Source organism: Sapajus apella, unplaced genomic scaffold (genome assembly GCF_009761245.1).
Source record: "Sapajus apella isolate SASKATOON/1434 unplaced genomic scaffold, GSC_monkey_1.0 scaffold22, whole genome shotgun sequence".
Taxonomy (NCBI): domain Eukaryota; kingdom Metazoa; phylum Chordata; class Mammalia; order Primates; family Cebidae; genus Sapajus; species Sapajus apella.
The window spans coordinates 21,527,370-21,671,548 of record NW_022436962.1 but is presented as its reverse complement, the minus strand read 5'-3'; the positions used below and the strand labels follow the sequence as shown (position 1 = coordinate 21,671,548).

Genomic DNA, 144,179 nt, shown 5'->3' with positions numbered 1-144,179 from the left:
AAAGTGGTGAGGGATTTGGCAGTGTAGGGTCCTGGCACTGCATACAACCAAGCACACCAGTGGCTGTGATGGGGTGGGCAGCTCCAGGTGCCAGTACAATAAAAGTGCCATTATGGTTGTGGGTTGTTTTTTTTTAAATGCTTTTCTTCTTTCCATTTGTTCTCTGTATTCTATAGTTTCTTTTATTAGTAATTTAAGTGAAAAAGTCTAGAGTCTTGCATATGGCACTAAACTATATTTATTTTATATCATCTCAATTGCTCTGTGCTTGAGCTTCTTGTCATATGTTTTTCCCATTCCTAGAGGTCTTATCACAGTGCTAAATATGTGGTAGGAGTTTAGTAATTGATGTTAATTTATCTTATAATTAATTGTCTGTATGAAAGACTTACATATTTTGCAACTTGATATCAAAGCTTTCCTTCTGCGATGTTAAGGATTCAACTAACAAATGTTGAGTGCTCACTTTGGGAAAGTACAGTTGTGACAGTGGAGGTATGATTGGGAGCAAAACATCGTTCCAAATGTTAGGAAACTTACATTCAATGGGGAGATAGACAAAGGACAGACAAGCAAATAACAGGTAACATAATTTCAAGGAGCAATAACATCTATAGAAAAGAAAATTAAAGCAGAGTTAAAATGGGGAAGAATTCTAGGTGAGTGATGGGGTCTATTTTATTTTAGGCAGAAGTGGTGTCTTAGCAGAGACTGAAGAGTGATAAAGAAGTATATCTTGGTAATTTTGGGAGAAGAATGTCCCAGGGAGATGGAGCAGCTGGTGTAAAGTTCTCCAGGCAGGAAGAAGCTCAAAATGTTCATAGGAGAATGAGTTTGACCATAAGTTACAAAAAGAATGGGAGGAGATAATATCAGAGGGACAGTGACTTATGAGCCATACTAAGGAGTTTAGACTTTATACAAGTACTAAGCAGTGTTAGAGTTTCTTTACACATAAAACCTCATTTGATTGTTACAACAAACCTGAAAGTTTCAGGTTGCAGTTTCAAATAAAAAGAAGGTGGTAGGAGAATTTAAGTAACATACTCCATTGTGAGAAACAATCTGCATTATATACCAAACCTGATTGGCACGAAAGCCTGTTTTTCAAATAACCACTGAAAAATACTGCCTCCAGATTTTGGCTAAGCCTTTCAATGTATGTACAGTACCTCGAATATTCAAGATTGTGACCAATCCTCTTCTAAATCTTTCTGGTACTCTACAGCATTTATTCTTCCTTGAGGAAAGTCAAAAGTTTCTCCTTCACACAAGAAAGTTGAAGGAATTTGCTGTGAATCAATGACAACCAATTTCTTTCCCTTTTTCACTAGGGCATACGGGGGTTTAGGGGGTGTATTAGGTGTATTAGTCTATTCTCACACTGCTATACAGAAATACCCAAGGCTGGGTAATTTACAAAGAAAAGAGGTTTAATTGGCTCGTGGTTCTGTGGGCTGTACAGGAAACATGGTGGCGTCTGCTTCTGGGGAGGCCTCAGGGAGCATTTACTCATGGTGAAAGGCAAAGCGGGAGCAGGCGTTTTAGGCAAAGCAGGAGCAGGCGTCTTATGGCAGGAGCAGGAGGAAGAAAGAGAGCGGGGAGGTGCCACATACTTTTAAGCAGGCAGATCTTCGTGAGAACTCTATCACAAGACAGCACCACACGAATGGTGTTTTTTTTTTTTTTCTTTTTTTTTCTCTATCGCCTCCCCACCCCTCCACGAATGGTGTTAAATATTCATGCAGGATCCACACCCAAGATCCAATTACCTCCCACCAGGCCCCACTGCCAACATTGGAAATTACAATTCAGTATGAGATTTGGGTGGGGACACAGATCCAAACAACACCAGGAAGTTTGTTATAAAATTTTAAAATTTTACATTCTGTTTTTGTGCTATTTTAAAAAAAACCAGTTAACTATATCCTGGGTTATATGACCTCCTTAGACACAAGAACAACCTGGTGAATTCAGTGCCTATGTTAGCATTTATATTTAGGATGGTGCTGACACCCAAGCCAAGTCGTACTACTTTTTTGTTGGGTTAATGGAGGTGGAGGAGTGAGTGGCAGCCAGCACTGAAGTAATAACCACCAGCAAAATGAAGGGTAAGCAATGTTTAGGTGGCCAGTAGGAATGAATGTTTTTCCATACTTCAAGCTGAAAAAGGCATGAGAGAACAAAGCCATCACAGGATACACACGTCCTCCATGTCTGCCTAATAGAAGGTGAACTCAGCTCTCACTCCACAAGCAGCAATTTAGTTTTAGCAAAACAACACTAGTTGTCATATTAAACAACTATTTGTTTGAATTGTATTGGTCCTGAAGTTTTACCTATTTTGTAAATTCATTTTGGTTTTATAGTTGTAGAGGGCTGTAGCATTGATAATTTATACCTGCTTTATGTTACTAAATATTAAGAAGGCACTCAATAAAAATAATTTAAATACAAATTGGGATCTGCAGAAATGTTTCCTTTAAAAGAGATTCACACTTTTTTTAAATTTAAGAAATACTGATTTAAAATATACAACAAATGTAGAGGAGAGAATTCTAAATATATTTTGCTAACTTTGTTAGCATCTAACATATATACAAAACATGTAGCTCAAGCTAGATGACATGTAAATTTAACTACAAGGTTGTTCATTGGAGTGTACTTTATGACAGTAATGATTAAAAACATTTAAATAGAAAACTAAAATTTTTATTATTAGAGAATTAAATAAATGCTAAATATTACACAGTTGAATACATTTTACACTTCAGAATGATACTATAGATACATGTTTATTGACTTAGAAAAATATTCACTGTGTATTGTTAAGTGAAAAGACAAAATGTATATGTAATTTAATCCTATTTAGTGAAAATGTGTGTTTGTGTGTGTGATGTGTAGTGAAAATTTATGCATAAGAAAAGGCAAAAATATACCATGGGATTTAGTCATCCTCTCTGGGCTGTGGGATTATGAGACATTTTCTTTTTTGATTCACCTGTGTTTTCTAACTTTTCCACATTGATCAGAAATCAATTTTGTCATTAAAAAGAATTAAATTTAAAATGTAATTTAAACATTCCAAAAGACATTCAAAATAACCACATCAGTTTGGAAATAAGCATCAAGGAGAACTTCCAACAGATTACATATGAAAGATTAAAGAGTGTGTGAGGCAAAAGATGGCGCATAGATTTTGAAAATCCTTTGAGAAATATGAAATAACATCAGAAATATTCATTGGAAATAACAGGATGGGGCATCAGAAAACCACTCCTGGGAATAGCTCACTTACACACTGAAATGTGGATAGTTTCTCACAGTTCTGGGATGTAATTGTACTCTTTTATCTTTCCCAAATGAAAATAACAGATACCACTGGAGTCAGGTTGTACTTTTCTACCAAGAAACTAAAAGCATTTTTTAAAGAGTAAAATTTTAACCATGATTTCCTAATGATTCATGATCATAAAAAGAAAAATTTTAATCATTTATGTACCTCATCATTTTGAGAAATAAATGACATACATAACTTCAAAAAAGTAAAACTTGAAAGGATTATACATTTCCTCCCCAATTATTTCTGTAGAAAATTTAGAAAGTATAGAAAATTTCAAAATATGAGCCAAAATATTTGCATTTCCCCCACCCACAGAAATGACTATTAACATTTTAATGCATGCATTTGGTCTTTCTCATCTGTATCTATGTCTATATATCTTAAAACTATTTGGATGTAGTAAACATACCAATTTATAAACTATTTATTTATGTAAAATATGCTCAGAGCACTTTTCTTCATTAAAAAAATCTTAGCAAACAAAAATATTGACTATTTTGGCCAGGTGCAATGACTCACACCTGTAATCCTAGCACTTTGGGAGGTCAAGGAGGGTGGATTGCCTGAGCTCAGGAATTCAGACTAGCCTGGGCAACACAATGAAACCCTGTCTCTGCTAAAACTTAAAAAAAAAAAAATTGGCTGGGCATGGCAGCATATGCCTGTAGTCCCAGCTACTTGGGAGGCTGAGCCAGGAGAATTGCTTAAACCTGGGAGGTGGAGGTCGCAGTGAGCTGAGATCACGCCGCTACACTCCAACCTGGGTGACAGAGCAAGATTCCTTCTCTAAATAAATAATAAAAAATAACTATTTCTAGTAGTCTTTTATTAAATAATTTTCAAGTTGTTGTAGAGTATTAGAATATTCTAATTGTAATTTTTCTATTACAAACAATACTGAGAGGAACATAAAACTTTGAACTTCTCTTTAATTTTTATTTTTTAGAATATATTCCAGAATTAGAGTAAATGGCTTAAGATGTAGACAGTTAAAAGTACTTAAATGTACTCTAAATGGCAGGAAGGCCATTTTTAAAGAGCAGAATTCGCTTGAGATCATGGAATTAAAAACATCCGACACATCAGATTAATCTTCATATTACATTATAAATATTTACAGTTTTCTTAAGAAGAAGTGGAAATAGCTTTATGCTTGTTTGTTTCTTTGCTTATTTTCAATGCTGAGAAAGAGAAAAAGTGCTCCTCCATTCCCTGATCCTGGCTCTGACCCCACCTGTGAGATGATTTTAATGAGAAGCCCTACTATGGAAACACATGTTGTATGCCACATGCATTCCAAAAGATTGGATTCTGGCCTTTCTACCCCATATCTACATCACAGGGTTCAGATGAAGAGTTGGGTAATGTATGTGGGCTCTACCTGATAGCTCCACCCCAAATCCACCGTGACTATTTTATTTCTATGTGTTTGTGATGCTTTCCCCACAGACCTTGAGTTTCATGGGAGCTGGGTCTGTTTTTCTCATTCACTGTTGTATCCTCTACATAGAAATACTGATAAAACAGCAGAGTAGAAGAGTGTCTGCTTCCTCATAATCTTCCACCACAGGGAATTCGTTTCGGTTTTTAGCCTTTGCCAATTTGATAGCCAAATATGGAACTTATTGTGCGATACTGGTACGGTTGAATTTAAACTCCTATGTTTATTTTCCTTTTGTAATTTGCTTCTTTGTGTTCTTTGCCTATTTTTCAATTAAAGAATTCCCCTTTTTCCTGTTGATGTAAAATCTTTTTTAAATGTATCAGATAGCAACCCTTTGTCTACCAAGTACGTTGCAAATATTGCCTCCCTGGTTTCTTACTTGTAGTGTTTTTAAGATACACATAATTTTACTTTTTTTCTTAAATATATGAATGTTTTCCTCAATGGTTTTTGCTTTGTACTTAGAAAGCCTTTCTCTAATGCTTGTCAAATTTTTTTGTGGCTTTATTTTTTAAAATTTTAAGCTTGCTAATCTGCAAATGTCATGATGATGAGCATTTAGTACTGGGATATCTTCTTATTGGTCCCAAATGCTAAAGAATAACTACTTATTATTGCATGACTTCCTCCTTGCATGGAGTTACTTCAACAAAAGCCTTAAAAAATAATGTTGATTTTTTTCCCTATAGTTTAAAAGACAGGTGTTTTACTCTGAGCAATATGGAAAAACTTCCTATAAATACTCCAAATATTTTTCTCTTTTCCCCAGATTCCATATTCATAGTGATAGCTATAAGTAGCTACCACAGTTCTTATTTAAATAGTTCTCTATATTTGCTCTATCCCTGATCCTTTGAGACTAGGTCTCAGAGAGTCAACTTTCCACTCTGCCACTCACCAACTACCTGGAGAATCTTTTTGTTAGCCACAACTCAGTGATGACATAGCAATCTACAATCCTTCTTTGGGGAGAAGTTGGGAAGAAGGAAATCTGCAGATATTGATCCAATAATAATTTTCAGTGCCACCACAAAGTAAAAGCTACCATTCTTTGATGAAGGTGATGGTCATTTAATGCCATCTATGATAAAGATGGTAAAACTCATAAGCTTTGCTTGTTAAATCATTAAATTTCTTTAACTCTAATTCTTTTACAATGTCACTTATGAACATTTTCCCAAAGGAAATGGTTCACAATAAGTTCCTTGATCTGTTTTATAAGCTTCCCTGATTTCATTGCATTCAATGGTGAGTTTACTCAGAGGTGGGCCAGGCCCCCGTCAGCTCATGCAGCTCCTGTGGTCTAACAAAACAAAACCTACTCTTCTTCCAGGTGGGTGGCAAGTGAATTCCTGAGTGTGGGTCAGATTTCAGCCTCAAGGTGTTCTTCAGCCTGGCCCTCTTATGCAGGGCACAACCTACACAATTGCACAGAGTGGCAGGGTCTTTGATGCCTCTTATTAATATACATGGCATACAATTGAAAAGTGGCAACATGGAGGACAGCCTTCATATTCCTCCATGAAGTTTCCATGCCAAGATCTTGAGCTGGATGAACCGTGGTTCTAATGAACAATTTGGGACATTCTTCCATAGAAGACAGATACTTTGAATAAATTATCATTAAAAACTGGTGGTGCCATGTAGGCCCCTCTTTTCCTCGACATGTAATTAAAAGCAAAACAAAACAAAGCAGAAGTTTCTGGTGAACATAGTACAACTTTGGCTTTATTTTGCCCATGATCACTTTTATATTGAGAGACTGAAAGAGTTGTCATTTATTTTTAGTGAATATTACCTGAATTGGAGCTCTACTCATACTAAAATGTACAAAAAGAAAAGCAATTAAAATGTTTATATTTTTGGTCTCTAATTAATGCAAGTATCTGTGGAGGCAATGCTCCTAAGAGTAGCAGAAACAGCTAGCTAAGCTGGAACCAGGGTCTGTTACTGAAGCCTTTAAATTTAGGATGAATCTCCCTGATGCCTGACTCCTATCACATGCCTTTTGCTTGAGATTTGGATAGACTTTGTTTTTTAGGGCCATATAGTACAAAAACACTCGATAAATGTTCATGGAAACAATATAGTCTGCATCACTACAATTGTGTCTTTAATGTTTTGGGGCAGGTTGATGGGGCAGAGAGAAATTAGAGACAGGTGGGCGAGGCACCAAGCACAACTGTGAGGCATAGGCTGCCTAGGAGCAGTGGGAGGAGCTAGCAATGGGACATACTGCACATTTGATGAACTCAGTCACAAGGAACAAGTTCAAAGACTTTCTTGCATGACTGATGGAAGGCCTCTGTAGGTTTGTGTGCCAGGAAGAGAGCCACATCTGTGTCTCTAACCAAATAACCTTCATCTTGGGCTTCACTTTTAGTGTAAACTTTATCCTACTCACTGATGTCTTAATGGAAGTGTGTGAGTCCTCTTAGGCAACTCACAGCTTTTTGAACCCTGACTGATGGCTATGGCAGAACTTCTTGTTAGCAATGCCCAATTAGCTCTGTTTGGGACTCATCAGTAAATATAAAATTATTCCCATACAAAGTTTGAATGGCCCATTTAAAACATTTAATTATACTAGATTATATTGCCTGAAAGAAGTTTTGTGTTTTCAAGGTATTTATTAATATAATCCTTGAGACTGACAAGTATTATCTGTACTCCTCTTACTGTCATCATGAGTTGTGATGTCATGGCCTATTCATGGGTCCCAATTCTCAATTTTAAAAACAATGCAATGCATCTGCATCTCCAAACAGATTTTCTTTGTTTGAGATTGGGTTTGAGTGGGAAGGGTGTATTAGTCCATTTTCACATTGCTATAAAGATACTCTCTGAGACTGGGTAATTTATAGAGGAAAGAAGTTTAATTGACTCACAGTCCTGCATGGCTGGGGAGGCCTCAGGAAACTTTCAGTCATGGTGGAAAGGGAAACAGGCACCTTCTTCACAAGGCAGCAGGAGAAAGAAGAATGAGTGAAGGAGAAACTTGCCAAACACTTATAAAACCATCAGATCTTCTGAGAACTCACTCACTATCATAAGAACAGCATGGGGAAAACTGACCCCATGATTGAATCACCTCCCACCAGGGTCCTCCTTCAACACCTGGGGATTATGGGAATTACAATTCAAGATGTGATTTTGGTGGGAACACAAAGCCTAACCCTATCATTCTGCCCCTGGCATCTCCCAAATCTCACGTCCCTTTCACATTTCAAAACCAAGTATGCCTTCCCAGCAGTCTCTCTAAGTCTTAATTCATCCCAGCATTAATCTGAAAGTCCAAGTCTAAAGTCTTATCTGAGACAAGGCAAGTCCCTTCTTCCTATGAGCCTTAAAATCAAAAGCAAGTTAATTGCTTTCAAGATAAAATGGGGGTACTGACATTGGGTAAATGCTCTTATTCCAAATGGGAAAAATTGGCCAGAACAAAAAGGCTATAGGCCTCATATAATTCCAAAACTCAGTGTGGCAGTCATTAAATCTTAAAGCTCCAAAATGATCTCCTTTGAGTCTGTGTCTCACAGCTGGGGCACACTGATGCAACAGCTAGGCTCCCACGGCTTTGGGCAGCTTCTTCACAGGCTGGCATTGACTGTCTGTGGCTTTTCAGGTGAACAGTGCAACCTGACAATGGACCTATCATTCTGCGATCTAGAAGACAGTGGCCCTCTTCTCACAGGTCCGGTCCCCACTGGGGCACTGCCTAATGGACCTGTGAGAAGAGGGCCACTGTGGGGTTCCAACCCCACATATCCCCTTCACACTGCCCTAGAAGAGGTTCTCCATGGAGGCTCTGCCCCTGCAGCACACCTCTGCCCAGACATCCAGGCATTTCCATACAGCTTCTGAAATCTAGGTGGAGGTTCCCAAACCTCAGTTCTTGCCTTCTGTTCACCCACAGGCCCAATACCATGTGGAGTCCCCCAAAGTTTGGGGCTTGCACCCTCTGAAGCAATGGCCCGAGCTGTAACTTAACCCCTTTTCTCCATGGCTGGGACACATAGCACCAAGTCCAGAGGCTGTACATAGCAGCCAGTTCTCTGGGCCTGGCCCACAAAACCATTTTTCCTCTTAGGCCTCTGGGCCTGTGATGGGAGGGGCTGCCACCTAGCTCTCTGAAATGCTGTGGAGCCATTTTCCTCATTGTCTTGGTGATTAACATTCAGCTCTTTATTACTTATGCAAATTTCTGCAGCTGGCTTGAATTTCTTCCTAGAAAATTGTTTTTTCTTTACTATCACATCCTCAGGATACAAGTTTTCCAAACTTTTGTGCTCTGTTTCCCTAACTTTTATGCACTGTTTCCCTTGTAAACATAAGTTCCATTTTCAGATCATCTCAAGTTTAAACTTCTATAGATCTCTAGGGCAGGGGCAAAATGCCGCTATTCTCTTTGCTAAAGTATAGCAAGAATGACCTTTGCTCCAGTTGCTAATAAGTTTTTTATTTACATGTGATACCACCTCAGCCTGGACTTTATTGTCCACATCACTATCAACATTTTGATCAAAACCATTAAAACAAGTCTCTAGGACGTACCAAACTTTCCCACATCTTCCTGTCTTCTTCTGAGCCCTCCAAACGTTGCAACATCTGCTTGTTACCCAGTTCCAGAGTCCCTTCCACATATTCAAGTATCTTTATAGCAGTGTCCCACTACCTCAGTACAAATTTTCTATGTAAGTCTGATTTCACACTGCTCTTAAGATACTATACAAGGCTGGGTAATTTATAAAGGAAAGAGGTTTAATTGATTCATTGTTTCTCATGGCTGGGGAGGCCTTGGGAAACTTACAATCATGGAGAAAGGGAAAGCAGGCACCATCTTCACAAGGCAGCAGGAGAGAGAAGAATGAGTAAAGGAAGAAGTGTCGAACACGTATAAAACCATCGGATCTCATGAGACTTACTGTCACAAAAACAGCATGGAGGAAATCACCCCCATGATACAATCACCTCCCACTAGGTTCCTTCCTCAACACTTGGGGATTATGGGAATTACCATTCAAGATGAGATTTGGGTGAAGAAACAAAGCTTAACCATATCAAAGGCAAGCTTGATTTATGGTGAATTCTCTTTTCTAATGATAGCTACTCATTTTTGATACTGTGTTAGAATATTTATCACAGTTTAGATAGTCACATAGGAACATAGATCAATATTGAGCTGGATGTCAAAGGATGTTAGATCTGATTCTGGCAAAGTCTCTAATAAAACTTGAGAAAATCATCTGGCTTTTCTGTTTCAGTTGCTTTATGTGTTGAAGAAGGAAAAGAATGCTTGTCTTACGCACTTCAGAGGCTTATCCTGAGAATCTTAAATGTAAAAGTACTTTGCAAACTACATAGCACTCCCTAAGTGCACAGTTTTTATTAGGAGGCCCTGCTACCTCCCTACCTGAGGGAGTCTTTCCAGAACCTCCCTGCTCCCACCCATCACTGGCACTCCTGCTGCTCTGTTTAGAGAAACACATTTTATGGCAGCACAGATACAGACCTGGATCATGGGGTCACTGCTGTGTTTCCATTACAAATACACAGGCTTCAAGCTTCAGCCCTTTCCACATGCTGAACTTCATTGGAGTCCCATGTGTTGAGAGCCGTCTGGAAGAGACCCAACAATTACAGAGGAGTGCACCATGCAGACTTGGCCTGCTTGTAATTTCAACCTGAACTTCTGGGGGATTGTTATGGGGTCCCATCCTGCAATCTTTCAACATGGAAAACTCTCCTGGGACTGGAAGGGCTGGAAATTCTTGAAGAGTGGGAGGTAGAACCTCTAGGATTGAACATCACGGAGGACCCTGTAACCAGAATGGAACTTAAATCTCATTTCACGAGCCTTCTAATTTTCTGTGTCTGTGTGGCCTTTTACTTGAAATAAATAAGCAAAGGATATAGTTTTAAGTATAGTGGTTTCCACGCTCCTGGGGCTGATTTCTCCTTTGCCCCCCATGTTGATACTAGATCACAGTTGTAGAAATGGATCCAAATGGATTTTGCAGAGATAGTCGAAAGCCATGCCAATTTGGCCTCCTTTGTGCAGTAAGTACAGTGTGAGTAGCTGCCAGATAGAGAAGAGAGAACCCCAAGTCAATTATTAATTACTTTAGTTCCCCTTAGGGTCAGCAAACCACAGCTGCACAATGTGCTACAGCACCTATTCTGTGACCGTGGAGAATTGTGGGCACATGTATATAATATTCTGCAAAAGCAGGGTTGTTAACCATGGTGTAGAATGAATAATGGAACTAGTCTCCAATCCATGTTTCCATGAATCTGTCTGTTTTTGTCACATGGGTGTCCAGTCTCTGTAAGTGGTAGCATTATTCATGAGACTAAAGTAGGCACACAGACTCAGGGAAAGGCTGGAGATGAAAACAAAAGCTGTAGTATTCCTTCATCAGCGTGTAGTGACACCACTGCTGCCATTATACTGAAAGTCAGCATGGAGGGGCTGAGACCAGAGCCCCTCATTCATTGGCTCCATTATAGTATCATTTACTGATTTTAAAGTTCCCAATGTGGCTAGTAGCGTGTCTCTGTACCTCATAAGCACCCATTCTTTTTTATTTTTAATAGAATCAGTTTCTTTTTCTTCTTTTTTTAAAAAAGCAGTCCACCAACATCATCTGGGGGAAAATGAAGCAATTACATTAAAACATATTCCCCAAAGAAGTTCATAACACCTGAACTAAGGAGTTCTTTAGGAAACCCTGTCCTGAGGCAGGAGTAAACAGGTAACTCAATCCTGTAGGTAAAAGTTTGGCAAATTTTTCTGTGAAGGGCCAAGATCAGATAGTAACTTTTTTGGCTTTGTGGGCAATAAAATGGTCTCTGTTGAAAATACTTAACTCCATTGTAGTACTAAAACTGCATCAACAATGCTTAAATAAATGGGTATGGCTCTGTCATAATAGAACTTCATTTATAAAAATAGACAGTAGTCCAAATTTGGCCCATAGGCTGTAGTTTACTGACTTATACAATAGGCTGCTATATACAATATTACATGTGTTGACAATAAAAAATTCAGCAGACTATTGTCTATAGACTATTAATGTCTCTTATGTGCTACTGTAGATACCAAAATGAGTTAAGACTCAGTTTAATTTATATACATTGTCTATCAGCTATGCAATGGAGGCAGAGAATGGTGTTTTTATTCTTAGACAGTAGATTTATTAATATATATAGCTTCAATTCACACTGTGTGAGGCACAATTACATGCCTTCTCTTATTTAATCTTCAAAAAAATATAGTGAAGTAACCTCCATTATTCCTGGTTTACAAATGAGACAAATATAGGCCCAGAAAGGTTAAGTCGTGTCCCCATTAGTTTTACACTAGTTGGTAGTGGAGGAAGAGTCCAACCCAGACCACAAGAACATTATCACAGATGTCCTAGATAACAGATTTTCTTCTAACATAAATAGTTTATTTTGAAAAAGAGGAGAAAAGATAGGAAACATCTTGAGTCCAAATAAGGGAGCTGAGAGGAGGGCTGGGTGTCCAAGACCACTTTTAGGGTGGGTTTTCTTTTGTTTTGTTTTGCTTCGCCTTAACATTAACATTGTGGCTATGTGCTGGAAAGGACATACATTCTTCATTCTTTTTTCATTACTTGAGAATGGTTGCAACCATTATGCAAAACCAATAAAAGGAAAATTTTTAAAAAAATGTCCTTTGGCAGGCGATGCCCAGCTGAGGAGCAGCACAGGTCTCACGGGAGAACAATATGCATTTTGCAGAATTTCTTAAGAGATGATTTATGGTTTTGAGAAAACAAAACAGGAAATTGAATTAAAAGGATAAGCATATTTAAATAATGCTCAAGTGATGACATAACCAACTGAAGTCCAAAGTCACAACCTAGAATCAAGCATTGTGAGCTGCAAGAATTTTCTGGCATTGGCTGGATAGTGTCCATAAATGAAGAGGTCTTTCATTATTTAATTGGTGTTGCATCATAATTTTTGAATAAATAAAAACTAACTTCTTAAATTGGAAATATGGCCCTAAATACAAGGCTCTTGGCATATCTGTGCTGAAAACACTGAAATATTACCTTCATTCTTTTGTCATAAATTTTGGTGCCTATCTCTGGACTGACAGAGCTGCACTTTAGGGCACATTGAGTGGGTATTCTTTCTTCCATGCTCAGTACTTCTTGGGCAGTTAGGAATTTTTTAAATGTCCACTGCAAGAAAACAGAGTTACAATCAGAAGGAAAGAAAATCAAGAGTTATTTGCTATCGTCAGTAGTAAATACAAATATAAAAGATACACACTTTTCCCCTCATATTGTGTTCAGTGAAACACGTTTCAGGAAGAGAAAACAGATTTCTCATTTGAGTCAGTATACTCTATCTGCAGCATTTTTGTTTGTTTTTTCAAGGTTCTTGAACATCAGGAGGTAAAAGAAAGAAACTCTGGGTACTTGAGTACATTCAAATTCTGAATCTTCACTCAAACATTTCTGAAAGAAGGTTTATATTTTTCATTAGTTATAGAACAATGCTCTTATAGCTGAAGAGGATGATTTTACATACTTCTCATTTTTTTCTTTGTTCTACAATATAAGTAAGTGAGTTAGATTATACAATAACATAGCCTGTATTTTACAGTGAGGATACTGAGACGCTATGCTATTTTTTAAGACAGCCGCACTCTTAACTACTACACTAATCTGCCTCTAAAAGAGGACCTAAAAACTATGCGGTCATTCAAGTGCGATGACATTGTCATTAACTCAATTTCAGCAAGAAATTTTTCCTGACTTACTTGATTCTATTAGTTTGTTGCAATGGGGTTGTGTTTACAAATAACACATATAAACTTTCTTGCTCAGTCCATTTTGTAATGAATGATACACTTTTCTGTAATGCCTCCCCAGATTCAGCAGTTGGCTGAACACAACTAACCACTAACCATCCAGGAAGTCAATTTATTTTTTCATCTTTTCTATCAGATATCAAGTCCCCTAGAGTAAAAGTTGTATCTTTTTTCTTTTGTATTTCTAGCACCTGTCATGCGGTATATAATTTAAAAGAAAAAGTCATCTAAAAAAATCAGGATGTTGAGTAGAAATTATATATGACTTGATTTATTTTTATAAAGTTTTTATGTGGTATATGGTAGATTATTTGCAGGATAGCTACTGTAATTCTCCTCTAAGTATGTGTGCCTCAGGGCTTATCCAGCTGACTTTCATTGACCAAATAGAATGCAGCAGAAGTGATGGGGTGTGATCCTAAGCCTCAAGAGGTCACGCTGCTTTTGCTCCTGCACTCTTGGAACCTGGCTACCCATCCAGACTATTTCGCTGGAGACATGTGGCCCAGCTGATAGTGACCACAACTCTAGCGACATCTTTGAAGACAAGTTAGCCCATAAAGCCCCAATTTAGCCACTGAATAACTGCTAACTGCAGCTTTAGAAGTGACCCTACATGACATAAGCAGAACTTCCCAGCTGAGCCCAGACCAAATATGAGCAAATAAAATGGTTACGACTTTAAGTCATAAGTTTCACGATTTTTTTAATAGCAATAGAGTACTGATACCTATGAGCTTATGAAAGCTGAATATTTTCATCTATCACATCCTTGAAGTGAATAAAATCATACATACAATTTAATCATAAAATAACAACCAGAAACATACAGTTGAAAAGCCTTTTATAACTGAACACATATCCATCCCATGAGGTTCATCAAAAGCAATCAGCTAGGACACTGTTTCTCTATTTTTATATTTCTTAGGGGAGTTCAGTGATATGAAATTAACTTTACAGATCAACCTGCAGGCATTTCTTCAGAGACTGAGGACACTAGTTTCGTTAATCCCTTTTATATTGTTTGATAACATATTTAGTGAAATCTGCTGACATTGTTTTTCTTTGGAATTTGACCTATTACAATAATAGTTTCATGATTATAAACTTAGATTTGAAGAGTGGTCTCTAGGATAGGAGTAACAGTATAATAAAACATGGGACGAAAGTCCTTCTGCTCATTAAGATATAGAGAGCTCAGGTCACAGGAAGGTGTCTAGGTGTAAGAGAAGAGAAGGTTGGGCTAATCTGAAAGAATAATAACAACATTGGCTGTGAGTAGAAAAAGATTATGAGCAGAAACCATGTGCTGGAAAGCTAAGGGTATTGTCCTGGGGGGAAGAAAAATAGGGTGTCCACATTTTGAAAGTTTATAGATTTTCTTCACCTGATTACTAAAGGCAGCAGAAAAATCACTCTCTTATTATAAAAACATTGCCAATATAACAATAAATATAATGCAATTACCTTATCATTGGCAGTGAGTAAAACACTTTGGACACATTATCTCCATTTTACATTTTATGCCAGAAATATTATCACAGTTTTATAGATGAGTAAACTGAGGCTCAAGAAAGTCAAGTGACTTGCTAAGTTCATACAAGTTACCAAGGCATTACTTAAGGACTCAAACCCAGGCTATCTAATGTCAGAGCATCTTTATTTAATTACAATACTAGATTTATTATAGTCCTTAGAAACTGAAATACAATGGAAGACCTGGGGAAGAAAAATGCCCAATGAGCTGTGACATCAAGCCATTATAGAACTGCAAGAAATTGTAACTAAAGGTTATTTTGCTCATATCTTTACCATCATCCCACCTAAATCATTTCAGATGAAAATGTAACTTGTTATGAGGAAGAAATTAATTCTCTCTAGTACTATTTTTCCCTTCACAATACCAAGTGGATAGCTTTACTTAAAAAATCATTTTTCCTAAACTAAAACAATATTATTTCCACTTAGGATTTGTCATTGTATAGAAATATGTTTTGTTCATTGTGTAGACTGTAATCAAGATTGAAACAAATTCAAAAATCTGTCCCAGGGATATTGTTCAAAAATGCCAACAGATATGAATTCTCTAATAACAGAACTACTGTTAGATATGTTTTCTACTCACAGTGAAATTGGGAAGATTTTATACCTGAGAAAGCAAATTAAGAAAATAAACCCCTTCCTGAACTATCTCCACTAAGAGAAATCTCCATAGAATACCAAATATGTTTAATTCTTTTTGTAATTCAGCTGCAGGGTATAGTGTTCTGTTATAAACCTCTTGAATAGAGAGTCACATAAATATAAATACAGAGCTGTTACAGATGTCAGACGAATAAGCTGGGTGGAAAACCTTTCTGAACCCCTGTTTACACAACACCAAATAAAGCTGCGAAATCAAACCACTTTCGAGCTCATGAATGATAGTGGAGTTTGGGTAGCTCTGAGAGGTTTTCCCCTACAAATTTCCTTTTAAATTGATATTGCCCACAAAGTTAGGAAAGGTTTCCAGTGTAAAAATAGCTACTAATTGAGGTGCTCATGCCCCAACCTGAAAGCAAATCTCCCCTGTAATAGATCCTAAGATATAAAAGGGATAGGATGTATGGTATTAATTAATTAATAGATTCAGGATTCCCCGCTAGCATACCTTTGACATCTACCATCATCTTTTTTTCTCTCTCTGTGTTGGTTTTTTAATTGCTCCCCTAGGCAAGTACAGACAAATATAGACAGGAACAAAGGAGGGAATACAACTAAGGCCATTTGAAGGGCTTCCGTCATGTCATGAAGTGACATCTGTATGATTGAAATAAACCAGACTGCTACTTGTACAGTGACCACTTCAGGTTATCTTAATGAAATGAGATCGCAAAGGGGTCTTTCATTACCAGGTATACCTGACAACCTTGACTGTGGAGTTCTGGCTGACCCAGCTCCACTTCTCAGTTACTGTCTCAGCTGGCTTTTAAATTTTTCTTACCAAATTTTGTTTCAGTTTGAGTAATCTTTGATCATTTAGAATATATTGTTTAAAATGTTCCTATCAAACAGGAAAACATGTTTTGGGAACATCTTTCTCACATCATGTTCTCTTTGGCAATTGTTTGGTGAGGAAAGAAAGCAAGCAGATTGGACCTGGACTCTGTTTCACATTGAAGAGGTGGGAAACTCAGAAGAAAGGAGATGAAAGCCTAAGATGCTGTGTTTTCTCACCAGCGTGGATAGTGAAATGCACAGAACACCGTTGTTTACAGTATCTCTGGGCTGTGAAGCAGCCGTGATTGTAGCTGGCTGGGGCAAACTGAAAGGGTAGCATCACCAAAACCCAACTCATTTTTGAAAATCACAAATCCTTTTCACTGCCTGTGGACAAAATTACTGGCTGACATGCTAAACCTATTAAATATGTATTTTGCAAATTTTGAAATCAGGAAAAATGCTACATAAAAATTTTTACAGATGCTGAATGATTGTAAATGTGGTTAGAGATGTGGGACTCGCTCCAACTTTGTTCTTTCGTGGATTGCTATTAGCTTACATTTGAAATCTCTGTTGGCCACGTATTTCACATTGTTCTTCCAAATGTAATCATTTCTCTCTTTTATCTGATCTCCTACAGTCCCTCTGTTTTCAGCAATATCTGACAGCAATTCCCAAAGATCCAATATAGTCCATTCTAATATCCTTATGTGTACTCTCTTCTCTCTTTGAAATCTAATACCTTAGCAGTGAAATAATTTATTGTGCTTTATTTAGACTTTTATTTTTTGCATGTGTTTTGATACTATCCTTTTGAAAGAGGTTGTTTGGAAATTTAAACCAACTGTTCACCGAAAGTTATGAAAGCATGATTAAGAATTTTTCTCTCTTTTTAAATCCCCTTGAAGCCTTCATTTTTTGGTGTGTGCTATGTCAAATGCTACAAAGTCCATGGGTATGGCAATGATGGGAAAATGAAGATTAATGCTTCTTAGAGCCCTAGCTAATGGATAAAGCCATAGAGAAGATCCAATGGGCCAAAAAATCAGTGACATTTTCTTTTTCTCAGTAGCCCTTAGATTATGTGGGTGTCAGAAGCTGGAGATGTTTAATGCACTGAATATGACCTTCTGGTCAAACGACTATGCCACCATTGTACTTTCTAATAAATAAATGAAAGCTACTTGGTTCCAAATTGCATATACTGTATTTCTATTCATCATGAGTCTTGAAGACATGCATTTTATAAGCATTATCTTAGAATAAGTTTGTATGGGTACAGTATAGTAATATATGGACTGTTAAAGCAGTATTTAAGATCACTTCATTCTCATATCGCCATTCTCTTCTTTGCTCTTCCCTTTTACTCAAGAAAATTCTCCCTTGGTTGTGCCAAAAATTTGAGGCAAGTATGAAAAATATTTTGCTTTATTGCTAACCTGTGAAAATGTGTTTTTTTTTTTTTTTTTTTTTTTTTGCCAGTGTTGTGGTGGTTGGGATTTTTTTTCTTTCTTTCTTACATAGCACTATTCCTGGCAGGATAGATCTTGACGTACAAATAAAATTCCATCATAAATAAGTAAACTATGGTTAGAATAAATAAGTAAAATTGGTTTGGAGTCTGGAAAAATCTATTTCTTATTCTTCTGCTCATGCAAGATATACTTTTCATTGCTTATTACTGAAGGTCATTCCTCACCACTGGAGTGAGCAAGCAAAGGGAATGCCCAGAAAAGAAAACAGGCTTTCATTATTTTTTTACTTTGAGACAGATCCTCGCTGTGTCACCCAGGCTAGAGTGCGCGAGCATGATCATGGCTCTCTGTAACCTCGACCTTCTAGTTCAAGTAATCCTCCCAAGTCAGCCTGCCAAGTAGCTGAGACTATAGGTTTGCACCACCATATCCAGCTATTTTTTAAAATTGGGGAAGTGAGGGGCTTTCTTTCCTTTTTTGGAAAGAGGAGTTCTCACTATGTTGCTCAGGCTGTTCTTGAACTCCTGGCTTCAAGTGATCCTCCTACCTTGGCTTCCCAAATTTTTGGGATTACAAGTGTGACCCACAACACCCGGCCTCTATTCATCTCTAACCAAGATATGAACCTATGAATCAAGCAGTCTCTGTAAGTACTGCCTGCAGTCCTGAGCATCTTAAAGATAGCTACAGGATGCTCACTCTGTCAATAGAATTTTATCTGTAAAGACCATGTCTTTTCCATATAGACATGAGTGACCATACTCATTCATTCAATAAAAGCATATTAAATGTTTTAAGTGCTCTGGATACAAAGAGTGTACAAATCAAAGATAGCTGTCTTCACTCAGCTATTCACATTTGCATAATGTTTAGTGATTTAAATTGCTGGACCAACCAATTAATTATATGATCTTGATTAAACCTGAATTATGTGCCAAAGTTATGTTAAAGTTATGTTACTCTATTAGGTATTAGGACACAACAACTTGATCCCACTTCTCAAGGAGCTCTCAGTCTAATAGTGAAGAAAGACATCTAAGCCAATACATGTGATAAATTATTATAATTACTCAGATGAGCCACAATACAGTGAATACTCAATACTCAATACTCAATAGAGTGGGCCACTTAATTTTGGTAGTCAATGTTTTTTTATCTCCAATGGCCAGTATTTTCTTTAGATCTGCCTTATCAGAAATTGGCACCTACTAGATGTGACCTCCCTTTTCTTATGTGCTTACCTATGCTTTACAAAATCTGCACTATGAAACATTAGTTGTCTATGTCAAATTTAATTCATCTCATAAATTCAGACTTTGACAGTTCAAAAATTGTTATGAACCAGACACTTGCTATCATAATTACTCTGGAGATTAAAGCAGATCAGTCTTGGGTCTCATACACTAAAGTTTAGTTATTAAAGGACAAAACTGGTCTTAACAGATATGTTTTCAGCAGCACAGAATTCTCATAATCTGGAGCCCAGAGATGGCTTTGTTATGTGAGCACCAGTATAAATTAGACATAGGATAGATTGATGCAATTAGAATGAACATTTTAAACAAACAAAAATCAGTAAGTGTGATGGCAATGCTTAAATAAAAGCTATTCTGAAGATATAGGTTCTTCTGGAAAAAAATAAAACAGGATTAAGATTGCTTTTATGGCATTTGATATGCAGCTGTACAAAGCTCTCCCTGATCATGTTTGGATGAGATATTCCTTCTAAGAGCTATTGTGGCATGACATGTATGCCTTAGACTAATACCACATGACACTGAAATTCCACGCTTCTATGTCTGTGTCTCCAGCTAGAGTGCAACCAGTGATATCTGGTTCTGGCTGTGCACATAGTAGGCACTCAATATTTTTTTAGTTTGAATTGACTCACAGGCACAAGTTCCAGCCAGATGTTTAATTATTATCCCATCAACCTATGTGACAATTTCCTTCATCGTGATAAAGAAAGGAATAAATTGGACTCCAAGATTACTTTGACAAGTGGTGGTACTACACTAAAAAGTCCTGCTAGGGCATAACACGAAAAAGAGTTTTAGTACAATGAAGTCTATGTGTTTCTTTTTTAAAACAGATATTGCTTAATCTTCATGCTTGTAAACTTGTCACTCAAAGGGCCTTATGAGTTCATGCTAATATTGAGACATCAAAAAATAAATCTGAAATGTTTGCCACATTTGAGGCAAAGTGAATGTACCAAGCATTGGCAGGGAGGAAATGCCATCTCTGGTCACCTTGTAGACTGCTGACCTTTCAAGAACTGTCCAAGGATAAAAATCAAAACAGTTTCCAACAGGGCTCTGTTTAGTGGTCAAATTATTGAATATTTCATCTTGTCAAAATTTTTATCCACATTCTATTTAGAAAGTGATCTCAAAAGTTTTCTTTGTTTTTTTTTTGTTTTTTTTTTTTTTTTCTGCAAAATGGCAGAATTATTTTTGCTCAGCTTGGAGCAGCACAATTTAGTATTTTTCCTTAAATTTTTTGATAGATTTTTTTTAAAGTCTCCTTTGTAATGTCCTTACCTTCCTTCAAGTAAAATCAGTGGCTAAAGGAAGAATAAATGACAATCTGTATATTTATTTATGAAGAAAGAGCTGACTGAATACATTCTAGTTACGAGAGAGCAAAAATAATTGCTTTTACAAAAAAGAATTAAAATGAATAAAACAGGAATCTTTTTTAAAGAAGCTCACAATCTAATCAAGATTATATACAGGCAAACATTATATTGCAATATTATTTGTAACAACAAATAATTATGGTTATTCTGAGTAGCTATATTGTAATTCATTTATTCAATAAGTATTTATTCAGCATCTACTCTGCTAGACATGAAAGTAGGCACCAGGAATGTAATAGCGAATAAGACTCAGCTTACTACCCTCATGGAGCTTGCGTTCAAGTGGGAAAACAGACAATAAGTTAATGAACACATTAAATAATAAAATATCTACAATAATGCAGAAGGTGATTTGTTCTGAAAAGGAAAGAAGATGGAGCTCTGATAGAAAATGGTAGAGTTTACCATCACAGAGAATTTACCATCACAGAGATGTGATCATGGAGACCCCTCTAACTGCATAACACTCAAGCTAATACCTGAAGAAGACATGTCAGTCATGCAAAAGAGTTAGGGAAAGGATGCCACTGGAAAAAAGGACTGCTAATGCTAAGGGTTACAGGTGTGATTCCATTCAAATGTCACATTCTAGGGACATAGTTGGAGCTGGAGGCCATTATCCTTAGCAAACTAACACAGAAACAGAAAAGCAAATTCTCACTTCTGCGTGTTCTCACTTCTAAGGGGGAGCTAAATGATGAGAACACATGGACACATAGAAGGGAACAACACACACTGCGGCCTATCAGAGGGTGGAGGGCAGGAGGAGGGAGAGGATCAGGGAAAAAAAAAAAAAACTAATGGACACTCTGCTCAATACCTGGATGATAAGACAATCTGTACAACACACCCCCAGGACACAAGTTTCCCTATGTCACAAACCTGAACTTGTACCCCTGAACTTTAAATATAAGTTAAAAAAAAAAAAAAGCTTGCCTGAAACCCTCCAGGCAAAGCAGCAGAGTGAATGCTCCTTTCCTGGTACTTGATTACATCATAAATCATGCTGCTTTGAACCATTCTACATTATGTTGAATTATTTGTGTAGAAGCCTGATTTATCACTAGGCTGGGTTTTCATTCACCATTGATTTACTGTACCTATGAAAATACTGTACCTATGGCAATATGTGTCACAATGTTTTCTGGGATTTTCTTTCTTCTTCTATCAGATTTGGACACAGACCAGGGGGAGGGATATGAGAAGGGTGCAGACTCTCTTGCATAATGTCAGTGGAATAATTAATCCATGTAGTGTGAACATTTTCTTATTTATCTGACACACTGAAGGTAGAATAGAATTACTTTTCCCTTCTACTCTTCTTCACCAAAAAAGAACCTGTCATAACCTGGGCCATTGCAGTTGGGAGCCATGGAGGCAGAACTGATAACCACACAGAGAAGAAGATGGAAACTCAGGAGTGAGAAATAAAAAGGACCTAGAGTAGGTGAAAGAATAGAGGAAGAGATAGGAGATAAGTGGGAACAAAACTTCTCTGTACCTTAAATCATGAGAAGGCCTTTGAGAATGAAGGATTGAGGCTCTGAATACATAAAAGAATCTGATCAGTTACCCAAATCCCCAAATTGTCTTGAGAACTTTGTTATATATTTGTTATAATTTTGCTATAAGAATTTTGTTATATGCTGCCCAATTGGAGAACCTACAGAAAATTCTTACATCAAAACTTTTTTGTTATAGAATTCTTCTTTTGTTATAAGAATTTTGTATAACCTCTCCTATTGGGAAGTATATAAACCCAATCTGCATAGTTGGACAATTTTATATAAACTCTATGTGTTTTTTCTCTATTTTTTTTTGGCTTATAGTTTTTTTAATTGTACTTTAGGTTCTGATATACATGTGCAGATCATGCAGGGTTGTTGCATAGGTACATACATGGCAAGGTGGTTTGCTGCCTCCATCCCGCTCCCCCGACCGCCCCCGTCATCAGCTATATCTGGCATTCCTCCCCATGTTATCTCTCCCCAACCTCCTCACCCTCCCACTGTTAGTTTGGAATATTTGAGCCTTAGGTAGACCTACCCTTATCTATCAAAGATAGAAGCAAATGATGGGTTTGTAAAAAGTAGGGGTTCAATGATTTCTCAGTGAATGTTAAACAAATGAAATTCAAACGAAAGCGATTTCATTATTATTCTAATTCTATTGCATGGTATGAAATAAAATTAGCTTTTTCAATCCAGACTCCTGTAACTGGAGGGAGTAAATACACATTGATTATAAAAACATGGGGGAGAAAAGGTAGACAACATTGTATAATAAAATAAAACTTGTATACAGAGAATTAACTAGTTTGGATACAATGTTTAAGTCTCAAAAGCAAAGTATGGGGAAATATAAAATGTCTAGAATAATTTAAATTGTGAGGAAAAATTTTCTTTAGAATGTCTCAAGGGGATCTACATAGGCAGGAGGGTATGGTACTAATATTAGGAAAACCAGTGATGAATTATATATTTTTGCACACTTTGCAGGGGTTACTTTTCTAAAAAGTACCATAACAGAAAATTATTTTTCAAGATCAGTGCTCTACAGAAAACTTACAAAAGTCAACAAAAATGGCATTGTATTTTTATATACCATCATAAAAGCTCAAGAAGCTCTGCTTCTGAAACAAACTGAATATCTTAAAATTAAAACAAATGCTTTACTTGGTACCCAATGTTAATCAAGATAGGCTAAATCATGCTGTAGTAACAATCACTTCCAAATACCAGTGGCTAACCACACAAAGCTTACTCCTCAATCATGGTGGGTTTGGTTCCAGTAGTAACTCCTATTGGAGTAATCCTCCAGGAGGTAATATTTGCAAACACAAAATATAAAGAATAAATACCTTGAGGGATGTGAAAGTGACAAAACCAGGCAAGTACCCAAGACAGGTCAACACTAGGAAAAAGACAACAGCACTGGGTACGTTTCTGAATTTTAAAAGAACTGTAGCCTGATTGCAGGTCCAATTTTATCTCTCAGGGCTGAAAACAGATACACAAATCATTTGTCTGCATAGCTTCAAGAACCAGCCTCCAAGAAACATAGCAAAGGCTAAAAGAACAGAAATGAGAGTCTGTTATTGTTAAGTACAGGGGAGACAGAGTTTGTATTTTGAGTTCAGCCAACTTAACTGTCTTCCATAAACAAATGAATACTCTTTGAAGGAAATAACAATTGAGTGTCTCCACAATGAAACATTCACAATATCCAGAACAGATACAAAATTATTTTACATTCAAATAAAACCCAGAAAACAACCCAAATTTAAATTTAGCAGGCAAACATTTTAAAATAGCTACTACAACTATGCTTAAGAATGTAAAGAAAAATAGGCCCATAATCAATTAAAATGTGCAAAATTTGAACAGAGAAGTAGAAACTGTAACAGAAAAAGACAAATGGAACTTCTAGAACTAAAAAACATAATATCTGGAATAAAAATTTCCCTGACTGGGCTTAATAGCAGATTGGAAATGACAGAGCAAAAAGATAGTAAATATGAAAATAGATGAATAGAAATTATCCAAACTTAACAACAGGGAAAACAACATGTTTTAAAAGAATGAAAAAGTCTTTAGGGGCCTTTTGAACAAATTTCAAGAGGTAATTATAACCCCATAAGAAAAGATAGATAATAACAGAGAATAAATTTTTGAGGAAATAACTACTGAAATAAATTAATGAAAATTAAATTTATTTCAGATTAAAAAATTTTTATGTTTAAGACAGAAACATATGCAAATAAAATTGACTAGGCATATTAAGGTCAAACTGCTCAAAACCAAATATAAAGAAAAAAATCTTGAAAACAGGCAGAGGAAAAAAGGTACATTACATATAAGAGAGCAAATATTTGATTAAAACTATTTGTAACTTTTCATCAGTCACAATGGAGGCCAGAAAACAGCAGAACAACATCTTTAATGGCAAAATAGAAAAAAGAGAGAGAGTATCTCTCAACCCAGAAATGTTTATAGAAATTTTTAAAGAAAATTTTAATTAAAAAATTCATATAAAAATTTTTATAAGAAAATAAGATAATTTTTCACCAGCAAACCTTTACCCTAAAAAGTAATAAAGGGCATACTTCAGGCTAAAGAAAAATGATGCCAGATAAAAACTTCAGACCTTTACAAAAGAATAAAGAGCCCGAGAAATCATAAATATAAAACTCTACATTTTACTCTTAACTTTTTTTAAATACAAATTTTAAGCAAAAACAAGAATAATTTATTGTGACATTTTATAATATATGTACATACAATACATGTGACAAATTTAGCATATATAATAAGAGAAGAGGTAAATAGCCATGTATGGTTACAAGTTTGTTATATTTTGTAGGAAGTGATGCAATATTAATACTACATAGACTGTAAAACTGAAAGATACATATTATAATCTCTTTACCATTAAAAAATGATGCAAAGAAGTGTAGTTAAAATGTCAATAGATAAATTTGAATAGAATTTTTAAAACATTCCATCAATCTAAAGTAAGTCAGGACAGGAGAAACTGAGGAACAAAAATTGAAGGGACAATGAGAAAGCAAATAATGTTAGACCTAAAACCAACGATCTCAAAAATGATATTAAGTATAAATGCTCTAACACTCCAAGCAAAAGGCAGAGATTGTTCAATAAAATTTTTAAAAGGAATATTCAACTACATTCTGTCAATAACACATGTATTTTAAATGTAAAGCTACAAATACATTGAAAGCACACAAGAAGGCCAAGATGGCTATATCAAGACCAGACAAAGAATACTCGAAGACAAAGAGATATCCAGAGAGAGGGGATATTTCATAGTAATGCAAGGATCATTTCCTCTGCATAATTCACCAGCATAACAATCATAGATATATATATTAATATCTACCTAATCATAGAACTTCAAAATATTTGAAATGAAAATTGGTAGAATTAAATGGAGAAATAGAAAAATCCAGTATTGCAGCGAAAGATTTTAGGAGCCTTATCTAAGCCATTAATAGAACAACTTGAGAAAAAAAATTAGAGAAATAGAATATTTCAATGAACAATGCCATCAACCATTTTGACCTAATTGATATTCATAAAGCACTCCAGCCAACAACTACAAAGTGCATTTTCTTTTCAAGTGCACATGAAACATTAAATGCTTATATTCAAAAAGAAGGCATAATATCAATGGCCAGAATAGTCCTTAAAAGCTTTTTCAATTCAGGAATCTGGAAAAAAAATACAAATCCAAAATAATACTAAGGAAAAAATGATAAATGTGAGTAAAAATCAATGAAAACTATAAAGGACTAAAAACAGAGATAAATTAACAAAGTTCCTGTAGAAACATATTGGTTAGTAACTGACTGAATTAAGATATGTTGAGACAAAATGAGCCAGAGAATGAAATCCTGAAATACACAGTGTGAAGATCAGTAATACTTTAATTTCAAGATGTTCCTATATCAGAACAAGTTCATCCTATATCTGACTGACTCCTTTCGACCCAGAAAACAGCAGAACCAAATGGCTTTCCTCTTGGTTTCTATTCCTCATTCACACAAAACCTGCTGTAGTAGGTCTAGGTAACTTTCCAACATGACTTTTCCATGACTCAGTAATGCAGCCTATGTTATGTTTCTACTATCTCAATAAAAGACCTCCTGGATCACTGAGGAGGAGAAAAAGAAAGATTGAATTTCCTTTTCATAATCTCATTCTGGAAGTGACTCTTATCACTTTTATTCACAGTTTATTGGCTAGAACTCATCGTTTGACTTTACTTACCTTCAACGAATTGAAAAATGTAGTTGTTTTTTTTTTTAATATTTCTAGGAATGAGGACAATGAAACAGGATTGGCTGAACATTTAGCAATGCTGCTTACAGGGAACTCTTTTCTATTATCATTTTTGTCAGTTGGTCAGAAGTATAATAATAGGTTAAACCAACATTTTTTATAAAAGAAATTTATTTGGATTGGACTCTGAAATTTGTATATTGTTTTCCAGTTAGCCTTCTTACTATTTTTATTTTTGTAAGTGTCTACAAAATATCCGATCATTAAAAAAATCATATTAAGGGTAATTTTGCTGAGTTTGAACTTCTCGTCTTGTATGTATATTCTTAAAGAATGAAGCATAAAAAATATCTACTCTATGTTTGCAATACTTCCAGGGACCTACTTGAGTTCAGTGATGAAGAAGGGAAAGATGTGCAGCAAACATTTTTTCCCTGTTCTTTTAAGTAAATAGAATAAAATCAAATTTAATATACAGATACAAAAAGTTCTGTCTTTAAACTATAGTTGGTAAATCCATTGTTAGCAAATGTTTTGAAGCAAACTGTGTTCTGATGATTGAACGGGAGCCTTAGTCGAGAGTTTGTGTAGTCACTCGGCTCTAAAAAGGCTGCAGGAAAATCCAGTTTGCTATAAGTACAATCCCACTGAAGAAGGTATTGAAATCAAATCTGTGTGAGAGTCAGCCTGGGTTGCGTTTTGTGATTTGATTCTTTAAAAATCTTTAATCTGAGGAAAATAAATCTTTGCAGCTAGTCCTCAATACATTTTTACTACATCTACAGAATAGTAACAAGCCCTAAGCGGGAGGAAAGGCATTGAGCAGGGCAGGATGGACAACATCAGCTAGAGTGGCCAAGTACAGAGGGGAAAAGTAATGGGGAAACTCAGAGCTCTGGTTTTTAAGTCCAACAAACAGCAGTTCAAATCTTAGCCCTTCCTCTGAGTAGCTCTGTTAGCTGGGAACAATTATTCTACTTTTGGAGGCTCAGTTTCTATCTCTCCAAAATGGTGATAGTCATATTTATTTAAGTCTATGATGGGGCTTGACTGTTACTGTGTCTGAGACATAGGAAATGCTCAAAAAAATCTAGTGTTGTTTATTGCTAAGGGGGCAGGGGGATTCAGAAAGCTTTTGGCTGAAAGATGTTTTAGACTTGTGGTGGCCTAATTACAGTCACAATTTATTTCACTGCGTTTAATATAAATGGTCATCACCAGAAGCAAACAAGATTATATTTTACTTCTTGTAGTTTTCCCTATTTCTAATTTATTTACACTTTTAATGCACACACACACTCACACACACACACACACAGAGAGAGAGAGAGAGAGCTCTCCATCTTTTTTTATTTCTCTGTGTTGGTTAGCACATGATTGAACTGAGACTTGTTGAGACAAAATGAGACAGAGTGAAGTCCTGAAATAAACAGTGTGAACATCAGTAATGTTTTAATTTCCATGTTTTATGGTTATGCAAGCCCATTGCCTTGGAATTTCAACATAACCTTGAACCATCACCAACTTTAATTTTCTTCACACTTCAACCAGTAGTAATTGGGCCCTCCCTCCCTCCTGCTGCTGCTGCTGGCATTTTTGCTATTGCCTTTCCTTCGCTTTCATTGACTGTTTAATTCTTTTTGGCAGCTGCGAGAGCTGGATGCCAAACCCCTGTGCTTGTCACATCAGAGCCATGACTCCCACTCTTGCTGCATGGTGGGCTGAACTGTGCCTCTTATTCTTAAAGAAAGAAGCCTTGGTGAGATCTCTGGACTTACCAAGAGCCTTTCTCTCAAATTGCCATTGGGAGCAGGGGCTTTAGGGTCCAGTACAATTGGATTCAAATTCTGGCTCAGCTTCCTATTATTGGAGCAATATTAGGCAAGTTATATGATCTATGGGAGCCTCAGCTTCCTCTTTTCTAAATTGAAGATAAAAATAGTACTTGCCTCAAAGAGTTGTTTGGGATTAAACTAACTAGCTTAGGTAAAGTATGCCTGGATGGATTAAGCTCAATAAATGTTAGCTACTGCTGTTTCCCTTTTCCACAATGATCTAGCTGCCCCCTTCAATGCATCCTTAGTTGCAGTGTTTGGACATTCATGAATAGCTTTTCGTGGTGGATCTAGAGGGCTCTGGGGTCATTCTTAGCACAGTGCTGAGATTTACTCCCATATGTATAGTGTGTCCTAGGGTTGTCATAACAAAGTACCACAAACTAGGTGGCTTAAAACAACAGAAATCTAATTTAACAGTTGTGAAGACACAAAGTGCAAAATTAAGATGTCAGCGGGGCCATGCTCCCTCTGAAACCTGTTGAAGAGAATCCTTGTCTCTTCTTAGCTTTTGTTGTTTTCCAGAAATCCCTGGTGTTCTTTGACTTTTAGCAGCATTACTCCAGTATCGGCTTCTATTGCCGTGTGGCCATCTTCTCCCCCTGTGTCTCTGTGCCATCACATGGCATTCTCTTATTTGGGTGTCTCCCTCTCCTCTTCTTATAAGAACACTCTTCATAATGGATTAAGGGTAAACTCTACTCCAGTATGACCCTATCTTAATCAATTATATCACTAATAATTCTATTTCTATTAAGGTTACACTCTGAGATTCTGGGGGTTAAGATATCAACATATCTTTTCAGAGGAGAAAATTCAACTCATAACATGTGGGCTCTTTTTGTTTTGACCAGTGCCAGTTATCATTTGCATCTGCTTTTGCTTCATGATAGGTGAGTTGCTGTCAGGATGTGGTAACGGGAAGTGGCTGGTGTGGGCTTCTGGTTGGCTCCACTAGAAAGGACTATATTGAGTTAGTACCAGAACAGTTATTCTTAAATTTGGGAAGACATTGGAATTGGCTGGGGAGTTTTTAATGCCTCGGTCCTACCCTGAGTGATTCTAATTTGGTCTGAGATGAAGTCTAGGTATTAGGATTTTCAAAAGCTTCCTAGGTGATTCCAATGTTCAGGCATGTCTGAGAACCACTGGACTAGAAAAACTCAAAGCTAGTGGTAGCAGCTTTTCTGCTTCATTTGAGTAACCTAAATTGAAAAAAATAGGCCTGTATTTGCTTATCCAAAATCCTTAATGTCATATGTATTTGGGAGTTCATATTTTAAAAAGTAATACAGAGTATACATAGTATAGTAGCTTATATAGTAAATAAAACTCCTAGTGGGATCAGGATAGCACCCCTAATCACACAATATTTTTGTAGTGAAACATGTAAACATTTATATTATTAAAAAAACTATGTCAGTTCAAGTCAGGTTTTGACACCAAAGGAGAATTGGTATCATTTTTAGACCAAAAAAAAAAAAATCAGTTGTTTATAGATTCTGGAATTGAGGATAAGGAATTGTGGATGTAATTATAAAGCTCATCATTACACTGCCCAATTATTATGTATCAATACTGTATTCTTGGCTGAAGTAGTCATAGGTGTAAGTAAAGAAAGAGTTCTGCTGTGGGGCCAGAAAAGTCACTACTGATCACCCAGTTTCTTCTAGTAGAAGCTACTCCCAAAGCCATTTTCACCTCTGTGGGTTTATATTAGTTATTTTCAAACTTACTACCAAAGCAACAAATAAATTTCAAGTGTTGATTTCTGGCATTGCCTCATTTGAAACCTGTAATAGATTGAATTACATTGCCCAAAATTCATGCCTTTCCCAGATTTGAGAATGTGAGCTTATTTGGAAATAGAGTTGTAGAAGGCAAAATTTCAGATGAGTGCATATTAGAGAAGAGTGAGTCTTTAATCCAATATAATAATCATCCTTATAAGAAGAGGAGAAAAGACACAGAGATAGACACATCCAGAGGGAAGGCAATGTGAAAATACAAGGAAATCACCATATGATGATGGAGACAGGATTGGGTTGCACAGCTGCAAGCCAAGGAAGGCCAAGGATTGTTGGTAACACCAGAAACTAAGAGAAAGGCATGGAGGAGTTTCTCCCTTAGAGCCCTCAGAGAAAGCATGACACTCCTCACTCAGATTTTGGACTTCTATCCTCTTGAATGGTGAGAGAATAAATTTCCATTGTCTTAAGCCACCAAATTTGCAGTAATTTGTTATGGCAGCCCTAGGGAAATAATATAAAACCCTAAGAATCGTACTCATAAGAGAAAGAAAACCTAGCTTGTGCTTTGCTTGATAAGACTCTTCTTTACTACGATTCTTTGATAAGCTGCACAATGAGGATGATCGTAATACAACTATTCTTTGTGTGTGTGGAGTTAGAGGTGGGAGAAAGAGAATGGGGGTATATTTTCCTCCAGTAGGGAAAAAAGTAGGTCTTAAGGGACTCTAGGACCCTAGAAATATTTATTACTCCACAACATATTTTTTAAAGTAGTATTTTCCTTAGTTTCAAACTGCATTGAAACCAGAAAAAAAGATCATAGGAATGTTTGTGTAATCCAAGAAAAGAATTCACCCCAAAGATGTTTACTGAACTGATCAGTATGAGTAAGTCACAGGGACAGATGATTGTCAATCAAGAATGTATAAGAAGAGGAATAGATAAATAAGAAAGCAATCATTCTCTGAGCTAATGGTTATGTATCTCAGTAACATTGGACAGATAAAGCGACTAATAGAAAGAGATGGATGAAAATACCACAGATAAAGGAAAACCTGGTAAAGTATTTATATTAAGCGACATAACTCAAAGCTACATCAGTTGACCTTTCCATCTTCTTCAATCCATGCCTCTCAACAACACATACACACCTCACTACACATTTTAGAATTCCTGTCACCAACACCCAACAGTCATAAACTCTTTAAAATTCTCCACTACCTTCTCTTTCTAAGGGACAGAAGAGTGCACTAATCATGTAAAATCTGTGTGTAACATGAATGAGTGGATTAGGGTCAGGAGGGTCTTTTATATCAGGCACAAGATGAGTTCTGAGAGCAAGTCACTCCAATAACTGATAGGCCTGATTTCCACCCTTAAGGAGTGTCTCTCCACTTTTAGACATATTATTTGCATTAAAAAGTGACTTAAGAATGCTTACAAAGTCACATAATGCCAAGTATTTAACTGTACTTTGTAGCTTTGCAAGTATTTCCCATGTTATTTGATTTCTGATAAGAAAGGTAAAATTATTATTATTCACTTAATATATAAGGAAGGTAGGTGACTTGCCACAACTGGCAAGTGACAGAGAACAGTCTTGGAACCAGGTTTTGTGACTTCAGATCCAAGCTTTTAGCTTTTAGCACTTCTACCAATAACTCCACATAGAGAAACACATTGTAGCATAAGAGTTGAACTCTATAACTTTGGATTTAAGAGGTTGGACTTCAGAATTAGACACATGTAGGTTTGAAAAATAGTTCAGTCTCTTAACTTCCTGGGTAACTTCAAGCAAGTTATTGAATTTATTTCAGTGTGTTTTCTCAGCAGCAAAATGGGGTGTCTCTTATCTACCCAAAGATGTTGGTAAGGATTAATGACTCAATAACCACAAAGCTTGATGATTGGAGGATGGCACAGTATTAATAATTGAAAAATAACATGGAAACGTATTAGAGGCATTGAGTATATACAAAATAGCCAGGTGAGATACACTGGGACAGAAAGCCTGTTGTTCCTCCTTCTGTGGCATCCATTACCAGATATGTACTTTCATCTTGGCCTCAACAAATGCTCTCTTGCCCACTTTACCATCCAATTTGGAGAGAGGAGGGGGTTTGAGATAAGCTATAGATGTATGAATATCTGTATAGAGTTATTAAAGTGTTGTTATTGTCATCCCAGCCCTGTAATCATTCATGTGTAGGTGACCGAGAAATAGCAGTTCTTCCAGGGTAGCGTCAGGAAGGATGCCCTCAATTTCTCCAGTGACTTCTGTAATCAATAGCTCTGTCTGAAACTGAAGGTTGTGATGTTGTTATTTTGGTGAAAGTTACTCTCTAATTACTAAATTTGCTACTTATCACAGGATAGGAGACTTGCTCACAGGAAATAATAAATAACTATAGTCATGATAAATCATTTCCTGAAACGTTAATTGCAAAGAAGAAAACTACCCAGTGAAAGAAAGTGATCTATTCAAAGAGGATTAGGTTCCTGGCCTAATTGATGAAATGATTAACTTGGAGCTTCAGGCAGTATGGTACCTATCTCCAGCAGGTAGAGCAAAGCATTCCACAGATGCCTTCAAGGTGAAGACCTCCATTTTGGGACAAACAAAATTAATGATCAGGGGATTTCCAAGGACAGTTAGCCAGTCTTGGTCAGATGAAAAAAAAAAAAGTAAACATAGAAATGGAGAAGTAAGATACAAAGCATAGATACTACATAGTTGATGAATATGCAAAAAAAAAAAATTTAGGAAATGCTGCCAGAATATTTTTTGAATGCTAAAGACGAAAAATTGACAGTGGTTTTCTTTTCTTTTCCTTTTTTTTTTTTTTTTTTTTTTTTTTTGGCTAAGGAGGGGTAAACCAGTACAAAAGAAACCATGATATGACTCAGGGCAGGGAAAAGAAGGGTAAGGAGAGGAAGGGAGTCATTTATATTATTGTCGGCAGAGTGAGGCATGAAAGAGCACAATCTCTAGACTCAACACTGTTTTGAGAGGAGGATTAACTAGGAGGAAACATTTCTGGGAGAGCCATGGGGCCTGTACCAGCAGGAAGAAAAGGAGGTGGTTCTGGCAACTGGAAGAATGAAAAGCTAATTATGCATTTAACATACAATAATCTCTGTTTTCATCTTTCAATTAGAGGGAGGAAAAACCTTTTTGAGTTGTTGGGATGTGTGTCTTAAAGAATATTTAAAGATACAGAGATGCTTGGGCCCATGAACAACTTCTAGCATATTTTTGTGCAAATTTAAAGAAGGTACCTCTTCTGGGGGGGCCGCAGCCCCGTGGGCACATGGTTGGCTTGCCTTGGTTAATTCTTGGCACTCCTGCCCGAAGAAGACAGAAAGGTGCTCTTGCCGCAGGAAGGGCACAGCTTCACACAGGGACACGTGGCCTGGAAAGCGAAGTGTGGGATGAGTTGCAGTCCTCAGTGTCCCGTCTGTCTGGCACTTGGATGCAATACACAATCCACACAACCATATGTGGTAGCCCTGGAGATGTATCATTGTCAGTCAACCAAATGACACAAAAAGTAAATCCTCTGCTTTTGTTAGTCAAACAGATTCATTAGGAGCACCATCTGTACACTGGAAACAAACAGGCCAAAACCATTTACCTGTGTATTTTATATAAACTTGTTCTGCAATTATGTTAAGACTGTTCTTTTGCCTCGTTCCCATAAAGAGTTAAAAGGTAAGCTTCGGTCTAAGTCAAAAATAATGTATGTGATAATTAATTTTTGTGTTACTTGGGTAGACTATGATGCCCATTTACTTGATCAAACACCAGTCTACATGTAGCCATAAAGGTATTTTTTTAGAAGTGATTAACTTTTAAATCAGTAGATGAGTAGTAAAGCAGATTACCATTCAAAATCTGGATGGCCTATGTCTAATCAATTGTCTTTAAGAGCAAAGACTGGTATTTTCCAAGGAAGGAATTCTCTTCAAGACTGAAAAAGAAATCTTGCATGAGTATCCAGCCTGCTGACCCGAACTGTACATTTCAAACTTGCTAACCCTCACAACTGTGTGAGATAATTCCTTAACATTTCTCTGTGTCTTTCTGCTCTCTCTCTCCCTGTCTCCCTGTCTCTGCCTCTGTCTCGCTTTGCCTCTCTCTCTCTAAATATACATATGGATGAATATGTATGGATATGTGTGAATGTATGCATGCATCTTATTTGTTCAGTTTCTCTGGAGAACCCTAAATAACACAATGAACTTGTCAAGTAGGAGAAACACCTTCTATTTTGTGTATAGATGGTGTTCAGCGGGATTCAGAGCCTTGACTGAGGATGTGGTTAGTTTAGCCAAGGTTCAGGCCCACTAATCAAACATAAGTAGCCTTTCATTCATGGAAAGTAGTAAGAAAGATTGATTTCTGATCTGTCTCTCTCCCGGGTAAAGAGCACTCTCAAAAACATTGGCCTCCACCAGTGCTTAAAAAAAATAGAGGCAGGTAGTCATGACATATAAGAAAGATTGCAATGTATGCCATAGGCCAGGATAATCTACTCCTTCTTAAAATGTGTGGTACGTTTTCTGTTTTTTTTTTTGTTATTCCAATATGCCTGTCCTCAGATGTGCTTGTGGTATTTTGGGATCCTTGTTGTAATCTGGTCCTAGGTAAGCGTGGGAGGTAACAATGCTTGTTTGCTTGGAAATGAAAGGGATCTTGACTTTTCGGTGCCCCTGTGTTGTCAAGGCCTGTGGAAGATAAAGAGTGAAAGGTAAAGACCTTGTGTGTTAGTCACTAAGTGGACTATTATTTATGGCCTAATTTAAGGTGAAAAAATGAGCAATACACTTTGCTTCCCCTAGGAAGTGGGAGTTCATTATAAGGTCATTTGAGAAGGAAGAGAAATGACCAGTCCTCTCAGAAAACAGGACACAGCAGGAGTTCTGAATTGATAGTAACCTTAATGATCAGTAGGAACTCTGGTGATTGCTTTCTCACATTTTTAAAATTTACCATTGTTGTGACTTAATCACTTAATTTTTGTTTTCAAATTAACTCTCTCTGTATGTGCATATTCCCAAGATATACTATATGAGTTCATACTCTGAAGAAATCCAATAATTTCAGCCATTAAAATCAAAGAGAAAATGAACGAGTTCCCCAAGCTCTCATGTCATCCTATTAATAGGCTACTGACCAACCTTTATGGTTGCTTTTGTTTTGTGCCCAATCAATGTTGGACTGATAATGCATTCTTGTGGTCACCTGTGTGTAAGGAGCCCTTCAGAAGGGGTATCTGAATGTGGTAGATATTTGGAGATTATAGAAAATACACCAAAATAATGCAAGATACCTTTTTTTTTAAAATATGGCCCTAAGCAATCTAATTATGAGCACACCAATGCTGCCATCTTTATGGTACTGTTTCAGACTGAATTATAAGTTAATCTAAGGCTTGCCATGCACAAACTCTTCCTTTCTGATGGCTCTGCTGTTCGTAAGGAGTCTTATCCTTTCTTTTCTGGTACCCAGTCTTCCAATATGGAATCGGCCTCCAAAACTAAATCCAGAGATGAAAGAGAAGTCACTAATGATATAATCCTACAGCCCAAGCTTCTATAACCCCAGTGTTCCAGCCAGCTCAGTGATTCCAGGCATGACCATAAGGAACCCAGCCCATGGCCATTAGGTTACAATGTCTGAGCTGTGGGGACTGGGGACCAAGGTGATGCAAGAGTTACCACATCTCCAGCGAGAGAAACATGGTTAAGTCCTACTCAGCTTTCTTCATACTGCATCTTGCTATTTCCTCTGGAAAATTAAATAGGAGGGAGTCTGAGGTGAGAAAAACAGCATCTTTGTGCTAAGGCGGCACTTATAGATTTCATGATGCGTAATCACATAGCTCAATGTTTTTGGCATCATATGAAAAGTAATGAGTCATCACATGAAACAATGAGCACTCTATTAGCCAATACCTACCTTTATCTATAAGGCAAAACAGAACGCTTTGATGAATACTGTATCATCACTGCCGATCATAGTGGATATATTTTGTAATAAATTATATACAAAGGAACAATGTCCATTTAACTTTAACTTTAGTTATGCAAGGATAAATAATCTGTGTCTACAGAAATAGTACACGAATATACCCACATTGGGTATATTGGGTATATTTTATATAATTTACTATATAAATTACATAGAATATATAAATACATACATATATGAATGCATACATGCAGAGACATTCCCATATAAATCGAATACACAGATAGCTAAACTTTTTTAAAAAGGTATGAAGGTGTCCTTGATTAATTGAGGCACTCTGGTAGCATACTTAATATGAATGGGAATGCTCCACCAGGATGTAGCCAAGGTGGGCCAGATGAAAAGGCAACTGAATTGCTCTCCAGACAAACAGAAAAGGTAATACAAATATTCAAAGATATACTCACTTCAATCTTATTATTCTTTGTGAGAAAAATAAAATTTTAAAAAGTTGAGTGACAAGTCCCACATGTTTATTTAATCTACAAACATATATTGCCAGGCACTAGAGATCCTATCCTCATAAAGCTTATATTCTGCAGGGTGGAGGGGAATGAGGAGAGCATGAAAAGTAAATAATAAAATAGGTAATATAATTTAAAGTGAACATAAATGCTATAAGGAAAAAAGTTAAGAGCTAAGAAAATGGAACATATGTACATTCTAGTTTAGGACAATCCAATTGCTATCAACTGCCATAGTGTGGGTTAAAATGAATCCTATTATGCTGAAAAATTCTAAACAAAATTACAGACCATAGAAAACTGATGAAAGAGCATTCCATGTAGACTAACGTCAAGTACAAATGTCCTGAGATAGAAAGAGCTTGTTGCGTTAAAAGAACAAGAAAGCTATGGTGGCTGGAGCTTGAAGAAACCATGGAGAAAATGACAGGAATGAAGACAGGTAGGTAGGTAGGTGAGGGCAAGGCCATGGTCAGCCATGTACAGGAAAGTGAATTTTAGCCGAAGTGTGAGCAGGTGCCACAAGACAGTTTAGAATGTGAGAGTGACATGATTTGACTGATGTTTGGAGTATCACAGTGATTTTTGTGAAGAGATTAGAATGTAGAGGCGAGCATGGAACAATAGACAGTAAGACAGTAAGACAACAGATAATAAAGTCTATTGCTGTTATCCAGGTGGGGCACTATGATAGTATCAGAGGGAGTGAATCATGGTTGTATTCAGTTTATATTTTGAAAATAGGGCAGACAGGTTACAGGGTATGTGAAAAAAAAAAAGGAAAGTCAAAGATGACTCCTTGGTTTTTAGCCCCAGGAACAATATGAGTGGTAGAATCGTTTTCTGAGATGGGAAATATTTCAGAAACAGGTGTGGAGTGGGGGACAAGTCCAATTTGGGGTACATTAAGTGTGAAATGCTTGTTAGATATCTAAATCGAGTGTTGAAAAGGCATTTAGGAAATTTATTCCAGAGCCCAAGGAAGAGATCAGATCTGGGAGTCATTGGTGTATGTGCAACGTAAAGAAGAAGGCAGCCTCTAAGACAGAGAGCTTAACCACAGCAGGAAATTGGAGCACAAGAGGACAAGGCAAAGTGACTGGAAAAAATATAGCCTTTCGTTCCATCCCACCTGCTCCCTCTCCCTCAAACATTCTTGGAGATATCAAGAGGGACACTAGTGGGATGCAGTTTTCAGCTTTTCATCCTCTTTAATTATGAAAGAATTCCAGGTGTCTGGATGTTTGGAGGCATTCAGGTGGCAGACACTTGTGTTATGAATATAAAGGCCAATTTAAGACATATGTAGCAACCTACTCATGCTTTTTATTAAAGAAACATTACATGAATTTTTCCCCTAAGGTGTTTTGAACAAGGTTCATTAGATAGACGGGGTATATAAGTATAATATTGACAATTGAAAATATGGATCTGGATCTCAGAAGAGAGGTCAGGGTCAGAATGTGAGCTGGGGAACTATTTATGTAGATGTAGGAGCTGAGATTCAGTGTGATGTCGAGGGAAGGGTAATAAGGAAAGAAAAATAAATGATGGCCTTTGGGGAATTCATGTGTCTAGGGTCTGAAAACAGCAAAGAGATAGAGAAAATGCCAAAGAAGAGGACAAACAGTAAGCATGAATAGTGTTGTTTAGTTAGGCAAGAGAGAAGAGATTTCATATTCTGCAGCGACAGCTCCAATCTGATAAATTGATACATTTTCTGCACTGGAGCCCTCAATGATCTTGAACTATGGAAGGTTTTATTATGCTCAGTATTTCTGTGTTTGCTGGCAAAGCACAGTGTCAGGCTACACCTTCAGATAATGTTTTCACAGTAAGTGCTAAGGCGCTTTCTCTGGTAAATCTTCAGTATAAAAGTCACTTAGAAAGCTATCCAGATGCCAGATCCCATTTCGGATGACCTTCATAATAGTTTAGAAATGGCATCCGCCCTAATGATTCTGTGCAAATGATCTAAAATAGAAACTCAGAAAGTCAGCAACGCAGAGCCAGCCTCCACCCTTTTCTCATCTTCCTTTGTTTTCATTTGTGAATTACTGGGAGCCCCTGATCTAAGGAGGGTTCCCTTTCTTCCTGCCAACCCTTGAACTCTGGCATGCTGCCCAGTACTGAATAATAATCCAGAATTCTTTCCACAGAGAGACAAACAAAATTGGGAGGGGACAAATCATGGACTGCTCTTTGGTATCCTGGCTCGTCATTCATAAACAAAGCCAGCAATGGATACAAATGGAGTCATTTATGTAGAAGCAATTCTGATGTATTGGAACTCTCCATAGTTTTCTGCTTAAATAAATCTTCAGGGTATCTGCTTTTTGATGAAGATCACTATCTGTCAAAGTTTTTTAAAAATATGAATAAAAGGAAATTATATTTTGGATTCAGAAAAAGAAAGTGTTTTCCAAATAATAAATAACCTCCAACCCAATTTTTAGCATTTGAGTCTTAAATAAGTTAGACCTCAGTCCATTTTCAAGCATCTAAAAACACTGTAGCACATTCTTTACTATTTAAAATGAACTGGATTGTTAATAATATGACTTGATTATTCTCTCACTAATAATTTCTCTGTTTTCACCACCCCACATCCAGCTCCTGCAGAAAGAACCATGATTTTAAAATGAGAAGATGCTGGGAGAGGAGAGTGGTAAAATAGGGAAATGGACAACCTTAGGGCACAGAAGAGAAATGGACCACCTTAGGGCACACATTCCCTTTTTGGACCATATGGAAACCTCTGCTTCCAGCACAGCATCCTAGAGCCATGATCATGCTTCCTTTGGTGGCTCAAAGTGTCACATAGAAATATTCAGTCTCCAAACTGCCTTCTGTAGACAATGCACAATCAATCAAATTAAATTTATGGATCTCCTTTCCCTTTGCCTTCAGTTTCTGCCTCACTTAAACAGCTAAGTTATTTAATTAAATTCAGTTTATACCCTCTTCAAAGCATATTACCAATGGCTCACAGGCAAATAGCAAATCAATATTAGAACATAGTTGATGTATTAGTCCATTTTCATGCTGCTGATAAAGACATACCGGAGACTGGGCATTACAAAGAGGCTTATAATGGCCTTACAGTTCCACGTGGCCAGGTAAGCCTCACAATCATGGCAGAAGGCAAGGAGAAATAAGTCGCATCTTACATGGATGACAGCAGGCAAAGAGAGTTTGTGTAGGGAAACTCTCCCTTTTTAAAACCATCAGAACTCATGAGATTCATTCATTGTCAAGAGAATAGTGCAGAAAAGACCAGTCCCCATAATTCAATCACCTCTCACAAGGCTCCTCTCACAAGTTGTGGAAATTGTGGGAGTTACTATTCAAAATGAGATTTGGGTGGGGACACAGAGCCAAACCACATCATTCTACCCCTGTCCCCTCCCAAATCTCATGTCTTCACATTTTGAAACCAATCATGCCTTCCCAACAGTCCCCTAAAGTCTCAGTTTATTTCAGCATTAACTCAAAAGTCCACAGTCTAACATGTCACCTCAGACAAGGCAAGTCCCTCCCTCCCATGAGCCTATAAAATCAAAAGCAAGTTAGTTACTTCTTGGATACAATGGGTGCACAGGCACTGGGTAAAGACAGCCATTCTAAATGTTAGAAATTGGCCAAAAGAAAAAGGCTACAGTTTCCATGCAAGTCAAAATCCAGCAGAGCAGTCAAATCTTAAAGCTCCAAAATGATCTCCTTTGACTCCATTTCTCACATCCAGGTCATGGTGATGCAAGTGGGGAGCTCCCATAGTCTTGGGCAGCTCCGTGGCTTTGCAGGGTACAGCTTCCCTCCCAGCTGCTTTCACAGGCTAGTGTTGAGTGTCTGGGGCCTTTCCAGGTGCATGGTGTAAGCTGTCAGTGGATCTACGATTAAGAGGTCTGGAGGATGGCAGTCCACTTCTCATAGCTCCACTAGGCAGTGCCACATTAGGGACTCTGTATGGGGGCTCTGGCCCCATATTTCCCTCCCACACTGCCCTAGCAGAGGTTCTCCCTGAGAGTCCCATCCCTGCAGCAAACTTCTTCCTGCACTTTCAGGCATTTCCATACATCCTCTGAAATTTAGGTGAAGGTTCCTAGACCCCTGACTTCTGTGCACTGGCAGACCCAACATCACATGGAAATTGCCAACACTTGAGGCTGGCACCCTCTGAAGCCACGCCCCAAACTCTGCATTGGCCACTGTCAGCCATGGTTGGAGCAGCTGGAATGCAGGGCACCAAGTCCTTAGGCTGCACACAGCATGTGGACCCTGGGCCTGGTCCACAAAAACGTTTTTCCTCCTAGGCTCTGGGCCTGTGATGGGAGGGGCTATTGTGAAGACCTATGACATACCCTGAGACATCTTTCCCTTTGTCTTGGGGATTACACTGAGCTCCTCATTACTTATGTAAATGTTTGCAGCCAACTTGAATTTCTCCGCAGAAAAATGGGATTTTCTTTTTTTTTTTTTTTGACATTAAAAAAATTTATTTTTTATTTTTTATTTTTTTATTTTTTTTTCCCATTTATTTATTTTATTGCGTTTTAGGTTTTGGGGTACATGTGAAGAACATGCAAAATTGTTGCATAGGAACACACGTGGCAGTGTGATTTGCTGCCTTCCTCCCCATCACCTACATCTGGCATTTCTCCCCTTGCTATCTCTCCCCAGCTTCCCACCCCCCACCGTCCCTCCCCTATTTCCCCCCAACTGACCCCAGTGTGTAGTGCTCCCCTCCCTGTGTCCATGTGTTCTCATTGTTCAACCCCCACCTATGAGTGAGAACATGCAGTGTTTGATCTTCTGCTCTTCTGTCAGTTTGCTGAGAATGATGGTTTCCAGGTTCATCCATGTCCCTACAAAGGACCCAAACTCATCGTTTTTTATGGCTGCATAATATTCCATGGTGTATTTGTGCCACATTTTCCCTATCCAGTCTATCGTCGATGGGCATTTGGGTTGGTTCCAGGTCTTTGCTATTGTAAACAGTGCTGCAATGAACATTCGTGTACACGTGTCCTTATAGTAGAACGATTTGTAATCTTTTGGATATATACCCAGTAATGGGATTGCTGGGTCAAATGGAATTTCTATTTCTAGGTCCTTGAGGAATCGCCACACTGTCTTCCACAATGGTTGAACTAATTTACACTCCCACCAACAGTGCAAAAGTGTTCCTGTTTCTCCACATCCTCTCCAGCATCTGTTGTCTCCAGATTTTTTAATGATCGCCATTCTAACTGGCGTGAGATGGTATCTCAGTGTAGTTTTGATTTGCATTTCTCTGATGACCAGTGATGATGAGCATTTTTTCATATGTTTGTTGGCCTCACGTATGTCTTCTTTTGAGAAGTGTCTGTTCATATCCTTTGCCCACTTTTGAATGGGCTTGTTAGTTTTTTTCTTGTAAATCTGCTTTAGTTCTTTGTAAATTTTGGATATCAGCCCTTTGTCAGATGGGTAAACTGCAAAAATTTTTTCCCAATCTGTTGGTTGCCGATTCACTCTAATGATTGTTTATTTTGCTGTGCAGAAGCTGTGGAGTTTGATTAGGTCCCATTTGTCTATTTTGGCTTTTGTTGTCAATGCTTTTGGCGTTTTGGTCATGAAGTCCTTGCCTACACCTATGTCCTGAATGGTTTTGCCTAGATTTTCTTCTAGGGTTTTTATGGTGTTAGGTCTTATGTTTAAGTCTTTAATCCATCTGGAGTTAATTTTAGTGTAAGGTGTCAGGAAGGGGTCCAGTTTCTGCTTTCTGCACATGGCTAGCCAGCTTTCCCAACACCATTTATTGAACAGGGAATCCTTTCCCCATTGCTTGTTTTTGTCTGGTTTGTCAAAGATCAGATGGTTGTAGAAAGGTTGTGTTACCTCCGAGACCTCTGTTCTGTTCCATTGGTCTATATCTCTGTTTTGGTACCAGTACCATGCTGTTTTGATTACTGTAGCCTTGTAGTATAGTTTGAAGTCTGGTAGTGTGATGCCCCCCGCTTTGTTCTTTTTGCTTAGAATTGACTTGGCTATGCGGGCTCTCTTTTGGTTCCATATGAAGTTTAAGGTGGTTTTTTCCAGTTCTGCAAAGAAGGTCATTGGTAGCTTGATGGGGATAGCATTGAATCTGTAAATTACTTTGGGCAGTATGGCCATTTTCACGATATTGATTCTTCCTAACCATGAACATGGGATGTTTCTCCATCTGTTTGTGTCCTCTCTTATTTCATTGAGCAGTGGCTTGTAGTTCTCCTTGAAGAGGTCCTTTACGTTCCTTGTTAGTTGTATTCCTAGGTATTTAATTCTCTTTGTGGCAATTGTGAATGGAAGTTTGTTCTTGATTTGGCTCTCTTTAAGTCTGTTACTGGTGTATAGGAATGCATGTGATTTTTGCACATTGATTTTGTATCCTGAGACTTTGCTGAACTTGCTTATCAGTTTCAGGAGGTTTGGGGCTGAGACGATGGGGTCTTCTAGATATACAATCATGTCATCTGCAAATAGAGACAATTTGACTTCCTCCTTTCCTATTTGAATGCCCTTTATTTCTTTTTCTTGCCTGATTGCTCTGGCTAGAACTTCTAATACTATATTGAATAGCAGTGGTGAGAGCGGGCATCCTTGTCTGGTGCCACATTTCAAGGGGAATGCTTCCAGTTTTTGCCCATTCAGTATGATATTGGCTGTTGGTTTGTCATAAATAGCTTTTATTATTTTGAGATACGTTCCATTGATACCTAGCTTATTGAGTGTTTTTAGCATAAAGGGCTGTTGAATTTTGTCAAAGGCCTTCTCTGCATCAATTGAGATAATCATGTGGTTTTTGTCTTTGGTTCTGTTTATGTGGTGAATTACGTTTATAGACTTGCGTATGTTGAACCAGCCTTGCATCCCCGGGATGAAACCTACTTGATCATGGTGGATAAGCTTTTTGATGTGCTGTTGCAATCAGCTTGTCAGTATTTTATTGAAGATTTTTGCATCTATGTTCATCATGGATATTGGCCTGTAGTTTTCTTTTCTTGTTGAGTCTCTGCCGGGTTTTGGAATCAGGATGATGTTGGTCTCATAAAATGATTTGGGAAGAATTCCCTCTTTTTGTATTGTTTGGAATAGTTTCAGAAGAAATGGTACCAGCTCCTCTTTGTATGTCTGGTAGAATTCAGCTGTGAACCCATCTGGACCTGGGCTTTTTTTGGGTGGTAAGCTCTTAATAGCTGCCTCAACTTCAGACCTTGTTATGGGTCTGTTCAGGGTTTCGGCTTCTTCCTGGTTTAGGGTTGGCAGGAGGCAAGTGTCCAGGAATTTATCCATTTCTTCCAGGTTTATTAGTTTGTGTGCATAGAGTTGTTTGTAATAATCTCTGATGATGGTTTGAATTTCTGTGGAATCTGTGGTGATATCCCCTTTATCGTTTTTTATTGCATCAATTTGGTTATTCTCTCTTTTCTTTTTTATTAATCTGGCTAGTGGTCTGTCTATTTTGTTGATCTTTTCGAAAAACCAGCTCCTGGATTTATTGATTTTTTGAAGGGTTTTTTGTGTCTCTATCTCCTTCAGTTCTGCTCTGATCTTAGCTATTTCTTGTCTTCTGCTAGACTTTGAGTTTTTTTGATCTTGCTCCTCTAGCTCTTTCAGTTTTGACGATAGGGTGTCAATTTTTGATCTCTCCTTGCTTCTCATGTGGGCACTTATTGCTATATATTTTCCTCTAGATACTGCTTTAAATGTGTCCCAGAGATTTTGGTATGTTGTGTCTTCATTCTCGTTGGTTTCGAAGAACATCTTTATTTCTGCCTTCATTTCATTGTTTATCCAGTCAACATTCAAGAGCAAGTTGTTCAGTTTCCATGAAGCTGTGCGGTTCTGAGTTAGTTTTTGAATTCTGAGTTCTAAATTGATTGCACTGTGGTCTGAGAGACTGTTTGTTACGATTTCCGTTCGTTTGCATTTGCTGAGGAGTGATTTACTCCCAATTATGTGGTCAATTTTAGAGTAGGTGTGATGTGGTGCTGAGAAGAATGTATATTCTGTGGATTTGGGGTGGAGAGTTCTGTAAATGTCTATTAGGTTTGCTTGGTCCAGGTCTGAGTTCAAGTCCTGGATATCCTTGTTAATTTTCTGTCTGGTTGATCTGTCTAATGTTGACAATGGGGTGTTAAAGTCTCCCACTATTATTGTGTGGGAGTCTAGGTCTCTTTGTAGGTCATTAAGAACTTGCCTTATGTATCTGGGTGCTCCTGTATTGGGTGCATATATATTTAGGATCGTTAGCTCTTCTTGTTGCATTGATCCTTTTACCATTATGTAATGTCCCTCTTTGTCTCTTATGATCTTTGTTGCTTTAAAGTCTAATTTATCAGAGATGAGAATTGCAACTCCTGCTTTTTTTTGCTCTCCATTTGCTTGGTAAATCTTCCTCCATCCCTTTATTGTGAGCCTTTGTGTATCCTTGCATGTGAGATGGGTTTCCTGGATACAGCACACCGATGGGTTTTGGCTTTTTATCCAATTTGCCAGTCTGTGTCTTTTGATTGGGGCATTTAGTCCATTTACATTTAGGGTTAATATTGTTATGTGTGAATTTGATACTGCCATTTTGGTGCTAGCTGGCTGTTTTGCTCTTTAGTTGAGCTGGTACTTGTTGTTCCTTTATATGTGTAGAGCCTCTTTCAGGAGCTCTTGTAGAGCTGGCCTGTTGGTGACGAAATCTCTTAGTACTTGCATGTTCCCAAAGGATTTTATTTTTCCTTCACTTATGAAGCTTAGTTTGGCTGGATAGGAGATTCTGGGTTGAAAGTTCTTTTCTTTAAGGATGTTGAATATTGGCCCCCATTCTCTTCTGGCTTGTAGAGTTTCTGCTGAAAGATCTGCTGTGAGTCTGATGGGCTTCCCTTTATGGGTAACCCGACCTTTCTCTCTGGCTGCCCTTAGTATTTTCTCCTTCATTTCGACCCTGGTGAATCTGACGATTATGTGCCTTGGGGTTGCTCTTCTTGACGAATATCTTTGTGGTGTTCTCTGTATTTCCTGGACTTGAATGTTTGCCTGCCTTGCTAGGTTGGGGAAGTTTTCCTGGATAATATCCTGAAGAGTATTTTCCAGCTTGGATTGATTCTCTTCATCACATTCGGGTACGCCTATCAAACGTAGATTAGGTCTTTTCACATAGTCCCACATTTCTTGGAGACTTTGTTCATTCCTTTTTACCCTTTTTTCTCCAGTCTTGCCTTCCCGTTTTATTTCATTGAGTTGATCTTCGACCTCTGATATCCTTTCTTCTGCTTGATCAATTCGGCTGTTGATACTTGTGCATGCTTCACGAATTCTCGTGTTGCAGTTCTCAGCTCCATCAATTCACTTATATTCCTTTCTATTTTGTCCATTCTTGTTAGCATTTCGTCAAATCTTTTTTCAAGGTTCTTAGTTTCTTTGCATTTGGTTAGAACATGTTCTTTAAGTTCACAGAAGTTTCTTACTACCCACCTTCTGAATTCTGATTCTGTCATTTCATCACACTCGTTCTCCATCCAACCTTGTTCCCTTGCTGGCGAGGAGTTGTGATCCCTTTTAGGAGGAGAGGTGTTCTGGTTTTGGGTGTTTTCATCCTTTTTGCGCCGGTTTCTTCCCATCCTTAAGGATTTATCCACCTGTCGGCTTTGTAGTTGCTGGCTTTCAGATTGGGTCTCAAATCTTTCAGATTGATGTTCTGTTTGTTGATGATGAGGTTATTTCTGTTTCTTGGTTTTCCTTCTGACAGTCTGGCCCCTCTGCTGTAGGTCTGCTGAGGTTCACTCCAGGCCCTGCTTGCCTGGGGTTCACCTGCAGCAGCTGCTGAACAGCAAGGGTTGTTACCTGTTTTTTTCTTCTGCTATCTTTGTCCCAGAAGGATACCCGCCTAGTGTCAATCTGATCTCTCTTTTATGAGGTGTCTTTTTGGATATATAGGGGTCAGGGAGCTGCTTGAGGAGACGGTCTTTTCTTTATAGGAGCTCAAATGGTGAGTTGCGAGCTCTGTTGTTGTTCATTCAGAGCTGCTGGGCAGGTACTTTTAGGTCTGCTGCAAGAGAACTCATAAACTGCTTTTTGTTCCCGGGTGCTCTGTCCCAGGGATTTAGGGCTTTATTTATGAGTTTCCGTTATGCTGCTGCCTTCTTTTTTTTTTTTTTTCCTTCAGACCCGCGCAGCCCAGCAAGGAGGCAGCCTAGTCACTGTCGGCCTATAGCAGCTTTGCTGGGCTGCTGTGGGCTGCGCCCCGCTGCCGAGTGAACTTCCCTGCAGTCCTGTTTATATGGGTGTAGTTAGAACTGCTTTGGCGATGGTGGCCCGCCTCTGTTGGGGCGGAGTCTCTGCTGTGGCGGGTTGCCTTGGCAACGGCGGGCTCCCTGGTAATGGCGGACGACCCTCCCCCACAGAGCTGGACCGTCCCGGGTTCAGCTGCGCTTTCTGTGAAACTCTCAATCCAGAGTTTCTGGTTGCTGTTCTTTTGTGGGGGTGGGACCAGCCGAGCCTGATCGCCTGGCTCCCTGCCTCAGAGCCTTTTTTAATTTGGTGTTCCAGTCGCCTGTTGAAGAGGCGCCGGGGTCTGTTTGTTTTCCCCTGTGGCCACTCACTGCGCTGGCTTAAACAGCGGCACTGAGGTTTGTGGCACTTTTTTTTCTTTTTTTTTTTTTGCCCTGGAATCTACTGTCCTGGTTCTCTGCTCAGTCCCCTTTTTGAACCAGCGTATGGGCGACTTCCCGTGGCTCCAATCGCCAGCCAAAAGGGCACCCGGACTGGTGTATTTTGTACGGAGAACCGCGGCTCCGGGGCGCCAACAAAGCAGCCGCGCGGGGCAAAGCAGCGGCGCTGGCCGGCACAGCCGCGCTGGCGGAAACAGCCGCGCTGGCGACCGTGGAGCACCTCTGTCCGGGAATTTCCTAGTCTGTGGGCAATAAAAACGCGGCGTCCACTCACCCTCTGCGCTTTCACTGGGAGCTGCAATCCTGAGCTGTTCCTAAACGGCCATCTTGGATCCAACCGGGATTTTCTTTTCTTTCACATTGTTAGGCTGCAAATTTTCTAAACTTTTATGCTCTGTTTCCCTTTTAAAATGGAATGCCTTTATCAGCACTCAACTCACCTCTTGAATTACTTTGCTGCTTAGAAATTTCTTCCACCAGATACCCTAAATCATCTCTTTTAAGTTTAAAATTCCACAAATCTCTAGAGAACGGGCAAAATGCCACGAGTTTCTTTGCTGAAACACAACAATAGTCACCTTTGCTCCAGTTCCCAAGAAGTTCCTCATCTCCATCTGAGACCACCTCAGCCTGAAGTCCAACTTAAAAAAATTATAAATGATACAGGATATGAATGAAAAAATCCAATGAAACATGTAGCATAAATAAAAACAATCACAACTTCAGAAATGAAGAACACACTTAAAGAAATACAAAATGCAGTGGAAAGTTTCAACAATAGATGAGAACAAGTAAAAGAAAGAACTTGAGAACATGAAGACAAGGCTTTTGAATTAACCCAATCCACCAAAGACAAAGAAAAAAGAATTTAAAAATGAACAATGGCTCCAATTTTGGGATTATGTTAAACAACCAAGACTAAGAATAATTAGTGTTTTTGTGAAAAAATAAATCTAAAAATATAGAAAACATATTTGAGGGAATAATAGGGGAATACTTCTCCAGACTTACTAGAGATCTGGACATCCAAATACAAGAAGCTCAAAGAACACCTGGGAAATTCATTGCGGAAAGATCATCACTTGGGCACATAGTCATCAGGTTATCTAAATTCAAGACAAAGGAAAGAAACTTATGAGCTGTGAGGCAAAAGCATCAGGTAACCAATAAAGAAAAACCTGTCAGATTAACAGCAGATTTCTCAGCAGAAAACCTACAAGCTAGAAGAGATTGGGGGTCTGTCTTTGGCCTCCTTAAAAACAACAATTATCAACCAAGATTTTTGTATCCAGCAAAACTAAGCTTCGTAGGTGAAGGAAAGGTACAGTCTTCTTCAGACAAACTAATGCTGAGAGAATTTGCCACTGTGAAGCAAGCACTACAAGATGTACTAAAAGGAGCTTTAAATCTTCAACAAATTCTCAAAATACACCAAAATAGAACCTCCTTAAGGCATAAATCTCGCAGGACCTATAAAACAATAACACAATGCAAAAACAAACATACAAATAAGGAATTCAGGCAACAAATAGCGTGATGAATAGAACAGTACTTAAATCTCAATACTAACATTGAATGTAAATGGCCTAATTTCTCCACTTAAAAGATACAAAATAGCAGAATGGATAAGAATTCACCAACCAACTGTCTGATGTCTTCAAGAGAGTCACCTAACACATAAGGCCTCACATAAACTTAAAGTAAAGGGGTAGAAAAAGATATTCCATGCAAATGGACACCAAAAGCAAGCAGGAGTAGCTATTCTTATATCAGACAAAATAAACTTTAATTTAATAATTGTTATTTACAAAAAACCCTATAATTAATGTTACATTAAATTGAATACTGTCCCCTTGAAATAGTAAGCAAGGCAAAGATGTTCACTTTCATCATTTACATTAAAAATTATGCTGGCAATTCTAACTAGTACAATAAGGCAAGAAAATAAATAAGAGACACATAAATTAGAAAGAAAGAATTAAAACCGTGTTTGCAAAATGACAGCATTTATAACATACATAGTAAATTACAAGGAATCTACAAAAACAAAAATTTTTTTAAAACCTACTAGAATTAGTGAAGTTAGGAAGGTTGTAAGATACAAGTTTAATATTCAAAAATCAATTATATTACTATTCATGAGTATCACTATATGTAACAATATAGGAATAATATTTAAAATATTATTTACAAAGGTATCACAAAAACACAGAAAAACTTTAGAATATATTTAATAAAATATGTACAAGACTGACATGTTTTTTGCATAGAACTTGACAAGCTGATTCAAAAATTTATGTGGAAATGGAAAAAATTCTACAACAGCCAAAACAATTTTGAAAAAAGGAAATAAACTTGTTTCCCACACTTTGTGTAAAAGTGGCAATCAAAACAATGGTGCATTGAAAAGAGATTAAAGATCAAAGAAACAAAATTAAAAGCATAAAAATTGATCCAAAGATAAAAGGTCAATTTATAGTAGACTAGGGCACCAAAATAATTCAACAAATATTACTCATCACGTACCTAGAAAAAGATGAGTCTACAGCTAGTGCTCGACTTACGACCATGGTCAGGACTGTGGACCGGTCGGGACTGTGGACCGGTCGTAACACGATTTGGTCGTAAGTTGAGTAGGCTATATGTACAGTTGAAATGGTGCACGCAGAGATGGTAGTGCTGCCGGAAGCTGGTTCGCACTGTCATACGCCCAGCTGGGCAACGTTTGCGCTGCCAGACGCGGAGCAGTCATGGCTAGCGATTGTGGTCGTAAAGTAGAATGGTCGTAAGTTGCATAGGTCGATCAATACCTGTATATTTCTCTTAATAATACAAGAACAAAATAATGTAATAATATTGTGTCTACTTGGCTGAGCCATTTGGTGTCCAGATATATGATTAAGCATTATTCTGAGTGTGCCTGTGAGTATGTTTTGGATGAGATTAATATTGGAATCAGCAGACTGAATAGATTGCCCTCCCCAGTATGAGTCGGCCTCATCCAATCTGTAAAGTCCTAAATAGAACAAAATGCTAAGTAATGGAGAATTTACTCTCTCTGACAGGGAAACTGGTATTCTCCTGCCTTCAGACAGACTCAGACTGAGAATTACACCATTGGCTCTTCTTGTTCTCTGGTCCTCAGATTCAGATGGAAGTTACACCATTGGCTATCCTGGTGTCCAGCTTTCCAGTTGCACATCTTGAAACTTCTTGGCCTCCATAACTATGTAAGCCAGTTATACATGTGTATATATGTATGCATATACATATATATATTTACATATATAAATATATAATTTGACTTTATCATAATTAAAATTTTGCTTTTCAAAAGAGAGTTAAGAAAATATAAAAGCAAATCACAGACTGTGAGAAAATATTTACTCTCTGTATATCTGTTAATAGACTTCTACCCAGTGTGTAATAAAGACTCAAGAATAAGAAGGCAACCATCTCTATTTAAAGTATGCGCAAAATATTTGAGTGAATGCTTCACAATAATACACCCAATAATGCAGCTAATAAGCACATGAAAAGATGCTCAACATCCAACAATGACTCAACATTGTTAAGTCAACAGTTGTTAGGAAAACATGGATTAAAAACACATTGAGATATTGCATATTCATTAGAATGGCTAAAATTTGAAAGACTAGCTATGCTGTGGAGCAACTGGAACCCTTGTACATGGCTGAAGGGAGTTATAAATTGGTTAAACCTTTGAAAAACAGGGAGTTTCTTGTAATATTAAACATGTAAGTTTCATATGACTCACTAATTTTATTTCCAAGAGAAATTAATGCATATGTAAAATATGATCCAGTAATTCATTTTAAATTGATGCAGTCTCACTGAAATTACTAAAATAGCATTCTTATATCTTTGGGATATATAATGTGCTCCTCTAAACATATCTGGAGTACCATATAGACAGGACATGTACATATTGCCTCATTTACTTCTTAGTAGAGCAATAGAACTGATAAGAAAGAGAACATTTGTTGGATACCTACTGTGTATCTAGTCCCTACATATATGATATGACAATTCTAACTGTAATTTTATCATCTACTTTGAAGATAAGGAAATCAAGCTTGTGTCTAAGATGAATAGAAGAGGTAAACCTATTCTATGACTAAAAGCCCTCAAAAATTGTGCTTCTCATTTACCCAGAAATTCTTATTAGTAGAATTTGTTCAAAACACAAATAGACAAACATTCCACGCTCATGAATTGGAAGAAGCAATATTGTTAAAATGACCATACTGCCTAAAGCAATCTACAAATTCAACACTATTTCTATCAAATTACCAAAGTCATTTTTCACAGCATTAGAAAAACTATTCAAAAATTCATATGGAATCAAAACTAGTCCAAATAGTCAAAGCAATTTTAAACAAAAAGAACAAAAACAGACGCATCTCATTACTCAACTTCTAACTATGTTATAAAGCTACAGTAACCAAAACAACATAGTACTGGTACAAAAATGGGCACATAGACAAATGGAACAAAATAGAGAACCCAGAAATAAAGCTGCATACCTACAGCCATCTGATCTTTGACAAAGTAGACAAAAATAAGCTGGTGGCATGGACTCTGTATTCAATAAGCAGTGCTGGAATAAACTGACTAACCATATGCAGAAGAATGAAACTGGACCCCTACCATTTACATAAACAAAATTTAACTCGAGATGGATTAAAGATTTTAATGGAATACCTCAGACTGTAAGACTCCTAGAAGAAAACCTAGAAAACTCCATTCTGCATATCAGCCTTGGGAAATAATTTATGATTATGTCCTCAAAAGCAATTGCAATAAAGACAGAAATAGATAAGTAGGACCCAATTAAACAAAAGAGCTTCTACACATCAAAACAATCAACAGAATAAACAGACAACCTACAGAATGGGAGAAAATCTTCTCAAACTATGCCTTCAACAAAGATCTAATATCAAGAATCTATAAGGAATTTAAAAATGGAACAAGCCAAAAACATATAACCTCATTAAAAAATGGGCAAAAGACATGAACAGACACATCTTAAAAGAAGATGTATAAGCAGCCAATGAACACATGAAAAAATACTCAGTATCACTAAGTATCAGAGAAATGCAAATGAAAACCACAATAAGATCCATCTCACACCAGTCAGAATGGCAATTACTAAAAGCTCAAAAAAAAAAAAAAAGATGCTGGTGAGGAAGCTGGGGAGAAAAGGGAATGCTTGTACACTGTTGGTGGGAATGTAAAATATTTCAGCCACCACAGAAAGCAATTTGAAGATTTCTCAAAGAACTTAGAACTATCATCTGACCTAGTAATTCTAGTACTAGGTATATATTCAAAAGAAAACAAGTCTTTCCTACTAAAAATCTTTCTACATGTGACAAAAAGACACATGCACTTACATGTTCATCACAGCCCTATTCACAATAGCAAAACCATGGAATCAATCTAGGTGCCTATCAATGGTCAATTGAATAAAGAAAATGTGGTACATATAAACTATGAAATACTACACAACCATAAAAATGATTGAAACCATGTCCTTTGCTGCAACATGGATGCAGCTGAAGGCCATTATCCTAAGTGAATTAATACAGCAACGGAAAACCAAATGCCACATATTCTCACTTGTAAGTGGGAGCTAAACATTGGGTATTCATGGACATAAAGAGTAGAACAGAAACTGGGAACTACTAGAGGGAGGGTGGGGGTAAAATGTTGAAAAACTATTGAGTAATATGCTCAGTACTGGATGATGAGATTATTCATGCCCCAAACCTCACCATCACACAATATACCCAGCTAACAAACCTGCAAATACACTCCTGGAATCTAAAATACATGTTGAAAAAAAAAAAGAATTTGATCAAGAGAACATCTGCACAACCTAGAGTGTTTGATTAACATGCAGATATATTGGTTCCACCCCAGACCTACTAATCAGAATGTCCAAAGATGAGAATTGGAAATTTGAATATTTGACAAACTTTCCAGGTGGTTTCCAATTAGCTATAAAGTTTAAGAGCTACAGTTACACACAGCACTCAAAGCATAGTCCACATTCAATAAATGCCTGCTAATTAGGAGCTGATTACAAATGTTTACATATTTTTCATCGAACTTTGGATGAGAATTAATTGCTTCTCTTAGTGTCCAGTAGTATATATCTAGGATTTCTCAGTCTTGTATTCAAGAGTTCTTCGCTTTGCTTTGCAGTCTCTACTATCTCTACGTCCATTTTATTCACAACAAGTAAACATGAGAGAGCTTTATTGTAGTTGTAAAAGGAACTTGCAGCTTATTAAGTGCAAATGACCTCTACAATCTATTAGGCCCAAGGTATTTACAAACTTCACTGTTGGATATTTTTTAACACCTCTAAAGAGACAAATAGTAAACTCAGGAGTTTCTATATTGTATTCTTTTTATTGTAGATTTTGTTTTATTTTCTTAGTTTGGCTCCAGATTTTATTCCAGTTTATAATCAGAAAGGTTGTTGCCTGGTTTCAATTTTTACATATGGGATTTTCCTCAGTCTGTTTCTATATGGAGGAGAGCAAAAAGGCAAATGAACATTGGATTCCAAGCATATGTGTTCATCCTTACTGAATAAAATAGTTTTTAAGTTTCTTAAATATTCAGCTGTTTTGATTTCCTTATCCTTGTAGGCAGGAAATTTTTGATCCAGTACATTTTTATTGTGCTCATCTAGCTTGAAAAAGTTATGCAATCTATTATTTGCTCTCCTTTGCCACCAAAGTACTATATCCATCAAGAGCTGCAGAGCCAGGAATCAAACCTTTGCACATGTGTATTTGCGTCAGCCTTTGATATCATCTTCACAATACCTGTCCACTTTTCTGCTGCAAGAATATTCTAAATGCATTTAGTGTAAATCATTTGCTTGTGTAATTTGGAACTGAATGTGAAGTAAAAGAAGAAACTAAGCATAGGCTATATCTTAATAATGATAAAAGATATAGTCTCGAAATTCTCCAGATTGCTTTTGGAAAAAATCCATAAAGATCAAATGATTAGTTGCTGGGTAGCTCATACCTTTAATCCCAGGAACACTGAGATGGGAGGATCGCTTGAGCTCAGGAGTTTAGCAATAGTCTAGGCAACGTGGTAAAATCCCATCTCTACAGAAAATGCAAAAATCAGACAAGCACAGTGGCATGCACCTATAATCCTAACTACTTGGAAGCCTGAGGTGGTAGAATGGCTTGTGCCGAGGAGGCAGAGGTTGCAGTGAGCTTTGATCATGCCACTGCATTGCAGCCTCAGTGACAAGAGCCAGATCCTGTTTCAAAAATAAAATGAAATAAAATAAAATAAAAATCAGTTGATCCTTTAATTCCAACAACGAATTCCTCTGTGTGTGTATGTTTCTTTCTTTTTTTTTTGAGATGGGATTTTGCCATGTTGCCTCAGTTGGTCTCGAACTCCTGAGTTCAAGTGATCTGTCCAACTTGGCCTTCCTGCCATTGCATATGTGAGCTACCATGCCCAGGAACTGAACATGACATCTTTATGGTATTCTTCTAAAAGCAATCCAGAGAATTTTGAGATTATATCTCCTATTATTATTAAGATATAGCCTATGCATTACTTTCTTCTTTTGCTGTGTGTGTATATGTGTATGTATGTGTGTGTTTAAATATGGATAATAAAAAACAGCCATAGTACCTCAAACAGTAATGTTTGTAAACACCTTGGACCTAAATACATACCTAACTAGGGTAGGAAATTTAGCCCCAAAAGTGAGAATAATCAGTACAGTTCTGTATGTCCTTTGTTTAAGAGGTTGCAGTGTTTAAAGCTTATATTGCAGCAAGTTTTAAAAGTTTCCTTGCCAAATCAGATGGATGTAACATAATTATTCTGTTATTTCAAAATCTCTCCAGGTGACCTTATTTCCTAAGGCCTCTAACATATTTGTTTAGGGATCATCAGTTCTAATAAAAATTATGTTCAGGGAAACCTGAATGATTATTACATAGCTTTTGAACTGGGTTCCAAGAGACTTCCATTCTCCTCTTCAGATCCTTCCATTTATTCTTTATACTCCTTCACTAATCTTGGGGGTTTTTTCATATGTAAAATGAAGATAATAATTGTTGCAATCTCCTTAGGAAATTTGTAAAGATTAATTTGTTAAGTAGTCAAAATACTTTGAGATCTTAGAAGATAGAGGTTTTTTAGATAAAGATATCATCATAATTTGTGTGGTGTTCTATTTTATGGGTAGGATGATCCTCTTTTGAAAAAGTCACAGCAGTGGCCCACAGGCATGTAGAATGACAACAATCTAATCTTCTCTACTGCATGGCTCTCTATCCTGATACCATTGTTCCCTGTTTCCTGGCTTTCCACCGGCACAAGCCTTAAACATTGAGCAACCTTCTGGCTTGGAGAAAAACTAAGTGCATATTTGCCTATATTCCAAAACCAAGATGACGTATACTTCCAATTGAACAGATGTGGTCAGCCGTTGATCGGACCCAGAGGAGAAGAAAGTAAATACATCCAAAACAACAATGAGTAGGAAATAGGGGTGAGCAAAGGTGAGTAGATGCACAGTGTTTCTCTTTTCCCATCATTGTGTTTTCTTTCCCCTTACTTGTCCAAGTTTCCCCTTTTTCTCCATAAGAAAATTTTCCAAGATTTTTTTTCCACCTGGCTTTCCTTACATCACATAAGCAAAGGTAACCAGGGTTAGCAAATCTTTCCCATTACCTTCCAAATACTGATAGTAGAGCACAAATTTTGAATGATGCTCAATATGTACTGCCAATTTCAATAATCCCGTGACTTAGAGATCTACTGGTGGATTCTCCAGGCTCCTGTGTATTTCTCTTTGTGCTTCTGGTTGTTTCCTGCTTATATGAGAGCCATTTCATTCAAAATTGCCAAACAAATTTATAGAATCATGGAAGGATTAGGTTGAATGGGGATGCAGAGTCCTCACTCCAAACTCCTCTCTTCCGTATTCTAAACAAAAATCCCCTCCACAGCATATCTGGAGAATTTCATCCAGCCTCAGGTCAGACAACTCCAAGCACTTATTTAAAAAAGCATGTGTCTGGCACTAATGATTAAAAAGTTCTTTCTTATCCTGAGTCAGAATCTGCCTTCCTGTATTTTCTACTCTTTTTATTTAGTTTTCCCCTTTAGAGAATATGAAATAAATATAATCCTCTTTCACAGTCAGTCTTTTTATCCTAATTCTTTCCTGGTCTGTGCTAGGCAGCTTTATTTAGTTCTTTAACTGTCTCTCTGTGTGAGGTCCGGCGTACTATTGCATTATGGCGTAATTGACTCACATTGAACTTGTGTTAACTGCAAGGCCTTGTCTTTTCCACATAAATTGTTGTTACTCCACCTCTTCCTCATCTCACACCTATCCAGATGATTTTTGGAGGCTAAGTGGGAGGGCTTTATTGTATCCCCATCAAATTTTATTCTGTTAATTTGAGTCTGTGATTCAAAAACGGTTTCCAGTCTTGATCTAACTTAGCTATTCCTCCCTCCTTTGAGTCATCCCTAGAGTTGATATCTGCTGTCTGAATAGTTTTCCAGTAGTTGGTGAGAATCTGAAGAAAGAGAGCCCAGACACACGTTGAGTGCAAATCTCCTCTGAGGGAATGTAGCAGCAGCTATCAGTGCTTGGCTCGCATTCCCTCAAATCCATTTCCATTTTCCTGCACACTGACCACAAGGTTGCTCTCCCATTCTCATCCAGCAACCATTTTTTTTTTCTGGAGGGCTGCCTCAGGTGGTTAGAGCTACATAGCCTATGCTCATGCGGAGCTGTTATGAGAATAAATGGCTTCCTGAGGGCAGGTCTTAACCAGTGACTGTTGGGTACACTAGTGTAGAAACACTGCAGCTCTCTTAACTGGTAATTGTGAGGTGCAACGTGTACTATAATCAGATCTCTCCTGCAGGATTCAGTCCGTGTAGCCTCTATGAGTCTTTTCCAGGTAACATACCCAAGGGTATGGCCTCCCAGTGTGAACGTTTGTGCATGTGTGTGTATGTGTGCTTATAAATTACATATGAAATCAATATCTATCACCTAATTCTATTGTGTGTAACAGCTCCTATATATAAATATAGGCATGTGTGTGTGAACATGTATTATATATTCTTACATGTAATAATATCTATTATTATATATAAATACATAATATATTATAAAATTATATTATTTAAAATATCTTATATAACATAAATTTAAAAATTTTTATAAATATATAATTTATATTATATTGTATTATAATACAATTTAGAAAATACATAAATTATATATTTGTAAATTTAGTATATTTATAAATATATAATATAGAATATATTCTATTATGTAACATAGTATATATTATATATAGCATTATATATATATATTATATAGTATATATATGTTATAGTGTAGTATATATTATATATAAAATATACATTACAGTATTACATATACTATGTATAAATAGATCAAGCTCTAAAAGAAATAGGTTTTACTAAGTGCAAAATATATGTATGAATGTACTTATATACATGCACACATACACATAATATATATACTTATATATATTTTTGCACTTAGTATAATCTATATATATATTGCACTTAGTATAATCTTTTTTTTATAGCTCGATCTGTTTATTTTATCAGTTTATACTAACAGAAGAACATCTGGTAGAGAAAGTTATTTTCTCATCCACATTCTTTTAGCCACAATGATATAGATATCTTGTCAATTGGAAGATTATTTTCCTTATTAGAGAATTGAACAAAAATGGAATAAATTGTGACTTTTTATTGTTAATGCTTAATATTATAGTATATGCTCCAAGTATTGTCTTCTTTATGATTTTTTTGGCTCTAAATATAAATTTAAAGGGCATTTTGACTCTTGTTAGAAAGACTACTTTATCATCATGCATGAGGTGAAATGGCCATCAGGGCAAGTATCTAAGAAATTCCAGGTGTTTATCAGGATAAAGCAGTAGGAATTTGTGTGGTTCTTTGTATTATAGTTCTCTATTTGTACTTCCATGTGCTCTGTATTAAGAATGTAAGAATGTGCACGTAGAAATAGAGCTTATAGACTACATTGATAAAAATAACTCTGTGTTCTTATAGCAAATACTCTGCCTTCATATGAAATACTCCCGCCTCCCACAAAAGCTTATATTCTTGAGTACAAGGTTTTCCAAGCACTGAAACAGTGTTAACTCCTTCATCTGTCTAGCACATTTATCTAAATTAACTTAGGGAAGGCCTTTCTACTGTCCTATGCTAGCTCTGAGTCCAGTATTTATTCTTTTATTTTTGCCTTTAATAACTAAAATCAGAAGCCTCCCATTTGGTCCTGAGACTTTTTTTTTATTTGGTGAATCTAAGTATGCTTTCTTTGGCTCTTACTATTTCTAGATTATCTCTCTTCTATTTTAAAAAATTACTTATCTTGTGAGAGTACATTAGTTAAAGTAAAAAACTTCAATTTTGTAAATGTAGGTATCAATATACGTATATATGTGTGTGTATGTGTGTGTGTGTGTGTGTGTGTGTATATATATATATGTATATTGATATATATATGCATGGATAACCAAATAAGTTTTACATCTGTGATCTCTATTGTATTCAGATTCGTATTTGTGGTAATATGTTATTTTCATCTTGTTTCAATCAAATTTAATTTTATAAGATAATAGGATTCTAGACCTTAAAAATACTTCAGATAAAATCTCATTCAATCCCATAATACTTATATAGATGCAGAAACTTAGAATAAAAATTTATATAACTTATTCAAGTTCACAGTTAGGTATATTAAGTGGACTACACTTAAAATGCTAATTCCCTGTCAAATAATGTTAATTTACCATATTGCTCATGGCACCCATCACCTGAGGAAGCAAGTAGTCATGAGAAGAAAAAATCAATTATTTTATCTTCCTGGTTATAAAGATACTAAAACCTGGAACTATAAGAACATAAATATTTTAAGTGAATTCAGGAATTGCCAAATGATTTTCAGTATTCATGCAAAACTTACCCTTTGTTAGGTTAAGGAATAAATTGAAAATGGCAATATATCTTAGAATTAAAACATTCGCATTTTAAATGCACAAGCAGCATCAGAGTAGCAATGTTATGGTTCCAGAAGCACTAGGTATGAGCATGAATGTGTTTGTCATATTCTCCGTTTCTCTTAGTTCCTTTTTGTTGAATTGGCAAGTTAACCAACCACCAGAGAAACAACAGGTCTGAATGCATGGGGAAACCTGCTTGCTCAAGCTTGTCAAAATGCATGTTTTAAAAATATTCAACAATTCACTTTGAAAATGCTCTGCAACCTAAACCCAGCATCAGTGAGCTGTAGCAGATGCGCTCAGTGGTGACTTGTAAAGGTTTGTAGAGGACATGGAAGTAATTCAAAGAAAAGAGGGACTTTGATTTTTTTAGTTGAAGGAATGAAGAATAAAATTTGGAAAGATGTACCGTTTATGCTGACTTCGAAAGGACAGACATTTAGTGTTGATGCCCAGGCTTGAGCTGAGCCCCAGAGACCTGATTGGACTAGTGGCAATCCAAGCACCATAATAAGGCTGAGAAAAAAAATACAAGAAGAATATTGTTTTTTTTTCCCTTTGTCCAAGTGACCTGAGACACAGTGTATGCTTCAATTCCCCCATTGATCTCAGTAACACGTATGTCTTTTTGTTTTCAACTAATGAGTGGAATAGCCTGACAACACTCAAAGTTGTTTCTCACATTTCCACTGGGTATTTTTCCAAAAACTCTGCATATATTTATTCGTCAAATAAATTTAACACAAGAGAGTGTTTTTGTATCTAAAAATATTATAGTGAATCCTTTGATAACCAAGAGTAATTCATATATGTATGCTTTAGATAAAAATTTTTCAGTGTAGAGTTGGTTTGAAAAGTTATTCAGCTTCAGTACAGTGGGATTATATTTAACCCACTTAAAGATTACTAGTGGAGCAAGTAACATAAGGGAACAGAAATATAAATGGTAAAGAACAAATATGATTTCTACTCTAAGGGAGATAAACGTCTACTAACTTGTAAACAGATCTCAAAGAGTTGTTATCAAAGAGGTTGTGAACAATGTTAGTTTCATCTCATTAGTTGAGGAAAAAAATTAAGAGGAGAGAGGATAAAGTCCTGTTTTTTTTCTACTTGGTTGGGAGACTGTCATCAACATTGGTTTTAATCTTTGGTAATCAACTTTTCTAGCCATTGAATAGGGAGGCAAGGAGGCTTTGTCAGTGATTTGAGTTAGTGATTTGAGTGACTGAGGGTTTGTTAATGATTTGAGTGATTCTCAATCTGGAATCAACGCAGTTTTTTCTACTTTCTGACGTATGGCAAATCATTTTTATGGGCCCTTATATGATTCATTGAGTCATTTGGTGAGGGTCAGAGAGCAAGAGTGCCATTTACCAGAGCAGGTTTAACTTGGGGAAAGCAAGGTCAGAGGGGAAGAGAGACCCTCATTACTCCAGAAAGATTCTGGGGCCAGCTCTGTGCCTGCCCAATCGTGTTAAGCTCACACTGGGTGTTTGTTAACACAAAGCACTGAGCTGCAGGTGTTCTGTACTCCACAGAGTCTTCAAAGATCAGCCTCAAATGTTTCTGTTACTATAAAGAGGATTAAAAGGATTTAAAAACATAGCAGGCCTGTCCAACTGCAAACATATTTGCCAACATTTGCTAAGAGGAAAGAGGAGGGGGTAAGTTATATCAGTTAGAAGTCCTAGTAGTTGAGGGAAACATACTTTGTAGGTTTCTTTTCTTTTTTATTTCTCTCTCTTTCTTTTTTCTCTTTAATAGCCTGAATATGGAACTGTAGCACTTTCAACTGGAACTCATTAGGAATTCATGGGGCAGAAAATATAAGGGATTCTGGAAACAGAGACTTTGAAAGTCCAGAAATGAGCTATAAATAAACTCCTGCTAATATTCATTTTTTTCTAATTTTTAAATATACATATTTCACCAGAATGCAAACATAGAACAAACCAGGTGATTTTTTACTTGAAAGCCTAGTTTATGTTAAGAGGCACACTGACATTTATGGACTGACTTAGCACGTAGAGGTATCATAACAGCCTTTACACCTTCTCAAAAAGCACTTTTGCTATCCCGTATGGGTTGCAAATATTGACCAATATCACCTGCAGGTGAAAGTATGAAGGCCAGGCATCTGGAATCATTGTTAAGGCACTATTGTTACTACTTATTGTTAATGGTTTTAACATGAATTTCCAATTTCTTTGCTTTCAACTTAGCCCTCATTCAATAATCTGCCTTTAATAGTACTGGTTCCTCTGCAGAGAGCATTGATTTTCAATGAGGTCTAGTGAAGAGGCAGAAAACTGAGTCAGCTGTGTAATCTTAGGTAGATCAAATACCTTCTCTGACTTTAGCTTCTTCTTTGATTGAATGGGGGTTATAATAATCCTCCTATGAATATATCCACCTCTTAAGACTTGACATTTTTATTACCGGAATAAGGCTGAAACTGAAGATGACTTCTTAGAATGTGTTTATAGATAAGATGTGATAAAGATGACTTCTTAGCATGTGTTTATAGATAAGACATGAAGGCACACACAAGCACACACACACAACACACAGATGCTTATATCTCCCGTTCGCATTACACCAACTCTCCAATTTCTAGGGTAATATACAAATTTGCTTGCTTACTGGAATTTGATTCTGGAGGACCCTTTAGAAACCTCTTCTTTGAGTATTTTATAATCACATAATGTTTGTTGCAGGAATTCCTGACATGGGCTTATAGACACTGAAGACTCACAGATAGGCCTCAGAGGTCATGCCCCCAGGAACTGCATGCAGACATTTAGTGTGCAATACATGCATTTTTGTGGAAAGGAGTTTTATGCTTTTATCAATTCTTGAAAGAGCCTGTAAGCCTTGAAAATATTTAAGAACCACTTTTTATAAGCTCTAAGAATGTAATGCAGTGGGTGAGCCCAGAGGTTGTCTCTTCGGAGACAGACAGCTTTTGTCTGATTTCATGGCTCTTCTTTACTTCTCTTTCCTCCATTCCGTCATCTGCACAGAACGTATAAAATAAGACATGTTTTAAAATAAAATTAAACAATGCACTTTTAACACAGCTTTTGGTAATGCTCAGCAAATATTAACTATTGTTTTAATAGGCAAATATTAAATAGCACCCTGAGAGGCAGGAGGGGTGTATTAGTCCACTCTCATGCTGCTAATAAAAACATACCCAAGACTGGGTATTATAAAGAAAAGAGGTTTAATGGACTCACAGTTCCACATGGCTGGGGAGGCTTCACAATCATGACGGAAGGCAAAGGAAGAGCAAAGACATGTCTTACATGGTGGCAGGCCTGAGAGCTCCCCTTTATAAAACTCCCCTTTATAAAACCATCGGCTCTCATGAGACTTATTCACTAACAGGAGAACAGTACAGGAAAACCCACCCTGCTGATTCAATTACTTCTCACTGCCTTCATCCCATGATATGTGGAGATTATTACAATTCGAGGTGAGATTTGGGTGGGACCACAGAGCCAAACCATTATCAAGGGTCATGCAGGAGACCTTGCCCTTGATTAACTTGCCTTTGAGTAACTTGAGGAGACCAGATACATTAATATGAAACAGTAAAATAACAATGATGAGGATCTGTAGAAAAATTTCAAAGAAATGATGCAGATAATTTTACGTGTGTTCAACTTGAGGAGGAATCTGCATAAGTTGAGATATAAAGAATAGATGAAGAGTACTGAGAATAATATCAGGAGGTTGAGGGGGCATGAGTTGGCTTCAAGTTAAGAAGCACCCAGAGTTAAGTGTGGTTAGATAGAAGAAGCAAGATTACTGGGAGTCCGGAATGGCACGGGGTGGAGTTCAGATTTGACCTGTAGGGGATAGCAGCCTTAGGTTATTTTGAGCAGAAAAATTACATAATGAAAACAATATATTGGAAGTATTAATTTGGCATGTGTGGGCAGGATGGAGTCGCGTGAGGAAGGACTAGAGTTAGGGAGTGAGCTGGGAGCCATGGCAATAACCAAGGTGTGAAGTGATGAGGGCCTGCCCCAGGATGGGAATATTTGTGGAAGGTGTATGGGGACATTGTATCCACCTTAATTGCTTATTTGCTACAATTTCAGCTTCCAACCACAGTTTGCCTTGGCTACTAAACCTTTCTGACTCTGGAAATATGCATTCCAATCTTCCAACATTGAAAGGAAGCAAGGAAGGAAGGAGGAAAGGAAAGAGGGGGGGAGGAAGGGAATTGTTGGAGCAGGCAGACTGCACTTCTGGTGTGAAGACGGGATTTTAGGCAACAGTACTTTCAGGGAAATGAGGGAAAACAGAGATATACATGTTCATTTGAATTTATTTAATTTAGGAGTGACTTCCTTTAAGAGAACCAACATCACTGTGGAATGAGTGACTTTAATCTCCTATTTACACAAGAAAGGACCATAAGATGCAGAGAAAAGGCATTGCTCTTCTCATTGGGCTGCAGGGTTAAACTTTGGCTTTCAAATTTTTTGACCATTATTAAAACTAAATTTTGCATCACAATCAAACACACATACAATTTTGAATATAAATATAGTTGAAATATGTATTTTATAGAACATTTCTATTCTGACTACTTGTGTTATACTTTGATTTTTTTCCTGTTTATTTTGAGATTTTTTGCAAAAGGTGATTGCAGCTTCCTCAGTTGATTTCCTGATCAACTAATGGATCACAAACTGCTTTTTATAAACCACAGGCTTCTAAGAACCAGGGACATCACACCAAGATCTTCAGCTTCATGGATTCACAGACACAGGGAAAGTTTTACTTTTGTTCCCTACCTGCCTCCACCACCCAAGTCTTTCTCCTTTCTGAAGTTTCATGAACTGACAATAAGTGGAGGTGGTTGCTCTAGTAAGTTTAGAACTCAGTTTTAGAATATGATCTCAGATTCAAAGCCTGCCTGCAAACCTTCTGGCAGTGCCAACTCATTCACTGGCTTGATGGTCCTCACTTGGGACACAAGCCCACACACCAAGATCCATCAACAAAGATTGCTCCTAATGAGTCCTGAACCCCGACACAATGACCACAATTGGTGCAGACATTTTAATGTCTTGGGCTAGTTCCCTATATTATCCTTGGCTCTAGTGGACCAAGGCACACATAGTAACATTCTTTACCTGTAGTTAGCTATAATTCCAAACTAGGTGGAATTCTTTCCTACCTTTGAAACCACAAAATAAAATCAAAGAAACAGGATCTTTTGCAAACTGTGGCTCTGCATTGATGAGGAGGGGTGAAAGGTAAGCACATGGCCTCAGGTTGAAAATAACTTTTAAAATGTCTGATTTTAATCATGGGTCCAAATTACCTGGGCACACGGTGGTCATTAAAGCCTCCTGTCTATAAGTCCCTCATGTGAGTATGTGCATACCTGTGATTTAGCATTCTAGCTCAACAGTCGGTAAGACATCAAAGCAGAAAAGGAAAAGTGAATTAAGGCAATGAAAATCAATCTAGTTTAAGAGGTTTGGGTCCTTCTATGCACTCAGCTAGTTTTCACTATTCTAGACAGAAAAATGTAGAGTGTCAATTCTAGGAGCCATAAATCAAAATAGGATACACAATTACTCCCACTTATGTGCTCACCTGGTTAAGAAAGAAAAAAGACTAAAGTTGTAAGAATAACTGGTAGAATTAACTCTAGTATTCCTCACTGGCCATTCTTCTTTTCGGAATGCTCGTTCACTTATAAGCCGATTCTGAATATTTCCCTGGATAGGTGAGCCTATGTAGTAGATAGTGTTGAATATTTTGGTGGGCACCCCGGATTTCCTTTACAGTTTAAAGATTGGGTAGATATGTTGTCTGCTCCATTTTTAAGTACAGCTCCTAATTAAATGGTTCTAGAACTGTGATGCATTAACCCCTTGAAAGGAAGTCACTGGATACAATTTTAATTTTTTATGGAAAATTTCCATAAAATTTCATTTTATGGAAAATGAGGTAAAGGTATACCTCATTTTATTGTGCTTCACTTTATTCTGTTTTTTATATGTTGTTTTTTATAGATTGAAGGTTTGTAGCAACATGAGTTGAGCAAATCTATCAGTGTCGTTTTTCCAAAGGCGTGTGCTCACTTTTTGTCTCTGTGTCACATTTTGGTAATTCTTACAATATCTCAATTTTTTATTATTATTGTGTCTATTATGGTAATCTATGATAAGTGATTTTTGATATTGCTATTGTAGTTGTTTGGGGGCACCATGAACTGTGCCCACATCAGATTGGGTACAGATTAAACAAACTTAATCAATAAATGCCATGCGTGTTCTGACAGCTCCACTGACCGGCTGTTCCCTGTCTCTCTCCCTCTCCTTGGGCCTCCCTATTCCCTGAGACACAACAGCATTGAAATTAGGACAACTAATAACAATGTTTATTATGAAAGAAATAGTTGAACATCTCTCACTTTAAATCAAAAGCTAGAAATATTTATGTTTAGCAAGGAAAGCATGTTGAAAGCCAACATAATTTAAAAGCTAGGCCTCTTGCACCAAACAGTTAGCTAAGTTGTAAATACAAAGTAAAAGCCCTTGAAGGAAATTGAAAGTGCTACTCCAGTGTATGCAGGAACGATAAGAAAGCAAAAATAGCCTGATTGCTGGCATTGAAGAAAGTTTTGGTGGTCCAGATACAATATCAACCAGCCATGACATTCCCTTAAGCCAAAACCTAATCCAGAGCAAGGCCCTCACTCTGCTCAATTCTGTGAGGACTGAGAGAGGTGAGGAAGCTTCAGAAGAAAAGTTGGAAGCAAGCAGAGATTGGTTCTTGAGGTTTAAGCAAAACAGCATCTCTGTAACATAAAAACAGCAAGTGCTGACACAGAAGCTGCAGCAAATTATCCAGACAATTTGACTAAGATGAAGGTGGTACACTAACCAACAGACTTCCAATGTCCTCAACTAAAGGGAATGTGCTTGGCCCAGGAGGATACCTTCCCCAGACTTTGGCCAATCTTTGGCTGACACAGGGCCGCAAAAGTCTGGCCCTTTTAACTCAAAATATAACCAGCTCTGTGATATAACTTATGCTCCAGAGCTCATAGAGGGTGAAGCAAGTCTCCACCTGACACTAGGTGTTTGGCTTTTCTCCCTCTTCATTTCATTTCTCTTTATCCTCCTTCTCTTGAGATCATCCCCTAATAAATCACATAGAAAGAATGTCTGTCTTAGGCTTTGCTTCCAGGGAGCTCTACCCAAGACAACAGTTGAATCCAATCCCAAAGTATCAGTTGAATTCGATGAGCCTTTACTCTCCATGTTCTCATTTTCAGATAATGGAAAATCTTTATTCATTCAAATATTCAAGTGGGAAAACATGAGTCATTCTGGATTTTCACAACTCATATCCAGTTACCAAATCCTGTTCATTTCACTTCAAAAATATACTTCAAAGATATCCACACATCTCCATACCTATGACTGTGCTCTTAGTTCAAACCTCCATAATCTCTCATCTCTGAATAGACTTTGTGCCTCCAGATATGTTCTCTATACTACAATCATAGTAGTAATTCAGATTTTAGTGTATGCTTCTTAAAATCCTTCAGTGACTCACTATTGCCTATAGCAGTGGTTCTCAGTGGAGTTTATTCAAAGCTTCATAAAGTGAGATATCATAGTTAAAGCAGATATAAAAATCCAGGTGTCTTCTAGTAAGCACATACTTAGAGACATTTGCAAAAATGTAAAATAATGACACTCCTTCCTAAACTTTCTTTGTTTTGGAAGACATAAAGTTATTTTCATAAAGGTATTTTATCTTAATTTGTACATAATGGGCTTGCTATATGTTAAAAATAAGTTAATAAATGTTTTTTTAAAATGCATGTTTCTTAGTTTTAATTATAATATGATGAAATAAATAGCTGTGACTCATATAAACAATAGCTCTTTAGGGTCCTATTACTTTTTAAGTTTGTAAAGAGATTTTGAGATAGAAATGTTTGAGAGCCACTGGCTTACACACTTAAGTTCAAAATACCTGGAATGTCATCCAAGATTAGCCAGGACTTTGATCCTCCCTTTCTCTTCATCCTCCTCCCTTGCCACCTTCTGCCTTTACCCTATATTTTGGTATAATGGATGCTTTGGTAGCTGCCAACTCTGTGCTCCCACATCCCTTAAGCCTGAGCATTCATTCTCCCAGCTGCTTGGAGTTCTGGCTCCTGTTATATCTCAGATGAATTCCTTTTGGGAATCCTTCAGTCATACATAGAATGCGGTCTCAACCAGGGTTACCCTCCCTGGTTGGGGACAGCCTGAATTCACTTTCTTGTCAAGGCAAGAATACAAAGGCCTGGACCATTTGCATCAGTTTGGGATGCTGTCTCTGTAGGACTAACCCAGCTCCAGAGAGTCCTTCAAGCTTAGCCAAGGTCCCTGCTGCAACTGTGTCTCACTTTTCCCTCATTCAATCCTGAATCCTCTCTCCCTCTCACAGGTGATTTATATATAATGAGGATTAAATAAACCAATGCTTACTAAGTGCTTAGAATAGAGCCTGACACATAGTAAGTGCTCAAATTTAGCTACCATTCATTTATTCAACAGTAATATTATTACCATTTTTCTTACATAATTCTAGCACAGTGTCTGTAACTCAGAGAACAAACAGCAGTATCTCTTTCTCACACTGAATATCATCATACCAAGGCTTCAGATGGCCATACGGGTTACCATCTCAAAAAGAAATTTCTAATATATTCTCATAGAATTTCTCAAGAAGCCATGGAGAAAATTCTTCCCAATTCCATCTGATTGATAAAAGCATGTTTCTTCTCTGCAGCCTCTTTTATTTATAGCTAGATTTCCACTCACAAATGTTGGATAAGAAACACTATCTGAATCACAGGAACAGAGAGGTTAGGAGAAATAGTTTTGCTCACTCCTTCCATGTGGTGAAATAGCTACTAAGACAATACTCCAGCCCTCTCTGTATCCTTACTCACTTTAAAATGCAATGGTTGGATTTGTAAAGGTAAATAAACAGATGTGTTATTTTGCATGTATTTACATTACACTTGATATTTGAAATCTGCTGTAAACTCTTTGCCTCATTAGTCTGCCAGTTTTACTTAGTATGTGGGTAGCAGGGAGTCCAAGTCAAAGGATCTACAAATTCTTTCATTTCAAAGATGGAAAATGACAGAAGCTGAGGCTCACAAAAGGAAAGTAATTCTCTCAAGACCAAAGAATATATGCATTAATAATCTGTTAAAATACTATTCCTTGCATTCGGATTATAAGCATACTCTCCAAAATGACTGTTTTAGTTTTTTATGCAGGAAACACCCTTAACCATTTATTCAACTTATTTCCCGTAAGCATCTGTTTTTACATCTGCAAAGCAGGGATGTTCTTAGAAAATACTAAATCAAAAGACAATGATCTGTATGAAGTGCTTAGCAGTTTGTACTACATAGCAAATCCTTGATTAATGGTTGTCACTATCATTATTAGTAGTATCATCATCATTATTAGCATAACAGAGGCAATACCACAGGCAAAGAAGTATTACTACCGAAAAACACGGTATCTCCGAAGACCAGAAAATTGCTGATTGGTAATATGGTTTGGCTGTGTTCCCATCCAAATCTCACCTTGAATTGTAATAATCCCCACGTGTCAAGGGTGGGGCCAGGTGGCGATAATTGAATTATTTGGCAGTTTTTCTCGTAGAGTGAGTAAGTCTCACGAGATCTCACGGTTTTATAACTGAGAGTTCCTCCGCACGAGCTCTTTTGTCTGCTGCTATGCGAGATGTGACTTTGCTCCACCACGATTGTGAGGCCTCCCCAGCCATGTGGAACTGTGAGTCAGTTAAACTTCTTTCCTTTATAAATTACCCAGGCTCAAGTTTGTCTTTATTAGCAACATGAGAAGAGATTAATACAATGGGACTGGCATGTTTTATGTATATCTTGCAGTGTCAAGAATTGGGGCTGCAAATTGATAAATGTTAAAAGCCTTTTAAAGTGTTAAAATTTTATCTTATAGGTAAAGGGAATCCACTGATATTTTGATGTCAAAGTGTGAGAATTTGGTTTCAGAAAGTTAATTCTGGCAGCAAGGTAGAGAATATGCTAGAAAATGTAATAGTCTGTAGGCACTGGCCAGCAGGCTCAAAAGATCAAAGACTGAGTTCAAATTTAGGAGCTGTAACAGGGAAAAGCCTTAGATTCTTCATTTTAGGAATTGAACTAACTTTTCTGGTCACCTAAGTCATAACAACATCCACACTCTTTTAAAAAATGTGCTAATCTAAGATATGCCATCCAAATTTCCAAAATGCTTTACAAATTTCAAAATAATTTAGTAACAAAGACAATATGACAGATTAAATTATGAAATGCCTAGCTAGATGTTGTTCAGAGAAATATTTTGGATTTATATGATCAATAGTTTTAAATAATAAAAATTAAATTTTTAAACATTTTCTAATAAGGATAGAAATTCTGGTTATATATAACATACTAAGAATCAGATAATTTAAACATTTTATATTATCATTTATAAAAGACAAGTAATGATTAATTTTCTGTGAGTTCACTTTTTTTCTCAAATATCCAGAATGATGGATCTAATCTCTGCAATAATGAATCCTTAGCAACTTATTCTGTAAAGAGAAGTTTGTGTGTGTGTTGAACTATTGAACTATTTTGACTTTTGGCACAATTTGATTGAATCAAGCATTTGTTTTTTGCCTTTACCCTTAGATTTCTTAGATTGACTTAGAGGTTAAAACATAGCCAACCATGCATGAGTTATTCCTTCCAAGGCCCTGGTGTGCTAATATATGCTCATGATTGGTACTTAACCACATTTCTTCATAATCTTTAGGTGGCAGCACCTGGTATATAAAACTCACCAAATGTAGATGCAAATCTCTAAATGCAGCCTCAAACCTGTCTGACAATTAAGGCACTTTCAGCTGTTAAGAAAATGTTGCGAGAGTAAGAAGTTATAATTTTTACCAAATCCTTAACCAAAAATGTGTAATAAGAATAATAAGTATCATCATCATCACCACTGTATTTACTTTGAGGGAATGTAACTTTGTTTGTATTTGTAATTATTTGGTTTGGCTTTATTTTGTAAATCTCTAACAATCAGGGTTCAACCCCTGGATGAAGTAAGTTCCACAGATGGAACCGTATTTGTTTCAGGCCATACTATCAAGACACTAGTTAGTTTTGAAAATTAATAAACATTCTTTGAAAATCATTGCCATCTTAAAATTATGGGTGATTTTCTTATCCTTTAATTTTTCTTTATATTTTAAAATTCTATAAAGGCTACAAAAATCCATCATAATGTATACAACCCAGAAACATTTGAGAAGCTTTTTCACATATAGAAAATTTCCTAATTTGAATGCCACTACCTCCTACCTACTTCCTTGTTTTATTGCCTCCTTCTTTCATAATCAAGTCTTAAAGGAATTGTTTAGTGGTTTTCATAAAAGTGGTTCTTGGAATTAAATTATTAATATGGCTCAAAATTATCTTTAATAAGCATTTAAAACAGTAAGCTCCTTTTAGACAGTTAATACAGTGTATGTCGATGTTTATAACGTGTCGTAAGGCTAAACCACAACTAAAAGTCCTCTGTATCCTTACCAAAAATCAATCAAAGGAAGAATAATTGAGGTAGTCTCTTTGTGACTTAACATGGCATGTCCATACTAACAAATTTGCTAATGATATAGTAACACATTGTTCCTAGGACGTAGGGTAATGATTTCATAAAATGAAGCAGACAGAATAAGTTCAATGACTAGCACATGGACAGCTGTTCATGCCAATTGCTTGGTGTTGAGAAAAATAGCCTGGAACTTGGAATCATAGGATCTGGATTTGGGTCCTTGCATTTCCTGTTTGTGTCGTGTGACTTGAATAACTCACATATTCCTTCTGAACTCCAATTTTTTTATTTGGACAATGGAAATCATCCCTCACAGGGCTGAAGAAATAATAATCTACATCATAATTGGAGAGTAGAGGCTCTGGTGCTTTAAAACACTTCACCAAATATCCAGATGCTCTGTTCATAACACCTTGCGTCAGATAGGAAGAGGTTCCATTGTCCAAGGTGAGGAGAAAAGCTCTCTTCATTTCCATAAAACACCAATAAACACTTCTTCCTGGGATTTAAAAAAGTGTATTATTCAAAGGCCATAAAGCTACATTTTTTTCACATGCCTCACAGGCACTATATGAAAGAATGGTATGACCATATGGCGGCGGTCATACCACTGGTACCTCTATGTACCACATTGCTACATAGAGGACCTTTTTTTTTCACCACTCACCAGGAAAGGATCTGTTGATAGGATTATGGCAGAATGAGAAGAAATTTTAAATGATTTTTAAAACATAGAGAAAAGTTGTTTATCTCTTTGAATTGGAAAATATGAGACCATTTGAATTTCACAAGAGTATTCTATTTTTACCAGACCTGGTTCTTCAAATTTTTTAGAGACATAACCCTCTACTTTGGTCTCCCCCACACACATTCTCAAGGTCATCGTTCTCAATATTTTAATCATCAAAATTTCTTTCTTGAGTCCCCAAGAGAGTTTCCAGTTCTCTGTTTATCAAGTTAAAATTTTCTGATCATTCATAATGAATGGTGCCCTCTTACCTCCCAAGTAGTTTTGATTTCTTGCTAGAGATTGATTTACCAACACTGAGAAAGTCACTCAAATGTCCTCCCTTAATTGTCATATATCTTTCTAATTCTCAGACTTTTTTTTTTTTTTTAAACAAAATCTTGCTCTGTCACCCAGACTGGAGTGCAGTGGCACAATCTCAGCTCAATGTAACCTCTGCCCTCCAGATTCAATTGATTCTCCCACCTCAGCTACCCAAGTAGCTGGGATTACAGGCACATGTCACCATGCCCAGCTAATTTTTGTAGTTTTTGTAGAGACAGGATTTCACCATGTTGGCCAGGCTGGTCTCAAATTCCTGGCCTCAAGTGATTCTCCCACCTTGGCCTCCCAAAGTGCTGGGATTATAGGCATTAGCCACCACACTAGCCCCCTCAGACATTTTACATGCTGTTCTCACTGCCTGAAATGCCTTCTCTCATCCTCTACCAACTGAATTCTGCTCAGTTTGATTATCTCCAAAATATTCGCCATATCCTTCCTTTTATACGCTTACCCTCTCCACTCTTATGTACATGGATGTATTCAGTTATGTCTTTTTATTGCTATATTATTTGTAGTATTATGTGGGATTTTTCTGCTTTTAATGCTAATGTCCTCAGTATATGGCAAGTGCTTTCATAACAAAGCTTGTATTGTCTTGTTTTATTTTCTTTATTTTCTTCTTCTTCTTTCCCAACTTAATATTACATATGAAACATTGGGAGAGTTTCACCAAAGTAGAAAAGAACGTCTCTGCTTTCTGATGTTCATAAATGTTTCCATTAAAGAAAAAGTCATTTGACAAATCTGCCAGGTGCTGGGAGTGCACAGCTGTCTCATATAGTCCCTGCTTGTGAGATGTCTCCTGCTCATGCACGCACAGCTTCTTCACTCCTTTGTTGGATGGTCCAGTTGTGGGCCAGTAGGGAGCAGGAGGACCAGGGAGAGAGAGGAAGGAGCATACTTTCTCTATGCAGTGTGTTCCCTACAGCAGAACCAGCTGGGGGAGTGGAGAAAATTTTAAGAATCTTTGAAGTTTTGACTATTATAAGGGACTATTACTAGACACAATGAATTACTGAATTGATATTGCAGTTTTATCTTTCCCTTATTTTCTAAGAATAACCAGGAAATTATGAGGCTAAGTTTTTATCCTATGGGAAGGGAAGGAATATCCCCACTAAGCAGGTTTAAAAATATTGTGGAAAAGAGAAGAAAACCAACTTTTATGATTGAGTCCTCATGAGTCTTGCTTATATGCATGATGTAATTTTTCCACTTGCAGTAGAATTTATTTTGATAGTGTAGGTTAAAGAAATGCACCAGATCTTTCCACTCACTCCTTCCTTGTTTCTTTTGTGACTAGCAATGTCTATTTTTGAGATATCTGACTCAAGTTAGTAGCTGAAAATTGAACTATTTCCAACTATAAACTCAATTTATACAAAGTTGGAATGAACTTTTGATCTAATGAAAGTTGAGCCGAGCATCATTTACCAAGTAACACAATCATTTTTTTTTGTTTTTTTTTTTTAAACCCAATGAGAACTTTTGAACAGACACCAAACCTGCATTTTTGAAAACCACTGAACCAGAATGAAACTAGAGCATTAGAATATTTTCTGAAATAAATTTGAACCAAATCGATATTTTATTTGGTTCAAGTTCCTGGTTATGATAAAGTGTATGATCACTTAACAGAACAAAGTTAAATAGCCCACCCAGAGCTTAAATATGAGGGCTTTCACTCATTAGTACCATATTTTAAAAACTAAAACAACTGACATGGCTTTCCACAAACCACCGTAATATACATGAGTAGAGAGCTTAATGATTGTTTATCTCAAAAGGAAGCTCTGAATTTATAAAGCTTCAATAACTTACCCAAGATCATGTAGAATATCAAAGAAGAATTGGAATGTTTCAAACACTATTTTCCCTTGGGTTTTGCATAAAAAGGAAGAGGAAGGTTCAAAACTGAAACCTAATTCATATACACTGATTAACTTGGGGAGTACTTCAAATTATTGGCGTTGATGTTTGCCAGTAGTAGAGGCAGTCAGAAGGAGAATTGCCATTCTCATTACCAAAGCTGTTAAGGAAAGCTCAAACATGGTCAAATCAATGCTGATTATTTTTCCTCTAAGAATAACTCAAAATGCAAATGACAATATTTCCCCCAATTTTGTTGATTGGTATTATCTCTGGCAGAAATTTAAATGTTTCCTCAAGGGACTGACCTATGTATATCAGAATGTGTCACTATTCTCACTGCCTTGAGACTCAGTGAATTGGAACCATGACCAAGTTTAACTAGAAAAGGTCTTAGGCACAGGATTCTAGCCCAGAGACATCTCTGGGCGGTATGGGGGCGGGGAAGCTTCTATGTGGACGTGAGTTATATTTGCCAACATTCCTTAAATTTATTGAAGGAAATAAGGAGTTCTCTACATGGCTAGAGCAAGTGACTATCTGTGTCTTCTTACCAACTGCCATTACACACTGGGGATTTATTATTCTCAGTATTTTTCTGCACATAATATAGAAAAGCAAAGGTTACTTTTGAAAGATATACATCTACAGAAAACAATGTCCCAAGTTGCTTTAATAAACAAAGTGTGTTTTTTCTTCTTTGGAGAACTTCAATGTGTAATATCAAAAGGATAGCTCTAATTACTTTTGCATCAACCTAATAAACCACTTGGCATTAAAACTGTTTCCAAGTAAGGGTTAATTATTTTATTTTATCTCATTTTTTAAAATTTATTTTTTGAGGTGGAATCTTACTCTGTTGCCCAGGCTGGAATGCAGTGGTGCGAGGCTCACTGCAGCCTCTACTCCAGGTTCAAGTGATTCTCTTGCCTCAGCCTCCTGAATAGCTGGGACTGCAGGCATGTGACACCATGCCCAGCTAATTTTTATATTTTTAGTAGAGGCAGGGTTTTGGCATGTTGGCCAGGCTAGTAGAGACAGGGTTTCACCATGTTGGCCAGGCTGGTTTTGAACTCCTGACCACAAGCGATCTGCCTGCCTCGGCCTCTCAAAGTGCTGGGATTATAGGCATGAGCCACCATGCCCACCAGGTTAATTATTTTAAATGGACAAGTGGTAAGCATTTATGTGTCATTTTCTCTTTAATAATGGTTCATTTGCCAGTTTTTTTCCTGGTTACTGCTGAACTGTTTTGCAGAAGGTGTCTCAAACAGGCTTTAGTAAGCCTATGAATTATCTGTAGAAAAGCTGCAACTCTGATGATGGAAAACAAACACTATCCAAGCCTGAACTTTATTTTGTATTAATGCAGTCAGTAAAAAATTCACTTAGCATTTTTATTATACTAGTAGATCACAAGTCTAAACAATACCACAGTAGAATTTCTCCCTTTCTCTTCTGGTGCTCAAGTGTGATGCATTGCTAATCCTGTAAGATGTTTCAGGGCCATGTTTTCTGGGTTTGATCTCCTAGGATCAACTCACATGCAGGCAGTTTTATGTATGGTGCAAGTCAGTGCCCACGTGAGTGCTGTGCCTTCAGGAGTTCCCAAGCAGGGTCAATTGCATCCACTTGCCTCTCCTCCTTCTGTCTCCTGTACTAGATGTTTACTACTAATAATTACTTTGCCAAGGTAATGAATTTTCTATTGCTCATCTAGGCAGGTATGCTTCCTATCGATTTGGGAGGCTGCCTGTTCAGTACATTGTATGCTCATCCTATTCTGTCTTTGCAGCACAACCATGGACTCAGGGACCAATTTGTCATTAAATAGGAGTAAATAAAGATCTAGATCAACAGGATGGAAAATTCCTTTTCCCTACCTCATATTCACTCATTCTACCTGCAGATTCTAAGCCAGCCATTCTTGGTACATAGTTCCTGTGTTAAGAATAAGCATCCAAAAACTAAAGGAAGATACTGATTAAGGAGAAAATTGGCTTGGATAAAGAGTCATCTTGATTCTGTGCTTTACTTGTATGACCCTCTGCCGAGTTCCAATTCTCTTTTGCCTGATCTCTATAATATTGTAATGTGCAAACTTCCAGAATATTCTGCTTCGATCTTCAAAGTTGACCTTGTCCTTCATGATATATTAATCCTAACACATACAAAATTTAAATTTCCCACTTGTTATTCCTGTTTATCTTACCTATATCTGCCTCACCTGTTTCTGACACTTAACACTGCTTTGACTTCAGCTTCGTGGATACACATTCACACTGGAGGGCCTACCTGCCAGGTCCAGACGTCGGCATCCATCATGCTTACTGCTTTCTGAGACATGCCATGATCATGTACCCCTCAAATTCAGCATTTCAGCCTCCCTAGATCTCTATACCCCTAAGCTCCTGGTCTCAAATTAACCATAATTTTAGTAGTAGTCAGTGCAAAGAGGGAACATCGAGTTACAACAACACATACTAAGTAAATGAGATATAACTTTCATTGTAAGATTTGCCTTTGAAATGAGTATAAGATAGATATATTTGTACTTGATAGAATTTCAGGTCCAGTGATAAAAATAATTTTGGACCTTTATAGGGAATGAACCCAGAGGCAAGGGACTGAGTCATTCTTAAACATCTATGCTTCATTGCTGAGTTTGGATCAGCCCTTGTCTATCAGCACTATGCACTCCCTGCCCTGTGCCAAAAAAAACAAACATGGGGTCCTCTGGAAGCTGTATTTGCAGGGTGCTTAGGCATTGATTCTTATTTAAATAAATACCCCTAAAAGAAAGTGACTACACAAGCTTATGTCCGCTTTTTGATTCTTGGATAGAGTTTCCATTTATGTTTTCAAAGACAAGGGGAAAATAAGTAGATTTTGCACTTAGGATGGGTATAAAGATAAGAAGGGACATAAAGTGGAGAAGCTGAGGCAACCAACAATAATCTTAACCACCTTTGCAACTTTACAGAGGATTGGTTGGTTTGGGTTGCAGTAATAAATTATCTGGAAACAGTTAACCAAGTGTCATTCTGAATCTATGTAAGTCAGTGATTAAGAAAAGATGACTTAGAGATTCATAAACATTGTGTAGAAAACTACTTTTCTGTCCTATGATTGAGGAAAGATGACTTAGGGATTCATAAACATTGTATAAAAACTTGCTTTTCTGTCATCAGTGTCCTTAGTATAGTTATGGCAATAGCTAGCAACCATTGCTTAAAAATTTGTAGATCAAATATTTTCCCCCCACTTTCTAAAAGCATTTGTGTGTCATTTATAACATTGGACCTAGAGTTAACAATACTGTATAGTGCATCTAAACACTCGTTAAGAAGGAAGATCTCATGTTAAGTTTTCTAATTACAATTTTTTAATTGAAAAATTAGAATAAAATAAACAATAAAAATACTTCCCAAACATACAGTTTGGCGGTATTCATTTTAGCTGCATTTGGACTCATTCTCAAAATTAAATTCTGAATTGTAACACTGGGGATTTTTAATTTGGTTTTCAACTTGAATAATATCAACCCTGGTTCTAAATGGCTTTATTTTCTCGTGTTACTTCTTAGATGTCTACTGATTTGTAAGCCTCAGGCAGCGTACGTACCCACTTTTGTCAAAAGTATACTACAAAACCTTCTCTCTCCTCCCTCTCTCTCAGCTACAAAACCTTCTCTCTGTCCTCTTTTACATACACAGACACACACACATAAACACACATAAATTATGAAATTTGTGACAAAATTGCCAAAAATCCTTATTTTAACAGACCCTGGAGTGCAACTATGTTAATGACATTATGCATTCCCCATATCAACTAACACAAGACACAAATATTATTATATGCGTCATGTTATCACGTATGGGTTAACATTAAGGTTTTTGTTATAAAAATAATAATTTAGCTATTTTCCACTTATAGAGCCTTTCATATCACCTTATTTGACCCTCACGATACCTCAGTGATATGCACAGGGCAAATTATTCTTCATATGCACAAGCACGTGCATGAGCACGCATGTATACACACACACATGTACACATGGACACACAGAACGGATGGTCCCCAATGGATCAGGTTTAACTTAGGACGGTTCAACTTTATGATGGTATGAAAGTGATACATATGCAATAAACACTACACTTTAATTTTTGAATTGCGATCTTTTCCCGGGCTAGCTATATGTGGTATAACACCGCTTGCAAAGCTGGGTAGTGGCAGTGAACCACAGTTCCCAGTTAGCCATGTGATCACAAGGGTAAACCACATAGACTTTATGGTATACTGCATTGCCAGTGTTTTTTGGATATCGTGTTTTCTGTTTTCACATCCCATTATGTCTACAAAATGCTCATCTGTGTACAGTATTCCACTTTGTATTATAAAATAGGCCATATGTTAAATGATTTTGCCCAATTATAGGCTACTGTGAGTGTTCTAAACATGTTTCATATAGGCTACGCTTAGCTATAATATTGGGTAAGTTTGGTGTATTAAATGCATTTTCAACTTCTGATGTCTTCAACTTACCATGGGTTTATAAAGACATAACTTCACTATAATCTAGAAGCATCTGTATCTTGTCCAAGTTCACGCAATTTAAAAAATGGCAGTGCAGAAATTCAAATCCAGTTTTTCTTTCATTCCAATGCTCTTTCCATTCAACAATATATCCACCCAATTTTCAACAACATTATCATTTATACCCCAATGGATCTATAAGTACATTTCACTAAAAATACGTGGAGAATTTGACAAAGCTAATTTTATTTTAAAATATATTTGCTGAATTTACTATAAAGATATCTTTATAAATCTAAATAATTTTCCCTCAATGAATTTTCAAGCATAGGATTTTTGAGAATAGGTCAATTCATATCTATTTTCCGCTTGGATTTCACATACACTTGATACCAAAAAAAATTAGTTGCAGGCTAATGTAATCATAGAAATATTTTAGGAGACAGGAAAACTAAAGGGTATTCTTGATTTTCTATGTGACCTTATCTACTGTACTTAACCTTTTTGTTGAAACTTCCTCCATCTGCAAAAGATTCTTCATAATTATACCGTCTTATTATCTCATCAGTATGCAGGAATTCTAAGTTCTTCTGGAAATAGGAGAATACCATAAACTCCTATCTCCTAAAGCAGGGTGGAGAGATTCTGTCATGATTGTCTAGGAGTGGTTAAAAAACAAAAACAAACAAACAAAAAACCTGACATTATTGCTACTGCTACCGTAACCTAGGAAAAGTTCACTCACAGATGACATCATTCTTTCCCAAAAAGTGAGAATTTAGTGTCAGAATATTCTTTTCCACGTAGAACTCCAGGTGGCTACCCCAAAGTTGTTGCTCTTTATGCTCAGATCTCAGGGTATGGTTGGAGGACCAGATGCATTGCCGAAGAGCATGTTGAAAACATAGAATCTGAGTACCTCTCCTGAACTACTGAATCAGAATCTTTATAAAACAAGATCCCCAGGTGGTCCAGATGTGCTTTAGAGTTTGAGAAGCACTGTATATATGAACTATTTGTTCCATTCTGAACCCTCTGAGATGTGTTGGCAGGAATGTGTGGAAGTCCTCTTCTTATTGGGAGCTATTTGCAAGGACAGAAGTTAGAGATAACCCCCCAGAGTCCCATGGCCTCTGTATTTAATTTTGCTAGAAAAGACAGTAAGAAAGGAGACCGTCATTCGTGGCTCCTCCTGAAAGTCTTCAATTGTCCTCGTCTTTGTAGCCCGTGTGGAGTAACTGACAGCTCTCACTTACTCTCTTTGCTACAGAAGAAAGTACTTGAATTTGACAGTCTTGGCTGTCTCTGTTATGTACAGAAACACTAATGGCTAAAATTACAAACATCTTTATAAAAATGTAATTCTGTTACAAGATGAATTATGATCTAAACTTAGTTCCAAATGGAATTAAAACTGGGGTGTTTCTTTTCAAACCGTCAGTTTGTTTATGCAGTGGCTTCAGCCCTGAGCAGAATCACCTTCAAAGTGAAAAACAATTCTGGCTTAGAACTGCCAGTTCCTATGAAGCAACCCTAGGTACCAGGATGCTCCAGGTCCTGATTTGTTTGTGTGATGTAAACTTAGACTTATGCAGTAACATATAAATAATATATACCCAACATCTTCCATTAATTAAAAAAGGCAAATGGGTTAAGAACCTTTGCAGAGCCAGTCCCTTTTCTGACCAATGTGTAAGAATCTCCAATTCCTTCTAAAATTATTTGTCAGGCCTCAGGGCATTTTGAGATATTCTGGAATTTTTTTTATTAGCATGGAAGAGTATTTCAGATACTATGGCAACATTTCTGTGCTCTCCTTTCATCACAGTCTCTGACGGCTTCACTTACCATGATGGATCTCTGGCTACATGATTAGGAGGCAGACAAAATTTAAGTCTAATTTCATTTGAAGTAGCATAGGTGCAAGTGTTAGAGAGAGAAAAAAATCTTTTCATGTTTTCTGCTGAAAAGGAAAGAATCCCTTTTGCATTTGAAATCATTCCTCCTTATGGCATTGCCCACCTGCTTCCACACACATGAATGGGAATTGAGCCTTTCAAAATCAGAGTCCAGATTTTTCCAGGATAATCCTACCGAAATGGTGGCAACACCAATACTTGCTAAGAATGGTAAAAGCAGCTTCTGAGCAAAAGTTCAATGTAGGGAGCAAGTGTTGAGGACAACCTGACCTTATCACATGTGCTCTGAACCACTGAAAAACACTGCAGGTCTGCAGAGCAGGAAAATGTGGAATCTGCAGTGTATTTCCCGACACATCCGTGTTGGGATCATTTAATGTTACTAGAATGAGAGAACAAGTATAGATGTTTCCAAATTCTTTCTTTTTATACCTGTAACAGGGGCATAGGTAAAAGCAAAATAGTCTGTCAGCTGGCTGTATTGCAAATTTTAGGACATTTGAGCAGTAATAATGGCTAAATCCCTTCTTTGCACAACTCCTCCTTTTCCCCCCACAGAATGTCATGGTGTGGATAGGAAGCATGTGTTAACTGACCTGAAAACTTTTTTTCAGCTTGGTTTGATTTGAAGAATGAGAACTTTGTAACCTCATGTTTCATTAAAAAGAGTTACATTTGAAAAGCAAGTTTATTAAGTCCTAACTTGTTCCACTAACAATGAAGGGAATAAAATGAGATTAACTGCTTAATTTCCAAAATGCTATGCTGACCAAGAGTTTGCAGATCTTTACCCCCTAAGCATTTTCTGATTATAAAACAGCATCAATAACCCACTCTCTCTTTCAGTGTTGAAAAGTAAATGACAGGAGCACAATGTGTTGGTACTTTATCACAGGTATTGTTTCCAAGTGCAAAATTTGTTGAAAAGTTATAAAGCAAACCTTTGGTTTGGGGTTTAGATTATGTATTTGAAGCCATGATTATTTGAAGCCCTAGAAATAGGAATTGAAGAAAAGATGAAACACTAAAGATTTTCAAATATTGTCCTAGTTAGTGTAACCCACCATTCTGTAAACTTCACAATGGTGGAAACCTCATCTTTGTTGTTCATTCACTAGTCCTCAGTACGTAGCACAGTGTCTATCATAATACTATACGTTCAACTAAGATCTAGTGAATGAATCAATTAATAGTGGTTTAATAAATAAGTAGTTAAGTTCAAGCTGATGGTTTATGGCAGGAATCAGCCAACATTTTGTGCAAAGGGCCAAATAATAAATATTTTCTGCTTTGCAGGCCATATGGTCTCTGTTGTAACTACTTGACTCTGCCATTGTAGTGAAAGCAGTCATAGACAGTATACAAGTGAATAAGCATGGCTGTGTTCCTGTGTTCCAATAAAACTTTATTCACAAAACAGTTGTTGAGCTGTGTTTACCCCATGGGCCATAATTAGCTAACCTGGGGTCGATGGAATACAATGTCCTATGGCTTTGGGGCCAACTATCCTATTATAACTTTGTTTCTTTCCTTGGACTTTTATAGATGATATATTAACTCATAAATTTCTTAGTATTTATTTAGTAAAGCACTATTATATGGCTGTGGAGACTATCTAGGTATATAAAACATACTTTCTACCCTCAAATAACTTTTGGTGTAATAGCTGTCTTCCAAACTCATCCACCGGATAAGTCATTTCCCATTCTAGAAACAGGCTAAGAAAAAGGTAAAGAGAGGTCAGAAATATAATGACTGATAAATATCCATAGATAATAAACTATCAGATATGAGGGGGTATTTACCTGCAAACACATTTTAACATCATTTTCTTTCTTTTTTTAAATTGTTTGGGGTTATTTTTTTTTTGAAGGGTCTTGCTCTGTCACCCAGGAGGGAGTCCAGTGGCACAATCATGGCTCACTGTAACCTCTGCCTACTTGACTCAAGCAATTCTCCTACCTCAGCCTCCCAAGTAGCTGGGACTTCAGGCATGTGCCACCATATATTTTTGCATTTTTTGCAGAGAGGAGGTTTTGCCATGTTGCCCAGGCTGGTCTTGAATTCCTGAGCTGAAGTGATCCATGAACCTTGGTCTACCAAAGTTCTGGGATTACAAGTGTGAGCCACCATGCCTGGCCTCTTTTAAATTTCAAAGTAAACTTTTTATTGAGGTATACAATCCATGTAGAAGGTAGGCTCCAACTATAGTATGATTTGGAAGATTTTTTATCCTGTAACCAGCATCTAAATCAACAAATATGGTACTAGCAACTCAGAAAACCCTAATATATTTTTCCTGGCATTACCAAGTATCCTCCCACAACAAAGTTCAGCATTATAGTGGCCTTAGCTACACAGTTTACATATAACATACATCTTTTAAGATGCTAGCCAAGAATCTAGGTAACCCAGAATTTCCCTTTGGGTGTATAACCCCTCCCAACTCTCAGCCCATGCATTTCAATTGAGAATGACTCCATATACAGGGCTCCTTGGTAGATTATGAAATATATACCAAAGCAATCAATACACTCTCATTTCAGACTGCTGTGTGTGTCAGAAAGAACAAGGAAGTAGCTTCTCTCTGATTGAACTGGGAATAATGATGATGGAGTTTAGAAGTTCTGAGGGGCCACCACAAAATTTCAGGGAACAGCCAACTCCAAAACCTCTGAATCTGGCTGTGCTTTGGACTAACTCTCCTGTAGTTTTCAGTTTAAGTAGCCAGTAAGTGCTTTCTAATCCTCTCCTGTATTTATGTTTATACTAGTTTAACCTGAAAGCAAAGCTCCTGTAATGGAGGTCCAAGTGAAATTGATTCTTATTGTGGCATGATTTTTAAAAATTGCGCATAAGTATGATTTTTAAGAATGAAAGTAAATAAAGGAGAAGGGAGGAAGAAGAGCTGAGAAATTTAAAACAAACAACAAAATAAAACAAAATGAAAATGTAGTCAGAGAGGTGGGGAGAAAACCAGAAAATTGCAGTGGCCTGGATGCTGAGGGAGCAAATTCAAGTCTTCTTCAGAGCTGTCAAATGCTGTATAGAAATAAAATATACCACAGAATTCATTTGTGTATTCATTTATAAATATCTGTTGAGCACTGATGTATGCCAGACACTCTAATGAGTACTGGAGACACATCCATGAATAAAAGAAACAGAAGCCCCTGCCCATGGGGGTGTGGGGGCTTATTGCTTAGATTGGAAAACCCGTTAGATCTGGTCATATGGAATAATCCTATAGAGAGCTGTTTTGTCAAGCATCGAGGGACAAAACACATATTCCCAAGAACATCAGGCTTGAATGACGGCCAGGAAGTGGAGTCGGTGCATGCTTGTTGCCAGGGGTTGTAGTGTAGCTCACAGATTTCCTTACCATTCTTTGTTAGTTTTCTTTATTCATATTAATTTCCTTTTGAATGACACCATGAGAGTGTCATTGGCTTTTTCTCCTTAAAAGCATTGAATTCCTGAGGATTTTTACAGCATTTTGACTTAGTATGATATGGGAAGGACTCAGGTCGCTCCCGTTGTCCTGTATCCAGGGCTCACACCAATCAGCACAGGGTCGGGATTTGGTGCTCCCTCCCTGCCTCCTGTGAATTGCACTACAGACATAAAAATACTCTTAGGTTTTGACTTATAACTCAAATGTTTTGAGCACAGAGTAGATGATTCTCATAATTCTGTCTGTTGTCAGATTTCCCCAAGACTGGGAAGGCTTTTGATATTTTTGTGAAGGTTGGAGGTGACTGGGAGGCAATAGCATACACTTCCTTCTATTGTTCTTTCCAGAAAATGAAGAGCCCAGTAGAAATGTCATTGACAGCTCCAAACAAGTCAATCTTAAGTTGCAGGTAGGCATTTCTTTATCAATTTGTCCAGCGACTTCTGGTTGGTGTTAGTGACAGCCTAAATTTCGTAAATGGACTCATAAGCAGCTAGTGAGAGCCAGGTGAATAGATCTGTCATTCGCTATGTGGCTCAGTGACCAAGAAGGATAACATATCCATACTACAGTCCACAAGAATGCTTGAGATAGGACAAGGAGGCCTCAGGAAAGTTTCTATCATATTTTATGGGTAGTGACTGTGTTATTCAACTATGTCACTTAATGCGTAGTTACTGTGTATAATGGATATGGAGTGCCAATTTTACCAGACTGCAATAAAATACACTAAAACTCAGCTAAACCTGACTTACTCATGGTGATTCAAAAGTTGCTAAAACATTTGAAGTTACTGAATCGGAAGTTACTAAAGAATCAGAAGTCAATGAAGGATGAAGTGCCTCCGTTTTAAACTCAACTTATCTTATCCTCCATAGATAAATAGACATGGTTGTTCTCTATATGAAGAAATGTTAGATAAGCCAGCCAGTATTTTCCATAGATCTTGAAATGTATATATCCAGCTATATAGTGAAGACAATAATATTCCAGTATGCTAGTGACTTTCTGGAACCACTTGTTCTGTAATGACTCACATAAAGCTAATTTGAAAGGAAGAAATGTAGATAAGTTTATTTAGCTAGAAATTTAAAACATATCTACTTAATAATTAGTCTGTTATTTTGCTGAAAACAGAACATTACATTTCCAATAAATATTCATTAGGAAAGAATATATACCTTAATTAAGACTGACTGAAAGCAAACCAAAAACCAAACCAAACAAAATTGGAATGTTAGATGATTGCTCATCTTAGCTTGTCTTGTCCTCTTATGTAGAATATATAGATTTTGCATATACTGTCCCACTTTTTCCCTTGGTTTCATTTTCAGATAGAATGTATTAAAATATCCTCAAATTACAACTAATATATAGGAGGTGGGGCTGGGCTGAAACCCACTCTGTCACCTTCACCTGTCTGGATCCCTGGAAAGTAGCCTACCATAAGTTCATTTGCACAAGGAACCTGAGTTCCCTGAGGAAGACTTACCCAGAGAAAAGGTGCCTCAAAAGTAGCTCAAAGGGAGACTGAGTCTACAGCAAACAATGAGTACAATGTCTGTTATTTTCTTTGTCACCCAAAAAAGCCCCATAAAGTTGTAGGTCAAAAATGAACGTTAAGTGAAATGAAAAGAACTCTTTGTGAATTATTGGCAGTGCAACACAGCCCTCTTTTACAGTATGAAAAGGGAAACAGAGATGCACCACATTTTAGGGCTTATAACAGCTCAGTTTTGACATTTCCTGAGTTCTAGAGACTGCAGTAGTACTCAGTATTCACCAACTCAGATCCACAACAGCCATGTCATTGAAAACAGTGCACCAAGGCACCGTCACAGCAAGGTGGCTTTGGACCCATAAAGCAAGATGGCACCAAACATAGTGAACAATGGCGGATTCAAAAGGAAAGTTTAGTAACCTATGCCACGTGGGGGCTCTGAGAAATAATCGTCTTGTGGCACTTGGCAGGGTCTTTGAGTCTCAAAAGAGAGGATGAGGGTGAGCCAAAGAAACCTTATTTTGTTGGCAGTGTAATTTAATTTTATATACCTCAGAGCTCCCACAGCTTTATGCAAATCACACTCATAACATGCATCTGTAAAGCCAAAAGATCAGAGAAAGGGGCAACATGATTTCTTAAGTGCTCCATTTTCTCAGAAAATACAAGGCTATATCTCTCCTTAATGATTTGTAATTAAAATCATTCAGGTAATTATGTTTAATGAATATTATCTCTCTTCATCTTAAAGCATCCTGAATGAGTTAGAAAGAAAATATTCTTGCTGAAGATAACTATACACATGCCTGTGAGTGTGTACACTTCTTTCCACCCACTGTTTCCTGTTTCTCCCTCCTCCCCAAGGAACAGGAGATGTCATTATGGGCAGCTGATGAGGCAGGGCCCCCAAAGTGAATAGACAGGGGGGAAGTTAAGGGAGCTTTTGTGTGGTAGATTGGACAACCACCAGTTTTATGTTCATGATTGACTTTCCTCTATGTAACTGTTAGACAAAACTATTCACCTGTTAGTCTTCATTCTGTGCTTTGAAAATCACTGTCAGAATTTACCAGGCAGCACTTTATACGTGGAATCAGATTTGCTTGGGTTCCTCTGAATATATCCTTAAACCCCGGCCTTTTTCAGATTGTACCTCTTTCTTCATCACTATTTTACGAGAATGCAAGGACCCATCAACCACAAGACACTTGTTTCCCCTGAGAAAACACATAGAAAAAGACTAGAGAAGAGATACAAAACATACCCTGAGCCCCTGAATCCCACTGAATGATTTCATAAAGCTTCTTGGGGATTTGTTTTGGTCTCACATTGATCTTCCCTGGTGCTAGAGCTCTAAGCCAATGCCTCTGGCCAATGGTACTGCAAAATCCTTTTTAACTGTGTGTACACTCCAGTTCCCACCATAGGGAGAGCCCTTCTAAAGGGACCTGAACTGTTTCCTTCCAAAACTTTGAGCCCCAGATGTTCTCACAGGCCGAGAGCTGTTCTCGGAATTCAAAGGAGAGCTGGTGCTTTTACAGAGCTGAGTAGTGGCAGTGGGCCAGCTCGACTCATGTGGTGAGGTTCACTGCATTGTGATTTATAAAATGTCCCCAATAAAACTAAAAAAAATAAAAATAAAAATCTGTTCCTTATTTATCCTACCCAGTAAAAAAGTACCATAGTGCATTTCTAAGAATACTTAATTTTATATGTGTGATTATAATTATTTAAACACTTGCTAGCATTTTTCCAGAAGCCCTTTCTTCCTCAGATGAGCCAAAACATTATATTTTCCACCCTGATTGTCGCAAACAAAACAAAACAGATATTTTCTGCTGTTAGAAGCCTGAAGAGCATTTAACTACGTGGCATATATTGAAAATTGGAAAGCTGTATTTTTAAAATTCATACTTTCCAAGAAAAGATGAAAGTGGATCACATTTAAACTAATACTGGAATGCAGAGGGGAAGGAAGGACAAAGGAAATCCAGTTTGTCTTCTGCCTGGCTTTCGTGTATAAAGTTCTGTACATGTTTTTAAAACAATATGTATAAAACCATTCATAGAACACTGTACATGTAAGTTAGTAACTATTTTTATATCACCAGGAGGAACTAGCTTTCTTTGGGCCTCCAATTACTGTACCATGAAACTGAGGGGTGCAGAGAATTTGGATCAAGGCAGAGGCAGAGGCAGAGCAGAAAGGACTACAGATGTCCCATTGGTATTTTCTGTGAACAACTCAATTCTCTAGAGAACCCTGGCTATTAAAGAGAAGGCCCAACAGCTGAGCAGTTAAATGCTCACTTATTGTCAGGCTAAGATAAACCAAAATTTTGGAAACCTTTACGAAAAAGAGATTGTAACAGCAGAGCACTCTTACAGTCTTTACTAAACCAATTCAATATAAGTTCTTGGTATTTAATTATAAGAATAATGTCTTTACTGATACACAGATTTTTCAGGGTGTGGAGCAATTTGGAAACAGTCAAAAAGTCTAATTAATGGTGACATCTGGGAGGATAACAGAAAGCTATTTGTAGCTATTGTAGAAGTTCTTATAAGATATATCTAGGAGAGTGGTTCTCAAAAAGGGCAATTTTACCCATATGGAACACTTGGTAATGTCTGGAGACATTTTTGGTTGTCCCAGTGTGTAGCTACAACTGTGTCTTTTGAGTAAATGTTTTGGATACAGGGTGCCCACCAGCACCCTTGTTGCCATTAAAAATTAATGGCCACGTGGACAGAGAAAGTAGGGTTGCTGCTGTCTGCCTATCCACCTGCCTGTGTGCTGGCGTTGTGGGCCAGGATGATGGGCTTCTTGGAGGAACAGCTTGGCTAGAAGCTAGTGATCAGCAGCAGCAAGGTTGGCCAGTGGCAGTGGCAGGACTTCTTGCGGGACATGCCTTGGCTGGAGCTGCCCTACAAGGAGAAGCACAGAAGCTTAAACTTTGAAACACATACCAAACTTTCAACATTCCATTGCTAATATTCATAGATGCTACCACTGGAAAGGTTGTATGCAAGAATGGGCTGCTGGTGATTTGAGATGACCCAGAAGGTATGGAATTCCCTTGGGAACCTAACACACAGGACAATCCTTCACAACAAGAAATTATCAGGCCCAAAATGACAATAATGCCACAGTCAAGAAACCCTGGCATAGAAGTACAAATCTCAAGGGTTTTCTTTTGCAAGGTACAGGATTAAAACCATGTTAAGCTATCCTTTCTTTAAATGAACATAGAATACTTACTACCTGGCATGGTTTGGACTTGTGTCCCCACCCAAATTTCATGTGGAATTTTAAAGCCTGCATGTCAAGAAAGGGACCTGTTAGGAGGTGATTGGATCATGGGGGCAGTTTCCCTTATGCTGTTCTCATGATAGTGAGGGAATTCTCACAAGACCTGATGGTTTTAAAAGTGGCAGTTACCCCTGCGTGTTTTCTCTCTCCTGCTGCCTTGTAAAGAATGTGCCTGCTTCCCCTTCTCCTTCCATCATAATTGTAAGTTTGCTGAGGCCACCCCAGGCCCTATGAAACTGATTCAATTAAACCTTTTTTTGTTTGTTTATAAATTTCCTGGTCTCAGGTATTATCTATATAGCAGTGTGTTTTGAAATGTGAAAACAACATGAGTTTTGGGAGTGGACAGGGACTGAATGATACGTTTTGGCTCTGTGCCCCTACTCAAATCTCATGTAAAATTTTAATTCCCACATGTCAAGGGAGGGGCCTGGTAGGAGATGACTGGATCATGGGGTCAATTTCCCCCCTGCTGTTCTCATGATAGTGAGGTGGTTCTCATGAAATATGATGGTTTTTAAAATAGTGGTTTCCCTTGCATACTCTGTCTCCGGCCACCTTGTGAAAAAGATGCTTGCTTCCCCTTGGCCTTCCACCATGATTTTAAGTTTGCTGAGGCCTCCCCAGCCATCCAGAACTGTGAGTCAACTAAACCTGTTTTGTTATAAATTCCCCAGTCTCAGGTAGTATCTCTATAGCAACGTGAAAATGGACTAATATACTACCAAGACAAATAAGTGATACTCACTTTGGAGAGATGTTCATGCTGCTTCTGAGGTAATTAGAAAAAAATCAGCTCCATGACAGAGAGTTAAACCTGGCATCAGAATGCCCACCAGCACCCTTGTTACCATTAAAAATTAGCAGCATCCAGGCTACGTGGACAGAGGAAGTGGAGTTGCTGCTGCCTACCTACCCACAGGCCTGCATGCTAGGGTTGTGGTGGGCCAGGATGGTGAGCTTCTTGGAGGAACAGCTTGGTTAGAAGCTGGTGATAAGCAGCAGCAGGGATGACCAGTGGCAGTGGTAGGACTTCATACAGGACATGCTTTAGCTGGAGCTGCCCTACACCGAGAAGCACAGAAGCTTAAACTTTGGAACAAATACCAAATTTCTGACATTCCATTGCTAATATTCATTGATGCCACCACTGGAAAGGTTGTATGCAAGAATGGGCTGCTGGTGATCTGAGATGACCCAGAAGGTATGGATTCCTTGGGAACCTAAACTCTTCAGAGAAGTCATTTCAGAGCCCTTCCTTAAAAATGACTCACAGTTCCTGGAGAGCAGCAGCCTGGAAGGGTCTCACATAGGACGCCATTTCTGTGCACGTGGGTGTTCATCCTGCCAAAGCCTCACCCAGGTCCTGGTGGAATCCTATTAGAAGATCAAGGAGGCAGGCCAGAGCTTTGAGATTATCCTAGTGAAGACAGGTGAGAAGAGTCCTTCAAACAGTACTTCAGTGATATGTTCTGGCTCCTTATCCCCTCCACTGAGGAGGCCTGGAGGTCATACTCCAGCTGGCTGTACGGAATCCAAGACATTCCCTATGCTCATTGTGCAGGACCTACAGGGCAGGATGATCATGCCGGGGCTTGGGGATGCAAGTAGAGTTCCTTAATGATGAGGACTGCTGGGAGTTTCATGGCACTCCAAGCCCATGCTGAAGATCTCTGACTCACTGTGCAGCTCAATTGGACCCTGCTTCCTTATTTATTTATTATTTTTGTAGACTCTGAGGATGGCAGGGAGTCCCAGGGAGCCAAGCAGCTGATTCAGCCAATCGCTGAGAAAATCATTGCCAAATGCAAAGCCAAAAAGGAGGAGACACCACTTCCATTTTTTTGTACCTGGGGAGGATGACATGACTGACTTCCTGTGAGATTACATCAACCCTCCAGAGGCTGCCCCTTTACTCATTATGCTGGACATGTCAGCACTGGCCAAGTTCATGATGGACGTGGAAGAGATTACCCCTACCATTGTAGAGGACTTTGTGAATAACTTCCTGGCAGAAAAACTCAATCCAGAGCCCACCTGATGGGGCCTGGCCTTCTGATATGCTATTTACAATTTAGTCTTCTCCTCCTCCCCTTCCTCCCCTCTACCCTTAAACTTATCCTGTGTGTCCTGGATTATACAACCCAAGTGTCCAACCTCCTGTGGTGCCTTGCTTCTGCATTCACTCCCCAGGTTAGCACCCTGGGGTACATGTCCTCTCAGCAGCAGCAGAATCCACCATGGTTGGAGACTCTGCTTGGGATCATGAGATGGCACAGTCTACTCAGAACAGAGACAGCATCACTTTGACAAAGTCACTAGCTTTTGGTGAAGGATCTGCCAGGATTTTCTTCTACAGAGTAAGTGTGAAGGGCCAGTGGATCAGGGTTCTTGCTCTGACTCTGGCATCAGCACATACACAGCCAGAGGAACTGCCTGGTGACACCTACATGGAGGTGGAGCAGAGAGAGTCTTGGCCTTGATAGGCCTCAGCTTAGAGCTATTGGTGAGAAAATCCTTTCATAAGTGACAGCTTTTCTTAGTCTGAGGGAAAAACAGCAGCTTATCAATGTGTTCTTAGAGAAGAGTTTTTCAAATGTAAAAGGAAGCTTGTGGGTTTTTTTAGGGTGAGAAAAACCATTTAACAAAGGTAATAGTTCATACAGTTATGGCTTTACTGTTACTGAGCTCCCGCCTCATGATGAGAGCTTCTCATTCTTTCATCTCTCTCTTCCTCGATCTTGACCTTCCCTGAGTTTCTGCATGCTTATATGACCAGCTCCCATGATCTAGAAATTTTAACAGATTCTTCCCATTGTATATCTATTCCCAAGAAACTCAGCTCTGAGTTCTTAGAGGAGCACCTCCTAGCCAGCACAGACCTCTCACTCCACCCAGCTCTGTCTGAGGCCACTGCACCTCTGCCAAGCTACCTGCACCCACTTTGGTTACCCTATGGTCATTCCCTTTTATTTTCAAAGCAGAACTAAAAAGACAAAGAATTATCAGAAGCCTCACATCTTCTGCAGAAGGAGCTGTGCCCTAGGGTGGGAGTGAGAGCAGAGGGCATGTCGCTATGAGTAGGCACTGGATTCCCTTGGCTAGGCCCAGGCAGATTGGCCTCTTATTTGACCATAGTTCACCAAAAGAGAAGCAACAACTATGCTCTTAGGATTTGGGGTGGAGGGCTTTGGCCTAGGGACTCATGTGGTTGTAGCCTCACTCAGGCGCGTGTCAGGGTCTTTAAACAATCCTGGACTTTACCTTTGGCTCCACTCAGCACTCTGACAACCCAAACCATTTATTTGGAAAACCCAGCTCCTCACAACAAGCTGTTGACACTTTTGTTTCTTGCCAAACAGGATTATTGATTTGTAGTTCAGAGATACTTAGTTGGTAATCAGACTGTTATTTGATGTTACCAGCCTGAAATGCAATCACCTAATAGGAAATAAAGTGGGCATCTTTGGTCATTATCAACCAAAAGGAAAAAAAAAAGGAGAATTAGCAGTGTCCAGGCTAAGAGGGCTTTCATTAACATTTATGTAGAGGCCAAAGTACTAGGTTGCTGTCAAAATTCAAAGGACAAGAGGAGAAAAGCCCTCAGGAGTTTCCTAATTGGGTGTAAAAGAGGGTGTACACAAGACTAGAGGCCTTCATGGGTCTTTGGGTAAATAAAGGATCATAGATAGAAAATATCCAGAAATTAGGAAGCAACGCAGGATCTTCCCTTTTGAGTCTGTCTTTTTAAAGGCTTAAGTGTGTAAGGCTTTATTTCCTTGTATGGTACTAAATAGCAATCTGTATAAAAAGACAACCTCCGTTCATCCTCAGTGTGCTGGTTTTGAGATCTAACTGTTCTTTCAGTGAAGGGACTTTATCGTGTCTAGGGGTAGGGAAACCAGCAGGACAAGAGGTTTAAGAGGAAAGGGCTGTGACTACCTCCCTACATTACTACAGCAGTTTCTCTCCCAGACCCTTGAGTAATGATTGTAGGCTCAAGATAGAGATGACAAGATGAACAAACCAGTGACAACAGATCATGGTCTTTCTGGAAAGGCCATAGGATCCATTTCTTTTTTTTCTGATTGTCTGCTCCAAAAAATACTTTAGCAAGAGAAAAGGAGCAGCTGTTATCACTTTGCCACCCATGGGTAGGAAGGGGAAAATTACTATAAACTGATCATTTGAGAAATGCCAAAAAGAAGTGAACATTGTCACAAAAATCACAAGCTTCCAACACAGCCTTTAGACTATTTTTTATGTCAGTTTAAACATTTTGGATTGGTGCAGTGGTGGTTCATGCCTGCAATCCTAGCACTTTGGGAAGCCGAGGTGGGAGAATTGCCTGAGGCCAGGAGTTGAAGACCAGCCTGGGCAACATGGCAAAACCCCATCTCTACAGAAAATTAATAAATTTTCTGCACATGGTGGCGTGTGCCTGTGGTCTTAGCTACTTGGGAGGCTGAGGCAGGAGGATTGCTTGAATCCAGGAGGTTGAGGCTGCAGTGAGTCATACTCTCACCACTGCACTCCAGCCTGGGCAACAGAGTGAGATTCTGTCTCAAAAAAAAAAAAAAAAAATTAGAAATAAATAAATAAATATTTTGTATTAACATTATGCTGACCTTTTTCTCATGATTATTTCCTTTTCCTTGAAAAACTATTTTGGTTAATTCTGTCATTCATATTTTAAAAATTCTGAATGCTTAGTAGTAAGGAGCACATGACTTTATTTTTTAATTTTCCCAGGAGTACATTTGGAATCACAGTATTTCAAGCTAGAAGAGAGGTTGGAGATTGTATAGTGATAGCAAAACCTTTTATATGAGGTAACAGAGGCCCTGAAAGTCAAGAACATTACCCAATTACCATTTGTTGGGTTTCAAATCAACAAAACTATTAATATTCTTATATATTATTCCAAGTAGAAACATTTAATGTAATCATACTTGCTGTTGTAAAACAAACTCTATTTCATCGTTTGTACAACATAAATTTCTTATATTGACCCATCAAACATGAACTAATTGGATTTGGCATGTGAAGCTTAGGACAGATTTTAGAAAGGCTTTCTTCTTATTCCCTGATCATTTTTCACCTAAGATTTTTTTTTTCTTGAACAGATGTATACATTTCACATGCAAACCACATGTAAATATAATTCATAGAATTCAGAGCAAGTTTAAAAACATTTCAAAGTATTTCAAAGCAGACTCACTCCTAGTCTATATCAAATAGCACCAATAATTAAATAACGCAGGAAAAGAAATGCTACCAAAAATCTGCATATTGGAAGGAAAAAAGATACCCACAGAAGTCATTGTTTTGGAAACCCACAGTGCCAGAAGAAAGCTGAACAATTTGTTTCGTCTATCCTCTTGTCTTTAGGCAAAAGTGTCCTAGTCTGTACAAAACCTTCAACGTTTTCCCAGGTAACCTACTTCAATGAATAGTATTTGATGCCAATGCCAGAGAAGAAACCTTTTTTTAATACTCATTATGGTGCATATACTTGACATATTTACCTTTCTGAATGAGTTTCTTAATGATACCTGCAATCTATATGTAGCAGAAACAGCAAGACAGGATCATCTACAAAAATGTTAGAATGTAGCCATTGTCAAGTTGAAAATAACGTGTGCCATTCAGCTTAGGAGATGCTCAGAACAGCAGCACAGCTGTGAAAATAGTTGCAGTTACAAATTGTAAGGTATATTGCCTTGTAAGATATATTGCCGAGTTGAAATGAGGAAACTGAGGCCAGTATATAAAAATGAAAAATCCAATTTATTCAGCAATTTATTCAGCTCCTAGGCAAGGTTCTATGGTCCGGGATGGGGCCAGAGAAGTCGCTCTTAACTTCTCAGGGCAGGGGGTTTTATGGGGGTCAGAGGCGATTGATTGGATATTGGGGAAGCAAAGCATAGGCAATTTCATTGGTTGTAGGGAGACAAGGCCCGGACAGGGCGAGCCGCTATAGGTAAGGAGGTGAGACTTATTGAGGGGTGGGCTGGCCAAGGATGTATGGGGAGGACTGCCATTGGGTAAGGTTTGGCGGGATTTCTTAAATTTTCGTGGGTTCAAATGTATAGTTTAGTGCTGAAAGTGCATAGTTTAGTGCTGAGGTTCAAATGCATAGCTTAGTGCTGAGAGTGCATAGTTTAGTGCTGAATATAGACCTGGGAGCAGAATGCAGAAGTGGGTGAGGGGAGCCCGCATGGAGAAGCCAGATGCTGAGTAAGGTGTCCTGATAAAGTGTTACCAGGCATGGAGAGGGGTGGGTGTTGTCCATCTGGGTCCCAGCAAGGCTATCGACCTTACACAAATGATTTGATGGACACAGAAATCATTTAGGACCAATAATAATATTTAAGATGTTTATGTCAACATTTCTCAAAAGTCATTAAAGCAAAGTTCTCAAAAACTAATACTTCCATCTATCATGATTATGATTTAACTTATTATTCTGATTACTTAGTCTTCATTCTAACAAACTTGTTCTCAAATGTTGAAAGCATGGCTAAAGTATAGTTAGTGTTGAATTGCTTTAGTACTCTTAATACATCTCCAAACCATTATATTATTTGCAAATAGATGCACTGTATTTGAATGAGAATTGTTATGCAGATGTCTATGCTGGTGAACAGGGAAGGCATTAAAAACACCACAGAAGAATTTGGTAGGTTACTTTTTAGAAATACTTTTAATAATTTTTTCGAAAAGAAGTATGTAATTTAATTATTGAGCTGATTCTGTTTCCTGTGTATTTTCTTAAATTTACTTGCTTTTATATTGATTTTTTAAAACAAATTTTATGTATCTTGTGATTTTGTGTATTTTGATTTTGTGAGATCAAAGTATATTTGTAAAAGATTAACTCTTGCGCCTGATCCGTGGTGATAAATATAATCACTAGGAAGATAAGAGAGAGGAAAGAATGAGAAGAGTAAATGCAGGCATTTTAAATTTATTAATGTTAACTTCAAATCCACGCTGAGGCTGAATATATATAATGAGAAACAATAATAGTTGCAAGTATCAATTAAGTTGCAATTATAAATTTCTAAAACAGAATTTGAATCATGCTAACCAACAGAATTAATGAAAGGCATGGGTATGTGAACCAATTTGGCTTCAAGAAAAAGACTATATTTGCTTGATGCTCTGATTTAAACTGCCTGTTTCCTTTATAGTTAACAACCATTAACAAGTTTGTATTTTATCTGACAGAGTAACAGGCTTACAAATGGAATATTGTTACATCAAGCAAGAGAAATCAGTAGTGTGATACAAACATTTGATGCATTGAGGATGTATCAAAAACATAATTGCTCTGTTGTAACATTCACTTCCCTCAATTCCACATTGGTGTATCTTAGTGGCAATGCCAGATGATAAAATTATGTCTGTTCACCATCTAAAACTAAGTTTTTATTTCTTCTTTGCAAAGCTTTTAATAGAGCCAAACACACTAATACATGGTGCTTGGTTCAGCTTACGAGTGATATCACATTCTATTTGTGTTAAACCCAGAAATATATTTCAGTGTTAATCAACTAATAAAGATGATAACTAATTTACTGTGTAGCAATCTAAGGTATAACCCCAATTATACTCTGTTTTCCTAATATTTGCAGAGCTAGCGCTATCAGGAAGCTTATAAATTTGTCTCCTAGATTCCTGAACTAAGCTTTCCAGGGAGCTTTCTCCGCATCTCCCCCGATCCCCTCCCTGTTCACCCTTCATTACTCTCTCAGGAGCCCCTAGTTTATTTAGGGACATGATAGCTAAGGACACCGAATGCGCTCAACAACATAAATTAAAGGTATAAACTATTATCTAAATGGAATTTTCTAGAGGCTGCTAAAAAAATCCGCTGTCATTTCAGCTCTGAATAGATTTATCTTCAAGACTGTTGCAAATAGCCAAATTAACTTTTATATGGTTATTTACATTGAGAAGGGTTAATGTACGATGTAATTAATGTCCATTTCTCACCTTCTGTAGACTTAACCTTCACAGCATGTATCTATAAAGTAAACAGACGATTAAGGAATGGAGTGCGTGTTTGTTTGCATGTATGTGGTTTGCATAATCTCTTCTTTTTCTTGCCTTTCTGACCCCTACCCATTCTGCACCTGTTCATACCCCTCCCACTGCACCTGAACTTGTTCCTTTTCTTCTCATCTCTGCCTGTCTTCTTTCTCCAGCTAATTTCTTTCAATCATGTTTTTAAATCCTAAAACACTGAATCTACAGAATTGGGTGAAATTGCCTTTGAAATCATGTGCTTTTATGAGTTAATACACATAGCTCCTAACTATATTAGATATGTGGAGGTCCTCAAATTAATTTGGGACTATTTGTATCAGATAAATTAGCTAACCTCCAACTTCCTCATTTATGTGGTGTTTCCTGAGACTGTGCAGCTTACGTGGAATGTTAGTTGTGTTTTAGTCTTTTCTTTCTCACATAGCATTAGGGAGAAAACTGTTTCAATATTTCCCTCCTTTTGCCTTGCTGAGGAAGCATTGACCATATGAAAATAGCTTTTCCTACATAGAGGCAAGAAGATTACCTTTAAACATTTATAATTATGAAGCTTTAGAGATACAATTTCTTTTCAAAGGAGGAAAGAACATAAATATGTATTTGGGACTTGGCATGATCTAATGATAGATGACCTGCACATACTATCTCATTTGACTCTTGTAACAATTCTCTGAAGCTGGTATTGTTATTATATTTACCTTTCACAAATGAGTAAGCTGAAGATAGTCGAGTAGCCAGTTGTCAGAAAAAAATAAATACTGGCCTGTCTTTCAAGCTCAGTATTTACTACCAATGTAAATATTAATGTTTCAGGTTTCTACATGAAGGTTCCTTTTCTTTCAATTCAGTCAGTAATTTCACTGGTTTTTAAAATTATTTCACTTTATAGTGATTTTTTTGTATACTTCAGACTGTTTACAAAAATGTTTTACATATTCATTTATTCAAAACATATTTATTACATCATATCTATTTATTATGTCTCTGATATGCCAGAAACTGTGCTAAATGTTAAGGAACTCAAGGAAATAGCCTTATTTCTACCCATAAGTTGCCTGTATTGTGGTAAAGAAACCAAGTGTGTCACCAGATCACTGCCGTGAGACTCTGTGAGGGCAGCAGCAGAGCACCTGCATAGGAAGCTAGCTCTGGCAGGAACAGTGTTTCGTGTCCATATTGGGTTACTGACTGAGAAATTTTAACCCAGCTCCGGTGCATATTCCTAATCCTCAGACTTCTGCTCTTTCCCTCATAACCCATTTTCTGTTCTGCAAACTGTTAGCTTCCTTCCCTTGGGAAAGGACAGTGGTCTAGACATCAAGGAGTCAACATTGTGGCTAGAAATCAATCTCTGTTTCTTTGGCTTTGAATTACTATATGATTTCGGGCTGCCTATTTAACCTTTGCTGGCCATGGTTATTTATTTGCACAATACAGGTAATATCTATGTTATGAATTGCTGTAGGGCTTCATTAGTTAATGTTTATAACATCTTTGAAAATATAGCATGAAAGCTACTAAGAAAGTGTACATTATTATTAGTAGTAACATCATAATCATTATCAATCTATTTCATATATAGCCAAAGGCTGTCTGCAAGAAGTGAATCATGATGGTTCTTTACAAGCCTGGCTTCATCTTCCAAGCTTGATTGCTAGATCTGAGGATCTGAACCCAATGACAGGCATAGCAATTGAAGTAAGTTATTTCCGTGCATGTAAAAAGACAAATCATCTTCCGTTCCCACTTCTTGACTCTGTTGCTAGTTGCTCAACCTTTCTCCTGATTCTTATATAATCATATCTGTGTATATAAAACATGTAGAAACTCTCCTAGCCAACTGACAATTACCTGGATCCCCTGGACGGCCCTGACATCTTACTCCTTTATTGTGTAAAGCAGGAAACTGAGACCAAAGAAAGTGAGTCATAGATGTGAGCTTGAAGTGTGACTAAGCTAACTCTTTGTTTAGCAGTCGAGGCTGCGCCTGTATGCACAAGCATAATTGGAAAGAGAAAATTTATATTAAGCCACATAAACATCATTTTGATTGTAGTTATTTAATAGCTAATTACTAAATAATTATTCAGCCTATTTAAATCTGTTGTTTCTAAAAGAATGCTGATTATGACAAAAAGGCAGTTATTTTAAATAGAGAAAATTTCATTTTTAATAATGGATTTCTCTCTGCCTAAAAACAAAAACTCTTTCATCTTTGTTTCTTGGACAACTCTGACATATTTTTCATAACCCACGTAAAACTTTTACTCAGGAAACTTCTATAACTCACTCTAGACTGTGGTGAATTTCCCTCCCTTGAATGTGTGATGCCTGTCTATATATTTGATAATTACTTATTTCTCTTTGACATATCCCATTGTTTTCTTTAGTAACTTTTCAAATAGCTACACAGTATCTTCTTTTTACAGCTAAATTGCACAACATTTTGGAGGTAACAAAGAAGGAGTGATCATCTTTATAATCCTTGAGATGCTAAGGTTATAATATCGGAAGTGAACATTTGTTTCTTCTTTTTTTTTTTTAACATGTGTTTCTTCTTTTTTTTTTTTTTTTCAAATTTATTTGGGAGACTATTTTATATCCCCATTGAATATGATGGAAAACTGCTACACCTTTGTTGATGCTTACTATTGCATCAAGAACAAAATCCATATCCCTAAACTTGGCCTGCAAGATCCTGCACATTCTGACCCCAGCCTAGCTCACCTCTTTATCTCAGGCTCCAAAAGCGTTCCAAGTCTATGCCCCCAAAATTCTTTCAGCTTCTCTCACAATCTAAGGTTTTATCTCCTCCAGGACCTTCGCTCAGGCAGATTGCCCCGTTTTGAAGGTTGTTCTTTCTCTTTACTTGGTTAGCTTCTTGCTGCCGTTAATATCACTGTTTAGACATTCCTTCTTCAGAGAAGTTCTCTCTGATCACTATATCTAAGAAAAGTATCTACCATCTCTTATCATTTATTGCAATATCTTGATCTTGTCCATATTAGCAATTACCAGAATTTTAAATTATACTTTTATGCAGCAAATATAAACTTCAGGTCACACATTCAGAAGTGCAAAATTGTAGTCCTATTTCACATAAAAGGATGAAACTTCCTTTTCCTATTATTTCAAGACCCCATTCTATTTGTTTATTGATTAGGACATAGGTTCCAGATATAACAACAAATAAAATTAAACAGTAGCTAAAATATCTTTGTTAAATGTATTGCATCTTCTATTTAAAAGTGTATTTCTTTCTCCTTTAACTGTCAGAGGATAAGCAGTCCACAGCTGATAAAGGCAGTTTTAAAGTGTCAAGGCACTAGGCTCTTTTTATGTGGTCAACCTGTGATTCTCAACATGAAGCTTCCATACCTCGGTGTTAGATGCAGAGACTGACTGGGTAATTTAATGTCATGATTAAGAACAGTGCATGGTTAAAAGCTGGGTGGAAAGCAGCTCTTAGATGCCGATTATTTTGGCCAGTGAATGCTCTTATATAAACAAGATCATTAACTGTTTCTAAAGGAGGTAAGATTGTAAGAAGACACACATCCTCTTTCGATAAACAGTATGGAAAAGGATGAAAAAATGAAGAGGCTAAGTATACGGCATTGTTTGAAAACCCAATCTTTGTTTCATCCCTCTTGGTTTAGTATATAGGAAACATATTTCAAATGCTCGTAAAAAGTAAATGGTTACAAAAGAAATTAAGTTAGATGTGGTTTACTTTAAAGAAAACCTCAGGAAGTAATGTAGAGGAGGGTATACTTTCAAACTCATTTTATAAGTCTAGCATTACCCCGATACTAAAGCCAGACACTACTAGAAAAGAAAATTACAGGACAATATCTCTCATGAACACACATGTAGAAATCTTCACGAAAATACTGGCAGACTGAATTCAGTAGCACATTAAAAGGATCACCCATCATGATCAAGTGATATTTTCCCTAGGGATGCAAGGATGGATCAACATACACAAATTAGTAAAGTGATAGACCACATTAACAGAAGGAAAGACAAACACTTGATGAGCATCTCAACAGACACAGAAAATGCATTTGACAAAATTCAATATTGTTTCATGATAAAAGCTCTCAAGGAATTAGATATAGAAGGAATGTACCGCAATGCAATAATGGCTCTATGTAACAAACTCACAGCTAACCTCATACTCAATGGGGAAAAGTTGAAAGGTTTTTTTCAACATCAGGAACAAGATAAGGATACCCACTCACCACTTCTATTTAACACACTATTGGAAGTCCTAGCCAGAGTAATTAAGCAAAAGAAAGAAATAAAAGACATACAAATTGAAATGAAAAAAACCTAAATTGTCTGTGTTTACAGATGGCATGATCTTATAAATAGAAAATCCTAAAGATGCCATCAGAAAACTGTAAAATTAATAAAGTTTTAGAATACAAAATTGACATATAAAAATTAGTAATATTCCCATACATAACAATGAACGATCCAAAAAAATCAAGAAAACAGTCCCATTAACAAAAGTTACAAAAAATAATAAAATAAGTAGTAATAAATTTAACCAAGAGGTGAAGGACCTGTATACTGAAAACTATAAAATCGAATAAATAAAGAATAAAAATTAAAGAAAATACAAATAGCAAAATATTCTACATTCATGAATTGGAAGAATTAATATTGTTAAAATGCCCATAGTATACAAAACAATCTACAGAATTAATGTAATTCTTATCAAAATTTCAGTATTTATTACAGAAATATTTTAAAAATACTAAAATTCTAATGGAACCACAAAAATACCTGAATAGCCAAAGTAATATTGAGCAGAAAGAACAAAGCTGGAGGCATTACACAACCTCACTTCAAAATATATTGCAAGGCTATTGTAATCAACACAGCATTGAACTGGCATAAAAATAGGCACATAGACAAATGAAAGAAAAAAAGAGAGCCAAGAAGTAAATTTATGAATTTGCAGTCAGTTAATTTTTGACAAAGGTGCCAAGAATACACAATGGGGAAAGGACAGTCTCTTCAATAAATGGTACTGGAGAGCCATATTCAAAAGAATGAAACTGGATCCTTATCTCACACCATATGCAAAAATCAACTCAAAATTGATCAAAAATATAAGATCCAAAACTATAGAACTAGTAAAAGGAAACATAGGAGAAAAGCTTGATGACATTGATCTGAGCAAGTATGTTTTGGATATGACCCCAAATGCACAAGAAACAAAAGTGAAATGAGACAAATGCAACTGCCTCAAACTGAAAGGCTTCTGTACAGTAAAAAATCAACAGAGTGAAGATACAATCTACAGAATGGGAGAAAATATCTGCAATTCCTAGATGTGATGAGGGGTTAATATCCCAAATGTATAAGGAACTCTTACATCTCAATAGTAAGAAAATAAATCACCTGATTTACAACTAGGGAAAAGATCTAAATAGACATTATTCCAAGGAAGACACACAGATAGCCAAGAGGTTCATGAAAAAATGCTCAATATTGCTAATCATCAGAGAAATGCAAATTAAAACTATAAACTACAATAAGATATCACCTCACACTTGTTAGGATGGCTATCACACAATGAAAGATAATAAATGTTGGTGAGGATGTGGAGAAAAGGAAACCTTTGCACCCTGTTGGAGAAAATGCAAATTAAAATAGCTATTATGGAAAACACTATGGAGGTTCTTCAAAAAATTAAAAATAGAACTACCATATGATTTAGCAATCCCACTACTGGGTATTTATTCAAATAAAATGAAACCAGGACATCTAAAAGATAAGTACTTCTCATGTCCGTTGTAGCATTATTCATAATACCCAAGATATGGAATCAACCTAAGTGTTCATCAGCGGATAAATGGATAAAGAAAATGTGGTATATATACACACGATGGAATACTTTATTAGCCTTAATAAAGAAAGTAAATCCTGTTATTTGTGAAAGGGTAAACCTGGAACGCATTATGTTAAATGAAATAAACCAGGCACAAAAGACAGAAGACAAATATTACATGATCTCAATGATATGTGGAATCTGAAACAGTCAAACGCATAGAAGCAGAGAGCAGAATGTGGTTACCAGAAGCTGAAGTGAGAGTGGAGAAATGCTGGTGGGGAGACGTGGGGAACTAGAAATATGATGGTCAAAGGAGGCAAAATTTCAGTTAGCTTCAAGAGATCTATTGCACAACATGGTGACTATAGTTAATAAGAATGTATTCTATTCTTGAAAATCAGTGAGGGTGGATTTTAAATATTCTCACTGCAAAAAACAATGTTAAATATGGGAAGTAATGCATGTGTTAATGAGGTTGATTTAGCCCTTCCACAATTTATAGATATTTCAAAACATCATATTGTTCCAGAAAAATATATACTTTTTAAATTTGTCAATTCAAAAGAAATTGGTTAAAGAAACACAAAGTGATGAGAAAATTGAGAATAGATGTGGAATATGGAAAGAATCATTTGACAGGAGGAATAATTCTGAGTAATAAATAATAACTTATATATTACCTGAAAACAAAGAATAACCTGGAAGTAGAGTTAGGTCTATGGGATCAGCCAATTCATCTGTGAAAGGAAACACAAAAACTGTGGCTGAAAGTCAGGTTTTGTTTTGTTTTGTTTTGTTTTTGAGACAGAGTCTCACTCTGTTGCCCAGGCTGGAGTGCAGTGGCATGATCTCAGCTTACTGCAACTTCCACCTCCCAGGTTCAAGCGATTCTCCTGCCTCAGCCTCCTGAGTAGCTGGGATTACAGGTGCCTGTTACCAAGCCCAGCTAATTTTTGTATTTTGGGTAGAGACAGCATTTCACTATGTTGGCCAGGCTGGCCTTGAACTCCTGATCTCAGGTGATCAGCCCACCTTGGCCTCCCAAAGTGCTGGGATTACAGGCCTGAGCCACCACACCCAGCCGAAAGTCAGGTTTTATGTGTCTGGTGAGGAGACTAGCATCAAAGTCAAAAATCTAATATTAAGTGAAAAAAAAGGTTTGAGTTTGAGAATTGTCAGAAATCGGCTCATGGGGACTGGTGGCTGGACAAGGAGCATGCATGCTGGTCGGCTGTCTAACATCCGATGCTTTAGAGTTGCTACATGTTTCAGATGCCTCTTGAGACCACAAGCCACAGCTGTGCAAGGTACAGAATGAACTTGAGGAGTTTTATAAAACCTTTGGGGAAATCAAAGAGGAAATCATCTGCCTCAGTGATTTCCAAAGGAGATGACAGGTCTACTTTAGAAAAAGTTAACCAGTAGGCAATATGTGAGCAAGGAAGAAAGTACAGCAGGTTAAAAAGCTTTACAGTGCTGATATTCCAATTGAAGATTGTAAAGCAATCTTAATCCCTTCAGACATACTGACAAGAGGAGCCTCTCTTGTTGGATAAAAAGGCTTCTTTGATTTGTATGACTGAAATATTGGGTATTTGTTGGTGAATGCAGAGGGTGGTGGCTAAGAATTAGTAATGGAGCTGGATTAGAAGGAACCACAACATTTTCACTAAGTTTCAGTGTGGCAGTTTGTGTGAATGGAATATCCACTAGATATCTATTGCAATATCTTGGTTTCTTTTTTAAGTTTCTTCCATTATTCCCGTGTTTCATCTTTTTTTTTTTTAGAAATAAAACTTTTTTCAGAGGAAGAGTGCCATTTTTCTTGTCAATAAAAAGAAAACTCTTCTGTAACTCCTCAATACATTGTCATTAAAAGTGAAATATAGAATAAGATGTTTACTCTTTTTTAATGTATAAAGATCAAATGCTAATTAAAAGTTCCTAGTCATTCAAACCATAAATGTAAGAATTATTAGTTTATTAATAAAATTTATAGAATTGAATAAACCTTCTAGTAGTTGTCTGATCTCAGAGTTATTCATTACCTTCTACCACAAAAGGCTAAATACAGAATTTCCCTACTTCTATAGAAAAAAAGTGATAAATGTTTCAGACCTCACATGAAGAATAGTTTTTGCTCTGGTTTTTAGGTATATTCCCACATTTAATGATGAAAACAGAAAGTGATTTAAGAACATTTTTCATGTGTGTCCAAAATGGAAGATACAACATCCTCTTTATAAAAGATCCAGCAGTCATTGATGTCTGAAATGGCCAGTTAATTCACATAGATGTATACAGGGGCTTTCATGTGTACATACACACAAACACATACCCAGTGAGCATTCCAGAAGTTCAATATTGTTTTTATATGTGCAGTTTTATAAATGCAATGTATTCTCATAGTAAAAGCTGCTTTTCCCATGGATTCTCCATCCAAATTGGATTAATTCATCCATTTGATTCTTCCCAAAGGAGACAAAATGACCAAATAATACAGGTGCATATAATCATGTGTATTCTCTAGCATTGTGTGGAATTCAGGAGAAAACTCTGAAGCATTTATTACATCAGCATTTTCCCAATACTGCAAATGCAATTCACAAAGTGGGAAATATCTAGGAGGGACTGGATATGTTTAAAGAAAATCCAGAGAGAGTTATTTCTTATTGGTGATTATCAGTTATATTTCTCTGCTGAAAACTCAGATTATTTTTAACACCCACTAAATTTATACATTTTGACTATGAATTTAGTTGCTGCTTTCAAAACAATTACTTTTGTAGGAGACACAAAAACATCAACTTTCTGACCTTTTCCACCCCACCCTAGCCCGCTGTCATCACCACTAGTAAATGAAGCTATAAAGTACAGATGTTTTAAAAGTGTCCCATCTTTTGACAAAGTAAAGTAAAATATTACATGATTATGTATCACAAAAGAGATTTTGTTTGCAGTTACACAGCTCAAAGATAAGATGGTTTGTTCTGTTTTTGCTCCAAGTCTCTTATTTGTATTGACCTCCAGTGTACAACTAAGAGAGTGAAAAGAACAAGCATCTTCCCAGGAGGATTTTTTCTGAGAATTTTTCATCAAAGATCCAAAGGATATAAGCAGAAGCCAGATTCAAAAGAAATAATAAGGGAGAGATGGCAGAATATTCTGCAAACACAATTGGGAACTGTGATTATCTGAAGGCTGTAACAAACTGGGTATGAGGATGAAAAGTAGCCCGCATTGTGCAAGGGAGAAAATAAATGCTTTACAAACAGGTGGCATTCATTCAGTTATTCAGGAAGCTGTATGTCTGATTGGAGATGGTTTAGGCATTAGGGCACTTTTCTGTGAAATGATTCTAGCAGCTTTCAAGATGTGAGATGTGATATATTATTTTTGTGTAGAGGCAATGTCTGATTTATTAGGAAGAGTATAGGTTGGGAAATTGACCACCCATGTTTTCTTCTTTATCTTCTTTTCCAGATGTATTTTGTGTTTATACTCTGTTGCTCCAGTGAATCACTGTAATTATATGAATATTTACGCCCATAATTACATATAATGTTTATAAAAATTTTTTCCTCTATATCACGTAAAGTACCTCACAGACCTTAAACGATACATTTGCATCAAAATCTAATTAGGAAATTAGATTTTTATCAATAAATAACTTACTGAATTAACTTATTTTTTATCAATAAATAATAATGTATTGAATTCTTTCTAGGAAAGCATTTTATTTTTACTGAGTCTTACCTGCTTATTAGTATAGAACATTTTAATTTTCATTCTATAAGGCAGAAAGTTCACAGTCACAGATGTATTAAATGAGTTCAAGTAAGGCCAAGAAAGATCTGAAGTTTGGTCAGTTCGATTTTTGGCTACTCTTCAATGTAGTTGAAACCACAGTTATCACTGATACGTTTGGTTGCATAACTCATTCTGCTGAAGAATGTTTGTCTCTCCCATGCCACACAAGTAGAGCTGGCTGGACTTTCCCAGACACAGGGGTGCTAAGGAGGTAATGTGGGCAGGGTCAAGGTCTAAGATAACATATTTCCACCAGGCAGTGTGTCACAAGAACAAAGCCTCATGAACTATTCCTCAGAATTGCTCTTTTTGAATTATAATTGGCACACTATTTCATTAGATATGTACCCGAAAGGTATATACTGCTGATCTATGTCTTTCATTTATCATTTATAGATAATTCTTATATTCTACACTCATCTACATAAAAAATTGTGTTCTTATTTATGTAAAAATGGATAATATCCCTAATACTACAGAAAGAATTCTTTTGAATTCTGGGGCCTAGAAATGGGAAAATACCTAAGCTTTAAATTTCTCATACATCTGGAACATTCCAGTAGAAGAGAAGTGGTCTCACTTTAAATTCTTTTTCAACTTAGCTGACATCATTGGGTACCATTTGATATGCATATTCAGCATATATTGGGACGTTATTGGGCTAAATGAGGCCAAGAGGGAAGTTTGAGGTAAAATATCATGCCTTCCCCTAGCAATATATGAATAAGTGTATTCATGTAAGATTTGTTAACATAGGATAATGCTTTAAATATATTTGTAACGCACTTAAGGATCCTAACATTCAAGATGTCACAAAGTTGTGTAATATTTCCATGGCACGTAGACACATTTGCAGTGTGTTGTTATATGTTTTCAGTAGATTTTTAATAAATGGCTATGTGGGGATAGCTGTGGTTTAAAATGATAAATTAGAATTAAACAGAAAGGAATTCTCTGTCCCTTCCATCCCAATAAACTTGAGTATATCTTGCTATGCATGTTGGTCTGCAAGTTTTATCCTAATGAGAATTTATCTGTGTCTTAGTGAGACTCACTGTCTTAGATTCTAAACTTCAAGACTGTCTGAAACATGTTGAAGTGTCTCTATTACATCCCTAATACTTGCTTACATGCCTGTCAAATGAAAATCTCCCAATAAATATTTATGGGAAGACAAGAAGAGGGGAGAAAGTATGAAGAAGGAGGGAAGGAAGGAAGAGAGGGAGGGAGGGAGGGAGGGAGGGAAGGTATTCTGTGTCATATGCACCAAACTGGGCACTGTTTGTAGCTCAAATAGTCATAGATCTCTTCCTGTGTTGTGGAAGGAAGGAAGGAAGGAAGGGAGGGAGGGAAGGAGGGAGGGAGAGAGGGAGGAAAGGAAGGAGGGAAGGATGGAAGGAAGGAAGGAAGGAAGGAAGGGACTCTGTGTTGTAGGGAGGAAGGGAGGGATTCTATGTTGTATGTACCAAACTGGGCACTGTTTGTAGCTCAAATAGTCATAGCTCTCTTCCTGTGTTATTGGCTTCTTGATTTTGTTATTAAGGTGACTGGAAGGAACGTCTTACTAGGAAGTCAGTCATAATTTTAAAGGTTGGATTCCACCAAATAACTATCTGCCTGGTTTAGTGTTGCATGCTTCATAAAATTGGGTGTTCAGAGCAATTGAATATTTTTGTTTTACCATAGACCATTTTATTTTAATACTTTTTCTTAAAAATGAATATATATTTTTTGACTACCAAGCACTATGTAACACTGAGTACCTTACATGTTTTAAGTAGTTTTATGTTTACTTCCTGGATTCAGTGAGAACAGTGCTTGCATCATGTTGCCATGACACACATGTGCATAAGGCAGTCCTGCTGACTGGAAGGATATATGGGAAGGAATCTAATTGTGAAAAAAATTATAGTAGTAGGAGGAGAGGGAATGTAAGACATGCTGCTCTTCTTTTCTACTCTCTTGCTGCCACCACTGTAGGGTCCCCTTTTCTTATTCCCACCCCAGAAAGCTACTTACAGTTCTGGCAGCATACAGGGTCAGATGAAATCTGTGTCACTGTGAATTATCATGCATTTATTGAGCAGAGACACAGTAAACACCTGCTGGACTCTTACTGTGGAAATTTGAATTAGTGCAAGCCATGTTCATGGTATGCCACGGAAGAACAGACGGCTGACTGCTGAGTGGCTTCTTCAGGTGGCATTACTAGTAGTGAATTCTTTGTCAAGTGACTTGGTCTTCAACTTTTCAATTTCAGAAGCGTGATCTCAAGAGTTTTTCAGTTTTGTGGAATTAGGGGCATTGACACATGCTAGTGAAACTTACAAGACGATAATATATGAAACATTATCAATTATTAAACACAATGAACAATGTGACTACCACATGCCCAAAGGACCATACATACTATGTAATATTACACTATGACATAATAGCACATTTTGTCTTTGCAGCCAAACCACATAGAAAACCAAATTGAAATCAGAACTCTGCTTGATTAACATGAAATCAAAAATGGGGAAGTAGTGATGTAATTTCAGGGGGTAATACCTCCCAACTAATTGTACCAGGCATACATATTTCTATAACATGAATGGATGAACAGATAAATAATACACACATATATATAAAATACATATGTGATGAACAGGTAGATATAACACATATGTATTTTATATGCATATGGATTATATACATACCTGTATAAACACATGTATGCATATGTAGATATAAAAAGAGATAGATATAGGTAGATGTAGATAGATGCAGATATAGATGTAGATATGAATACAGATATCTCCATAGGATCAGGAGAAATCTATGGGCCAAGTAACCTCCCTCCTGAGTGGAGATTTGAAAAATACTGGCAATCAGTAACATATTTAAACCTGGTCAAAGGGATAGGCTTTTGCCAACCCCTGGTCATTAGAGAAATACAAATCAAAGCTACATTGAGATACCATCTCATGCCAGTTAGCATGGCGATGATTAAAAAATCTGGAGACAACAGATGCTGGAGAGGATGTGGAGAAATAGGAACATTTTTACACAAATTAGTTCAACCATTGTGGAAGACAGTGTGGCGATTCCTCAAGGACTTATAAATAGAAATTCCATTTGACCCAGCAATCCCATTACTGGGTATATATCCAAAGGATTATAAATCGTTCTACTATAAGGACACGTGCACACGAATGTTCATTGCAGCACAGTTTACAATAGCAAAGACCTGGAACCAACCCAAATGCCCATCGATGATAGACTGGACAGGGAAAATGTGGCACATATACACCATGGAATATTATGCAGCCATCAAAAACGATGGGTTCGTGTTCTTTGTAGGGACATAGATGAACCTGGAAACCATCATTCTCAGCAAACTGACACAAGAACAGAAAATCAAACACCGCATGTTCTCACTCATAGGCAGATGTTGAACAATGAGAACACATGGACACAGGGAGGGGAGCATCAAATACTGGGGTCTGTTGGGGGGAAATAGGAGAGGGACAACGGGGTGGGGAGTTGGGGAGAGAGAGCATGGGGAGAAATGCCAGATATAGGTGATGGGGAGGAAGGCTGCAAATCACACTGCCATGTGTGTACCTATGCAACAATCTTGCATGTTCTTCACATGTACCCCAAAACCTAAAATACAATTAAAAAAATTTAGACTTTGTCAATGGATGTATTCTAAATGTTCTTTTATCTTTTAAAATGTTACTCTGATATTAAACATGTTCCAGATAAATCTAACAAACTCTAAATAGTACATGATATCTTATTCATAGTGTGGAAGCAAAATTATAATTTGTTCTTTAATTAAACTTGGTTAAAGAGCTAGAGTCAGGCATTCACTCAAATGTGGACAATCTTTCAAGAATCATAGCTGTCAGAATAATAAATGACTGTGAGATTCATCCTTACTGTGTAAGAAACAATAGTTCATTCATTCTCATGCAACTATGTGAACATACCACGATTTATTTATCCATTCTACTGTTGATGGACATTTGGATATTTTCAATATAGGGCTACTATGAATAGTGGTACTATGAGCATTCTTAAGTTGCCTTTTAGTGGACTTATATACATATTTAGGTTTGTTATATGCCTAGGAGGGGGTGAGACGTCTGCATCTTAGGATGAATTTGTGTTCATCTTTAGTAGGTAATAACAAATAATTTTCCAAAATGTTTGTAGTAATATTACTCCCCAAAGAGTATGTGACAATAAAAGAATCTAGGCATAAATGAGTACATTATATTGTATGATTTCATTTTATATAAAGTTTGAATCCAGGAAAAAGTAATTGATGATGACAGACTTCAGAGGAGTGGTTACTTTCAAGGATGTAGTGACTGAGAGGGGCCCTGGGAGGAATTTCTAGAAGCTGTTAACTACCTGTTTCTTGGCAGTTACAAGAGGAAGTTCACAATTTTGATCTTTTGTCAAGCTGTACACTTATGATTTGTGAAAAATTCTGTATTCATGCTAATATTAATAAAAACTTATCTTAAAATATTTTTTATTAAAAGAACTGCTTTGCTGGGGAAAGAAGACTTACCCTCATTGGAGTTATTTTAAGCATAGGATAGACAAGCCGTTGGTAGGAAACTTAAACATTTTGCAGAAAATTGGATGAAATAACTTTTGGTCCCCTTTTACCCTTAGATTCTGTAATTTTCTAATACTAGGCTAAAGTTTCATATTATTTTCAATTAATCATTCTACAAACCCATCCACAATTCTGACCAATTTTATCTACAGGCAAACAGTGTTCCAGGTGCTGAACTTTTCGGTTGTGTTGTTGTTGTTGTTGTTCTAATTGCTACACAGTTTTGTTAGGTTTTATGGAATTTCGCTTGAGTGTTTTTGGTACATCTGCTGTGGGTCTCTGTCAGAGTGTTCTCAGTAGCAGAACAACTACAGCACTGTTGACACTTCATGTGCATGCTCCTTCCCCCCATTTTCCAAGTGGTGCAAACTGTTCAATATGTTGGGGCTGCTGTTGACATGTTGCTTGCTATTTCAGTCCTTTTGGGTTTTGTGCATGTGAAGGGCATACTCATAGAAATGAAAAACAAATGAAGCAAAATAGGAATGTAGATGGAGTACAAATGCAGGTCGGGAAAATAATCTTTCCTAGGAAGCGAAGCTAGAAGTAATTGGATGGAGGAAACCAAGCAGAGAATTCAAAGCGCTATGCAATAGAGAGACTCTAAAGTGAGAACAGATTGTCACAGAGGATAGTCAGTTCTCAAGAGGTCTTTGAAAACTACAAATATGGAGCACCACTAATTTTAAAATCTTCATTGGAAGATACAAAGAAAAACTAAAATGTAAATAGTCTCTAGCAAAAACAAAGCAACTCAAAGAGTCCTGGAGAATTCCTGAGGTTTAACCAGAGGAAAGCAATGTATAAATTTATGCCCAAGTTGAGGCTGGTGATATCACTTTAAAAGATAGCATGCATTTCACCAGCTGTCAGTGAATACCTGGAACATAACTTCTGTTTATGATTATTTCTGTGTTTGTCTTTTATGAGGGCTTTCTATATCCATACAGTTGTCCATCCTTTTTTCTTACATGATTTCTGTCATTTGCAACAAAAAAGTGCTAGTACTCAAATTGGCAATTGTTGTAAAACAAAACAAGATGAAACAAAACACCTCAGAAAAAATATAAAACTGACTCCTGAGTACTGGAAGCAGAGAGTATTTGCTCATTGCAAAATGAAAGGTTGTATGATTTTGATAACACTTAGTTTCTCTCTTGGCATTAAAAATTGTGCTATTTGGGTCTGAAAATTTAACAATTTGGTAGTATGTTGGTAGATTTTCAGAAATTGCTGAATATTTCTAGTGGCCTCCATTGACATATTTCAAAGGGCAAGAAGTTTCTGTCCGAGATTTATTTGTTTAAAAGTAAAACCAGAAATAACAGGATAAGTATACAACTCGGTTGAAGGAAAATCTAAAACTAATAATCAAATAATCATTGGTGCTTAGAGCTGCAAAATTAATGCAGTGTTTTCTAATAGACCCTGCTTCTGATACTGAAGATAACAAATTGTCATTTGAAATGGAGATACACAAAGAGGTAAATCAGAGAACTACAATTTAAAATTGCACTTTCCTCTTATCCCACAAAGCACTTCTTGCTGATAGCTAGCATATATAGTTGTGGTTAGAAATTAATCTTGGCATAAGATTATTCTAGTTCTGTGTTGTCCAGTATGGTCATCATTAACCACATGTGGCTATGTAAATTCAAATTAATTAAGATTAAAATTCAGTTCCAGCCACCTTTCAAGAGCTCAGTAGCTACATGTGCTATATGTGTTTAGTCCCTATCATACTGAATAGCACAGAATCAGATCATTTCTGTCACTGAAGAAAATGTTATTGGACAGGTATGATTTAGTACAATATCATATATGAGGAAATATTTCTAGCTGTTTCAATCTAGCATATTGCTTTTTATCTATGCGTCAAGGCTGATGACTTCAAGCAGATATTAGGAGAAGGAACAATCTGGGGTTTGTAGTTCAGTCCTCATTTGACCACTGGATTTTCAATATTGCTAATTAGTAACGAGCATCTACAACAATGACATTGAGCAGCAGCTATTTAGCGCTTTTATGGAAGTTGTATGAAAAATTTTTAGCACTAGAAAAGTTGACCGTGTTTCTCAGCCTCTCAAGCAATTGACAGTTACCAAAATCAGCATCAAGGGAATTGAACAACTAAGTTAGAACAACCCAAGAGGGTTCTACAATGCCACTTTCATGGCTAGTCCTAAAAAAGACAAGAGAAAGTTTCCAAGGAGCAGGATTTCAGGAGTCCCTCTTCACCAGTTATGAAGCTTAGTCAATTGTCAAGAAGTTAATCACCATCCAATGCCCATCTTGCTATTAACATCTAGAAGTGCCCAAAGTCTGGTGTATTCACATTTCTAATTTTCAAAATGAGTAATTTAACTGATGCTATTTTTTTTTCTTAACGATTATATACTGGGCTGCATTAGGGGAAGAGAGAGTGCCAAGTGTATTCGTTAGTATTTTAGTCCATTTTCTGCTGCTTTAACAGAATATCATAGAATAACTGGGTAATTTATAAATAATACCTGCTCATTTGGTTCACATTTCTGGAGATGGAAAGTCAAGAGCATGGCACTGCCATATGGCAAAGTCATCCTGTGACAGAAGAGTGGAAGGCAGAAATGAGCTCAAGAAACGGAGAGAGGAGCTCTAATCAAACTCATCGTTTTCATCAGAAACACACTCTTATAATAATTAACCCACTCTGCTATAACAGCATTAATTCATTCACGAGAGTGAAACCCTCATGGTCTAAATAACCTCTTAAAGTACCCACCTCTTAATACTGTTACAATGGCAAGTAAATTTCAACACAGGTTTTGGTGGGGACATTCAAACCATAGCATTCCACCCCGGGACCTCTAAAATGTATGTCCTTCTCACATACCAAATACATTCATTCCATTAAAATAGTTCCAAAAGTCTTAACTCATTCTAGCATCAACTCAAAGTCCAAAGTCCTGAGTATTATCTTAAACAGATATTGGGGAGACTCAAAGCACAATCCTTCCCAAAGCAAATTCCTCCAGTTGTGAGCCTGTAAAATCAAAACAAGATTATTTACTTTTAAAATACAATGGTGATATAGGCATAAAATAGACATTCCCATTTCCAAAGAGAGAAATAAGCAAGAAGAAAGCAGTAACTGGCCCCAAGTATGTCCAAAATTCAACAGGTCAGACCTCATTAAATTTTAAGATCCAGCAATAATTGTTTATTCCATGTGTCACCTCTTGTACATATTGGGGGTTTACACCCTCAAAGTGTTGGGTAGCGCCACACCTATGGCTCTGCTGGGCTTGGTCCATGCTTCAACCCTCTTGGGTTGAAGTCGTATGCAAGTGATCCTACTGTTCTGGGATCTCAGGGTCTGCCCCACTCCCATAGCTTCACTAAGAATTAATGCAGTCGGGTTTATCTGCAGTGGTTCCATCCATGTGGCAGATTTCTTCCTGAGTTTCCAGGAAGTCCACAACATCTTTTGAAATCTAGGTGAAGGTAGTCATGCCCCCACAGCTCTTGCATTCTGCATACCTGCAAAACTTGCATCGTGAGGATGTTACTAAGGCCTACTGCTTGTGCCTTCCAGATAATTGGGTCAAGCCACAACTGGGCCCACTTCAGCTGTGGCTGGGGTGTCCAAAAAGTACAGAACCAGAAGGTAGGGAGCAGAGATCCAAGGTGCCTCTGGGCAGCAGGCCCACGGAGGGCACCACAGTCCTGTTCCCTGAAACCATTCTGCCCTCCTAGAGCTCTAGGACTGTGATGCGAGGGGCATCCTTGAAGATCTTTGAAATGCCTTTGGGGTCTTTTTCCCATTGTCTTGATGAATAGTACCTAGTTTCCTTCTATCTATGGTAAACTCTTTAGCAATCAGTTGTTTGGCCACACCATTAGTATTCTCTTTTTCATTCTACATGGCCAGCCTGTGAATTTTCCAAATCTTTCAGCTCTGCTTAATCTTTAAGTATGTTTTATTTTTAAGTCATCTCTTTGCTCTTGCATCTCACTGTATGTGGTTAAAAGTAGCCATGTAGCCACATGAATGCTTTGCTGCTTAAGCAGTTCTTCCACCAGATATCCTAGTTCATTATTCTTAAGTTCCACATTTCATAAAACCCTCAGACATGGACACAGTTTATACAAGGTCTTTGCCACTATATAAAAAGAACTATATTTACTCCAGCTTTTAATATCTTTTTCCTCATTCTCATCTGAGACCTCATAAGAATGGGCTTTACTGTCCATATTTCTACCAAAATTCTGCTTATGACCACTTACCTACTCTCTAGGAAGATTCAGACGTTTACCACAGCTCTCCTCTTTATTGGGCTGTTACCAGAATTGTCCTTAATTATTTGCACATGGCAATTCAGGCCTTTCCTAATCTTCTCTTCCAAATACTTTAGCCTCTACCTATTACCCAATTCCAAAGCCGCTTTCACATTTTCAGATATTTGTTATAGCAGTGGCCCTACTTCTGGCTACCAATTTTCTGTAATTTTTTTCCTGTTGATATAACAATATCACAGATTGAGGAATTTATATATAAACAGCAGAGGTTTATTTAGCACACAGTCCTGGAGACTGGGAAGTCCAAGAGCAGGGCACTGGCATATGGTGAGGGTCATGCTATGGGAGAAGGATGGACAGTGGAAGTGAACACACAAGATGAACAGAGGGAAATCTGGCTGAAAGCCATCTCAACATGAGTTTTTGTGGGATATTCAAATTATAGCAGTTAATCCATATATTTTAAGCTCCTCAAAAGTCATATCTGGATCTGACTGAGCCATCTAGCAAAGGAATCCTGGGTCACTGAACTTCGAATGATCATACTGCTGGAATATAAACAAGATGCAATATTGAGTTGTTACCTTTTAAGTCAGTAGTTTGGGGGGCATGAGATGGAACACGTGAGTCACATTAAGCAAGAGCTCATTAGGAATTCTGTATGAAAAAGAGGAAATGCATGTGTTAGGAGCAACCATAGGATGGAATATATAGTGGATAACTTTTTGGCTATGGCTAATTCCAGATTTTTTAAAACCTCTCTTTTCAGCCTGATATATTTTGGGATTTATACATGATCCAAAACACCTAGGCCAGGTAGACTGAACCAAAGGCAAGTACTTACTCCAAAGCTTTTGCCAAACTCTAGTCTATGGCCAGAGCTGTCAGTCTATGGATAAACACCTGATCTGGGCATAATGAAGTGAAGTATGAAAGTCAAGAATGTGATCAGTTCTCCAGAGAAAAGAACATTGAATTAGGAGCAAGTCACAAATCTCTGAATTCTACTCAAAATTTATAAGTATATTAAGTCTAGGACAAGTCACTTTATCTCTCTGGACCTAATTCTCTTCATATGTAAAAATGCGGGGTTTATACTGAAATATGAATTTCCATGGTATTTTCCATGGAATGTTAGTGATCATCATGCAAGGGAAAAAAAGAAAAACTTTGTTAGATATGTGTTTACTCAAGTTTCTTTGTAATGAGACTTCTCAAAACATTTAATATAATAATATGCATCATGAATCTTCTAGAAAGACTTACATATGCAATATTTCTTTCTTTGATCTCAGACCATTGTTCCCATTAAGCCGCTCACAGGTCCATGTTTCCATGGAACACATTTTGAGAAATGTTGGATAAGATCTTTTCTGAGATCCTCTGCTCCTCCAAAATACCATGGATTTCATGACACCAATATTCACTGACTTATGCCACAGCCAATGAGGAAGAAAGAATTTAATATTGGACCTACACCATTCGAAAATAGCCCCTCATTTCCGTTGGAAATCTTGTGAGAAACCTGGATCTATTACTTGTACAGTGCCAAACAGGCGGCTTGACTGAATTTTTGTTCAAATCAGGCAAGCCTGTTGGCATTGAGTAGACACGGAGAGTGTGCATTCCTGGGCTTCTTTTCCATTAGCCATGCAGCAGCTGCAGTGCATGGCTGAACTGTTCTTCATCTTAAGTGGGCATGTGTCCAGCAGCATTGAAGAATATAGAAAGGAAAGAGAGGAGAGATGTATTCCATATTAGAATTTGAAGGACAGCAAACTATTGCTTTATCCTTAAGCAAAGGAATCCTAGAGTGTGTACCCAGAATTTCAACATTTTAAGAAATTTGAAAGACCGTCTCATCCAGCTACTAAATGGATATGTTACATCTTATTGCCACTGTGTTAGAAATTTGTGTTGATAAGAAACAAATTAACTACAAAGCAAACTAATGCACCCATAGATATCTAATCGGCAGAAGAGTCTTCTTTTATTTTGGGTTAAAATGTGACTCCCTACAGATTTCATTTGTTGGTTTAGTTCTTCCTTCTGGGGTCATTTGGAATGAGCCTAATCCCCTAATCACATGATAGCCCTGAAAATCAGAAGCTGCATCACCCTGTAGTTGTAAAGATCAGCTAAAATTATGCCAAACTGCTTTGAAAATGTTCAATGGCATTACAGACAAATATGGAATATGATGTTCAGCATACATTTTGACCTTTTTTTTTTTTTTTTTTAACGTCTTCAGATCTCAAAGTTTGGGTATACAATTCTTGCCTAGGTCACTGGAAAACTTAGTGTTAAAAGAATATCTATATAGTGAAAGTATGCAATAAATGGAACATACTGCTTTGTTAATATATGAGTACATGTTATTGACATTGAGCACTTAGATAGAAATCCTCATATACATATACAGCAGCTGAAGTAAAACCACACACTGACAAGGAGTTATTGTCTGAAGGTGAACCATATAATGAATTCTGTAATGGTCAGTTGGTAAGGCACTCAGAGGAGGGGGCCTAGCCAGGGATTTGATCTAGGGCACTGTTTGATTGTTTGATCTGTGGCCAACTTGGTCACAGATATCAATTACAGCAAATTCTATGAGATATGCATATCATTAACTTAGTAACATAATATTTTGGTCTCTATGGGTTTTTTTTTAAATGTATAAATGTAGCTAACATGTGCTTCTGCCAGTGAGAAAGATTTCTTTAGGTGAATCACCATAAAACTTGGGGGGAGTAAAGAGCTTTCATATGTTCTCACTACAGAAACTAAGTAAACATTAATCAATTCTTTTGAAGTTTTCCGTGAATCATTTTATACCCTAAACCCTAATGGACTTACAAAAACCCTTAAATTCGTATAATTACATTGAAGAGTTGCTCATTTAACTCAATCTCTTCTCAAGACCTACAATGCTGGCAAAATAGCAAAAGTTTTTGAAATCTTAGGTTTAACAAGTTTTGTTATTTCTTCGGTTTAGATGAGAATCCAGTATATTTTGAGTCTCTTCTGAAAAAAACTTAGGCCAAATGCTTCTTTTTTCTATTTTGATCATTTTAAGAGACAATTTTTATTAAATCAATTGTTTTATCTCAGAAAATGGGTTCTTTTTTATGTGACAAATTGACCTCAAACTATCCTGCCTGCCTTTCCAAGGACAAATTTTCACTAATGCCTTATCAGAAGTAAATGATTAATTACTCTTTGTGCTAAGAAAGCCATATACTTTCCAGAAAATACTCTGAAAACAAAAATCGTGCAACCTCTTTAGTCTTGTTAATTTTTTTTTCTCAGAAATTGAATTTTGTTTGTTTTGTTTGTTGACATAGGACTGAAAACATCACCTAAAATACTATGAGTGATCTGGAAATATATGTATGTAGAACAGCATGTATCTAAGTAAATTAAATAGGCCTCCATCATTATCTAGTAAAGTTTTGTACCCAAGGTAGGAATATAGAGGATTTCTAAAAGGTAAATATTCAATTTTTCTTTCTTCCATTCATTTATTCAGTTGATTACAGGTGGAAAGACAGATAGACAGATAGATAGATAACAGATGAGAGATAGAGAGAGGTAGATAGACAGATCATAGATAGGTAACAGGTAGATTCTGACAGTAAACACAGATCTCCAAATCAGAGAACAGACTGCTACTCACAGAACATCTTGGCATAGGTTTTCTGCTCCCCCGTAGGCAACAAATTGAGAGAAAATGTTCACTTGAACATTTATCAGGGTTGGACCATAGGAGAGAAGCTCTGAAAATAGGAAATTCAAAGTTTATACAAATTGCTTAACATATCTGCCTAACCTCCCTTCCAAAGAAAGAAAGTCCTTCACTCTGGACTGTAAACAAATATTCCTGGGTGGGGTGGAAGGAGGAAGTTTCTTACTAACTTGGAATGTAAGCGAGTGGCTCCAGGGTAGATGTTTTTAAAACTTGTACAATATACACCATCTCTTCCTCCCAAGACATGTTTTCTATTCAGTCATCCTGGAACCAAGTTCACCAGTATTCTTTGCTCACAAAGCCTGGACCATACAGAAACATGGAAATATTCATGGAGCTCCAAACACTGTTTTTCTATTCATTTATCCAACCAAAGTCTCTTGAGTGCTTTGTAGATCTTCTACACTTACACACATTAGACATATTAAAGTATAAAAAGAAATAAAAAATGCCCATTGTCCTTGGATATCCACAATATATAGTTTGTATACCTGCAGTGGCAAAGTATTTACTGCTTCACAATGCAGTTAATTATATTTTTGAGATGTTCACATTGCTAACAAATTCTTACAGTATACTTAAGTCTGATTCTTTGTAATTTTAACTTTTTATTCATTTTAGACCCTCTAGAATAATGTGAAAGAATCAAATCTAGTGTAATTGATAGATATTTTAATTAATAAATTTTATTTAACTGTTTCTTATTAAAAATAATTTCTGAACATCTCACCGTCCTGGTTATTTAACCCAATGTATGCTCCAGTTTGCCACTTAGAATATATTTCTTAAAAAATATTCTAGGATGGGCATGGTGGCTTAGCACCACAGGTGGCAGATCACCTGTGGTCAGGAGTTTGAGACTAGCCTGGCCAACATGCTAAAACCCGTCTCCACTAAAAATACAAAAATTAGCTGGGTGTCGTGGCAGGCTCCTGCAGTCCCAAGTACTTGGGAGGCTGAGGCAGGAGAATAGCTTGAACCCAGGAGGCGGAGGTTGCAATGAGCTGAGATCATGCCACTGCCCTCCAGGCTGGGCAACAAAGAGCAAAACTTTGTCTCAAAAAAAAAAAAAAAAATTTCTAGATATTTTTACCAGTCCAGGATGCAGAAAGAAACTATTACCTTTTTTTATCTGTATGTGGCACATCTATCTTGGCAGCCTATCACACTATTTAATTGCCTTTAAAAGCTGTCTTTTCTATATCTAAATAAGTTATTTATGAGGAATCCTGGCTTCATACATAAATGTTACTTAATAATAACCATGTGAAACAGTAAAAGTTGTTATTAAAGATTTTATTCTGCTACTCTTTTTTTTTTTTTTTCCTTTTGAGACGTAGTTTCGCTCTTGTTACCCAGGCTGGAGTGCAATGGTGCGATCTCGGCTCACCGCAACCTCCACCTCCTGGGTTCAGGCAATTCTCCTGCCTCAGCCTCCTGAGTAGCTGGGATTACAGGCACGCGCCACCATGCCCGGCTAATTTTTTGTAGTTTTAGTAGAGACGGGGTTTCACCATGTTGACCAGGATGGTCTCGATCTCTTGACCTCGTGATCCACCCGCCTCGGCCTCCCAAAGTGCTGGGATTACAGGCATGAGCCACTGCGCCCGGCCCTGCTACTCTTAATTATATTTACCATCATTCAAATAAAGCTTTGCACTTTAAGGAAAAACACTGATGCAGAGAAGAGAGACAGAAAGGTGAAAGGTTCAGGGAGTTGGAAATTTAGATAGATTTAAAGGTGTTAGGAATCTGTCATCCTGATATTGACCTTAATTTCAAATTACTTATCCCTTTAAAATTAAAGAAAGGTTTTAGAAAATTTCTTTAATAATTTAGTTTGTTGTTGATGTTGTCGCTTTTTAATTCAGAAATTCCATTTACTTTTTTTGTAGCCTTTTCTCCCTCCTCACTGACTTTCCCATTATAAAAGTAGACAATGTGGGAAAATCGAAGGTCCACATTTGATGGGAATTCCTAACAATTTTGCAAGGGGACACAAATCACATTAGAAAAAAATCTCTCAGTCCAAGCAACAAAAAGCAAGAATGTGTGAAAATATGATAACTTGGAATTAAAATGTGGAAATCACAGATGTTCTAAGGCTGTTTGTGTTTAGCCACGACAACATGAAATTGATTCAGAAACATTTTTCATTTTTTTTATCCTAGCCTGGCTTTCCCCCACTCTCTAGTGCTAAGCCCATATATCTCTGTGCTCTCTTATGTGTGTTCAGAGAATGCAAGCTTATTTGAACACTTGGCCTGAACAAACCAAAGCAAGGAGGACAAATAGACTTGATGGAAATTCACACATGATCTTCCAATTCCAAAGTGAATTGTTTTTGAGTTATTCCTTCCCCTGGCACAAGTAATTTGTGAGTTGATTAAATGCAGATTTGTTTTCAAATAAAAACATTACCTTTTTGAAGCTCTTTTGAGAAATAGGAGATAATAGAAGCCTGATTCTTGCTATTTCAGTGTATTCACCCCTGGAAATTCTGTGCAAAATTTCATCTCAGTTCACATCCCTTCTCCTCCATGTAGTCTTTGCTAATCAAACCAATCTACCTTGAAATCTCTATCTGGTCTTCTCTTGTCCTAAGTGTCTGGATGTGTTAAATGTTCATGTTTTGCTTTATTCCTCTAATACAAAAGATTCTTAAAGACAAGAACCTTCGTTTATGCATTTTCTATATCCTTCGTTATGCTTAAAACTTAAGGGCTGCTCAATAATTACTTCCTAGTTGATTATTATTTTTACTTTGCTTATGGGGGCACCCTTTCTATTCAAAATGGTAGTAGTGCAACATCACTGTGGATGTTTGGGAAATGACAGCAGCAGCTAGACCAACTGAAGTCCTGAAATCAGGGCTGGGAATGGTCATAAGGGGGAAAGAAAAGGCTTTTAACCGAGCCCTCAGGCAGCAGTAATTCCTAAGAAGAGAATCGCAGACAAAGCAGACAGAAATAACTTTAACTTCAGTCAGAACCATTTAGCTGTATTTTTTGTTTTTGTTTTTATTTTCATTTTCAGAACCATGAGCAATTTAGGAAGAACTTTTGGCAGAATTCTAATCTTCAAGCCATACTAAAACCCACAGGAAGCAGCAGCCATTCTAGTACAAAGGCAAGCCATGACACAGGCCAACACAGGGAATGATTGAAAAGTAAATACATATTGGAGCTTTGGGACCTAAGATTGCATTTTCTTTGTTAGCAGATTTACCTTTTCCTCCATGACATTTATCTTGTATTCCTGTTTATAAGGTGGAGTCTCAATAAATACTGTGCTCAAGTCCTATGCTTAAGAGAAGGAGCTGTGTAAAATTATTACTTTAATTTATCACAAATGTGTCTTCTACTTATTTCTAGAGGTTTTTTTAAATTATACTTTAAGTTCTGGAATACATATGCAGAACATGCAGGTATATTACATAGCTATACATGTGTCATGGTGGTTTGCTGCTCCCATCAACCCATCATCTACGTTAGATATTTCTCCTAACGCTACCCGTCTTCTAGCTCCTACTTCCCAACAGGCCTGGTGTGTGATGTTCCCCTCCCTGTGCTCATGTGTTCTCATTGTTCAGCTCCCACTTATGAATGAGAACATGCGGTCTTTGGTTTTCTGTTCCTGTATTAGTTGCTGAGAATGATGGTTTCTAGCTTCATCCATGTCCCTCCAAAGAACATGAACTCATCTTTTTTAATGACTGCATAGTGTTCCATGGTATATATGTGCCACATTTTCTTTATCCAGATTATCATTTATGGTCAGTTGGGTTGGTTCCAAGTCTTTGCTATTGTGAATAGTGCTGCAACAAACATACGTGTGCATATGTCTTTATAGTAGAATGATTTATAATTCTTTGGGTATATACCCAGTAATACGATTGCTGGGTCAAATGGTATTTATGGTTCTAGATCCTTGAGGAATCACCACACTGTCTTCCACAATGGTTGAACTAATTTACACTCCCACCAGTAGTGTAAAAGTGTTTCTATTTCTTCACATCCTCTCCAGCATCTGTTGTTTCCTGACTTTTTAATGATCGCCATCCTACCTGGTGTGAGATGGTATCTCATTGTGGTTTTGATTTGCATTTCTCTGATGACCAACAATGATGGGCTTTTTTTCATATGTTTTTTGGCTGCATAATTTCCATTACAGAGAATAATTAGAAGATCCCACTGTAAAACTGAAATTTTTTATCTTTGCTCAAACTTGTTGCAAGGGCTAGTTGATTTGGGATACAATATTGATGCAGTCCTCTCACTTGCTTTTTCCCTGCTTGCGTTTTCTTCTACCTTTCCCGGACTTAACGTCCATCATTTTCCAGTTTCCTCATTGGATCGTTGTTTCTCAAGGTTGCTTTCTTCTCTAGCATCCCAGACCCTCCACACATTAGCCATCCTCTCAACAGAACCAGTCACTTCTACCTGCTTTTGCACCAACTTCTGCTCAATTTTGATTCATTCTAATCATTTCCCGCCTCATTCCCTGTCCCTCGATTGTGGAAGATAACTGCTTAACCCTGGAAATACGCCTCTAAATGCACAGACCCCCAGTGCTGTGGACCTTCTGCGCCACTTGACAGTCCTTGCATCATTCTCTAGCCATTCTCCTTTGCCATTTCTTCATTGTTAGGTTTCAAATCCTTCATGCTCCTCTTTAAGTTCCCAGATCTTTTCTCTCAGTAAATGCTACTATGTTCTATTGAAGTCCTAGGCTTAAACATCTAAGTTCATTGCTTCTATGCCTATTAAATCATCATTTCCTCTGTTCCTGCCATGGCCTCACTTTTTTATTTATCCCCCACAGTTTTCAACAGAAAGGGACCCCTCTCCTTGTCAAGACTTGTCTTTCCATCTGTACACCTACCTCCTTCTCTATTCCCTATAAAACTGAGACATGTCCATTGGTTATCTTCTCTCTATTGTTTTCCCTTCATTCTCTTTGCTGATGCTTTCTGCACCATTTATAAATATGCCAGTCTCCTCTATAAAATAAAAATCCATAAAATTTGTGCTATACTAGTTACTGCCTTAAGCTTTACTTCCATTCCAATCTCAGCTTACATAAAGAACAGTCTACACTGATTGTTTCCTTCTTAGCTTCCTTTTGCTCTCTGTAATTTAATTTTTTTAAAAATTATACAAGTACCTATGTGGAAAGTGCATAAATCTTAAATGTACAGCTTGATGAATTTTCACAAACAAATCTGCACCAGCACCTGCAAAGTCCCATTTACAGCTACTTTACAGTCACTAGCACTCAACATTCACCCTCTTAAAATCAGTTCTTTTTAATCTTTTTTAAAGCATAAAACATATGAATATAGAAAACTGAGTAAAATATAAATTTGTAATTTAATAATATAAAGTAAAAGATGAGTAACTAGCATTCAGATGCAGAAATGAGATAATGTCAGCTTCCCAGAAGCAATTAAACCCTTCTCACTCTACCATCCCCTTTCTAATCTCAAGTCGTGTGTGTGTGTGTGTGTGTGTGTGTGTGTGTGTATTGGGGGAGGGGACCCCAAAACATTACTTGACTTTTATAGTAATCATTTTCTGCTTAACACTATAACTGCCTTTGTATTTAACCCTAAATAATACAATTTCATTCATTCTTTATATAAATAGAATCACATGCTGCATATATTGGGGGATCTGGCTCCTGTTGCTCAATAAAAATTATGTCAAAAGATTTATCTTTTTTTGGGTGAAGGACTGATGTATCCTTTTTTTCTGCATGATATCCTGTACCTACTGCTTTAGGTTACCCCTAGCAATGAAGGAGTTTACTGGTTACTCCACACTCTTACCATTTGTTGTTCTCAGATTTTTTTTTTATAATTTTGCCAGACTAACTTGGATTTGCTTTCTTATGAAGACTCTGTTCAAGCTCTTCCCCTATGTTTTATGGGTTTGCTTTTTTTCTTTCATATTTTACTTATAGGTTTATCATACTTCTTTATATATTCTAAATATGACCCTTCTGCCAAATATGTGTATTATAAATATTTTTATTCTGTAGCTTATTTTACTTTACGCTATGCTTCAACAAACCACTTTTTCATATTTTAATGTCATAAATGTATTTATTTTTTGCTTTATGATCTATAGATTTTGTGTCTTGTTTGCAATATCTTCTGCCTCCAGATCATGAAGATATCTCCCTGTACTATCTTCTAAAAATTTTTATATTCAGATATGTAACCTGCTTACAGCTCCCTATTACACATGTGTAAGAGATTGCAACCTTTGCCGCTCATATGACTACCTGATTTTACCAACACTGCTTCTGAAAGGCTGTCATTTCCCCAGCCGCCCTGCAGGGCCACCTTTGTCATATACTAAGATCTGTACATGTTTGGGTCCACTTCTTAACTTTCTATTTCATTTAATCCAACTATTTCTATATTCCTATACCAACATCACACTATCTTAATTACTGTAGCTCTGTAAATCTCCATATCTACAGAGCAAGACTGTCTCTCACCCATACTTTCTTCTTCAAACATGCCTTGTTTATTCTTGGCTGTTTGCAAAATTGGTTAGAATAATTCCTAGCTAATCTACTTGCTTGATACTTTTGATGTTCAAGTAAGTCTTTCTTCTTAAAATTATCTACTTTTTGCTAGCATATAGAAAATGATTTTTTATACTGTTGATATGCCTAGCAAGCTTGATTAAATCTCTCATTAATGAACTAGAAATTTTTTAATTTTTATGTACATATTATATCGTATGTGGGTAATAATAGCTTTGTTTCTTTCTTTCCAATCTTTATACTTCTTTTCCTTGCTTTACTAAAATGTTTAGGACATACAGTTCAATATAAGTCCTGATATAGGGTAGTGTATTAGTCCATTCTCACACTGCTATAAAGAACTGCCTGAGATTAGGTAATTTATGAAGAAAAGAGGTTTGATTGACTCACAGTTACACAGGCTGTACAGGAAGTATGGCTGGGGAGGCCCCAGGAAACTTACAATCATCGCAAAAGGTGAAGGGGAAGCGAGCACATCTTCACATGGCTGGTAGGAGAGAGAAAGAAAATGAAGGGGAGGTGCTACATACGTTCAAACCACCAGATTTTATGTGAACTCTATCACAAGACAGCAATAGGGGGATGGTTCTAAACCATTAGAAACAATCCCATGAGCCAATCATCTCTTATCAGGTCCTACCTCCAACATTGGGGATTACAATTCAAGATGAGATTTAGGTGGGGACACGGAACCAAACCATATCAGGTGGTATTGTTTTAAATCTTAAATTTTGGGGTGGTTTATTACACAGAAATACATTATGAAAGTTTTTTTTCTTTCTGTTTTTTCATTGTTTACTTTGGAAATTCTAATGTGCATCTTTAACTTACTTTAATCCGTAACTTCAACATCCAACCAGGAAAATAAGAACCATAGAACACTTTAAGTCCATTTACCCACCTTTCCAAAGTATGCTGTTATTCTGGTGTATTTTAATTATTTTAAAATTCAAGCAATCAGTATTATTACTGTTTTTATATAGTCAATATTAATTTAAAGTTCCCTGCATATTTATAAGTCTCTCTTTTCTTAGTTTTTCTGGTAATTTGGACATCCCCTTTGAGATCATTTTCTTTTACTTGAAATATGTGCTTTAGAATTTTCCTTTGTGTAGATATGTTAATGTGAAACTTACTGTTTCTGCTCATCTAAACATGTTTATTTTACTTTGATTTTTGATGGATTTTTTTTTTCTGGGCAGAGAATTCTAAATTGGTAGCTCTTTCCTTTCAGAAAATATATCATTGTAATAATTTCTAACTTATTTTTCCAAAGTCATTTCTTTATCTAGTTGTTGCTCCTTTGAAGGTAAAGAGGGCTTTTTTCCCCCTCTTACTGGCTTATAGATTTCTGTTTTCTCCTTGTCTTTAATATTTTGAAATTTCTGTAGCAAAAGAATAGATATGGGCTTTTCTTTGTTTATTGTGCTTGAGATTTATTTATCTATAGATGTGCATCTTTCTTTAGATATGAAAAGTTCTCAGCCATTATCTTAACAAATATTTTTTCTGCTCTTTGGTTCTCTCCTCTCTTTTTGGGATTCTGATTAAGCTTATGTTACCATTTGTCACTTTATTCATAGTTCCACAGGTTGTACAGGAGGCTGTATAGAAGAGAGTGCGTTGCTGTTTTCTAAAACATCAGTGTTGTTTTCTAAGACATTTTGTCTGACCTACCTTTCAGTTCACCAATTCTTTCTTTTGCTGTGTCTACTCTCCTATTAAACTTGTCCATTTAGTTTTAAATTTTAGTTATTTTTTTTAATTCTGGAAATTATATTTGTTTAAGTCTATTATGTTATTTTATAGTTGAGTTCTCTGCAGATGTATTTAATCTTTTAAAAACACTTAATTTTTTGTTTTCATCTGGTAATTTAAATATCTGAATATTTCCAAGTCTGCTTCTATTATTTTGTATCTTTACGGTGGCCCCCATTTATCAAGTATAAATTTCTTGTATTCTTGTTATCTTCACTGTGTGTTACATGTTTTACATAAAATAATAATTTATAGAAATAATTATTGAGGCCTACAATATGTGAATATTTATCCAGATATAGTTTGCTATTGTTCCTGCCAGATTGCTGGATCTCTTACAGGTTGGGATCACTTCAAATCAAGGTCCAAAGGTTTTCATTTTCCTTTTCCTTTTTTTTTTTTTAAAAAGAGATGGGGTCTCACTTTGTCACCCAGGCTGGAGTTCAGTGGTGCCATCATAGCTCACTGCAGCCTCGAACTCCTGGGATCAAGCGATCCTCACACTTCAGCTTCCTGAGTAGATAGGACCACAAGTGTGATCCACCACAGATGATTACTATTATTATTATTATTACTTTATTATTATTATTATTTTGTGGAGATGAAGACTTACTATGTTGCCAAAACAGATCTCTTAATCCCTAGCCTCAAGCAATCCTTCCATCCTCCCACCTCAGCCTCCCCAAATGCTAGGATCACAGGCATGAACCATTGTACTTGGCCCTCCAAAGGATTTTAAATGATTCATGGGAATATTCAGTTAACTGTTACCTTACCATAAGGTTATAATCCTTTGATTCTTCTTTGTGGGTGGGTGGGTGGAAGGTGTCTTCTGCTTTTCTCTCCTTATCACCTGGTAAGGCTATCAAGATTAAAAATAAAATGATCAGGTTCTGCAAATGCTCTCAGAATAAACTAGCTTAAGTATTCATTTCTGTAGTTATTTTTTCTTCACTTTGGACTAACATTTCCTTACCTGGCCTCTTGAATTATTTAAAAAAATGTTCAGATGTTTTTGAATACATATTTTTGTTATTGTTTCTTTCCAGTGAAAGAAATAAACCAAATGGCTTACTATTCACTCTTCATGATAGGTGATATACTCATTTCTAAAGTCTAAATTTGATATTGACAAATTGCCCTGCAAAGTGAATGTACAAGTTTACACTCTCACTAGTAATATATGAGAGTGCCTCTTTGTCCTCATCCTCATCTATATGGTATATTATCACACTTTTGAATCTTTGATAACCTAATAATTTCATGTAGTTTTACATTTTATTTTATTATAAGTAAGAGTGAGCATTTTTATTTAAGGGAAATTTTAATCTTTTTTTTAATATTTGAATATTCTCTCAGTTTGTATCATGTGCTCAATCTTCTTTTTGGTTGATGATCTTTTTGATTAGTAAGAGTTATTTTTTACAAAGTAAGTTGCATATTTTTTATAAGTTGTTATGGTGTGTATGTGGTTTGTCTCTGCCAAAGCTAATGTTGAAATTTAGTGGCCAATGTAATGGCCTTGGGAGGTGGGGCATTTTAGAAGATAGTTAGGTCATTAACATGGGTTAATGTCTTTCTCACAATACTGGATTAGTTCTTGCAAGATTGGATTCGTTCCCTTGAGAGTAGCTTTTCATAAAGCTAGGTTGCCCCTTGTGTTCTCTTTCACACAGGCTCCCAGCCACGTGACGCTATCTGCCATATTATGATGCAGCATGAGACCATCGCTAGATGCAGCCACCCAGTATGGAAACTTCTCAGTCTCCAGAACCGTGAGGAAAACTTCTTTATTAAAATAAATTATCCAGTCTCAGGTACTCTTTTATAGCAACAGAAAATGAACTTAGATAGTTGTTATGTTTTCCTGTTGTATCATCTGTCTTCTGATTTTCTTTATGATAGTTTGGAAGGATAAACTGTCTTTTTTGTAGCTGAATTTATCAACGTGATTTTTTTAGTCTTTGGGTCACACACATAAAGTGTGTAATTTTATACTCTGAAATTATAAACTGATTTATTTCTCTATTACTTTTGTTATTTTATATTTTTTACAGTTGACTCTTCAATTTTCTTGAATTTAGTTTCAGTGATAAAATGTGAATCAATTATTGTCTAGGTGGCTTCCCCATTGTCTAAGCATCATTTATTGAATTATCCACCTTTTCCTCCGAAGATGTATGACATATATTATATGATGCCACCTTTATTATATAAAGTCCCTAAGTATTTCTGTCTATTTCTGGACTTCCTAGTTTGTTTCATTTACATGTCTGTCTGCTCATGTGCCAACACTGCCTCATATTACTGTTAAACATTTTAATCATTTAAAAATGTCTTTTATGCTATTCTTTTATCAAAAATACTCTTCTGAATTTTCCTTTTAAAATTTTCCATATGAACTTTAAAACTAATTCCACAGAAAAATTCCTTGTTATTTTTATTGGAATCAAGTTTTATTTATAGATTAATTTTCAGAGAATTTATCGTTTTATGATGTTAGATTTTCCTATTCAAAAATATGATATGCTTTTCTATTTGTCTAAGACTTCCTTTCTCCACTGGTAGCATTTTAACATTTTCTTCATGCAGATTTTATGTGTTTCTTGTTAAGTATATTCTTTACTACGTCTCTCCTAAAGAGACTTTTTTTCTTAAAGGGTCTACATATTACAACAATTAAAGCCATAGCCTATGGATTAAGACTCCCTAAATTTAAATTATGGTTCTAAAACATACTAGCTGTAAAAATATGAGCAAGTTAATTAAATGCTTTGCCTCCATTTATTCATTTGTACTGCAAGCCTGTGAAAGCTCTCAGAAGAATGCCTAGTGCATAATAAGCATTCATTATTAACTCATAGTTGCTATTGTAGATGATTGTCTTTTTTACATAAATCTTCCAACTTTTTATGGTTTATATAAATAGAAATTATTGGTATCTGGATATACTTATTTTGTATCTAGTCAGCTTATTAAATTCTCATTGTTTGGCAATCATTCTCCCAGCCAATTTTCTTTTTTTTTTTTTTTTTTTTGAGACGGAGTTTCTCTCATGTTACCCAGGTTGGAGTGCAATGGCGCGATCTCGGCTCACTGCAACCTCCACCTCCTGGGTTCAGGCAATTCTCCTGCCTCAGCCTCCTGAGTAGCTGGGATTACAGACACGCACCACCATGCCCAGCTAATTTTTTGTATTTTTAGTAGAGACGGGGTTTCACCATGTTGACCAGGATGGTCTCGATCTCTTGACCTTGTGATCCACCCGCCTCGGCCTCCCAAAGTGCTGGGATTACAGGCTTGAGCCACCGCGCCCGGCCTCCCAGCCAATTTTCTAAGCACTGTATATAATCAGATGTGTTTCAGATAATGGTATTTTATTTCCTTCTAATTTTTATATTCCATTTTTTCTCATTATTATTTACATTGGCTAGCATTTCCAGAGAGATATTTAAAACTTTAAAAGATATAAATAGTAATTACAATGTTTCTTCTCTTTGATTCTAAGACTGTAGTTTCTCCTAGTTACCTGCTTATAGTTCTGAGCAGACTTTTTTCATATCCTTTGCTGGATTTTCTTCCTATAGATGTCCTTATATCTAGAAACTCTTATTTCTAGATATTTTCTTTGTCCATGACGGCTCACTGTACACATCATCCCAGAATAATTCCTCCATTAATACTCAAATTATAATGACTCACAAAATTACACATCCATCCTATATATATTTCCTGCAACTGTAAGTCCATATATTCACTTCCCATTGGGTTTTTCCATCAGAATATCTCAGAAATACTGAATAGCAACATGTTCAAAATGGAGCTTACTTTTATTGACCCTCCTATACACTCTCTCTGCTTTATGGTAACCACATAAATACAGTAACTAGAGCTAAACACAGGCCTTATTCTCAATTCATTCCTCTTGCCATACCTTACGCCCATTAAACACTAAGTCTTGTGGAATATCTGTCAAGATCATTGCTTATTCTCTAGCCGAAGTTTCTGATTTTCTTTCACAGCAACTATTGTCACAGTCATATAACTGACTTCCCAATAGGGTGACCAACTGTCTTGGTTTCTCTAAGATTGGCAGTTTTCCCAGGATGCATGGCTTTTATTAATGAAACCAGAAAAGTTTTACACAAAACAAGATGACTTTGTCACCCAGCATCCTGGCCTCCAGCATCACCCAACTTTTGGTAATTGGAAGTCAGATGTATGTTATGGAACTTCCCCTCTCAAAAAGTGGACAGGCACGCAAGTTTTGCATTTAATTACAGAAATTTAACAGATGATCTGAATCTATAGGTCAATTGATCACAGGTTTGAAATATTTAAATTTTAGTTTTTAAATAATCTTCTGTATGGCTTTCAGAATGATCTATTTAAAACCGCAAATTTGGCAATGGTATTATTATTCTAAACATTCTCCAATGGCTCTTTCCGTTGTCTGTAAACATTAAATTCTACAGAATATGTAAAATATACTTTGTGATCCAAGACTTGCTTTCATTTATCATTGTATCTCCAAGAGTTTTCTCATACCTTCACTATTGTCCTAGTGAATGACTGACAGTTTCCTGAAGGTGCCATGTTGCTCCTTTATATGATATATAATGCCTCTTTCACCATCGCCATATCTGCCTAAGAATACTCACTCTGTTTTAGGAAACTCATTCAAGGATCTTCTTTTCTTTGAAACATTTTCCTCCCAAATCATTTCAAACAATTTTTCCTGCCTTTTTCTGTCTTATGAATGGAGTTGATGCACACTTCTAACACTTGTCACGTACTGAAATTGCCTTTTACAACCCATTCTCTGCAAATACACCAAGTTTGAAGAACAGAGGCAGTATAGTATCTTACCCTACTTTATATCCTTAACATTTAGCACAATGCTTGGCACATTCTAGATTATCAATAAGTGATTGTTAAATGAATTAATGAATGAATGTGGCAGGAATACAAGAATCGCCATACTACTCATGGATAGATCATTAACAGTGATAATTTACACCTCACTGCTTAAAATTGTGTGTACTTTTAATAAAGATTGTGTAAATTAACAAAATGTCACCATCACCAATTTTCTCATTAAAATAGGGGTATGTGACACTGTTATTAGAGTTCTACATAGTAGGAATAAAAAAATGCAATACTGAACTATCGCTGCTTTATACATCCCTAGAGGTCTGATTTGACACTGGCTCAGAAAGCCAATCTGATGTAGTTTGCAAGAGAGACTAGGAAATATCATAGCGAGTAACAAGAAAGTAATTTCCAGTACCAAAGAATTACATTATACAGGCATATAAAATTCATCTTTGCAATAATCTGCTGACTTTCCCTTTTGTTCAAAATTCAAGCCCTTAAAAATTGTTCACAGAGTGTTTTTAACATTTTGAAGCCTGCTTTTTATACCATTTTAAAAGCAAAGTAAACATGTATGAGTGAAGGCACCTAATTTTGTACGTGTTTTTAATAAAAATTACACTACCTTAATTAGGCCTATGATTTCCGATGCATTTTAACACACAATTAATCAAATGCAAATAAAACTAAATTTGCAAACATTTTAACACACAATTAATCAAATGCAAATAAAACTAAATTTGCAACCATTGAATTTTGCTGAGCTCAGAGTGTACTTTGCAGTTTCATTCAGGTGAGTGCTGGTATGCTACATGATTGAGCTCTCTACACTGTGTTGCTCTTTGTTGTTTGTCTACATCTCTAAAATTCTAACAGAAGAAGTTGGAAGGTAAATTAGCTAATGAAAAGTCCAGTTTTATTCCATGATGAGACATGTCTAGCTTCAGGTGAGGGTTGGTAGGACAGAGGATGAGGACTTGAATGTGCATAGGAGTCAGTGGAAAATAGTCACTGCCTATCAGAATGGGAAGCAAATGAGAAATTGGTGTTCTCAAAAAAAGTTGAGAAGAAATAAGCTACTATTTGTCAAATAGAAGTCAGCAAGATACAGATTAAGAAATTCAATTAAAGAGGTCACAGATTAAGATGCAGGAAGACGTTTGGGCTCAAAGACACAAAAAGGTCTGATAGGTAAAAGGATGATTATGCCGTAAGAATAAAATTATTATCTGGAATGTCAATAGACTAAACTTCAATCTTTACTTTCTGCTGTGCTGCACAAGTTCAAGAGTCGTAGGGAAACCATACAAACTCCACGGTCCACTTAGCATTGAAGTCCTCTCTCCAAGTTGGGGCAGGCTTCCAGCTGGCAGCCTGTGGTGGGAAAGGTGATATAGGTGGCTTTACCTCCCTCTCTTCCTGCTCACCTCATTCTGTATTTGCTAGTTCTTTTCTTCTTTTCAATATTGTTGTAAGAGAAGGGAAATGAGGACAAGGAATAAGCCAATTTTTACTGAGCTAGATGGCTTCAGGCTCGCTCTCTCTCTCTCTCTCTCTCTCTCTCTCTCTCTCTCTGTCTGGCAGCTGGTTAAAATGTAGACCTGGGAGATAGCTTTGTTAACTCCTTCTTATGTGTGGTTTTGTGGGCTATTTGGGGTTTTGCTCTTCTGCTGACTCACCTGCAATCGTACATCCCATCTGATGATATATCTCTAACCTCTCTCTGCTGAATTTGGCTCACCTCACCTGTCAACCATTTGGTTCAAGAACCATTCAGACTCTCTCTCCCATGACACTGCCATTTTCTACAGGAAAACACTTAAGACTTCCTGACACACTCTGAATCTCATGCTACAATACCATTGTCCACCAACAGAGCATTTGGCTGGTAGAAAACAGACTCCAATCTCCTAATTAAGCTTCTCTTGCATAGATCAGACAACAGTCTTCTCTCTCTCAGTGGCAAGAAACGTTTACCATGAATCTCTGAATATATTCATTGAGGTCTGTCTTTATATTTTTGGATGAAAAGATAGTATCCGCCATGTTTCTTTCACTTGCAGAAGATGAGGACGCCAGCACAGCATCTGCTCTCTCTGAAGAGGTCTACACTAACATTCTTCTGAAATCTTTTGTCTGCTCCATGTTTACATTCTTGAATTTGTTGAGTGTTTCAGGAAAATAAAACAGGTCCTTGGAGTCATTTTCTTTGTAATTTTGTATGCACTGACAGAGGTGATCCAACTTACACTCACTCTGGTGTCCTGATAGTTATCAGAAAGGGTTACATTCTAAATTGCTACTTCTTACCGTTCTGTAGCCAGTAGTTCTAAACCCTGACTACAAATGAGAATCACCAGCAAAGCTTTTTAAAAGTGTGGATGCCTGCTACTTCTTTTCTCAGGCTGAAATTCTGATTTAATTGGCCTGGTTGAATATTTGTATTATTTTAAAAGCTCAAATAATGATTTTAATGTGCCACAAGGGCCGAGAACAACTAATACAAACAAATGGCGACTTATTGCCTCAACCAACATCTTTGGATGGAATAGTTTGTACTAAAATTTTTCTCTGTGTTTATAGACACAACCTAATCACTCTAAAAACTGTTCCTAATAATAAATTAGTTTAAAAAATACATCCCGAGTTCTCATAAGAACTCATTGTGACTATTTATGGAAGGATTCATTTTTGTGCCAAATTTAAACTCATTTGGTTGATATATTTTAAACTATCTTCGTTTAAACAAAGTTGAAATCATGCTTTAGTTGTCCATCAGTTGTGTGTGTGTGGGTGTATATATATACCTATTAGTGTTCCAATATATGAATATTTCTTCTCTGTTGAATAGCTAATGCATATAAATTTTCTTATGATTCTTATCCGCTCATAGCTTTATAGAAAAGAAAACAGGAAGAGGGGGAAAGCTGAAGAAAATAAACAATCATTTCTCTTGGGGGAAAAAAGGCAATCCCATCTGAAGAAAAAATAACACATGAAATAATTGAAAAAAGCACATTTCCATCAATTCTGTCACGTTTAAGATGAATTTTCCAAAGAGAATAAGATGGTCTCCTGACATTCTTATTCCAGGAACTCTTTCAGATTTTCCAGAAAGCCTTTCCTGCGTTTAAAATTAAATGGTTCCCATGTACAGAGCTGAGACTGGTTGTCTAGTATTATCCCACCTTAAGTGCCAAGTGCCTTTAATGTCCAATTTTAACTTTAAGAGGAAATAAAATCCATTGATTATTTTTCCCAGCAGGGCTGATAACTCTCAAACATCATTAAAATTGAAAAAATAAGTTTAATAAGCCTGTTTCTCTGCTCCCTGGAGCTAAAAACTTCAAAATTTTATCCCTCAAATTCTACATTTAAGAATTTATTCTACAGATGTTATCAGGCTTATAAACAAGTGTGTGTGTGTGTGTGTGTGTGTGCATGCACACGTGCATACATGTGTGTGTCAACACACAAACTGATTTATTAAAACATTTTCAGAATAACAAAGAATGTGAAACAAACTAAATATCAATGAGAAAACAGTTAAATAAGTGATAGTAAAGCTGTTAAACACATTGAAATTAATCTATGTATACTGATAAGGAAAAATTTGTAAGACACGTTAAGTTTACAATGAAAGAAGTATATTCAATATATTTAGTGTGTAGGTCAAAAATATATAGGGCGTATATAAATAAGTTTCTGTGCAGATATAAAATTTCTGAAAGAATAAGCAAAAAAACATTAACAATAGCTCCCCTAAGGAGTGTGTCTATGATATGGTCTGGGAAGGATACTTACTTTTCACTACATAGCTTCTTAAACTGTTTGAATTTTTTATCATGTACATGATGCAACTCTCATTTTTTTTAAAAGAGCTGCTCTATTACAATATTAGTAGTAAATGGTTTTAAGCTACACTTAATACCTTATTTTCCTCTGGAACTAATTTACCTTGCATAGCTGAAACTTTGTATCCTTTTACCAACACCTCACCATTTCCCCTTCCCTTTAACTTCTGACAACTACCATTATACTCTATGCTTCTATGTATTTGACTAGTTTAGATTCGACATCTAAAATGAAACGATGCAGTATTTTATTTTCTATGTCTGGCTTATTTTACTTTAGATCATGTCTTCCAGATTCATTCATGTTGTCAGAAATAACAAGATTTCCTTGTTGTGGTTGAATAGTATTCCATTGTATATATACCCCATTTTATTTGTCCATTCATACATCAATGAATACTTAAGTTGTTTCCATATTTTGGCTATTGTGAATAATGCCGCAATTAACATGGAGGACAGATATCTCTTTGGCATACTGATTTCAAATCCTTTGAACATATACAGAAATGGGATTAATGTATCAAATAGTAATTCCATCTTTAATTTCTTTAAGAAATTTCATATTGATTTCCATAGAGACTGTACCAATTTAAGTTTTTGCCAACAATGTACAGGGTTCCTTTGTCTCCACTTACTCACCAATACTTGTGTCCTTTTTTTTTTTTTTTTTTTTTTTTATAGTTGTCATCTTAACAGGTGAAAAGCGATATCTCATTGTGGTTTTGATTTGCATTTCCCTAATGATTAGTGATGTTGAGCACGTTTTCATATTGTATGCCTTCTTTGGAGAAGTGTCTATTCAGCCCCCTTGAGCATTTTAAATCAGGTTACTTGATTTTTTGCTATTGAGTTATTAAGTTATATACTTTGGATATTAACCCTTTATTGGATATATGATCTGCAGATATTTTCTCCCTTTACATATATTGACTTGGCATTTTGTTGTGAAGAAGATTTTTAATTTGATGTAATTCCTCTTGTCTATTTTTTTTTGTTTTTGTTCTCTGTGCTTCTGGGCTCATAGCCAAGAAATCATTGACTAGGTCAAGGTCTGGAAGTTTTGCCCTGTGTTTTCTTCTAAGAGTATTATCACTTCAGGTTTTACATGTAAGTTTTAATTTCATCTTGCATTGATTTTTGTATATGGCATGAGATAATTTTTAATTCATTATTTTGCATGTACATCACTTATTGAGGATACCATCTTTTCCCCATTATATCTTTTTGTCACCCGTACTGAGGATCAGCCAACCATATATGCATGAAAGTATCTTGGAGCTATTTTGTTTCATTGACCTCTACGTATATTTTTATGCCAGTACCACATCCTGGTGCTTACTATAGCTTTATAATGTGCTTGCAAATCAGGGACTATGATGCATCCAGTTTTGTTCTTTTTTTCCAAATTGCTTTCCCGGTCCAGGGTCATTTTGTGGTTCCAAATAAATTTTAGGATTGTTTTATTTCTGTAAAAAATGACATTGGGATTTTGATAGGAATTATATTGAATCTGTAGATTGTTTTGAGAAGTATGGACATTTTAACAATCTTAATTTTTCTAGTGTATGAACACAAAATGTCTTTCTAATTATTTATGTCATTTTACATTTCTTTTACCAATATTTTGTAATTTTCAGCCTATAAGTCTTTCATATTTTTGGTCAAATTTATTACTAAGTATTTTCCTCTTCGTGATGCTATCATAAATAATGTTACCTTTTTAATTTACCTTCTGTTGTTAGTGTAAACATTTAGTAACTTTAAGGCAGGTTTATCTCCATGTTCATACATTGCATCCACACATTGATTCTAAAAGGTTCAATAAATACTTCCTGAGTGCTATTCAGTTATTGTTAACTGAACAACCAGTAATTTCTATTGCTTTCACTGTAACCTCTGGAAAAAAAGTGTCCCAAGAAAAGTCCAACCATTTTAATTCATTTGCTCATTCTTCATTCATTTATTCACACGATTAAGATCAATTCAATAAATACCTATCTTGTACCACATAAACCTGTATAAGAAGGTTGGTGCGTACTTTCTCTGTAACAGCACAATAATCACAATAAAGACAAATGCTAAGATGTCCATCAAGCCAACCTCACACAGTGTCAAAAGGATAGGCCAAGAGACAATGTTTCTATGGGCTGCACATCATTGCAGCGTGTTCTTTCTTGGAAAAGTAAAAGAATGAGTTCATTCAAATATTAACTTATTTATTAAAGATTTATTATTTTAACTTTCTGCAAGCACCATCCTATGGGCTTTCTCTGAATTTAAAGTTATGCAAGATGGAGGACAATCCAAGATGGCCAAATAGGAACAGCTCTGGATTGCAGTTCCCAGCAAAATCGCAGAGGGTGAGTGATCACTGCATTTCCAAACAAATTTTTACTGCCCACAGACCAGGAGATTCTTGGGCAAAAAAGCACCATGAGTCTCTAGCACAGCTGTTTCAGCCAGCACAGTGGGTCTCCACACAAAAACTCACACAAATCTGGGCATCATTTCAACTGGCGATTGGAATGCCTGGGAGACAGAGTCGTCCGTTCAACTGAAAAAAAGGGGGGCTGAAACAGGGAACCAGGCGATCTGACTCGGCCAGTCCCACCCCAACAAAAATGAGCAATCTGAAATGCTCTGGATTGAGAGTTTCACAGCAAGCACAGCTGGACCTGGGATGGTCCAGCTCTGTGGGGGGAAGGGCGCCAGCCATTACCAAGGCAGCCCACCACTACCGAGGCAGTCCGCCACTACCAAGACAGTCTGCCATTACAGAGACAGTCCGCCATTACTGAGAAAACTGCCATTACCGAGACAGTTCTAACTATACCCCTATAAACAAAACTGCAAGGAAGTTCACACAGCAGCTGGGCAGAGCGCATGACAGCTCAGCAACACCTCTGCTGGCATACTGTGACTAGGCTATCTCCTCACTGGGCAGGGCATCTCTGAAAAAAGGCAGAGGCACCACAGGAACTTATAAATAAAGCCCCACTTTCCCGACACAGAGCACCTGGGAAAAAAAGGCAGTTATGAGTTCCGCTGCAGCAGACTTAAATGTAGCTGCCCAGCAGCTCTGAACAGAACGACGGAGCTCACAGCTCAGCACTTGAGCTCCAATAAGGGACAGACTGTTTCCTCAAGCAGCTCCCCAACCCTTGTATATCCAGAGACACCTCATGAAGGAGAGCTCAGGCAGACATCTGACGGGTACCTTCTGGGACAAAGAACAGAAGAAGAAACTGGCAGCAACCCTTACTGTTCTGCAGCCACCACAGGTGATTCCCAGGCAAGCAGGGTTTGGAGTAGACCTCCAGCAGTCCCACAGCAGAGGGGTCTGACTATTAGAAGGAAAACTAAGAAACAGAAAGAAATAACTTCATCATGAATAAAAAAGGATGTCCAGAGACCCCATCTGAAAGCCACCAACTACAAAGACCACAGGTAGATAAATCCACAAAGATGGGAAGAAACCAGTGCAAAAAGGATGAAAACACCCAAAACCAGAACACCTCTCCTCCTCCAAGGGACCACAACTCCTCACCAGCAAGGGAACAAGGCTGGATGGAGAATGACTGTGATGAATTGACAGAAACAGGCTTCAGAAGATGGGTAATAACAAACATCTCTGAGCTAAAAGAACATGTTCTAACACAACGCAAAGAAACCAAGAACCTTGAAAAAAGGTTTGATGAAATGCTAACGAGAATAAACAGCTTAGAGAGGAATATAAATGAATTAATGGAGCTGAAAAACACAACACGAGAACTTTGCAAAGCATACAAAAGTTTAAATAGCCGAATTGACCAAGCAGAAGAAAGGATATCAGAGATTGAAGATAAACTCAATGAAATAAAACAAGAAGGCAAGATGAGAGAAAAAAGATTAAAAAGAAATGAACAAAACCTCCAAGAAATATGGGATCATGTGAAAAGACCTAATCTGTGTTTTATAGGTGTACCTGAATGTGATGGAGAGAATGAATCCAGGCTGGAAAACACTCTTCAGGATATTATCCGGGAGAACTTTCCTAACCTCGTAAGGCAGGCCAATATTCAATTCCAGGAAATACAGAGAACACCGCAAAGATATTCCACAAGAAGAGCAACCACAAGGCACATAATTGTCAGATTCACCAGGGTTGAAATGAAGGAAAAAATGCTAAGGGCAGCCAGAGAGAAAGGTCAAGTTACCCACAAAGGGAATCCCATCAGACTCACAGCAGATCTTTCACCAGAAACCCTACAAGCCAGAAGAGAGCGGGGGCCAATATTCAACATCCTTAAAGAAAGGAAATTTCAACCTAGAATTTCATATCCAGCCACACTAAGCTTCATAAGTGAAGGAGAAATAAAGTCCTTTACAGACAAGCAATTGCTCAGAGATTTTGTCACCACCAGGCCTGCTTTACAAGAGCTCCTGAAAGAAGCACTAAACATAGAAAGGAACAACCAGTACCAACCACTCCAAAAACGTACCAAATGGTAAAAAGCATTAACACAATGAAGAAACCACGTGAACTAATTGGCAAAACAACCAGCTAGCATCAAAGTGGAGGATCAAATTCACACATAACAATATTAACCTTAAATATAAATGGGCTAAATGCCCCAATCAAAAGAAACAGACTGGCAAATTGGTTAAAAAGTCAAAATCCATCAGTGTGCTGTGTTCAGGAAACTCATCTCACATACAAGGACATGTATATGCTAAAAAATAAAGGGATGGAGGAAGATTTACCAAGCAAATAGCAAAAAAAGAGGGGAATTGCAATCCTAGTCTCTGATAAAATGGACTTTACACCAACAAAGATCAAAAGAGACAAAGAAGGACATTACATAATGGTAAAAGGATCAATGCAACAAGAAGAACTAATGATCCTAAATATATATGCACCCAATACAGGAGCACGCAGATACATAAAGCCAGTTCTTAATGAACTACAAAGAGACTTAGACTCCCACACAATAATAGTGGGAGACTTTAACACTCCACTGTCAATATTAGATAGATCAATGAGACAGAAACTTTGAACAAGGTTATACAGGACTTGAACTACAGGACCAAGTGAACCTAATAGACATTTACAGAACTCTCCACCCCAAATCCACAGAATATACATTCTTCTCAGCACCACATCACACCTACTCTAAAATTGACTCTAAAATTGAAAGTAAGTCGCTCCTCAGCAAATGCGAAAGAATGGAAATCATAACAAATAGTCTCTCAGACCACAGTGCAATCAAATTAGAACTCAGAATTCAGAAACTAACACAGAACTGCGCAACTTCATTGAAACTGAACAACTGGCTCTTGAATGTTAACTGGATAAACAATGAAATGAAGGCAGAAATAAAGATGTTCTTCGAAACTAACGAGAATGAAGACAACATACCAGAATCTCTGGGACACATTTAAAACAGTGTCTAGAGGAAAATTTATAGCCATAAATGCCCACATGAGAAGCAAGGAGAGATCTAAAATCAACACCCTATCAACATTGAAAGAGCTAGAGGAGCAAGATCAAAAAAACTCAAAGCCTAGCAGAAGACAAGAAATAACTAAGAACAGAGCAGGACTGAAGAAGATAGAGACACAAAAAACTCTTCAAAAAATCAATAAATCCAGGAACTGGTTTTTGAAAAGATCAACAAAATAGACCACTGGCCAGATTAATAAAAAAGAAAAGAGAGAATAACCAAATTGATGCAATAAAAAATGATAAAGGGGATATCACCACAGATTCCAAAGAAATATAAACCACCATCAGAGATTACTACAAACAACTCTATGCACATAAACCAGTAAGCCTGGAAGAAATGGATAAATTCCTGGACACTTGCACCCTCCCAATCCTAAACCAGAAAGAAGTCGAAACCCTAAATAGACCAATAACAAGGGCTGAAGATGAGGCAGCAATTAATAGCCTACCAAACAAAAAAGGCCCAGGCCCAGATGGGTTCACAGCTGAATTCTACCAGACATACAAAGAGGAGCTGTTCTCACTCCTTCTGAAACTATTCCAAACAATCCAAAAAGAGGGAATCCTTCCCAGATCATTTTATGAGACCAACATCATCCTGATACCAAAACCCAGCAGAGATTCAACAAGGAAAGAAAACTTCAGGCCAATATCCATGATGAATATAGATGCAAAGATCTTCAATAAAATACTTGCAATCCTATTGCAACAGCACATCAAAAAGCTTATCCATCCTGATCAAGTAGGTTTCATCCCTGGGATGCAAGGCTGCTTCAACATATGCAAGTCTATAAACATAATTCATCACATAAACAGAACCAAAGACAAAAACCACATGATTATCTCAATAGATGCAGAGAAGATCTTCGACAAAATTCAACAGCCCTTTATGCCAAAAACTCTGAATAAACTAGGTACCAACGGAACATATCTGAAAATAATAAAAGCTATTTATGACAAACCCACAGCCAATATCATACTGAATGGGCAAAAACTGGAAGCATTCCCTTTGAAACTTCACAGAAGGCATAGCAGGAATTATTTTTTTAATGTTGCAAAGAAGTCGAATCTTTTGATTCTCTCAAGATTTTGAGAGAAGTATCTTGCTCAAAATGGCAGAGGAAAGAGTAGAAACCAGTGTGCCTTTTGCTACACACACCATATTCTTTCTCAGCCATCCCTGCATTTTAGTGTAAAAGTAATAGGGAAGTAGGAGGTGGGACTTAACCCCAAGATGAGGCTTGAACCCTGAACCAATTTGAGGATTAGCTAAAACAGTTTACTATTGCCATGGCAACAATCAGAAGTTATTGCCCCTTTCCATGGCAACAACCCGGCAACCTAGAAGTTACTACCCTTTTCCTACAAATTTCTGCATAAACCATCCCTTAATTTGCATATAATTAAAAGTAGGTATAAATATGATTGTAAAACTGCCTCTGAGCTGCTACTCTGGACATACTGCCAATGGGCTATCCTTGCTCTACAAGGAGCAGTATCTCTGCTGCTGCTGCACACTGCAACTTCAGTAAAAGTTGCTGTTTAACATCACAAGCTCGTTCTTGAATTCTTTCCTGGGTGAAGCCAAAAGCCCTCCCAGGGTAAGCCCCAATTTTAGGCCTTACCTGCCCTGAATCAATTGGACCTGCAGTTGGCTGGTTAATTGAAAGAGCCTGATAAGGAGAGAATCATGAAAGTAATGCATACATACCCTTCACTGCTTATTTGAATTTAATAAATGTATATTTATGTGCCCATCTTTTTTTTAAATAGACCCATGGCTTGTGTGTGTGTGTGTGTGTGTGTGTGTGTGTGTGTGTGTGTGTGCGCGCGTGCACATGCACATGGACTACCTGATAGAAGCTCACATAGTCTCATATACTCACACCCATAATGTATTATTCCATGATTCATCAAGTTTGTTTTCTTTAAAGTGAGGTCAAAATTACAGAGACACACAAAGCAATCGGAGCCCAGAATCCTTAAAGATGTTTAGAATCTTTCCCTATCTTTTACAGTCAACTTGCCTGCACTCAATTGAATAGAAATATTAGAAACTAAAATTCTCTTTGGGGGCTCACATTTTATTGCTTTTATGCTGCATAATTACAAGAACAAGGACGGTAGATAGAAACACGGTTGGGAACAAGCACAACTGACATTGGGTAAGGCTACAATGCAATGGTGCAAACAGAAGTGTTGGGGGAACATAAGGCTGTGAACTGTGGGTGTTGGTTCACATGATTTACAAAGTAAATGAAGAGAATTCACTAATCTGAGGAGATAGTTAAATGAAACTCAGTTCAAAGAACTATCATAGTAGGCAAAGAACAAGTTGCCTTCAAAGTGTGTTTGAGTACATCTTGCACTGGCTGAGGCAACACTGTAGACTCTGTAAGTGGTTATTAAGCTACATCCACCACATTCACCAGCACTAAGGTAGAACAACCCATTTTAAGTGGGTAATCTCCTTACATGTTTCACTTAGGAAGTATACTACAGAGACAGCATTCTTTATG

At 37.1% G+C, this 144,179-nt stretch overlaps 1 long non-coding RNA gene and 1 pseudogene across 1 annotated transcript in view; one reads left to right on the top strand and one right to left on the bottom strand.

Annotated features, from left to right (window-relative positions):
- LOC116558950 overlaps window positions 1-8,253 on the bottom strand; it is a 25,337-nt gene extending 17,084 nt beyond the window's left edge. Inside the window, exon 1 of the long non-coding RNA XR_004272246.1 lies at window positions 8,000-8,253. This is a non-coding gene — a long non-coding RNA (uncharacterized LOC116558950). The remainder of the gene's footprint in view (window positions 1-7,999) is intronic.
- Window positions 8,254-49,839: 41,586 nt separating this feature from the next.
- On the top strand, window positions 49,840-92,582 carry LOC116559085 (annotated as a pseudogene).
- The last annotated feature ends 51,597 nt before the right edge of the window (window positions 92,583-144,179 follow it).